Genomic DNA, 117,425 nt, shown 5'->3' on the forward strand with positions numbered 1-117,425 from the left:
CCCCTGGCAGGGTGTACGAAGGGGGTGTGGCTGGCTTCTTCAGTTCCCCAATGCTCAAACCTCAAGGAGGAGCATGCAGACAGGCAGGCTGTGAGGCTCCGACCTCACAGCAGTGTTTAGGGGTGAATGTTCACAGCTGAGGCCCAGCGTGTGTTACAGTACGCTCTTTCACTTTAGGCACCTGTAGGCAACTTGTGTCAGCTCAATTAGACCCCCTGCCTTATCTCAAGGACAGAGGGCTTTCTGTATCCCAGGGTTTCTTGCCTTGGTGTAGGGGAAGAATCGGATCCCACGGGGGCTTGGAGAATGGGTGCAAGGTTTTATTGAGTGGAAGTTCTCAGCAGATGGATGGGGAGCCGGAAGGGAGATGGAGTGGGAAGGTGGTTTTCCCCTGGAGTCAGGCAGCTCAGCAGCCCGGGCCCTCCTCTGGCCGCCCCAACCAAACTCCGTGTCGTTCCACTGGTTGGCCTGCCAGGGTCTACTGGAGTCTCCCGGTGTGCTCTTCTGCCGGCATGCCCCTCTTGACGTCCTGCTGCTTTTGTGTTTTTCCGCCAGTGCATTCCTCTTGATGTCCAGCTGCATGCGTGTGCCTGCTAGGGTCTTGGGGTTTTTATAAGCACAGGATGGGGCTATGGTGGGCCAGGGTGGTCTTGGGAAATGCAACATTTGGGCAGGAATACCAGTCTTCACCTAGGTCTGTGGGCACAGGCCTGAGGGTGAAGCCCTAGCCAAAGACCATGCCCTTCCCTTCCTAGCACTTCTCTGCCTCCCTCCCAGATCAGTGGGGCCTTTAAGAAGTGATTAGAGCATGAGGGGTACACCCTCATGAATGGGATTAGTGCTTTTACAAAAGGTGCCTGTGGAAGCTTGTTCACCTCCCTCTTTCCAGCACGTGAAGACGCATAGAAGGTGCCACCTACAAAGCACAGAGCCATCACCACACACCAACTCTATGGTGCACCTCCAGAACTGTGAGAAATAAATTTCCATTGTTTATAAATTACCCAGTCTCGGGTATTTTGTTCTAGTAGCGCAAAAGAACTAAGACAGGGCTAAGCATTCAACAGTCTATGTAAGTAGATGATAATTTAGAAATAGATACATTATACACAAAAATGATCCCAGGTGATTGCTTTTAAATGGTAAACTAAAAGGGTATATTTGTTCATGCTTATCCCTAAATTCAGCTGTAATTGATTTAGAAGTAGAGGACAGTTTAGGGCTAAGTACCAAGACAAGAAACAATGGCACAACACTTAAGAACATAATTTAAGAGGCCAAGCAAATTAAACAGGTGTCATCATTACCATGTCTTTCCTCAATTCAAAATACGTGAACTTCGCCGGGCGCAGTGGCTCACACCTGTAATCCTAGCACTTTGGGAGGCTGAGGCAGGTGGATTGCTTGAGGTCAGGAGTTCAAGACCAGCCTGGCCAACACGGGGAAACCCTATCTCTACTAAAAATACAAAACTTAGCTGGGTGTGGTGGCAGGCGCCTATAATCCCAGCTACTCGGGAGGCTGAGGTAGGAGAATAGCTTGAATCCAGAAGGTGGAGGCTGCAGTGAGCCGAGATAGTGCCACTGCACTCCAGCCTGGGCAACAGAGCAAGACTCTGTCTTGAACAACAACAAAAAACTACACGAACTTCTATCTCTTTTTAAAAACACACTAGCCTTACAACAAAAATGAGTAACTATTGGGAGTGATAAAAAATACTCTAAAATTGATTGTGGTGATGTGGTTACATAACTTCACAAAAATACTCAAAACTATTGAATTGTGCATTTTAAGTGGGTGAAGTGTATGATGTGTGAATTGTATCTTAAAGTTGTTATTTTTTAAATGAGTAGCTTTTAAATCTAATGATTTTAAATACTCTAATATTACATTAGGCTTCTCAGGTTTTACTAGATTTCAAAATAGCCAGAAAAACAGTGAAAAGTATATTTTATTGGCATTTAGGCCTAGCATAGTTCAATTCAAATAAAATATAACAAAGCAACTTATTTAAGCTAATTGAACATAACATATAAACAATCTTTTCTTAAGTTTCTGTTTTACCATCATATGATTGTGTTCATGCAAGTACAGTCATTAAAACTGTCCTCCTAAGCATATATCATAGCACCACCTTTTATTTGCAGTACTTGATATGTAAATTTCATTGTCAAAACATATCTGGCTTTATCAATGTAAACATATTTGCTACAAGTAAACTTTAAAGGTAAAAGCGAATACTAATGAATAAATCAAAATAGAACTGAGCATCACATGATATAATTAAGCAAACATTATATAATACTGTTTCAATAAGAACCACAACTTAATACATTTCACAAAAAGGAAGGAAAAACAAAAAGTAATGTGTAAACTGCCAAAATAGTGTTAAAATACTGAAGGATATAATGTAAAATTTACCTCAGAAAAACAAGGGGAAAACAACAAAACCATGCTGTGAAAACTAAATTTGGTTTAGTAGTTACAACAGTCATTTTACTGCAACGACTTACTAAAATGCACTCCAACAAAACGATTTATTTTCTATCTTCCCTTTTAAAAAAACTATTGGGTTTAGTCACATAAGTTGGGTATTTTGTGGAAATTTCACATTTATTGTCCGCTGCGGGATTGTTACCCAAAAAAACCTTTCATCTCTAAACTATCTTTCCAAATAACCAAAAACATTATCATCATGAAAATTACCATTATAAAATCAAATAATTCCTAAACAAATCATAAAAATAAATCTGTCTTAACCTAGTAAGTACAGGAAAAGTGTACATATAAGTGCTGAAAATTACAGAAAAATATTCAATGAATAAGCAAAAATGTTCACATTTATCATTACTATTGTTTTTTCGCTTTCTGGCTAAAATTAAGGAACAAGTTTTTAAAAGGTGAGCAAGGAAATTCAGTGCCACTTTGGGTCTGTCTGCAATATACAAATGAGTTACATCTGTAGTACAAGGCAGACTCTATTTTTATTAAACATAATTAAGTTATAAAGACTTCAAATTTCTAGAACCAGTTATAACACTGTGGTAAGCAAAATAAATTTGTTCTTATTGCTCTCATTATAATTCCAGCTTAATCTACAAATGTGAACATTTTCCATATGTTGTCTCAAACCATACTGATACAAAAAATATAGAGCAATATCTGTTGGTTTCCACAGATAAATGGAAAAAGGAAAAAATGAAATTTGAATATTATTTCATCTTCTTAAGTGTCTTTAACATGTTTAGCACTTCAAGCAGCACTGGACACAGCAAGTTTCTTCAAGTGATCCATAAATACTTGTAAACTAACATCATCTGTAAGAATAGGTGCTCCAGACTCCTAGAGGAAAAAAAGATTATTTGTTATGATTAAAACATAGGGTGATATCATGGAATTTATACACAAATGTTTAAAATAGACAAGGAAATCATTTGAAATAGAACAATGTCTATGGTCCTATTAAATAAAAAGAATCTAACTGGCCTCCGTCCCTGGTTCCTGGGAGGGAGACTCTACATCCTTAGAATTCCCTGATAATAAGAGTGTTTTTATTCATAGGCTGATGGGATCACACAGGAGTTTATGCTATGAGATGAGATGAATCAGGATGGCCGCTAGTCACCACAAAGACTAACAGTGTAATTAGAGGCTTGGGGCTTTAAAAGAAAGCCTGACCTCCAGACCCTTTCTCCCTAGCATTTTAAGAGAAATCCCAGCTATAAAGAAGCAAACTCATAATATCATTTTTTACATAAACTATGCTTCTCAAGTTTTCAGGTCATTTTAATTGATTTCTATAGGTTCCAAGTAATTAACAAGAGTTAGGGAAAATTCCTATTTTCCATTTTAATAAAAACTGTGTTGACAGAATGATCTTGGTAACACAGTCCATTAACAATGAAATTTTACTTCAGCAAGAGAAGGTATTTCTAGAAGATTTTTAATCTGAATTTTAAATTTTTCTTCTTATACTCAAGTCCTTATTAATTATAAATATTCAAAGTCCAAAACAGGGAAATTAAGTAATTTCAGCAAATTAATGGCAAATGTGAGATGAGAACTTACAGCTCCTGTGATTCTAGTCTGGCATAGCCACAAATATGCCATAACCTCTCCTGAATAAAGGGAAATCAATTTTATCATATGTTTATTCAAAAGAACTTGAAAGATCTGATAATGAAGGGAGGCAATCCCTTACTGGGATTAAGGCCATAGAGTCTGCAGCCAGAATGCCTAGGCTCAAATTCTGGCTCTGCCACTTCCTACCCACATGACTGAAGAAGTTACTTAAACTATGTCTTAGTTTCCCCATGTGTAAAACAAGGATAATAAGAGGACCTATCTTACACAGGTTGTTGTAATGATTAAATGAGTTAAATTCTATAAAGCAAACAGAACAGTACCTAGTACACACAGTAACATACAACATGTTTTAGCTATTTTTATTGTTCCTCCTGTTCAAAAATCTATAACAATGAAATACTTTTCTTTATTCTATATGCATAGCTAACACAGAGAAGCACAAGTCTCAAAACTGTAACCTAAACCAGTAACAACCTCATGGCTCTTACTTTTTTCTTCCTGTAACTATGCCTGATTTTATTTTTATTTTACAATGTTTTCCATCTCAAGTCACCCAATCTCAGAGCCATTTCTCCTAGTCAAGACAAAATACATGGATTTCCTAATTTATATACCACAGAGCTCCTGCTTGAAATGATAAATACCAATGCTCAATTCGATTTTATAAAAAATTAGCAGTTAGCTGATCTCAACTTCCCAAATGGACCCTTTTTCTATTTACAATATATCCAGGATTAGGCAGAAAGGTACAAGCTTTACATTACTTAGTATATGAGGCACTACCGCAACACAGGCCTCCAGCACCATCACAGAAGTGTTGCAGTGGTGCCCTCTTACGGCCGTTCATGGATAATACTTATCATAGGGTCCTTGATTTCTGACCCCCAAAAAATCCTGTAAGCTATTAGAGTCCATTAATTTTTAGTAAAATTCTTGGTTACTGTTATTTCCCTTAAATGCAATCATCAAATTAACTTGATTAAAAATTCAGAGTCTGGAGTTAGACAGACCTTGGTTAAAATCTAGACCCTGCCACAGTTTAGCTACATGATCTTGCATAAAATACTTAATCTATATGAGCCTCAATTTTCTCTCATGAAATATAGGATTACTAGTATCCACCTTATAAAAGTTAATTAAATGAGAGTACACTAAAAGCATAGTGACTAAAACATAGTAGATTCAATTTATTAGATATTATGATTATTGAAATATTAACATCATTACTCATAAAAATCTTAAGAAAGACCTGAGCACTCTTATTTATGCCTGTAATGCCCCTACTTCCAGGCAGTAACAATTACACTTCAGAGTTTAAAATAGGTTTCCTTTCCCATGTTAAATATAAGAAGTGACTTTTTTCCACTGATAATAGTGAAAACTAATAGCTAACATTTACTGAGTATTACTGTCCATTTCAAGCACATTTTATTAAACTCTATAGACAAGGAAGTGAAAACAAAGAGAAGTCAAGTAACTTGCAGAGTCTGCATTTTCCATTACCAGCCTTCCACCCTTCCAAGATTGATTTTTATAACCTCCCCACCTTTTAGAACTTTTGGACCTGGGATTCAATTTATTTATCTATATTACAAAAACGCTTAACTCCTAGCCACCTCCACAGATTTCCAATATTCTAATCTCTGCTCTCTCCTGTCCAGATCTATTGTATTCAATATATGCTATGTTTAAGGTCCTGTGGAAAATCAAAAATGAAAATGACAGTTATTGCCTCAAGTAATTAATAATCTAACAGGAGCATGCCATAAAAAATGGAGGTGGAAAAAGGGACGACAGGACAGGGATATTACATAAATTCAATCATGCAATTGCAGGACAGTGCTATTGGTTTGAATAACTGTCCCTTCCAAAACTCATTTTGAAAATCCCCAATGTGGCAGTATAAAGGTGGGGCCTTTAAGAGGTGACTGGGTCATAAGGGTTCCGCCCTCATGAAACAATTAAAATCTATTCATGGATATTCCCAGGCGCAGTGGCTCACACCAGTAATCCCAGCACTTTGGGAGGCCGAGGTAGGCAGATCATGAGATCAGAAGATCGAGACCATCCTGGCCAACATGGTGAAACTCCGTCTCTACTACAAATACAAAAAAAATGAGCTGAGTATGGTGGTGTGCGCCTGTAGTCCCAGCTACTCGGGAGGCTGAGGCAGGAGAATCGCTTGAATCCAGGAGGCAGAGGGTGCAGCGAGTCGAGATCGCATCACTACACTCCAGCCTGGCAACAGAGCAAGACTCCGTCTCAAAAAAAAAAAAAAGAACATTATGGAAGCATGCTCTAGATATTTTTAGTAAATAAAATAGGCCCTCACCACTGCCACAAAAGTCTTTTATCAATCTTCAGTTGATTTTTGTATTCTTTAGAACTGTTTTTAATCTTTTCTAGTTTTTTTGGCCCTTAACTCCAGCATTTTTCACTCCTAAATAATCTCATATTATTGAAAAGAAACAGGCAATTATCCAAAGTGAGTTTTCACTCCACCTAAAAAACTTCTGTCTTCACCCTTCTTACCTTTTGCTTTTGCAGAAATTAAGTGTCCTGCCTCCTTACCAATGCTTAACCTCCATATACTGCTTATGATCATATTGTTTCCTGAGGATCTTAAGTATCTGTTCTTTTGTGTCTTTCCTATGCTTGGTCTCCATATAAGTTCTGTGCCCTTACCGTAATAACAATCATCTGCCTATCCTACTGCTCATCCTCAGGTTAAATTTGCAAAAGAATCATTTATACTTTCGACCTCCGCTTCTTTGCCACCCACTAATTCCTTATAAATTTATCTTCTTACTCAACCACCATACTAAAGCCGCTTACAGAAGGCCACGAAAAACCTCCAAGCACCTTTTCTCACTCTGTATCCCCCTTCAACTGTCTGCAGCATGTCAGTTTGTTACCTCCTTCTTCTTCCTTCTATAAAGTCACCTTTTATGACACACTATTCTTTTCATTCTGCCTCTCTGATAATTCACTAAACACTCCTACCACGTGCACTCCCTTGAAGTTTTTGTCTCATCTCTCCTTTACCTCTTTACTCTCTCTTCAGACAAGCATTTACTGTGACGACTTTAAGTATCACCTTTCTCATTCTTGCCCTGACCATCAAACCCAAATTGCCAACAGCCCACTCAACATGGCCATAATCAATATGGTCATCTTATTGTGGCTCAATAAGGCCTTCTAGATAGTACCTCAAACTCAGTGTCTAAACCAAACAATTTCTCTCCACTCTCCCATTTATTGACACATGTTTTCCTAGTCACTCAGGCTCAAAACCCCAAAATACCCTGTTTCCCCTCATCTGTTTTTTAAAAATTCAAGACTACATTAAAGTTGAGAGAGAAGTACAATGAACACCCATATAGCATACCTACACTGACTGACTGTTAACATTTTGCCACGTACGCTTTATGTTTCTACATTATTTTTCCTTTTTTCTTCTTTTTGTCGAATAACTTCTGGAAGTTGAAGCCATCATGATATTTTATCCCTAAATACTTCAGGATGTATCTCCTAAGATCAAGAAGAATCTCCTACATAACCACACCATTATCACCCTCAAGAAATTTAATAATTCTGTACTAGTTATCTGATATATGATCTATATTCAAATCTCACAAATTATCCCAATTATGTTCTTTATAGCTATTCTCTCCCTCTAATCCAGGATCCAATCAGAATTCAGATTTTATGCATAGTTGCCATGCCCTGGAATAATTACTTTCCTGCAACTTCTAATCAAGTCCTATTGAGTCTACTTTTGAAATATCTCCCAACTCTATTCCTTTCACTATCTTGCCTTTACTCCCTCTCACTTGGATTATTTTCATAAATATACTTTCAACCTACAGACTGCTTCCATTTAATCTTAAGATTCAACTACACTAAGACTCAAATCTGCCCCTCTGTCCACCTTCAATGACTCTCCATTACTTACCAGATAAATACTCAACTTCTCACTCCTCAACCTGACATTCAAGATCCTCCACAATTTAGTTGTACAACACATTTCCGTTTTATGTTCTTCTAGTCAGCTCTACATGTAGTCTTTTATCTTAGCCCATACTATTCTCTACCTAGATTTCCCTTCCTCATGCAATTTCCAATTACTGAAATAACCATTCCTTAAATGAAATGTTTCTTTTTTCTGAGCTCTCTTCCGATTACACACCCTCTTCCTGCTACCACCATGTGACCTCTTTCCATCTTCCTCTTCTAACCTTTGTAATACTTTATAGCTTTTTAAGACCAAATATCCCATTCTGCCTTCTAATTTACTTAGGTATGTATGTTATCTCTAATATTAGACTACAAGCTCTTCAAAGGCGTGGGTAATAACTGCACCCTAAAGAGCCAATACAAAGTCCTAAACATACTGGATACTCAATAAATGTTGATATGTTATACCAAGAGGTTAATACTTTTTTTTTTTAAGAGATGGAGTCTTGCTATGTTGCCCAGGCTGGTCTCAAACTCCTGGCCTCAAGTGATCCTCCTGCCTCAGCATCTTGAGCAGCTGGGATTACAGGCATGAGCCACCACACCCAGCAGGACTTTTACCAAATTAAACTATATCAGTAATGATTTGCAGGGTTCCTGCCCCTCCTGCTCTACTACGATCCCTGGCCTCTCTTGGCTTATTGTGGCCTTTTGTGGTTCACAACCTAGCATTAAACTTGAGTCACCACTTCCTATCTTACACACTTTATTGCTTTTTGTCTCAAGGGTATAGTGCTAAACTTGGAATCTATTTGATAGGATCACTTTTTTCCTATGGTGTCACCAAATATTAATTCTGTTTTCTACTCTCATTTTTATATTACTTTTCCAATAGAAATCATTACTAAATACACAGGAAAAAAATGTAGCTTTCACTAAAATAACAAATAATAAATACACAAAGAAATAATTTCCAAGACCTGCTATTTAAACTTACCTGCCCCCAGGCATACATATTATTATGAGTCTGTGAAGGGTTGACTTTTGAAAGGAGGAAACGGGCCTTGAAAGCAAAGAAGAAATAACATTATCCATCAAAAATGGTTTCGGTCAATATCAGCTGAATAATTATATCATGCAAAATCAGTTTTATTTAGTATATGTTGGTAAAATTAATTTTATTAATTTTTAGAAGATTAAACTTTGAAATGTATAGGTCACTATATGTTACAAATAAATAATAAATGCACCTCTTCTCTCCAAATCACACATCCAAAATAACAAATACATTGTTGAGTCCAAAACTCAGCATATAAAAATTATGTGTGCAACAATTATGACAAGGTTAGTGTAAAATTACTAAACACTCGGTCAGAAGCTCAAAATCCCAAATAATGATAAAAACAAAAGCCATGAAAATCTGTATGTTCTTTTGCTTGAAATAATGACCCTTAAGCTTTCTTAAACCACAGGTGATTCTATGAGACAAGTGATACAACATTTCATCCTTCTACCCACTATGGCTTATCATCATGAAAATAATAACCAGAATAAAAGAGGAAAATGGTAATACACATAGTGAGACATCAATGAAAGAACCAGTAAGATTTTTAATTCATAATGGAAGCACATAGACAGTAACATCTTTCAAAATTTAGTATCATACAAAATCTTTTTCTACTCTCTAAGGAATCAGTTTAACCTAACAGTGAAGAGCACTGGCCCTGGAGTACCAGGACTCAAATCCCACTCCTGTATTTACTGTGTTACCTTGGCCATAAGTAACCTAGATCTCAGTTTTATTATCTGTTAAATGAAAATAACACTAGAATTCTTATGAGGATCAAATAAGATAAGGCATGCAGAAGTACTTTGCAAATTCTCAATATGAAATAACTAATATAAATACAGTAAAACTAATAGTAATTATCATTTCTGAGTAACAGTTACTGATATTTGCTACCTATTTTATAATACTGTACTAGGCACTAGGGAATACAAAGCATAGTCCCTGCCTTCAAAGAGCATGTAAAACAAATTAATAGCAACTTATAATTAATTATAACTCTTATAAGAATTACAAAAGAGAAGTAAGAAGTATTTTATGAGAGTATGTTAAGGAACCTAACTTAGCCTTCTGAAGGTCTCAAAGCAACTGTGTATGTATGTATATGTATCTAATGTATATGTATCCTCAAAATCCTAAAAACCACAAAACCTTTTCATAACACCACAGTGTTTTCCTATTACATAAAATTTTATTTTCTAGAAAATTGGAATGATAGAATGAAGACAATGAAAAAATGTAAGTTACCACAAATGTCATATTCATAGACTTTAACAGTAAATAAACGGCTTTAAGAAAAGTATATTACTTTCCAAGCTGCTCACATTTTCTTGTTCAACCAAAGCTAGTATACCACCACAATGCCATCCTGGCCCTGTTCAGGAAGCTAGGCTAGAGACAGAAGATGATGGAAAGTGCCAGGTTTAGGCAACTAGTCAATAATCTTACTGCTTTGCTCTCAAAAGCTAATGCAAAAAGTAAGCACCGATACCTTCCCCTCCTATCTCCTTACCTTTCTGTCTGCTTTATGAAGCAATCTATTAAAATCAGAAGGCAAGTAGGTACACCTCACTGCAAACCTAACAACAAACAAACACACAAACAAATTAACACTACTTACCTGGCTGCCTCCATGTTCAGTGTCAATGTATCTTGGCATTGGAAATCTGGAGTGAAGAATTTCCTGTGCATCATCCACTGGGGCTTGCAGAAGGTGGCGGAAATTTTCATATTCAGGCATGTCCTGGTATCCTGACTTCCGCCACTGTGCTATGGTCTGATTTTAAAACAATTAAAGAAATTACTTTAAATTTCTTGCCCATCCAAACATCTTGAGATTTTTCCAAAGAAAATAATCTTTAGAAACTAAAAAAATTATAAACCATTATTCCATTTATCTCAATTTTTTAGAAGTTACAATTTCAGTGAGAAAATATTCTTAATAAATGTAAAATTAGAATATTTCTTCTCCTTTAAAAGTAAAATGAAAGAATACTTACATAAGTCAGAAAATTTTTAAAACATTATGCTTATCAAATGAATGTTAGCTAAAAGCTATCTACCTAAGCTTATGATATGTGAAAGCAATTGAATCAATCCATAGGTAAGTAGCTCTAAAAACCATGTAATTAAATCATCTAAAAACTTATGTGTGGATTATTTTCTAAGTTAGCTGAATCAGTCAACACATTCTTTTATAGCTTTATACCTCTGTATAAAACAATCATGTGCATTTCTGATTTCTCCTTTAACAAGCTACTTGAAAAAGTAAAAATCACCATAAAACAAACAAAAAGCAAAAAAAAAAAAAAAAGCCCTGTCAGTATTAAAGGTTTGTTTTTTTTTTAACAAAGGCAAGAAGTTAAAACAGGTATTGTTCTTAACAAGTAAAGGCCATTAGAAACTGGTATCAATTAAAAATAATTTACAATAATAATAATTAAATATTTTAAAAGTCCTGGGTAGGTCGGGCGTGATGGCTCATGCCTATAATCCCAGCACTTCGGGAGGCCAAGGCAGGCGGATCACCTGAGGTCAGGAGTTTGAGACCAGCCTGGCCAACATGGTGAAAACGTGTCTCTACTAAAATGCAGAAATTAACTGGGCGTGGTGGCGTGCGCCTGTAATCCCAGCTACCCAGGAGACTGAGGCAGGAGAATCGCTGGAACCTGGGAGGCAGAGGCTGCAGTGAGCCAAGATAGCGCCACTGCACTCCAGCCTGGGCGAAAGAGCAAGACTGAGTCTTAAAAAAAAAAAAAAAAAAAAGTCCTGGGTAGTACTACTTCAAAGAATATTTTGAGTAATGTCTTTACTATTACAGTACAAATCTTTTTTAAAAACTTTTTTATAGAGACGGGTCTCACTATGATGCCCAGGTTAGTCCTGAACTCTTGGGCTCAAGTAATCCTCCTGCCTTGGCTTCCCAAAGTGCTGTAATTAGAGGCGTGAGCCACCATACCCAGCCACAGTGCAAATCTAAAATCATTTACAATCAAAGCAACTGAAAAAATAAATCTGCAGAAGTTACTAAAACATTAGACTGTAAGTCTGAGAGCAGATCTGTGAAAAAAGAACACATCTATATCTTCCAAAGAATCCAGAGGAAGCACTTAACAATCGGCTGAATGAGTAACTGCAGGAATGAATCAAGGTCTGCTAAATACCTGGATTAAAGTTTAATAGCTACTAAAATCTTCTGCTCTCTGTAATCATTTACCATTCCAATTAAGCCAAGTTACAAATTTTAATTCAAGTATGCTTTAAATGAGTTTTCAAGATCATGTAGAACACTTAATAATAACTTATAATGATTGCACAACATAAAAGGAAAGCCTGCCCACTGACAAAGGCTGACTTTTCCCCTCTTAATGTTTTCAGGTAAAACCCAGAAGTGCCATTTGTCTATGTACAGTCAGTGTTCTTACTTTCACAGCACTATGCTTTGTGCAAAATCCAATTGTGTGTGGACAAATTAATAAAATAATCACATATGGGTCAACTGCAATCGAAGCCTAAAACCTTATAGTAGGCAGCATCATGTTTTACTATTTTATAAAAATGGAAATCAAAGTTTATCATAGATGAAACACTAGCCATACAATAAGACGTAAGAAAACCTTTCCAAGTAAAAAGACTTTACATGCATAGCTTTAAATGCTATTGAAATCTTACCTCACCATGATAAATCAAAATCTGGAAGAATGTGTCCATGAGAAGAATACGATCTGCAAGAATGCTACTGCTATCAAGAAGAACCGGCTAACATAAAGAAAACAATGAGAAATGAGGAAAAAGGAAAAATAAACTACTTAATAATATAAGATAGATGTTTCCAGGTTATTTTCCAAGTTTCTTTTATTTATTTATTTATTTTTTTGGAGAAGGGTCTTGCTCTGTCACCTAGGCTGGTGTGCAGTGGCACGATCTCAGCTCACTGCAGCCTCAAACTCCCAGGCTCCAGCAATCCTCCCAGCTCAGACCCCCGAGTAGCTGGGACTACAGGTGTGTAACACCATGTCCAGCTAATTTTTTCATTTTTTTTTTGTAGAGATGGGGTCTCACTATGCTTCCTAGGCTGGTCTCAAATTCCTGGGCTGAAGTGATCCTCCTGCCTCAGCCTCCCAACGGCTGAGATTACAGGCTCAGCACGAACTTTGAAATTTAGGCCACCACACATGGCCTAAATTTGAAATTTATATTTTATTACTTAAAATCCCTTGCTATTATGAATTCTTACAGTATATTTTAATTTTTTAAGGAATCCCTTTAAGCTGAGGTGACAAACAATTTAAAACTAGAGTCAAGTCAAGAAGAATTCATGGATAACTCCTAAGCGTAAATGGGGAAAGGCCTGGGATAGAGCGACTTCGGGGCACATGGGAAAATAGTTCCGCATATGAAATGAAAGGGAGTGGCCTGGGATAGAGCGAATTCGGAGCACATGGGAAAATAGTTCTGCATATGAAATGAAAGGGGAAAGGCCTGGGATAGAGCGAATTCGGAGCACATGGGAAAATAGTTCTGCATATGAAATGAAAGGGGAAAGGCCTGGGATAGAGCGAATTCGAAGCACATGGGAAAATAGTTCTGCATATGAAATGAAAGGGAGTGGCCTGGGATAGAGCAAATTCGGAGCACATGGGAAAATAGCTCTGCATATGAAATGAAAGGGGAAAGGCCTGGGATAGAGCAAATTCGGAGCACATGGGAAAATAGTTCTGCATATGAAATGAAAGGGAGTGCCCTGAATTGATGACATAAACTTCGGTGTCACATGCACAAAGATGGTAATTAAAGCAATGGGATTAGACTATATCACTGAGAGGGAAGACAGGGAAAGCCAGAAGATTGATCCCTTAAGCATGTCAACACTTAAGAGGTCTGAAAGAGAAAAGCTAGCAAAAGACGGAGAAAGAATGGTGAGTGAGTAAGGAAAACCAGGAAGGTATAGTAGGTGTCACAGAAGCCTAGGGCAAAAGGTTTTCAAGAGCTGAGTACTAGTGAGGACTAGGTAAATACTGTTGAGAGCTCTGGTGAGATGTAGGACATTGGTGGTCTTTATAAGAGCCATTTCAATATAATGTTAGGGACAAAAGTCTTACTTACATAGGTTGAGAAGACAATGTGAGGCGAAAAAGTATAAACAACAAATAACTTTTTTGAGTTCAATTCTCACCAGGAGCAGAGAAATGGGGTGGCAGTTAGAGAAAGCATGGGTCATGGTGGGGGTGTTTTGTCCGTTTGTTATAAACATGAGTGTTGTTATGGTTTCTATGTTAATTAATAAGAATGATCCAGATGGACAGAAAGTAATTATATAGAACAGAAAGAAGATGACTCCAAAAGCGAAACCCTAAGAAAGTGAAGCTGATAAGATTCATGGATTAAATGAAAAGGTTGAAATTTAATAGGAGCAGGCACTAGGGATAGTGGGATTCCAATTTTCTTCTAAACACCATTCTACATTTTTCAGATGTCTACAATGTCCGTTCTTACTCAGAAGAAAAAAAAGTTACTTCTAAAATATTCCTGATTCAAAGAATACAAGGCCAAAATAGATATAGCCAAACCAACATGTTAAAAATATATTTTTCCTAGAAAAATAGAAACTATTTGACCAATTACAAAAAAAAATTGTAACGAAATAAAATATTTTACCCATTATTTTACAAAACTGAATAATAGCATCATGAGGGATCATTAATCAATAGATATTGTAAATATTCTCTTTATAGTGACCTTACTAAAGTATTTTCAAATACAGTAACTACACACTTTTAAGTAGTAAAACAGACCATTTTAACTACAGAATGGAAAAATGGTTCATTTGGTAACAGGTTAAAATAAGTGGGACAGTCTGCTAAGAAGGTTAAATGGATAACTTTATCAATCTTCTAAGCATATGTCTTTATAATCAACTATTTTTTTATGTTCTCAAAAAAACAAAGGAAAATGAGATTAAAACAAGAGACTTTGTTTAGACAGAATGCCATAACTGTCACAGACACTAAACTCTGGAATAAGCTACAGTCTACAAACCATAATCACTTCTGGACATTGTTAAAGACATAAAGAATAATCATATGCTTTGGAGGATTTGATTAACCAAGTGGCTGGACAAAATGATCTTAAAGTCTCTTCCATCTCCTTTAAAAAAAAAATTTAACAACCTTCTAATATAGCCTACATGGTATCTAGCATATAGTAAACATTCATAAATATTTTAAGTGAATACATAAATAGGTTGAGATGTCCATTCTTTTAGTTAAATTCTTATATTTAGTAACTATATGTATTTTTTTAGTTATTTTCACTTTTTTCATGCCACACATTGCAGTAACAATACCAATTTATTTTTTTCTGTCCCTCTTACCTCTGGTGGTCCACTAAAAGAATATGCATACAGGATAGGCTGAATCATAATTAGAGACTGAGTCAGATCTTGACGCATAAAATGGTGACGATAATATGAACTCTCATCAGGACTATTGTTAAAAACTTGCAGGAAAGAAGATCTTCTTAAATGAAACATAAACTGTAAGATAAACATGTGAGATAGTTGTTACTGATTTTAATATTACAACAGGTGTTTACTATTAGCAAAAACATTTGATTACAAACTATTAACAACATAACAAAACATGTTATTATAACATGTTTCCCTCAGAAAGGAATCCTATTCACAAAATTTATCAGCTGCCTAAAAATAAAATTCTACAAGAAAAAAAATTTTTTAAGTTGAAGTAAGAAAAGGATGGCCGGGCATGGTGGCTCACACCTGTAATCCCAACACTCCGGGATGGCTTGAGGCCCAGGAGTTGGAGACCAGTCTAGGCAGCATAACAAGACTTTGTATTTAAAAGGAAAAAAATCAAAAAGACAAAAACCCCTTGTGCAAATCTAAGTTATTCAGAGGCTGATGCCAGGTAGTAAACTATGACCATTCTTTGTTTTTAATCCTCACTCCTCTGACCATATCTTTGGGCTTTTTTATTACTACTCATTACCAACACCGAAGATTCTAAGAAGACATAAAAATAAATTACAGATTTTCTACTTTTTATATGGCTGATAGGATTTGGCTATGTCCCCACCCAAATCTCACCTTGAATTGTCAATTCAAGTTTACTTGTCAAGGCAGCGCAAGGTGGAGAGAACTGAATCATGTCAGGGGGCAGTTTCCCCCATACTGTTCTCGTGGTAGTAAGTCTCAGGAGATCTGATGGTTTTATAAATGGGAGTTCCCCTGCACATGCTCTCTTGCCTGCTGCCACGTAAGATGTGTCTTGCTTCCCCTTCGCTTTCCGCCATGATTCTGAGTCCTCCCCAGCCATGTGGAACTGTGAGTCAATTAAGCCTCTTGGCTGGGCATGGTGGCTCATGCTTGTAATCCTAGCACTCTGGGAGGCCGAAGCAGGTGGATCACCCGAGGCTGGGAGTTCAAGACCAGCCTGGCCAACATGGTGAAACCCCGTCTCTACTAAAAATACAAAAAATGATTAGCCAGGTGTGGTGGCATGCACTTGTAATCTCAGCTACTCGGGAGGCTGAGGCACAAGAATTGCTTGAACCAAGGAGGCAGAGGCTGCAGTGAGCTGAGATCGTGTCACTGCACTCCAGCCTGGGTGACAGAGTGAGGCTCTGTCTCAAAAATAAATAAAGAAATAAACAAACCTCTTTCCCTTATAAATTACCCAGTCCTGGGTATGTCTGTTAGCAACATGAGAACTAATACCGTGACTTAAAAATTGTACTGGGAAGGGTCTACACTGGTTTAAAAAAAGAAACCACATATATACCCATATAATTTCTTAATATTTAATGTTTTCCCTATACCTAAGAAACATTCTCCAGATTTTGTTTCACCGCTTCTTTCTCCTTTCACTTTCTTCCCCTCCACCTACTCCTCACATGAAAGAAATCAAAAAGAGAGAGAGTTAGGCCTGAATAATGGACAGTTACACTGGGTCTTCGCTAAACTGATTTGGATCAGCCAGAAAGTATTCCCACTTGCCTTTAGTCACTTCTCTTAAATTCCTCCAACCCTCAGGTCTTCAGCACCTATATGTTGCTCCTGCCTGGGACTCACTCAGCAGCTTTCTCCCAACATGTCATTCACTGAAATTCTGATTCCTATTCTGTTTTCAGGATCCATAATTCATTGAGAGGCTCTTGCATCCCTTACTACTTCAGTCATTCTTGTTTACTCACAGAAATGACCAATTGGTAAACGTTAGGTAATATTTTGGGGATGAAGACTTCCCTTAAATTTGGTCTATGCCATCTTTTAGAAGATTATCAGACTTTGAAAACCCAAGACAAAACGTATTCCAGGGTCCTCTGCTTCCTATTTCCAGGAAAGGGAGAAAGATGAAAATGTCCAGATCTCTCTGAAGATCTAAAAGCCCAACAAGAAGCCTTGAGGCAGGGAGAGAAGAGAAAAAAAAGTGTGCAGAATTTAGTCAAATACTTAGGCTGATGTCCTCAATCACTTTCCTATTAGTTTCTGCTACAAAAATGACAAAACAAAGAATGTTACATGCCTTAAGACAAACAGACCTTGCCTTTTCCTGGTTCTCCAAGATCTCACCAGAGGTTTTAGGGAAGTCTCTCCTCTGTAAGCATGGAGTTTCTGGGTTATAGAGCAATCAAAAATAAAGGATCCTCAAAACAAAAAAACAAAAAAACAAAAAACAGCAGCTCTGAAAAAGAAAGCTGATGCTTTATACAAAGTTCTCATGGGCAAAAATATGAATTTCCACATCTCAATATTAATCATCCTTCCAAGTTAAGCTAAAAGGCCGCCTCCTCCTTCAAAAGATATATAAAATCATCCATTTGGAAGGACTCCTTTAAGTTTCCTTTAAATTCTGTATGTTTCTCACTTTCTCTTCTGTGTTGTTTATGTGTATTTCACATCTCACCCTTTAGACTAAAAGCTCCTTGTAAGAGGGATCCATGTCAGTCACCAGTATCCTCCTAAAGTTCCTTGCACATAGCACTCTAAACACACAGACTTAAAAATATCTATCAAATCAACACGAGGATGGAGGGATAGATTCTACTGCTCGAGGTGGAAAATATTCTGTAAGGTAAATCAAATAGGTTTATTTTCTATTTATCCGGTGTGGCCCCATAAAATTGTTCTCAGGTGATGATACTATACTGCAAGACTAGCTAACTGGTAAAATGACCTCAGATGAAGTCCTTCTGGTACCACTATAATTAGGTCCCCCTACGTCAAATGGAAAACCAACCAGCCTTACATCTAATTCTACCCACTGCAGGGTTCCAGTGTAAGTCTCTATTCACCACAAATAAATGACTATCTGCAAGGCCAATATAAAAATACTATATACTTTTTATCAACTACTCATAGCACAGTATTAATTTCTTAGCTATCCCAAAACTTACCTAACAAAAAGAATAACCCAATAAAATAGGTACTATAAAAAGAGCAATAAAAAAAGGAAAAATGAGGCTCAATGCTACTGGCCGCACAAGAAAAGAATATGGGTCTGGCTGGATGTGGCAATCTTAGCACTTTGGGAGGCCAAGGCAGAAGGACTGCTTGAGGCTAAGAGTTCAAGACCAGCCTGGGCAACATAGCAGGAAACCATCCCTACCAAAAAAAAAAAAAAAAATTAGCTGGGCATGGTGGTACACACCTGTAGTCCTAGCTACTCAGGAGGCTGACTAAGCCCCGGAGTTCCAGGTTACAGTGAGCTATGATGGAGCCACTACACTTTAGCATGGGTGACACAGTGAGAGCCTGTCTCTAAAAAAGAAAAAAAAAAAAAAAAAAAAAAGAATATGGACCTTTTACCTACTTACCTGTGGATAAAGGGAGAAAGTTTCTGAAAATCTGAAGGAACTTGGGTCATCTTTATGATATTCTCCAAATTTCTGACACTAAATAAAATAAAATGTGTTAGTAATTTAATTCTTGGAATAAGAGCTAACACTGTTGCCTATAAATATTCTATTTACAAGAAGTTACCAATCATCAGGAAGCAGATACTTGATAAAGAATAAAATTATAATATTACTTATAGACTTACCAAGATACAAAATCAAAGAAAAAACATCTAAATTTCCGAAACAAACACCACATTGCCCCAATGTAATTAATAACTCACCTTAAAATATTTGGATATTTTTTAACTAAGTGTCTCTTGCAACAAATAAAGAGCTCTTAGATAACAACAAAAAAGCTCAACATGTGCCCTGAAACACCAAAAAGGCTGGCACAGTGACTGACGCCTGTAATTCCAGCACTTTGGGAGGCCAAAGTGGGAAGATAGTGCCTAGGAGTTTGAGACCAGCCTGAACAATATAGCAAGACAACCATCTCTATTAAAAAAAAAAAAAAATTTTGGCCGGGCGCAGTGGCTCACACCTGTAATCCCAGCACTTTGGGAGGCCGAGGCGGGCGGATCACAAGGTCAGGAGTTCAAGACCAGCCTGGCCAACATGGTGAAACCCCATCTCTACTAAAAATACAAAAATAAGCCAGGCATGGTGGTGTGCGCCTGTAATCCCAGCTACTTGGGAGGCTGAGGCAAAAGAATTGCTTGAATCCCAGAGGCAGAGGTTGCAGTGAGCTGAGATCGCACCACTGGACTCCAGCCTGGGTGGTAGAGCAAGACTCTGTCTCCAAAAAAAAAAAAAAAAAAAAGTTTTGAACCAAGTGTGCTGAGTCATGCCTATAATCCAAGTATTTGGGAGGCCAACACAGGAGGATCACTTGAGCCCAGGAGTTTGAGACCAGCTTGGGCAACAAAAAATTTTAAAAATTAGCCAGGCATGGTTGCACGTGACTATAGTCCCAGCTACTCAGGAGGCTGTGGTAGGAGGATTGCTTCAGCCTAGGAGGTTGAGGCTACTCTGTAAGCCATGATTGTGCCACTGCAAGCCGGCCTGGGAGACAGAGCAAGATCCTGTCTCGAAAAAGAAAAAAACTATATATATATATATTTTTGTGTGTGTGTGTGTGTGTGACAGAGTCTTGCTCTGTCACCCAGGCTGGAGTGCAGTGGCACGATCTCGGCTCACTGCAAGCTCCACCTCCCAGGTTCACGCCATTCTCCTGCCTCAGGCACCCGCCACCACACCCGGCTAATTTTTTGTATTTTTAGTAGAGACGGGGTTTCACTGTGTTAGCCAGGATGGTCTCGATCTCCTGACCTCGTGATCCGCCTGCCTCGGCCTCCCAAAGTGCTGGAATTACAGGCGTGAGCGACCATGCCCGGCCAAAAACAATTTTTTGAACACCTGTAAAATCCTCTAGTATCAACTACTTGAGTCACGAGGAGCAGTCCTTATTTACAACCCAACCAAAACACTAATACCAATGGAAAATAGACTGAAGCATAAAGAAGGTATATCCAAGACCCACTATTTGAGTTATTCAGAAGTAATAAAACTGGGCAGATAAAGCAACAGTAATGACTTTCTTGAGGAAAATAACATCTCTTACAAAAAGGCTAATTCCTTCTTTAATTCAGTAATTATTTATGCATAAAGGCAGCCACATAAAAGGACCCTAGGGGTCAATGCCTAACCTCTATAAGAAAATGGTAATGACAAAAGCGGTATCTGTAAAAACAGTAAAGCTAAAGTGTTTCATCCCATTGGTGCAGCAAGAGAAAACCTGGTTTGAAGGGAAAGTCCCAGTAGTCTTAAGATTTCCTGAGCCAAGTCTGATTAGATGAAGTGTTTACCCAGGATGGCTAGCAATGCAGCTGAAGGGAGAACACAATTAGTGGTTGATGGGCAAACCAAAGGTCAAAGATGAATTAGCCATCAATTTTAAGTCATGAAACAGAAAAGGCCAGGAGTCAAAAAGGAAGCCGAGAGCAGTGGCACAGGCCTGTAGTTCCTGTTCCTTGGGAGGCTGGGGTGGGAGGACCACTTGAGCCCAGGAGTTCAAGTCCAGCCTGGGTAAGTAATATGGCAAGATCCCATCTCAAAAGAAGGAAAGAAAGGAAAAAAGAAAGAAAGAAAGAGAGAGATAAACAGATCCCTGAAGTTGGATGCACAATGGATCCGAAAAAGGGACTGAGAATAGAGGCAGTAAATCATGTGTGGATACCAGTATCTTATGTGATAAATGACTTAGGTGATAACGCACTTTAGTTTCAGTAGCTATTCTACGATAGCCTCATTTTCTTGTACTGATAACTTCACTGCTGAATTTTTAGCTATTACAACAACAGCAACACAAATAGAGAAAAAGTTAATACTGTTTAGGTATTAAAACTTTTGTAAGTTTTTTCCTAATCAAAAATCTAGGAAATTATACTAATAAATTTCTTACCCTCAATTTAGCATAGTAATATAAGTGTTTTATTTTCCTTGATGACTTACTAGAGTAACTTTAATTAAAAATAAACATCATTTTTTGTGTACTGTTTTGGAGACAGTGTGCATTACAGAGCCAAATTGGTGCTGGCACCATATCTGTTTTGGACACCTTTAAAATGACAGGTAAGCCCTTGCTTCCTTCAGTCATTATCATAAAATGGGGTCACAAGACTAATCTGGTCTCTAGCCCCAACTGCCCTGCTGCTGTTGTAAATGCTGCAGAATGTAGAATGTGTAGATTAGAAGTAAAGTACATTGTGAGGTTTATGTAATTTTGTACTTTTTGCAGTTGTCTCGTTTAATTAATTACTAGGCCCTTCTGTTTTACATTAGTGCTTATGTTTTACAAACATGTCAAACAACGTGGCAATTTTTGAAATTGAGGTATGAGACAAAGTCATGGAATCAACCTAAATGCCCATCAATAATAGACTGGATAAAGAAAATGTGGTACATATACACCATGAAATACTATGCAGCCATAAGAAGGAACAAGATTAGCCGGGCGTGGTGGTTCATACCTGTAATCCCAGAACTCGGGAGGCCAAGGCAGGCAGATCACTTAAGGCCAGGAGTTCGAGACCAGCCTGACCAACATGGTGAAACCCCGTCTCTACTAAAAATACAAAAAAAATCACCTGGGTGTGGTGGCACACACCTGTTATCCCAGCTACTTGGGAGGCTGAGACAGGAGGATTGCTTGAACCTGGAGGAGGAGGTTGCAGTGAGCCGAGATCATGCCACTGCACTCCAGCCTGGGCGACAAGGTGAGACTCTGTCTCGAAAAAGAAAAAAATAGAACCAGATCATGTCCTCTGCAGGGACACAGATGAAGTTAGAAGCCATTATCTTCAGCAAACTACGACGGGAATAGAAAAGCAAACACCGCATGCTCTGACTTACAAGTGGGAGCTGACTGATGGAAACACATGGACACATGGGGGGCAACAACACACTGGGCACCTGTGGGGAGTGAGGGGAGGGAGAGCATTGGGAAGAATAGCTAATAGATGCTGGCCTATAATACCTAGGTGATGGGATATCTGTGCAGTAAACCACCATGGCACACGTTTACCTATACAAAAACCCTGCACATCCTGCACGTGTATGCCTGAACTTAAAAGTTGAAAAAAAAAAATTAAAAAACAATCTCAAAATTGAGATGTGAGATAAAAGATATAAAAGAGAACAATTCTAGACATAAGTCCCCAGAGAATCCTGATAATTCTGAAGAATTATAATCATCTGAGTCATTTCAGTGTATTCATGCAACAAGGGACATACAAAAAAAATCCACCTTTACAAGGAAAATCAGTAGGTTTTACATGGGACAGTAACCCAAGTTGTACTATTCAATTTTGTGTCATATGTGACAACCTACAAATTCAGCAATACCTCTGGCAAAATGGAAAAAGCCCTTTACTACAAATCACAGCCATTTGACAAGCAAAAGGTGCCAATTACATCAAGCAGCTTTTAGAATCTCTAAACAATGAAGGATTTGTTGAGACAAAGTCACAATTAGTGAAAAAAACTAAGGAAGCAAGCTATTTCAGAGTACAACTTATTACCTAGAAAAGTCACACAGTTGTTGAGAAAAGAATATTGCCAATATGTAAAATCACAGTAAGTGAAAATGCTAGGACAAGATGCTGTCTGAGGCCAGGTGCAGTAGCTCACGCCTGTAATCCCAGCACTTTGGGAGGCCGAGGTACGTGGACCACCTGAGGTCAGGAGTTCAAGACCAGCCTGGCCAACATGGTGAAACCCATCTCTACTAAAAATACAAAAAATTAGCCAGCATGGTGATGTGCGCCTGTAATCCCAGCAGCTCCAGAGGCTGAGGCAGGAGAATCACGTGAACCCAGGAGGCGGAGGTCGCAATGAGCCAAGGTTGCGCCACTGCACTCTAGCCTGGGCAACAAGAGCCAAACTCTGTCTCAAAAAAAAAAAAAAAAAAGATGTAGCCTGAGAAATTGAAAAGGTCCCATTTAAAAACAGTACAGTAAGTCAAAGCACTGATGACATGCCACGTGATGCTGGAGACATCTGTGTATAATAAGCTGAAAAATAACAGATTCTCTGCAGATTGACGAGTTAACAGGTTTCACTGATGTCATGTCAGATTTCTAAATAACAATGAAATTCAAGGAAAATTTCTGCTACAAAGAGAAACTTTTCTGCTGTCCTAAATAAGCCAGGGTCAAAATATATTTAATGTTACATCTATCTGGAAACAAAAAATCCACCTTGAAGGAACTGTGTTGGCATTTGTGTCCCATCAATAGTGTCCCATCAATAGTGGACCCTATGAGAGGATTAATCTTTCTTGTTTTTTTTTTTTTTTTAAAAAAAGGTAATATTGTCATAATGCTGCTTTTTTCAAAGAGGTACTAGTATAAAAAACTCTTGGAGGTGAAATCAAAAAAGTTCTGAATGATGCTACAAAAATGGCTAACTTTTAAAAACAAGTCTAGTTCACTCAAGAATTTTTAAAATTACATGAAAGCCTACACCAGCAACACAAAAGCCACTGACACAGAAATTTGACAGCTTAGCAAATAGAGTTCTCAACAGGGTGTTTAAGCTACAGAGTGCATAAAGAAGTACCTTCAAAGAATTAATAAGCCAGAGGTTGCTAAGTAAAAATGGAGCATTAAGAACTGAGCTTAGCCAGGTGTGGTGGCTCATGCTTGTAAAATCCCAACACTCTGGGAGACCAAGGTGGGAGGGGTGCTTGAGCACAGCAGTTTGAGACTACCTTGAGCAAAATAGTGAGACCCAGTCTCAACAAAATTTTTTTAAAATTAGCCAGGTATGGTGATGGTGGCTCATGCCTGTAATCCCAACACTTTGGGAGAATGAGGGAGAGTCACTTAAACCCAGGAGTTCCAGACCACCTTGGGCAACATAAGGAGACCCTATCTCTACAAAAAAATTTTAAATGTGCCAGGTGCGGTGGGATGTGCCTGTAGTCCCAGCTACTCAGGAGGCTGAAGTGGGAGGATCGCTTGAGCAGGGGAACTCAAGGCTATGATGAGCCATGATCATCTCACTGAACTCCAGCCTGGGTGACAGAGTGAGACCCTGTCTCAAAAAAAAAAAAAAAAAAAAAAAAGGAACTAAGCTTAATCAAGTGCTCTATGTCACAATGCAAGTACAGTAATGGTGTTCTGGCATGTTAAAAACCTAAGTAAATCAACACTACTAATAAGTTTATTAGCACATGACTTGGTAATCTAGAACCAGATAATACAGACTTGTCTATATTTTGCATGTTAATATGCCTAATTTTTCTACCCCGGTTCATTTCTTTTTTGACACAGGGTCTCACTCTGTTACCCAGGCTGGAATGCAGCAGCACAATCACAGCTCACTGCAGCCTCAAACCTCCTGGGCTCAAGTGATCCTCTCACCTCAGTCTCTGGAGTAGGTGGGACTACAGGCACACAACACCATGCCTGGCTGATTTTTTTTTGTAGAGACAGGGGTTTTGCCATGTTGCCCAGGCTGATCTTGAACTCCTGGTCCAAAGTGCTGGGATTACTGCCATTAGCCACCATTTCTGGCCTAATTTCTTTTAAAAGATGCAAATATAATAGTTCCATTAAAATGAAAGTAAAAAACTAAAGCCACAGCAATGAAGAAATATGTAAAAAAGCAATAAAAATTGTTACAATAATATAGAATTAAATTTGGAACTAACCTCATTCCAGCCAATAAGAACAGAAAAATAATAGGTTACATAATTGTGACTCTTACATTTTAAGGAAAAAAGGCAATCTAGTTTACTGGAAGAGTTAATGAGTTCTACTATTCATTACTGTGCTACTGTCTCAGTAATCTGAGTAGGAGTTTCCCATACAGTATTTCAGATACACTGTTAAGTACTTTGAAAGAGATTATCTGCAACAAACATCTACTATAAATGAAAGCATACAGATTTAGAAAAGCACAGTGTTTATTTCTTACCAGTCGAATGAGCTGTCTGTCCAGCCACCTAAGGACATCTGGACCTTCTTCTGTTTCTGCTCTATATATTGCTAGCCGGGCCATAAGAATGGCAGCTGCCTCCTGGTCAAAAGATGCAGCAATGTTTTGGATTTGAGTTTGAGCATCTGCCCAGCTAAAGACAATAAGAAAGCATAGAAATGCTGCTGAATTATTATACCCACAATATTATAGTTGGCTACCACACAAATTTAAATTTAAAAGATAAAAGATACAGAAACTACTTCGATATTTCTTCTTAAGACAGAGTCTCACTCTGTCACCTAGTCTGTGGTGCAATGGCGCGATCTTGGCTCACTGCAACCTCTGCCTATTGGGTTCAAGCAATTGTCCTGCCTCAACCTCCCAAGTAGCTGGGATTACAGGCACCTGCCACCAGGCCCAGCTAATTTTTTGTATTTTTAGTGAGGCAGGAAATTAAACAAATAAAGAAAAACAAAATTAAAAAGAGAAGGAAATAAGCTTTAGGTATTAGGCTAACTCATCCCAAAGGCAGTAACAGGCAAAGCCCAGACCCAGGCAAAGTATCGATAACATTATCCAAGAAGCCAGGGCTCAAAGGAATGTGCTCTGGAGACCCTCCCAGCAATCCCTCAAACACAGGGAAAAGAGAAACAAATGTTCCTTTCTCTTATGATATGAGTAAACCTATGAGTTTACAGATTCCTGTTTTCTATAACTAGCAACTTCAAGTAGTCTGTTTTATCTGAGCAGCACAGCGAAGGTCATGAGACATGCCTGAGCGGGCCTGGATTGCAACCATCTAGGCACCATAGTGAAGGTTATGAGATAAGCCCGTGCAAGGCTCTCTTGAGCAAAGCTAAATAACAGCCATCTGGGCCACATAGCAAGAGTCACACATAAGCCTGAGTTATGAACCTGTCACAGTTCAATTAACTGCCTTTGTTCTGCCTCTGTACATGAGCTTTCGTGCCACGACGCTTCATGCCACTGTAAGCTTGTTTCAAACTAGTTAACCCCCTTTCAAAAGTGTGTATATAAGCCAAGCCCTGTCTTTGTTCGGGGCCCAGTCTTCAGATGTTAATCCACTGGATCTGAATGCACTCAATAAAACCCTCCTGTTCTACCTACTAGTCTCTCCAGTCTCCTGATTCCCACAACATTAGTAGAGAGGGGGTTTCGCCATGTTCACTAGGCTAGTCTTGAACTCCTGACCTCAAGTGATCCACCTGCCTCAGCCTCCCAAAGTGCTGGAATAACAGGCGTGAGCCATCGCGCCCAGCCTACTTCAATATTTCAAAATTCCAGTATTACTTAGACAAATTAGCTTTTTTTTTTTTGGAGACAGAGTCTTGCTCTGTCACCCAGGCTGGAGTGCAGTGGAAGGATCTCAGCTCACTGCAACCTCTGTCTCCTGGGTTCAAGCAATTCTTGTGCCTCAGCCTCCTGAGTAGCTGGGATTACAGGCTCCGGCTAAATTTTTTGTATTTTAGTAGAGATGGGGTTTCACTGTGTTGCCCAGGCTGGTCTTGAACTCCTGAGCTCAGGCAATCCACCCACCTGAACTTCCCAAAGTGCTGGGATTACAGGCGTGAGCCACCACACCAGGCTCAAATTAGCATTTTTTTAAAATCACTAATAGCAGTTTTAGTATAGCATCCATTGTTTTTCAGACAAATATAACCAAACCTAAAGAAATCTTCCAAAGCAAGTGTAAAGGCAGCTCTCCAACCACATTCCTTAAACATTAAGATTTTCACTAGTCCAGTCGGCATGGTGGCACACATCTATAGTCCCAGTTATTCAGGAGGCTAAGGTGGGAGAATCACTTAAGCCCAGAAGTTTGACTTCAGCCTGGGAAACAGCAAGACCCTATCTCTAGGCTGGTTGCGGTGGCTCACACCTGTAATCCCAACACTTTGGGAGGCTGAGGCAGGCAGATTGCTTGAGTTCAGGAGTTCAAGATCAGCCTCAGCAACATGGTGAAACTCTTGTCTCTACTAAAAATACAAAAATTAGCCAGGCATGGTGGCGCATGCCTATAATCCCAGCTACTCTGGAGATGAGAACTGCCTTAACCTGGGAAGCAGAGGCTGCAGTAAGCCGACATGGCACCACTGCACTCCAGCATGGGCGACAGAGCAAGACTCTGTCTCAAAAAAACAAACAAAAAAAAAAAACTTGAAAGTCATAAAATAAGGAAGTTTTTAAAAAACAGAGATTTTTTTTTAAGAGACGAGGTCTCACTCTATCACCTAAGCTGGAATGCAGTTATTTGAGCAAAGCACTTGATCATGGTTCAAGTGGCACAATCATGATTCACCTCAAACTCCTGGGCTCCAGCAATCCTCCAACCTCCGCCTTCTGAGCAGCAGGACTACAGGCGCAGACCACCATGCCCAGCTAATTTAAAATAATAGTTTTAGAGATGAGGGTCTCACTATGTTGCCCAGGCTAGTCTCCAACTCCTGGACTCAAGTGATCTTCCTGCCTCAGCCTTCCCAAAACACTCGGATTACAGGCATAAGCCACCGGACTTGGCCAATAAAAGATTTTTACAAGTAAAAATAATAGCATATACGTGTGCCCACACACATAGATATGCAAGTCCCTATATCCAACTTCAAAATTTCATTTCTTTAATTTTGATAAAGCAGAACTATAGAAATACAAAAATAAAGTTTTTCTCTCAACCTAAGTAATTCTTGTTTATTCCACTGGAAAATGAATAAAGTGTCAGAAGTTTCTCATTGGTCTTTCAATCATTAGTGATAAAAATCAAATAATTAAAATTACTTTGTTATTCTTTTATTTCCATGTTAATACACTGACTAAAACTAATTAAAAGTTAATAAGTAAAAATTTCAGTCTAAGGGATTAATTTGATACTACACATAAAATAGCAGCAATTTATTAAATCCAAATACTGTATAAATCCAACTGATCCTGGGTAGACTCAGATCAAACTGATCCTGGGTAGACTCAGGAATACATTTCATCTGTGTGTTTGTTTGTTTGTTTGTTTGTTTAATATTTCAGATATAGTGACTGGCCATATTTCAGATATAGTGACTGGCCAGACATACTTACAGACTTCTTGAAAATAAGTGCTGAACCACTTTTACATGTCAGAGTGATCCTAAGGGAATTCAGGCAGCAGCATGTTTAAAATTCTTCTCCCTTCTTTCTGTATTTTTAATTTTCTTTCAACAAGCAAATAATTATTAAATGTTTCCCAGATGGTTGAAACGTGTGAATTATCTCAATGTAGTAAACAGTAAGAAGCAAAAAAGAATGAGAATGTGTAAAAGAAGACATTGGTAATTTTGAAAGTTATGTTTTAATGCAATTTAAAGACTTCATGATTATACTAATAGTTTGGTTTTGTGTTTTATTAATTATTTTAGTTTTAATTTTAAAAATCAAACAATTAAAAACAACACTGTTTGAATCAGTACTTTCTAAACTTGAATGACCATATTTATTTACTTTAAACTGAACTACAAAGGTGACTTTTTTAATTGTGAAAATATAATGGTGCAGTAGAGGAAATACATTCCAAGTGAACACATGCAAATTTACTAATTATGATTTGTTTAGACATAAATTAAAAGGTGGGCTCTTAAAGTCAAGTTTAAAGGGCTTTTTGACACTGTAAAAATCTGTCTTCTACATTTCCCATATCCCTTCAGTGTGATTCTTACAACTAGTTTAAACCAAAATTCCTAGATCAAAGTCATTTTCTATATGAAAAATAGAGTAACTGTCTTCTCAGGAGCCTTTATTTTCATATGGCTTATTCACTTAACAAAAACACTTGTCTAGGCCCCTAAAGTCATAGTCCTAGTTTAAAAAAAACAAAAACAAAAAACAAAACAAAACAAAACAAAGTGCTCTGATCATTGGAAATGGTTGGGATAAGTTAACTTGAAAAGATGGATGCTTTTGGTAAGACACAATGCTATAAATGGCACCATAACACACATATGTCTCTACAAATAGCCTCATAAATTCTGCGCAAACTGAAAATATATAAGCCCATGATATTTCTCATAAGACAGCACCCTGTCTCTTGAAAGAGTAATCTAACCTTTTAAAATTTTCATTTTAAAAAAATTTCAAACATAAAGACAGTAGGAAGAGTGGAATAAACTCCTATATATCCATCACCTAGATTCACCAATTGTTAGCATTTTAACACATCTGCATTATCATTCTCTCTCTCCATTTATATACACGTTTTTTGCTGAACTTTTCTAGATTAAGTTGGAGATATTATGATCTTCTGCCCAAAATACTTCAGTGTATATCTCCTAAGAACAAAAAAATTTCTTATATAGCTCCAATTACTAAACTCATGAAAGTTAACACTGATATAATGCCATTATCATATAGAAAGAGACCATATTCATATTTCCCCAATTGTCTAATAATGGCTTCTAAAGCAAAATTTTTCTCTGACATTGGCATTTTGTCCATGATCACACATTGGCATTAGTGGTAATGTTTCTTTAGTATCCTTTAATCTGGACCAGTTGCTCAGACTTTCTTTGTCTTCCAAGACATTTTTGAATAGTATAAACCAGTGACTTTGTAAGTTGTAAAAAGTCCCTCATTTGGTATGTCGTTGTTTCCTTAAGCAAATGTACTGAATGTCAAATTTAATGTCTGCACACACGTGTGTCTGCACACACATGTTGAGAGGCATAAATAAACTGAGAAGTTTGCCAAGAATCAGTACTTCCAAGTTCCTTATCTGAAATCTGAACAATCTAAGGGAAGGTTCAGCTGACATTTTTTCTTCAAATGAATAATGTATCCCCTTGACATTGTTCCAGGATGTTAAGTCAAGGCAAGGTAACAGAACAGAACACTACATCTATGTACAACCCTGTGCTAAGTAATAGATCATCCAATACAGCTAATACTCAGTTCAAATGTTGTGTTCATGTCCATCTTAAGATTTTCAGGAATGAAGCTAGAGTTTTAAGTACAGTTAATGAAAATGAGAGCTACAAATGCCTTCCTTGTCCATTGTCGAGACCATGACTAAACTGGGTAAGTTTACAGATCAACACTTTCCCTATCCAGACAACCAAGTTCAAGACAAATAGAAATAAAGACCAAAGCCTGTTCATTTCGAGATTCACCTCATCTAAAAACCTCTTCCTAACTAAACTCATTCCACAATTATTTTCCTTTTGTTTTATACTTCCCAAATACATAGAGATACCAAAGTAGCAGAGAAATAATGTATTCCTAATTCTTAATAAAAAGAAGGGTACTAAATTTAGTTAAATTTGTTGTCTCTGCAAATGCTGGGCAAAGAGCACATGAACAAATACATGCCTTATTTGGAAAATCTATCACAAAGATAGGAATAAGAAAAGGTATCTGTTGGGCTTTATTATTCCCTTTCGGGGACCCTGCCTATATCAACAAATTAGAACATGACTATGTTACGCAAAATACTACCCTATAATTGAATCTGTTAGATAGAGACTTTACCTTTTGTGGTCTCAACAAGTGCTAGTCAAAGTATGGTATGTGAACCAGTGCCATGAAGTCAAAAGAGGAACTGAGAATAAATGTTTAGAAACTGAGCAACTTCACAAAATAATCTTATATCTTATTAATCTAATAATATAAAACGGAGTTTGTTTTAAGTCACTTTTTAAAATTTCATTTTTCTAGTAATTCATTTTTATTGTATTTAATAAAAGCATCTGTACCCAAAGGATTAGGAAAAAAAAGCACAACTGGCCCTTTACCACAGACAATGTGAGGATGAATCTATACCACACCGTCATATAGCAGGAGGCTAAGTATGTTCATGGCTTCCGCATTCATACTCTCCTACAACAGAACGTACTCCACAAAGCAGAAGCTGAGTAATGGCATAATAAATGAATTAAACGACTAATAAAACTTGAAAAAAAAAAGCTAAGAATTTTTATCACTAATTGAAAAGTAATGTGATTAATTACTGTGCTATATCATTTATATATATAATGGATTATATATATTATTATTGCCTATTATAGGTAAATATTTGATTTTTCTCCTCTCACAGAATGAGGTAAATAAAATAATATTTTGAAGGGTGTGTCTTAGAAGTACTTTTTAAAATTGCTCTTACGGTTCTTAGTAATGAATACTGTAGCAAATAAGCTGGGTTAGAAAGAAATAAATAAAATACTATTAGTCACAAATATTCACTTGCTAGTCATGGATGTCACCCAAAATAGGAATCCAGTTTGGAAACACAACCCAGATAGTTGTGATATGAAAATCAAATCTCTAACAAATACAACTTACTTCCTAGCAATGGTGGTCACTCGGATGCGTCTCTGCCCACTTGAATGCTGATACTGAGTCACAAACTGGATTGCACCACGCCCTCCTTGAGGAATTGGAGCATTATGCTGTATAAATATAATGGAGTAAAACCTAAGCAAAATTTACTATGTTGTTGTCATATAATCACAGGCTACATGTCCTAGCACTAAAAATAATTCATTCTAAAATTGATTAGAAGGATACTTATTTCCAATGCATCCAAAACAGTTATAATTTGTCACACAGAAGAGGAGAAATTAATTTGAAGAGGAGGAAAATAATCAAGAATCAGAGAAGTCAGTCCTGCTAGGAAATCAATTTTCAAGTACTATATAAGCCAGAGGGACATGAAAGAACAAAGAAAAGGGAGAGTACAAAGAAATTAAAAGACAATTCCTAAGTGAGGCCATTTAAGCCAAACTGCACAGATTGAATATCCTTTATCCAAAATGCTTGCGACCCGAAATGTTTTGGATTTTGTATTTTTTCAAACTTGGGAATATTTGCCTTGTACCAATTGAACATCCCCAAATCCAAAAATCCAAAATCCAAAATGCTCTCCAATGAGCATTTTCTTTGAGTGTCATGTCAGTGTTCAGAAAGTTCCAGATTTTGAAACAGTTCAGATTTCAGATCTGAGTTGTTCAACTTGTAACTGGATAAAGAGAAATTGAGCTAAGTCCTCCTCCCCTAGGTACAGAAGATGAAAGCAGAACTTTTAGGAACATTATCATATGATGAACAACTAACCAATGAAAGATTAATAATGAGAAGAAACTAATAGCAATATATAATAATTATCATCAGAAAGAAATACAAGTAGTCAATAGCAGAACTTTATTCATGCATTCTGACAACAGATATTCTTGCTTTGTTTTTGTGTGTTGTTTTGCTTTTGTCAGTAAGAGTCAATATATTTCTTATAAATTTTAACGTTTAAAAAAAACTACAGCACCTGCCTTAGGAAAGCTGACTGTTAATATTTTGTGGTTCATTTTATGCCTAAAAACTATTAATAAATAAGTCAGTAATTTGTATTATTCTTCAATGTGATTAATTATCTCCTGTGGCAGAAAAAAAAATCTTTCCAAATATGGTTACTTTCTAAACTTTTTCTATGGATTTTGACATATTAGACCTTCTTGTAGGAAGACTCATATATCATATATACTTTGTGACAACTAGGAAAAACTAGACATCTAATTGCAAAAATGTGTAGCTAGAAGGGAATTTTAAATAACTGCATTTTCCTTCATTTTTATATTCAAAAAAAGAAAGAAAACAGACTAAAAGTTGGGCTACCCAAGGTTTGGAGTTTGTAGGTTTCCCTGCATTTCTATTACAATACGTCTTGTCACCAAGGAGTTTAGCCTTGAAAAATAAAAAAAAGACAAATATAAATTCCAATACAGAAAATAAATTTTGGGTTATATCTACTATAGGAAAAAAAAATATATGAGCTATTCATGGCCTAAAGTAAGTACTTACTCAAATGTATGTTTTGATATTCAGATGTAGAAAGTCATACCTGATTGACAACCTCAAAATATATGGCTAAGGTTGTAGTGGGACTAAGTCCACATATCTTCCACTGACATGTGCCACCTGTTCCTATCTCCTGTAAAAATAAAATATAGCATGTTTGAAAGCTAGAGACACAATTTATTAATTTTATATTAAGGTGAAAAAGGAAAAAGACCACAGGAAAAAAAAATCATGTTTCAAACTAATTCAACAATGTTAAGAGCTTAAAATATTTTAAGACCAAAAAAAAAAAAAGCATTTTTACATAATAAAAATAAAATAATTTTTACATACTAAAAGTAAAATTCAAATTCTTGCTAAGTAAATTACAAAAGTGTTAATATAAGTTCTTCATACTGTTGTCTTTAAAAGCGTGCGCTATTTGGCCAGGTGCAGTGGCTCACACCTGTAATCCCAGCACTTTGGGAGGCCGAGGCGGGCGGATCATGAGGTCAGGAGATGGAGACCATCCTGACTAACACGGTGAAACCCCATCTCTACTAAACACACAAAAAATCAGCTGGGCGTGGTCACGGACGCCTGTAGTCCCAGCTACTTGGAAGGCTGAGGCAGGAGAATGGCGTGAACCCAGGGGGCAGAGCTTGCAGTGAGCCGAGACGGCGCCACTGCACTCCAACCTGGGCGGCAGAGTGAGACTCTGTCTCAAAAAAATAAATAAATAAATAATAAAAGTATACGCTATTTAATGAAGTAACTGCAACTAACATTATCCTTCTATCCAACTACTTGATCTGTATAAAAAGAAACTGATTTAACTTATAATATATGCATTTACGAACACACGTTCTCTGGATGAGAATTGTTAAGCACTCTGATTCCCAAGAAAACGTCATAGATATAGATAGACCTTTACCAGCAAACTGCTTATACACATTAATTTTTTAGCTTTGTCATTTTTAAAGTTGATTACCCACTTTGTATTATTTGTCCCACCATCCTCTCTACAGCTACATGATTCTACCATTTTAGAGTACATTATACTTCCATTAAATTGGATAAAAAGAACAAAGAACTGAAATTCCAAATCTGGCTAATTTGGTTACTTTTTGGAAAATTCTGGTAACAAAAATCAATTTAAAGCTAATTTTGACTTTCAGAAGTCTCCAAATTTCCAAATCATGAGTTTTTGTTTTGTTTTGTTTTGCTTGTTTGTTTGTTTGTTTTTTAGGCACACTGGGGCAAGACATAATTTGGGCATAAAAAATAGAAGACTGGTGACAGTATAAAAGTTTTCATTAGGGGTGGATGGGAAAAGGCTATGCAGAAAGAGCAACCACGAATAGAGGCATACCAATGGGAGCTGAACTACATAAAACAATCAATATAAGAATTTTGAAAGGAATGCTATAGGCTGCCACCCCAAGTTTTTGTTGGTGCCGTCTTGTGCATTCACTGTATCTTCTTTTTTTCTTTTTTGAGGGGGAATAACAGGAGGGGAACAGGGTCTCTCTATGTTGCCTGGGCTGGTCTCTAACTCCTGGGCTTAAGCAATCCTCCTGCCTCAGTCTCCCAAGTAGCTGGGATTACAAGTGCAAGCCACAGTTCCTAGCCCTTTATTTTCTTTTTAGAATAAACACAACTTACATTTTCAGACACACAGGGTCCTTTAGAATTGAGTGACACACAGGGTCCAATAGCTCCTGAAATCTTTATTTCCCTTGAGGTCTGCAAAATAAGAAAATAGCATGTTCGGTTTCCTCAAAGATATGTTCAAATGTTCAACTACAGGTGTATAAGAATATAAGATATTCATCTATATTTAAAACTCAAAGCCAATGAAAATATACTAACATGAAAATTAATCAATGAGCACTTCTATGCTCACTGACAAATTTAAAATCTGGCACCAACCTAATTTTAACCTTCTATTTCCATTAGCACATAGGAGGTCTCCATTTGGGAACCCCATTCTGACTTCAGACTTCTACCTATCCACCCAAAATTCACATATCCTAATCCAAAACCTTAGACACCCTATTCTATTTTTCCTCCCACAGAAAATCTGTCACCAAGATTGGTCTCTCCCCAGTCTCTCTTGCCACCAAAATTTAAGCTATCACAATACCTTCTATCTAAAAAAAAAAAAATTGGAAAGCCTACTTTTGTTTTCTTACTTGAGATTCCTTTTCCTGACATATGCAGAATACCACTGTCAGATGAATCTTACCCAAAATACCTAATATGACTTCTGCCTACACTTGTGTCTCCACACTACAACCAGCTCCCACAAATTTAAGCTATTTCCCCTCATTCCAATACAAAGCATCTACTCTCACTGGGCAGTTTTCTCAAACACACAATGCTGATTCTCACGTCTATGCTTCTCCTCACACTGGGTTCCTGAATAAAATGCATTATCCTCTAACACCTTTAAAAAAACAACTGTGGCCGGGCACAGTAGCTCACGCCTGTAATCCCGAGACTTTGAGAGGCTGAGGTGGGTGGATCACCTGAGGTCGGGAGTTCAAGACCAGCCTGATCAACATGGAGAAACCCTGTCTCTACTAAAAATACAAAATTAGCTGGGCATAGCGGCACATGCCTGTAATCCCAGCTACTCGGGAGGGTGAGGCAGGAGAATCGCTTGAACCCAGGAGGCAGAGGTTATAGTGAGCTGAGATCATGACATTGCACTCCAGCTGGGCAACAAGAGCAAAACTCCATCTCAAAAACAAAACAAAACAAAAAAAACTATAAGTCACACTCCTTAGAATAAATTGTGTCCTATATATGTTCATTTTTCTTCTCTAAACCTTTATAGTGTTTTTATAACTTACTATTATGTCATTCTATTACATACACTGTTTACTTTTCCTGCCTCTCTAATCAAGAGAATGCTAAGTTTCTCGATAGCAAGATGTGTACCTTAGATATCCCTAGACATCTCTGTAACTTCCCATGCAATGTTGGGCATATAGCAAGCATTCAATAAAACAAGATTAATAAATATTTCACGAAAATTCAAAACTAATGTGCTTAGAATTAATTTAGTAAGAATCAATTAGGATTAGAAGCACTTAGCCTTTGGGTATTTTAAATCCAAATTTGAAATAAATGATAGAATTATGTAATAACAACTAATCATAAAACAATTACTGATTATCCAAAAGGTAAAAAACAGTTTCCTCTTAAGTCAGATAACAATTCCTATCATTAACCTAGCACTAACATAAATAGATTTGGCTCTACAAAAGATAAAACAGGCCGGACGTGGTGGCTCATGTCTGTAATCTCAGCACTTTGGAAAGCTGAGACAGGCAGATCACCTGAGGTCAGGAGTTCGAGACCGGCCTGGCCAACATGGTGACACCGCATCTCTACTAAAAATACAAAAATTAGACAGACACAGTCGTATACACCTGTAGTCCCAGCTACTCAGGAGGCTGAGGCTGGAGAATCACTTGAATCCAGGAGGCAGAGGCTGCAGTGAGACAACATCATGGCACTGCACTCTAGCCTGGATGACAGGGGAAGATTCTGTCTCAAAAAAAAAGATAAAACATACTTTAAAGAGCTAAGCCCTACATAAAGAAAAAAATGAAAAGTTAAAGAATATTTTACCAATATTGTTCTACTTTTCTACCAATTATTCAGAAATGCTCAAGTAAAGTCTCATACATTGAATGATGACACTCTTCTGGTGAAGAAAATCTCTAACTCAGGTTTCAATATAAAATAACCACAATTTTGAAAGCAAGTATTAAATTTGATTAATGGCATTTTAGAATTACACTCAAACCTATAAGCTGTCTTTTGATAACATATCACACATGTCAAGTTTTGGTTCTTACCTTTATTTCTAGTGTACCACCAAAGCCCATTTTAAACTGTCCATGCATGTCTTTGGTAAAGACTCTTTGAAAAGTTTGTTTGAATAAGGACGTATTGAAAGAATCACCCATTACCATGTATCCTCTGCATGGAAAGAACAAAAAAACAACATACTTGACACAGTTACTGAGTCCATGTGTTAAAATCGTAGAAGAAAATTACCTCTCAAAACTACCAATAAATTTTAAAGATATTTCCCAAAATGTGCTGTATTACTAATTTTTAATATTAAAATATATATGAGAATATCCTCACCCCACAAATAATCTCAATTCGAAAGGTAATAGAGTGACCCTAACAGCTGCATTTGTCCTTGGTAATTTAAAAAAAATTCTTCTTTAAATAGGCAATATATCTCCACCATATTACAAAACACAAAAGGTACAGAAGAGTATATAGTAACAAATGTTCTCCATATTGGTAAAGGTACCTGACAGTTTCCAGCACGCATTCTCTTTTTTTTTTTTTTTTTTTTTTTTTCCAGACAGGGTCTCACTCTGTCGCCTAGGCTGGAGTGCAGTGGCACAATCACGGCTCACTGCAGCCACAACCTCCTGGGCTCAAGCCATCCTCCTACCTCAGCCTCCCAAGTAGCTGGACTACAGGTTGCACCAACATGCCCAGCTAATTTTTTTGTTTTTTGTAGCGATAGGGTTTTGCCATGTTGCCCAGGTTGGTCTTGAACTTCTGGACTCAAACAATATGCTCATCTCGGGCTGCCAAGGTGCTGGGATTATAGGGATGAGCCACCCACCCATCCCATTCTCACTCTTAAAAACGAGTATGTGTGTGTGTGTATATGCATGTATTGTCTATGTCACATGAAATATACACGTTATACCGAGCAAATGAGAATGGAAGAAAATTAAGAGAGTATTTTCACTTTATGCACTTATTTTAATTTTCTTTCAATAAGCATATACCTACTTTTTTAATTAAAAAAAATTTTAATATTAACTTGAAAGTTAAAAACTATTTTGATACCATTCCTTCTCTAATAGATTGGCAAAAATCAGTTTGACAGCAACATATTATGTTGGTGAGGCTATGGAAAAACAGGCACTCTCATATATATCTGCTGGGACTGCAAAATGGTACAACCCCAGTACAGAGCAACTTGATAATATCTAACAAAATCACATACGGATTTCCTCCTTAATCCAGCTACCCCACTAATAGTAATCTATTCCAAAGATACTCTAACAAAACAAAAACAGAAACACAAAATATATTCACAAGGTTATTTGCTGAAGCACTATTTGTAACAACAAAAGTTTTTTTTTCCTTTTTTCCTTATGTTTGAAATACTGTATTTCAAACACAAACTCAGAATAACAGAAAACTGAAAACAATCCAAATAATCATGTAATTAGAGACTAGATGAAAAAATATTACATCCACACAACACAGTAATACACTGCTACAGACTGATTTCTAGGATATAAGTGAAAAACACAAAGAGGGCAAAGATGTATAAAATATTGTTTATATAAAAAGGGGGATACACATATGCATAAAATATTTAGATACACTTGCTCACATTTTTAAAATATTTTAAGTATTAAACATCAATAAAAGATACAATCAAAAATTAAAATAGGCAAAAGAATAAAACTGATGTTATAACTAATTGACCATAATTTTACTTTTGATATTATTAAAAAGTTTTTATGTTATCTCTGATGCTTATTAGAAATTGTATCCTTTTAAATTTTTTAATGTTACTGGTACATAAATTTATAATTAAACTTTGTACACCGACCTTGATCCAGAAGGCTTGCCAACTTCACATATTAATACCAATAGTTTATAGATTCTGTCAGATTTTCTACAAACATATTATCTATGATGATCTAAGTCATCATTATACCTGATAATACATCCTAGATTAATGACAATTTATACCACCCCATTTCTCTGCTCCCTTTTACAGTAAACCTCTATGGAGGAATTGTCCACACCCTTACATCTATCTTCCAAATATATCCAAAATCCAACTACTTCCCACCATCTGTGCTACCATCACTTGGTATTCTTACATCCCTATACTCTACTAACGACAAATGAAGTCAGCGATCCTTTTAAACTATTAAGTCAGATCATAAAACTCCTCTGTTGAAAACTCTCCAATGCCTTCCCATCTCACTCAAGGTAAAGTCCAAAGCCCTTTAAACAGGTAAATGGACTTTGTAACCTATCCTCCTCACTCACTCCATTCCAGCTACTTTGTTCTCCTTGCTATTTCTCAAAATCACAGATACATTCTCTTTTTTTTTATTATTTTTTGAGCCCAGGTCTCACTCTGTCACGCAGGCCGGAGTGCAGTGATGCAATCATGGCTCACCACAGCCTCGACTTCCCAAGCTCCAGCAATCCTCCCACCTCAGCCTCCCAAGTAGCTGGGACCACAAGCGCACACCACCATGCCCAGCTAATTTTCGTAGTTTTGGTAGAGACAGGGTTTCACCATGTTGCCCAGACTGGTCTCAAACTCCTGAGCTCAAGCAATCCACCCACCTCAGCCTCCCAAAGTGCTAGGATTACACAGGTGTGAGCCACAGCACCTGTCCCCAGGTACATTCTCAACTTTGTACTTGCTATTCCTCACTTGGAACACTCTTACTTCATATATGCACACGGCTCACTCTTACTTCCTTACATCTTTGCTAAAATATCACCTTCAATAAGGCTCTGCCTATTCATCCTATTTAGAACCGCAAACCCCAATTCTTCTTTCCTGACCTTTTTTCTTCCCAATGCTATCACCATCTGACATTCTATCTACCATACTTATCCTACCTCCTCTCATTAGACCTGTACTAACATGTGGCTAGTTAAATTTAAATGTAAAGCAATTAAAATTAAAATTTTAGTTCCTCAGTCATACTTGCCACATTTCCATGGGACAGCACAAAGAATACATCCATTGCGAAATTATACGGAAGAGCCCTGCACTAGAAGATAAGCTCCATGAGGGCAAAGAGTTTTACGTTTAGTTCACTGCTTTACTTGCAGTGCCATGAGCAGTTTGCTACATAACAGGTGCTCATTCATATTTATTAGATGAATGATTTAAATAAATAAACTTGAGAAAGGGTTGACACATCTAATCGATTTTTAAGTCTAATTAAATTATTTAAAAAATAATAACTGATCATGGAAGAGGAAAGAACACATCCCAGGTCATTCTGTGAAGACAGTTACCCTGATGCCAACACCAAACAAAAGAAAACTACAGGACAGTATCTCCTGTGAAGACAGATGCAAAAATCCTCAACAAAATGCCAGCAAATTGAATTTAGCAATAATAAAAAGGATTATACACTGTGACCAAGTGAGATTCATCCCAGAAAGGCAAGGTAGGTTTAAAATCCAAAAATCAGTGCAATATACCATATTAATAAGGACAAAAGTCACATGATCATATCAATAAGTATAGAAACAGCATTTAACAAAATCCCAAAAACACATTTTCATGAGAGTTTTTGGAAGGGAACTTACTCAATCTGATGAAATCCACAGCTAATATCTTCTAATGGTAGAAGACTAAACAGGGATGGGCGCAGTAGCTTATGCCTGTAATCCCAGCACTTTGGGAGGCCGCGGCAGGTGGATCACCTGAGGTCAGGAGTCCGAGACTAGCCTGACCAACATGGTGAAACTCCCATCTCTACTAAAAATACAAAAATTAGCTGGGCGTAGTGGCGCATGCCTGTAGTCCCAGCTACTCGGGAGGCTGAGGCAGCAGAATCACTTGAACCCAGGAGGCGGAGCTTGCAGTGAGCCGAGATCGTGCCACCGCACTCCAGCTTGGGCAACAAGAGGGAAACTCCATCTCAAAAAAAAGAAAAAAAAAGACTAAACGACTTCCCCCAAAGATCAAGAACAACACAAGGATATTCACTCTCACCATTTTTAATCCTGTACTGGACATTCCAGCCAGGGCAATTAGGCAAGGAAAAGAAAAAGCATGCAGATGGGAAGGAAGAAGTAAAACAATACCAATTTGCAGATGGCATGATGTTATACAGGGAAAATCCTAAGAAGTCCACAGAAAAACTACTAAAACTAACAAACAAGTTCCGCAAGGTTGCAGGGTATAAAATCGATATATAAAAATCAATTGTTGGCCGGGCACAGTGGCTCATGCCTGTAATCCCATCTCTCTTTGGTAGGCCAAGGCGGGCAGATAATTTGAAATAAATATGAAAATTAGCCAGGCATGGTGCTACATGCCTGTAATCCAGATACTTGGAAGGCTGAGGCACAAGAATCTGCTGAACCTGGGAGGCAGAGGTTGCAGTGAGCTAAGATCACACCACTGCACTCCAGCCTGGGCAACACAGCGAGACACTGTCTCAAAATTAAAAAATTAAAAAATTTTTAAAAATCAAGGCTGGGCACGGTGGCTCAGGTCTGTAATCCTAGCACTTTGGGAGGCAGAGGACAGCAGATCACAAGGACAGGAGTTCAAGACTAGCCTGGCCAACATGGTGAAACCCAGTCTCCACGAAAAATACAAAAAAAAATTAGCCGGGTGTGGTGGTGGGCGCCTGCAGTCCCAGCCACTTGGGAGGCTGAGGCAGGAGAATCGCTTGAACCCGGGAGGTGGAAGTTGCAGTGAAACGAGATCACGCCACTGCACTCCAGCCTGGGTGACAGAGCAAGACTCAGTCTCAAAAAAAAAAAAAAAAAAAAGAAAGAAAAAGCATGAACTAGGTTTCATCAAAATTTGAAACTTTTGTGCTGCAAACAATACCATCAAGAAAGTGAGGGAGGCCGGGAGGGGTGGCTCACACTTGTAATCCTAGCACTTTAGGAGGCCGAGGTGGGTCAATCTCTTGAGGTCAGGAATTCAAGACCAGCCTGGCCAACATAATGAAACCCTGTCTCTACTAAAAATACAAAATAGTCATGTGTGGTGGTGCACACCTATAATTCTAGCTACTGGGGAAGCTAAGATAGGAGAATCACTTGAACCCAGGAGGCAGAAGTTCCAGTGAGCCTAGATCACACCACTGCACTCTAGCCTGGGCAACACAGTGAGACTCTGTCTCAAAAAAAAAAAAAAAAAAAAAAGTGAGGGAAAAAACCTATAAGACAAAATATCTGTAAGTCATATATCTGATAAAGGGATTTATATCAAAATAACAAACTATTTTAACTCAATAAAAAGAAAATCAATAGCCCAAATTAAAAATGGGTAAAGAATCTGAACAGACATTTCTCCAAAGATATACACATGGCCAGTAAGTACATAAAAAGATGCTCAACATCATTAGTTTTCAGGGAAATGCAAATCAAAACCACAATGAGATATTACTTCGTACCCACTAGGACAGATATCATCAAAAAAACAGACAATAGGCTGGGCAGGGTGGCTCACACCTGTAATCCCAGCACTTTGAGAGGCAGAGGCAGGTGGATCGAGCCCAGGAGTTCGAAACCAGCCTGAGCAACAAAGTGAGACCTCGTCTCCACAAAAAAATAGTATTAATAATTAGCTAGGTGTGGTAGCATGTGCCTGGAGTCCCAGCCACTCAGGAGGCTGAGGTGCGAGGATGGCTCGAGCCCTGGAAATTGTGGCTGCAGTGAGCTATGACTGCACCCTGCACTCCAGCCTCAGTAACAGAGAAAGACCCCATCTCAAAAAAATTAATTAAAATACAGACAATAACAAGTGCTGACAAAGATGTGGAGGAACTGGAATCCTCACACTTTGGTAATGGGAATTTAAATTGGTACAGTCACTTGGGAAAACCGTTTGACAGTTCCTCAAAATGTTAAGGACAGATTACTATATGACGCAACAATTCTGCTCCTAGATATATACCTAAGAGAAACAAAAACATAATCTCCACACCAAAACTTGAACACGATGTTCAAAGGACCATTACTCACAGTAACCAAAAAGTGGAAATGAAATATTCATTAACTGATGGATTCCTAAACAAAATGTGGTGTATCCATCAAATGGAATACTATTAAAAGCACTTTGACCCCTTGTTCCCTTTTTACTCAGCAATAAAAATAAAATAAAATATTATTATTTTCTACAGTCTGGATGAACCTTGAAAACATTATACTGAGTAAAAGAAACCAATCACAAGAGACCATTTGATTCCCTTCTTTTTGAAACAGAGCCTCACTCTGTGGCCCAGGCTGGAGTGCAGTGGCACAATCTTCTTGGCTCACTGAAACCTCCACCTCCAGGTTCCAGTGATTCTCCTGCCTCAGCCTCCTGAGTAGCTGGGATTACAGGCACATGCCACCATGCCAGGCTAACTTTTGTGTTTTTTAGTAGAGATGGGGTTTCGCCATGTTGGCCAGGCTGGTCTTGAACTCCTGACCTCAGATAATCCTCCCATCACGGCTTCTAAAAGTGCTAGGATTACGGTTGGGAGCCACAGCGCCCGGCTCTGATTCCTCTTTTTTTTTTTTTTTTTTTTTTAAGACGGAGTCTAACTCTATCACCCAGGCTGGAGTGCAGTGGCATGATCTCAGCTCACTGCAACCTCTGCCACCTGGGTTCAAGCAATTCTCCTGCCTCAGCCTCCCGAGTGGCTGGGATTACAGGCGCCGGCCACCACGCCTGCCTACTTTTTGTATTTTTAGTAGAGATGGGGTTTCACCATCTTGGCCAGGCTGGTCTTGAACCCCTGACCTCATGATCTACCTGCCTTAGCCTCCCAAAGTGCTGGGATTACAAGCGTAAGCCACCGCACCCAGCCTCTGATTCCATTTTATAAAATGTCCAGAATAGGCAATTATCAGCTGTCTAAGGATGAGACGGTGGTGAGAAGAAAAAGGAGGGAGTAATGGGAAGTAACTGCTAATGGGAACATAGTTTCTAAGGTAATGCAAATGTTCTAAACAAATTATGGTGATGGCTGTGCATCCTGTAAATATACTAAAAGCACCAAACTGTATATTTTAAATGGTAAGTTTATGGTATGTGAATTTTATCTCAAAAATGCTGTTAAAGTAATGAATCAAAATAATGACTTCAAGATATCAAAGTAAGCTTTAGAAACAGGGTTGTAAACTCCATATTTTTAAACAAATTTAAAAGTGTTACATTTAAAAGTGTTAAATTTAAAAGTTATAAACAGGTTTATAACTCCATATTTTTAAACAAATTTAAAAGTGTGCTTTACTGAAAAGAGTATCAAAAACTACTAACGGATGTGTTGCCCTGAAGTAGTGGGAAGATGACACTTTTCCCTAAACGGTCATTATTGGTTTATATCAGTAAATGTTATCATTTGCTTATAATTACAAAAACTGTAAAAATTTAAATACATACCCAGTAAGGTTGGGACAGCACTTCATCTCCAGGAGACCTGTCTGATCTAATGCACATGCATAGATATCAATAACATGGCCAGTTGTAGCAGCTCGATTAGCCAATGCTTCAAAATGCTACAAAAGATTTTTTAATTAAAATAATATACAAAATTGTCCTATAAATCTTTTTTCCATTAACAGATCAAAATGATCAAAGAAGGACTAAAAGAATAACTCATAATTTAAATTATGATTTATTTAACTTTCTGTCATCTCAATAAAATTATACAACTTCTGTGAGTCTGACATTTTCACATTTTTTTTCCTTAAAAGCCACTCTTTCTAGATAAACCCCTAGATGAAGCCAAATTTAAAGGAAGGCATGTTGCATATCTTGTTCTTCATACATAAACATAGTAGAAAAACAACAGGCTGGCCGTGGTGGCTCACACCTGTAATCCCAGCACTTTGTGGGGCCGAGGCAGGCAGATCACGAGGTTAGGAGATCGAGAACATCCTGGCTAACACGGTGAAACCCCATCTCTACTAAAAATACAAAAAATTAGCCGGGCATGGTGGCAGGCGCCTGTATTCCCAGCTACTCAGGAGGCTGAGGCAGGAGAATGGCATGAACCTAGGAGGCGGAGCTTGCAGTGAGTGGAGATAGCGCCATTGTACTCTAGTCTGGGCGACAGAGCGAGACTTTGCCTCGAAAAAGAAAAACAACAGAGAACTCTCTTTCCTGGCTAAATCCATACTCAAGTAACAAAAACATCCAAAAATAGAGAAAATACAAAAAGCAGTAAGATAAATGAATCTAAAACCTTTTTTGAAGCTGTAACCAAGAAAAATTCCAAGCTCAAAAAGCAAATTAGTTGGCAAGAAAGAACTAATCTCATTTGCCACTAACAGTGGCAAAAATTATGTCATAAATTACTTTTAAAAATATAATACTGATGATGACTATCAAAAAATACATGATACAGCACAAACCAAACTAAAACTGAACTCCAGAGAATTCAAAAATTAAGAGATATTAACAAATAGAACGAATATAAGAGAGTCAAAAATCAACATTAGTGAAATGTACTTACACAAACCCAAAAAATGGGAAGTCAGATGAACATAAAACAACTTAGAAGAAAATGATGGACTATTTAAGCTATGAACAATATTCATATCTAAAGGAAAAATTAAGGACTGCCTCTTGGAAATGAAAAACTGAAAAATGTAAAAACGACTTTTCCTAAACAGAAAGACATTCTTTAACATGAATATTTAAAAAGGCACAGAATGTTTCTCTCAGTAATAATTTTTAAGGAGATACCTACTGACACCTACTATGAAGTGTTTAAATATTTCAAACCAGAAAAATTACAACAAATTATCAAGAAAAAAATGAATATTTCTCCAATTCTGAATACCAGTTATAGTATCAAACTGTATAATACCAATTTCTATCAAAAACTATTTGTATTCTTATTCTGCCAGCAAATGAATACCTGTTTTCCAATCAGGTAAAAATATTTAAAAGTCAAAATCACCTTAGTTCCCTTTTTAACATATTTGGCATTGTCTTTGTCAATGTCATGCCACGATCTTATAGGTGTCTTCAACTCATCTCCGACCACCATTCCAGGCCCCTGAGTAGCAGGACCGCCAATGAACATCATGATACGAGCACCAGTGTTGGGAAAAGTACACTATCGAAAAAAAAGTCAAGAGTTTAAAAGAAAGCATATGAATATACATTTCTGAGAATAATTTTTTATATATTCCGTCTAAGTAAGAGAAAAGCATATATTTTCTCAGAAATAAAATAATCAAATGTTTACAATGAAATTTAAAAACAAAGATATCTGAACAACTTTCTTTTAAAATCCTATGGTATATAGTAGTACATTCCTAATTCTAAACTAATCTATGAGCCTAATCCCTATAAACATGGATATTTCTCCTGCTTAACTCATCTTAGACCAGGAAGAGTAGAGAGAAAAGTGGAAGAGTGAACATCTTTTTTTTTTTTTTTTTTTTAGAGACAAGGTCTCAACATGTTGCCAACGCTGGACTTTAACTCCTGGGCTCAAGTGATCCTCCCACTTGAGCTTTCCATGTAGCTGGAATGAGAAGCACATGCCACTGCACCTGGCTCTTCTATCTTTTTGTTGGTGTTTTACTTTTGCTTTTGATGTTTAGAACACAAGTATAATAGAAGAACAAAAAAAAAGCCTGGGCGTGGTGGCTCACACTTGTAATCTCAGCACTTTGGGAGGCCGAGGCGGGTGGGTCACCTGAGGTCAGGAGTTCAAGACCAGCCTGGTCAACATGGTGAAATCCCATCTCTACTAAAAATACAAAAAATTAGCCGGGCATGGTGGCAGATGCCTATAGTCCCACCTACTCAGGAGGCTAAGGCAGGAGAATCGCTTGAACCCAGGAGGTGGAGGTCGCAGTGAGCCAAGATTACGCCACTGCACTCCAGCCTGGGCAACAAGGCGAGACTCCGTCTCAAAAAAAAAAAAAAAAAAAAAAAAAGAGGCTGGACACAGTGGCTCACACCTGTAATCCCAGCACTTTGGGAGGCTGAGGTGGGTGGATCACCTGAGGCGAAAGGCTCGAAACCAGTCTGGCCAACATGGTGAAACCCTGTCTCTACCAAAAATACAAAAAGCAGCTGGGCATGGTAGCACATGCCTGTAGTCCTAGCTACTCAGGAAGCTGAGGCAGGAGAATTGCTTGAACCCAGGAGGTGGAGGTTGCAGTGAGCCAAGATTGCACCACTGCACTCTAGCCTGGGCAATGGAGCAAGACTCCATCTCAAACAAAAAAAAAAAAAGAAAGAAAGAGGCCCGGTGCAGTGACTCACACCTGTAATCCCAGCACTTTCGGAGGCCGAAGCGGGTGGATCACAAGGTGAGGAGTTCAAGACCAGCCTGGCCAATATGGTGAAACCCCATCTCTACTAAAAATACAAAAAATTAGCCGGGCACGGTGGTGGGTGCCTGTAATCCCAGCTACTTGGGAGGCAGAGGTAGAGAATTGCTTGAACCCGGGAGGTGGAGGTTGCAGTGAGCCGAGATTGTGCCACTGCACTCCAGCCTGGGCAACAGAGTGAGACTCTGTTAAAAAAAAGAAAAAAAGAGAAAGAGAGAGAGAGAGAGAAAAAAAAAAAAGTATGCATGACTTACACTTCCAGTCCAAGTTAATGGATTGAATACCCCAATCTACTTCCCCTTCCTCACAAGATGTCAATGAAATAAGAGAAAAGTTGTTTTAGGTGGATCACTTGAGGCCAGGAGTTCGAGACCAGCCTGGCCAACATGGCAAAACCCTGTCTCTACCAAAAAAAATACAAAAATTAGCCGGGTGTGGTAGCACACACCTGTAATCCCAGCTTCTTGGGAGGCTGAGGCAAGAGAATTGCTTGAACCCAGGAGGTGGAGGTTGCAGTGAGCCAAGATCCCACCACTGTACTCCAGCCAGGATGAGAGAGTGAGACTCTGTTTAAAATAAAATAAAGTAAAATTAAAAATAAATAAATAGGCCAGACACCATGGCTCATGCCTCTAATCTCAACTTTTTGGGGGTCCAAGGTGGGAGAATCACTTTAGCCCAGGAGTTCAAGATCAGCCTGGGCAACAAAGGGAGACCTTGTCTCAAAAAAAAAAAAAAAAAAAGAAAAAAAATTAACAAAATTAGTTGGGCATGATGGGACACGCCTACAGTCCCAGCTTCTCAGGAAGCTGACGTGGGAGGATTGGTTGAACCCAGGAGTTCGATGCTGCAGTCAACCATAATCATGCCACTGCACTCCAGCCTAGGCAACAGAACTACTCTGTCTCAAAAAAAACCAAAAAGTACATAAAATTTAAAGATAGGAAATAATGCAAGCAGTAGATCAGAAATTTTGAGGAATTCAAACAATAGATTGTACTGGATTATCAAAAGAATCAACAAAACATATCACAGATATCAAAAGTAAGCCCCAGATCTTCCCAAAGGAAGATGCCCAAAAAGCTCCATATTTGGAATCAAAAAATACAAAAAGCAGCAATGAACCAAAGAAGAAACAGTGTGTATCTATACCTCCAGATACAGCAGCTGACAACAGATTTTGCCATCAGCAATTCCTAAGAACTGCTCTCTGCAGAAAGTAGGCCATCTGCCTGGAGAAGGGTCTTTGCATGAAAATTAGAGGCTGAGAGATATAGAACCAACCACATGTTACAATGGATATCACAACAAACATGACAACTCTCAAAAGTTTCTGGAATTAAAAGCATTAAGAAAATGTTTAAAACCTCAATAGATGGGCCGAAAAGCATGTCTGAAGACTGAGCTAGAAATATGGAAAACAAAGCTGAGGAAATCTCATATAAATAAGAGCAAAGAAAGATATGAGGAAAAAAATAAATATATAAAGAGATATAGAGATCCAGCATCAATGTAACAAATATAGAATAGAAAAAAAGAAATAAATTAAGCTGAAGAATGACAATATTCTTCAGAATTAAAGGGTCTACCAAAACCAAACATAATTAAAGAAAGAAAAAATCAAACCTAAATACAGCCTAACAAAATTTCAGAACTCCAAAATTAAAGAGAATATTCTAAAAATGTCTAGTGAAAAAATAAGTTTCCTAAAAAAAGAACAAGCATGAGACTACATCCAATTATCATCAATAAACTGTATGTCTATGTCAGAACACTCGAGAGGAATGACTTGAATTTCCAAATGAAGTTTATTTTGAAACTGGAATTCTATAGCCACCCAAACTACCAATGCAATGAGAGGGTCGTTTTTTTTTTAATGTTTGAATATAGAAGAACTCAGAATATTTATAAGAAACAAAAGAGCAACTGGGTATGATCCAAAGGAAGTGATAGGACCTAGGAAAAATGTAAAAGATATCCTATGACTTTTATATATGAAAGTATCCGTCTCTGCGTATAATCGCTCTACTTTATTCCACAATTAATATTTGTATTGTCACATTAGAAATGCTATTTTATCTCTAATTTCTATAAGTAGTTATTGGACAAAATAGAGTACATTTTTCAACCTACACTACAGCTTCAGAACAGAATGTAAATGATATAAACTTCATGATAATTTTTAAAGTCATATGATTAGCACGGCGCAGTGGCTCACACCTGTAATCCCAGCACTTTGGGAGGCTGAGGTGGGCGGATCACCTGAGGTCAGGAGTTCGAGACCAGCCTGACTAACACAGTGAAACCCTGTCTCTACTAAAAATACAAAAAATTAGCCAGGCATGGTGGCGGGTGCCTATAATCCCAGCTACTTGGGAGGCTGAGGCAGGAGAATCGCTTAAACCCAGGAGGTGGAGGTTGCAGTGAGCTGAGATTGTACCACTGCACTCCAGCCTGGGCAATAAGAGCAAAACTCCATCTAAAAATAAATAAATAAATAAAATAAAATAAAATAAAATCATATGGTTAACAAATCTAGAGAACAAGGAAAGTTGTCTTCTACTTATTTGTATACACCATTGCATATTGTTTGAATGTTTTCACAAGGTATGATTATTACTTCTATAACTTTCTTAACTAATAACAAAAATACCCTCTTCATTCTGGGTATTTGAGATAATAGCAGTCATGTAAAGCTGAAAAAATGAAGAAAAGAGCAAATAAAACTATATACAGATACTTTCATAAAACTATGACACAAAGAACATCCAAACTTCAAATTTCCTATAACTGGGGGAAAAAACCCACTAAATCCCTCTGAACTATATCTCTCATGCTCTCATTGCAAGTCTCCAAAAAGATCAAGGGCAGCTGGGGAAGAAGTACATGGAAGAGAGAAGAGGGAAACAAACAGCAGGCCTAGAAGAATGACTACAGATTCAAATGATAACTTGGTAAGAGGCACTAAAGAAAAGAAAAAAACCAAGAGAATGAAAATGAAATAAAGAAATAAAAAGATGGCTGAAATAAAAAGCAAGCAAAGAAGAGTCAATTTATATATAATGGCAGTTGTTTTTTTTCTTTTGAGGCAGAGTCTTGCTCTGTCGGCCAGGCTGGAGTGCAATGACATGATCTCGGCTCACTGCAACCTCTGTCCACGGGTTCAAGCAATTCTCCTGCCTCAGCCTCCCAAGTAGCTGGGATTACAGGCGTGTGCCACCACCCCAGGCTAATTTTTGTATTTTTAGTAGAGACGAGGCTTCACCACGTTGGCCAGGCTGGTCTCAAACTCCTGACTTCAGGTAATCCGCCTGCCTCGGCCTCCCAAAGTGCTGGGATTACAGGCATGAGCCACTGCGCCTGGCCAGGAGTTCTTAAATAAAATAAAACGATGGAACAAAACTACTATTTAAAGCTATAAGACAACTTTATAGGAAAAAATACATATAAAGACGGCCTACCACATACTAGAGACAATTAACCTGCAACAAAAACTCTACAAGATAAAAAAAAATTCCTCAAGACCTTCAAGCAAAATGATCAAATAATTTACAAGCGCAAGAAAATAAGGCTGGTACCAGCCTTCTAAAAAACATCAGCCAAGGTGGGAGGATCACTTGAGACCAGGAGTTTGAGACCAGTCTGGGCAACATGGCAAGACTGTGTCTCTACAAATTTAAAAATTAGCTGGGCATAGTGGCATGGGCCTGTAGTCCCAGCTACTTGGGAGGAGTCTGAGGCTGGAGGACTACTTGAGACCAGGAGTTTGAGGTTGCAGTGCTGCAGTAAGCTATGATCACGTACTGCACTCCAGCCTGAGCAACAGAGGCTCTGTTTAAAAAAAAAAAAGAAAAGAAAAAAGAAAAAGAAAAAAAAACACATGTCAAGGTAAGAAAATAATGAAAAAGCATTTTCCAAAAACTCCAGGAAAAAAAAATTAGAACCAAGGCTTTTTATATCCAACCAAGCTATTCTTCAACTATCAGCACCATAGGAAAAAAGTTTAAACATTCAACAGCCCAGGGAATTCTGTACTCTTAAGTCTTCTTAAGAAATTTACTAGAAAATACAAATAAAACTTACAGCAAAGAATAACATAATCACACTAAGGGCAGTGGAGGGGAATAACCCACTTAACTTTTGAACATTATATTTTGTACTATATATTCTCAGAACATTAAACAAATATTGAGCTCTAACTCCTAAGCTTCTTTCTAACAGATGTATGAGCTAGAAACTCTGAAACTATTCTATATATTCTAGGACTGAGCAAATAAGTAAATATATTTGATAACGGGAGCAGGTTTCTCATAGAGAATGAGTTACAAATACGGAAAAGCGGGAAGGATAGAAAAAACCCTGTGGTATTGAATTGAACATACCTGAAAGAATCACTGGTTTTTAATATAAAATTTTTTTATTTTAATAGAGATATAGATGTATATTGGAGTACGTAGATATACATGCACACACATATACTTATGATTTTATATACATATATAGATACATATATATACACATACATCTTTTTCTTAGCTCCATCCACTGGGACCTAGAATTAATGACACCCAGGGTAAGGGTGCACATGAAGCATTATCTTCTTGGTAGAACCAAGGCTGAAAGGAAACAGGGCTCCTAAATGGTTCATTTCAGGTCCAGAGCAGGAAAAGGATAAGATGAGCCCTGAACAACTTACTATACCAGAAAGGAAGTATTTAAGCAAACATGCGGCATTTAATAAGGACCCAGAAGCAGCTTGAAGAGGCTCCCACTAGCCAAATCGGGGAAAACTTAAGCATCAAAGTAAATAATGATAGTAAAGGAATATATCTTGTTGTATAAAATAATGTAAGAATCCACCCAGTGTGTATTCTGTATGTATTTACATATATATATGTGTATGTGTGTGTGTGTGTGTGTGTATGTTTATATATATATAAAAATACGTAAATGGAAGAAGAGAGAAAGCTCTTCCTCAAGTAGAAAGCCAATTAATAAATGTAGAAACGACGGAATTAGAAAGCCACTATTTGGCATGCATCATAATAATAATTGATCAGAAAAGAATCATCAGTGGATGCTAAACTAGCAGGTAAAAGTTTGCTGAGTACGCTGGTTATTCACATATTTTCAAGGTATCTCCTAACAAGATATTTATAATTACAATAGGAAAACCTGTAACTTTACAGTGGCAAAAACAATCTTAACCAAGTAAGGGAAGTTAACATCAGCAGTAATTAAACAAATCAACACGGGGGTTCCTAATATTTTGCAATGTTTATTAATTACAAAGGGGTAAAAAAAGAGCAATTTTAAAGTGGAGAACCCCGGCAGATACAACCTTAATGAATGACCAAAGTGAATATCATCAGTAATGGAACAAATGAAAACCATGTGCCACCTGTAAAATGCAACAATAAGAACACAGCATTACTTCTGCGACATTCCTCCCAAAGATGCAAGACCTGAATCAAATTACAAGGATACTTCAAGACAAACTCAAATTGAAGAACGTTTTACCAAATAACTGGTCTGGATCTTCCAAAGTGTCAAGATCAGGAAAGATTGACGAACTGTTCCAGGCAGAAGGAGAGTAAATAGATATAGCCATAAATGCAGGACTGAACTAAATCCTTTCAGTAAAGGAAATTATTGGGACAACTGATAAAATTTGAATGGGGTCTGAGAATTAGCTGGTAGTAATGTATCAGTGTGATTTTAATAGTTTTATATTGTGGTTATATAGGAGATTATCCTGGTTCATAGGAAATATAAAGTTTCAAGGGGTTGGGACTATCATATTAGCAACTTAATCTCGTGAAAGGAAAATAAGTCTTGGGACCCCAAAATCATTAAACTAAAGGGAAAAGTCAAGCTGGAAACTGCTTAGGGCAAACCTGCCTCCCATTCTATTCAAAGTCATCCCTCTGCTCAGTAAGATAAATGCATCAGAAACTCAAAAGAATGCAGCAACCTGTGTCTCTCACCTACCTGTGACCTAGAAGCCCCTCCCTGCTTGAGTTGTCCCACCTATCTGGATGGAAACAACATACATCTTACATGTTGATTGATGTCTCATGTCTCCCTAAAAGTTATAAAACCAACGTGCTCTGACCACCTTGGATGCATGTCATCAGGACCTCCAGAGGCACGCGTCCTCAGCCTTGGCAAAATAAACTTTTTTGTTTTTTCTTTTTTTTGAGATGGAGTCTCGCTCTGTCACCCAGACTGGAGTACAGTGGCGCAATCCCGGCTCACTGCAACCTCTGCCTCCCAGGTTCAAGTGATTCTCCTGCTTCAGCCTCCCAAGTAGCTGGGACTACAGGTGCCTGCCACCACACCCAGCTAATTTTTTTGTATTTTTAGTAGAGACAGGGTTTCACCATGTTGCTCAGGCTGGTCTCGAACTCCTGACCTCAAGAGATCCACCCACCTTGGCCTCCCACAGTGCTGGGATAACAGGCGTGAGCCAACACGCCAAGCCCAAAATTAACTTTCTAAATTAACTGAGACTGTCTCAGATATTTGGGGTTCACAATCTCAAATAGTTTGGAGAAAAAAATTATACACTTCTTGCATCTTTTCTGTAAATTTGATAGCGTTTCAAATTTTTTAAAAAACATTTAAAAAAACTATTTTGTTTTGTTTTGTTTTGTTTTTGACAGGGAGTCTCTCTCTGTTGCCCAGGCTGGAGTGCAGTGGCATGATCTCAGCTCACTGCAACCTCCGCCTTCTGGGTTCAATCAATTCTCCTGCCTCAGCCTCTCGAGTAGCTGGGATTACAGGCATGCGCCACCACGCCTGGGTAATTTTTTTTTTTTTTTGTATTTTTAGTAGAGATGGAGTTTCACCACATTAGCTAGGATGGTCTCGATCTCCTGACCTCGTGATCCACCCACCTCGGCCTCCCAAAGTGCTGGGATTACAGGCATGAACCACCGCGCCCAGCCACTATTTTGTAATTCTAAAGCTAAGACATGTATAGTATAAAATTTTCAAATTCTACTAAAACTCCACTTATTGTATCACTGTTAACATCTGGGTGAACTTCTTTCCAGAATCGTGTCTGTACAGGATATATACAAAACAATATACCAGACAATACGCTGGAGGAAAACACTTCACATAGATAAAATCATACACTCACTGTCCTATAACCTGATTTTTTTTCACTCAATATTATCTTGTACATACCATTTCCTGTAATACTGTGAAATATATTTTTTTCCTCTCCTTTCCTGACACACAGCTCCTAAAAGCCTTGGAATCTGTAGAATGATAAGAGTACCTTTTGTTTTTGTTTTTGTTTTTTGAGACGGAGTCTCACTCTGTCACCCAGGCTGGAGTGCAGTGACGCTATCTCAGCTCCCTGCAACCTCCGCCTCTTGGGTTCAAGCAATTCTCCCTGCTTCAGCCTCCCAAGTAGCTGGGATTACAGGTGCCCGCCACCACACCTGGTTAATTTTTGTATTTTTGGTAGAGATGGGGTTTTGCCATATTGGCCATGCTGGTCTCAAACTCCGGACCTCAGGTGATCTACCCACCTCAGCCTCCCAAAGTGCTGGGATTACAGGCATGAGGTGCCCAGCCAAGAGTGCCTTTTGTATGCTAATAAAATGACTCCTAGATAGCTTCAAGATGGGGGCTGGTCACTGAAAAGACTAAAGCATGATTAGAAGGTTGAGACTTTCAGTTCCACACCCCCAACCTCCAGAAGGAGTGAGGGGATAATGGCCAGTGATGTAATCAATCATGTCTATGTAGTGAGCCTTCATGAAAAGCCAAAAGAACACAGTTTGGAGAGCTTCCAGACAAATGAATATGTGGAGGTTCCTGGAGGGTGGTGCCCCAGAGAAGGCACAGAAATTTGGAACCCCTTCTCCCGCACCTCACTCTATGCATCTAGTCCATCTGACTGTTCATCTATATTCTTCATAATATCTTTATCATAAACCGAGAAACATAAATAAAGTGTTTCCTAGAGTTCTGTGAGCCATTCCAGCAAATTAACCAAACCCAAGGAGAGGGTCCAATTTACAGCCAGTCTCTCAGCAGTATAGGTGACAACCTACTACTTGTGACTGGCACTTAAGTGGGGGGCAGTATTGTGGGACTGAGCCCTCTATCTGTGAGATGTGATGTTATCTCCAGTTAGACAGTATCAGAATTGAACTGAATTTCAGGACACCCAGCTAGTATCAAAGGCAGAACTGCTTGGTTGGTATGTGGGGGAAAACCACAGAAGTATTCTTTGTTGATGCTGAGTGAGAGAATAGGGAGGAAAAAAAGCACTTTGGTTCTTCTTATCCTTACAATTACACACACACACACACATATACACACACACACACACACACACTTTACATTCCAAAACAAAACCATCTTCCCTACCTCCAGCAGTCCTACAGCTATGGAAAGTGCCACTCCGGAGGAACGCAAAGGTCTCTTTCCCTGTGGTACAGGCCAAGGGTCTCGCTGGAGTTCTCCCAGAAGATCTGTGAGATTCATGTCTATTTTCTGTACTGGCTGTAAGAATCTGAGAAACAAAATTAAATAAAAAGCCATTTGTAAATGTTTATGGGTGAGAGTTCGAGAAACAAATTTCACTTTCCTAAAAATAGGAAACAATACTCTGAACACACAGCAGACCAATGGTTCTCAAACTTTCGTGTATATGAGAACCAGCTGGAGGGCTTGTTTTAACACATATTGCTAGGTCCCAGTTCTAGAGTTTGTTTTGGTAGGTCTGGAGTGGAGCCCAAGAATTTGCATTTCAAATGCATTCCTAGGTGACACTTGATGATATCAGCCCCAGAAACCACATTTTGAATACAACTACAATAAACAAAACACTCAAACCAAGTACTACTTCAGGATTTCATCTCTCACTTACTAGTCTACTAAATTTTAGGTTACTGAAATAATTATGAGAAAATACATCAACTAAATTTTAGTAATACTATCTCTGATTAGAAAGCTTAGGGGAAAAAGCTAGCAGAGCGCAGTGGCTCACGCCTGAAATCCCAACACTTCGGGAGGCCGAGGAGGGAGGATCATAAGGTTAGGAGATTGAGATGGTTAAACTCCATCTCTACAAAAAATACAAAAATTAGCCAGGCATGGTGGTACATGGCTGTAATCCCAGCTACTTGGGAGGCTGAGGCAGGAGAATTGCTTGAACCTGGGAGGCGGAAGTTGTAGTGAGCCAAGATCATGCCACTGCACTCCAGAAACCTTAGCGGGAAAAGCTACCTCTAAAACTAGGAAGAAAAAATAAAAACTTTGGCTGCCCTGAAACCACACAAAAACAAGTTTTTTCCAAAGTTCAAAATAAAAAATAAGGAAAATAACAAAACTAAAGTAACTCCTTACATTGTTAAGACAAAAAAACAAACCATTTTAATGACATGATTTTGACTCAATTCTTTAAAAAGTATGTTAATACAACTTACTTATATTCCTAAAAATATTTAACAATATAGTATCACTGAATGCCTATGTTCAAGGGTATGGAATGTTTAAAACAGCTATGGAAACTGTCAAATTCTCTTCATCATGTTTATTACCTGTTGGAAGGAGGTGGCTGCTGTACCTGAGGACCACGTGTTGCTTGAGTAACTGGTACTTTAGAGAGCCCCAGCATTTCCTGCAAAGAGATTACTTGTGCAATATTCATTTAATTACTTTTACAAAGATTTATCAACTATTTATCACGTATAAAATGCTGTGCTACACATTAGAAACACAAAAATAAAAAATACCAGGTCTCCTTCCTCAGAAAACAAAGAGTCCAGTGGGAGAGATTATCAAGAAAACAATAACACAAAATACTCATCATGAGACAGCAAAGCACAAGGTGTTATATAACCAAAGAGGAAGCATATTAGCTCAAAAACACTTTATTTCTAATTAACAGTCAAAATAAATTGCTGTGTAACTTAAATGTCCACACTTCTTAATTTATATTCATTCATCCGTTTCAGCAAACTATGTCATAAGCACCTGCTATGTGGCAGGAATATAATGGTAAAAACTAACTAGCCCCTTCCCTCATGGAAATTAAAATCCAGAAACATAAATTAATCAAATCAACAGATAAATAAATGTAAAATTGCAACAGTAGTGTTAGGACATGGAAAGTTACAAGGCTCACATACTTTGTATGTATATACATCCTCATTTTCTAATGTAATTCATAACCAAACTGCCACCTTTGTTTTGAATTTCAGATATGTGCACGATTTCTCTCTAGACAAATGAAAATAATGTTATACTAAATTTTTCTTGAATCTAGAAATGCTTAGTCATGAAGTACTGGATTATAAAACTGTGTAACAGAAAATTGAAGTCTAAAGATGTACAAAGATAAAATTAGTGAACTAATCCGGCCATATTTCCTATACTGTTAGCAGAAACAGCAACTCTTTACTAAGAACTTAATATGTTCCATATTCTATGCTAAAATCTTTATATACACTATTTCCTCACAAAACAATAATGAAATAGATTTCTTCTTAATTTCTACTTTATAAATGAAAATTGACAATCATAAAGACTAAGTAATTTGTCTGAGGTTACACAACCAGTAAGTAACAAAGCAAGATTTTAAATCCAGGTTTTTCTATAAAGCTCTATAAGGGTTTACACCATATTGAGAATTCCATATTTAGTACCAATAACCTGGCAAAATAGGTACTGTTTATTCCTTTCCATGAAGGATGAGATAATTAGCAAAGACATAAACCCAAGATCATACAACTAGAAGAGTTTAAGATTTGAATCTAGGACTATCTGGGGAGCAAAGGCCAGGCTCTTTTCAACTAATAATAGGGAAAGAATAGGGAAATTTAATATAAATAGGAAAAGAAACTAAAAATGTTTCAATGGAGAAAAAAAATTTAGTCTGCAGGCATTCACTTGCCTATTGAAAAAAGGAAGATGTGGCCAGGCACGGTGAATCACACCTGTAATCCCAGTATTTTGGGAGGCTGAGGCAGGTGGATCACCTGAGGTCAGGAGTTCGAGACCAGCCTGGCCAACATGGGGAAACCCCATCTCTACTAAAAATACAAAAATTAGGGCCAGGTGCAGTGGATCACGCCTGTAATCCCAGCACTTTGGGAGGTCAAGGTGGGCGAATCACGAGGTCAGAAGTTCAAGACTAGCCTTGGCTAACATGGTGAGGCACCATCTCTACTAAAAATACAAAAATTAGTCAGGCATGGTGGTGTGCTCCTGTAATCTCAGCTACTTGGGAGGCTGAGGCAGGAGAAGTGCTTGAACACAGGAGGCAGAGGTTGCAGTGAGCTGAGATCGTGCCACTGCACTCCAGCCCAGGCGACAGAGCGAGACTCCGTCTCAGACAAACAAAAAAAAAATAGGCCAGCCTCGGTGGCTCACGCCTGTAATCCCAGCACTTTGGGAGGCTGAGGCAGGGGGATCACCTGAGCTCAGGAGTTCAAGAACAGCCTGGCCAACATGGTGAAACCTTGTCTCTACTAAAAAATATAAAAATCGGCCAGGCGCGGTGGCTCACGCCTGTAATCCCAGCACTTTGGGAGGCCAAAGCGGGCAGATCATGAAGTCAGGAGATCAAGACCATCCTGGCCAACATGGTGAAACCCGGTCTCTACTAAAAACACATAAAAAAAAAAAAATTAGCTGGGTGTGGTGGCACGCGCCTATAGTCCCAGCTACTCGGAGGGCTGAGGCAGGAGAATCGCTTAAACTAATGAGGCGGAGATTGCAAGATCATGCCGCTGCACTCCAGCCTGGGTGACAGAGCAAGACTCCATGTCAAAAAAAAAAAAAAAGAAAAAAGGAAGATGGTTTATGTGTTTCATATGTATTACATAAGTAAAAGGTACTCTACAATCAGAACAGTAAACCATTCTAAATTCATAAGTTAACAATAACATTAATAGTAGCAAACACTTAAATGTACAATTCATTTAATTCTCATGACTACACTATAAGGTACATACTATTACTATCTCTATTTTACAAATGGAAAAAACTAAAGCACAGAGATTTAAACTGGTTCACTTTCTCTCCTGTCTCATGGAAACATGATTCTCCTCTCTAAGGTGCTCCGCTTCCTCTGCTCCTGAAGGAATCCCTACTATGTCTTCCTAAACCTCACTTTCCTCATCTCACTCTTGCTTTAACTCACCCTCTTGAGTCTCTTTCCTTTCTCCTTCCTCCTAAAGTACCTCTCTTTAACTCAGTTCTCTCTCAAATTCCCATGCTATCTCCTCCTTCATTACCTTCAACAAACCTCTTAAAAGAACAAACTTCAGGCCGAGCGCGGTGGCTCATGCTTGTAGTCCCAGCACTCTGGGAGGCCGAGGAAGGCGGATATCCTGAGGTCAGGAGTTCAAGACCAGCCTGACCAACGCAGTGAAACCACATCTCTACAAAAATACCAAAATTAGCCAGGCATGATGGCGGGTGCCAGTAGTCCCAGCTACTCGACAGGCTGAGGCAGGAGAATAGCTTGAACCTGGGAGGCGGAGGTTGCAGTGAGCCAAGATCGTGCCAGTGCACTCCAGCATGGGTGACAGAGCAAGACTCTGTCTCAGAAGAAAAAGAACAAATTTCAACTTTCTCTACCTTCTCAAATCTTATTCACTATTCATTGACTAATGCATTCATTACTCATTACCCTCCCCATTTAAACCTGCAAACTCCCCTAGTATGTTCTCTTAGTTAACTGTAGCACCACTACCTCAGTCTGCCAAGCTTCAAATTAGACTCGCCCTCAAAAATCTCTTCCTTTATTCTTCATTTTGGTTTACCTGGAAGCCTCTAAAGTCTAATTTTACATCTGTCAACTTTATGCCAGGCTTATTTATCATCTTCTAGGGTAACTGTTCTCAACTAGGAGTTGCACCAGAATTACTTAGAAAGTTTTTTCAAAGTACCTACATGAACAATTTTATATTATATATATAAGGTATATATACCAACCATCTCCCAATACAGACAATTCACTTATTACTCTCTTATGGACTATCAAAATCTCTGGGCAGAAAACAAGATGTTCATCTCAACAGATGATCCTAGTATGCTACACATAACTCCTTTGCCTTGGAAGAGAAAGCTTCAATTTGTCCCAGTGATAAAAACCACTAAAAAACATATGTAACCATAGTTTCTACACTAAAAATTGTCCAGTCTCAAAATAACTCCCCTCGAAGGGGGAGGGGAGGGGGATGGGGGAGGGATGGGGAGGGGTGGGGGAGGGGAGGTGGGATGGGGATGGGGAGGGGAGGGGAGGTGGGATGGGGATGGGGAGGGGAGGGGATGGGGAGGGGTGGGGAGGGGGATGGGGGAGGGGATGGGGGGATGGGATGGGGAGGGGAGGGGGATGGGGGAGGGGAAGGGGATGGGGGCAGGAGGGGAGGGGGATGGGGGATGGGAGGGGGAGGGGGAGGGGGGAGGGGAGGGTGGGGGAGGGGGGGGAGGGGGAAGGGGGAGGGGAAGGGGGAGGGGAAGGGGGAGGGGGAGGGGGCGGAGCTAGCCCAAGCCGCGAGTCCATTTTGCAGCTGTGCTTGGCACCTACTGTGCGGTGCCTGTAGCTGGAGGATGGGCGGTCGCACGGCCTCTCCCACTCGCCAGAGCAGCCTCTAGTTCGTTAGTCAAAACGTGAAAAAAAAGACCTGCTTTGCCCTGGGAAATAGTCACCCTGCCAAATACATTAGCTTGTAGGAGACAGAGGATGTGATGGAGCTGCTTGAAGAAGCTCTCATGTGCCCTGTTTGCTGTAGCCTGTTTGATGATCCACAGGTTTTGCCTTGCTCCCACAACTTCTGCAAAAAATGCTTAGAAGGTATCTTAGAAGGGAGTGTGCGGAATTCCTTGTGGAGACCAGCTCCATTCAAGTGTCCTACATGCTGTAAGGAAACTTCAGCTACTGGAATTAATAGCCTGCAGGTTAATTACTCCCTGAAGGGTATTGTGGAAAAGTATAACAATATCAAGATCTCTCCCAAAATGCCAGTATGCAAAGGACACTTGGGGCAGCCTCTCAACATTTTCTGCCTGACTGATATGCAGCTGATTTGTGGGATCTGTGCTACTCGTGGGGAGCACACCAAACATGTCTTCTGTTCTATTGAAGATGCCTATGCTCAGGAAAGGGATGCCTTTGAGTCCCTCTTCCAGAGCTTTGAGACCTGGTGTCGGGGAGATGCTCTTTCTTGCTTGGATACCTTGGAAACTAATAAGAGGAAATCCCTACAGTTACTGACTAAAGATTCAGATAAAGTGAAGGAATTTTTTGAGAAGTTACAATACACACTGGATCAAAAGAAGAATGAAATTCTGTCTGACTTTGAGACCATGAAACTTGCTGTTATGCAAGCATATGACCCAGGGATCAACAAACTCAACACCATCTTGCAGGAGCAACGGATGGCCTTTAACATTGCTGAGGCTTTCAAAGATGTGTCAGAACCCATTGTATTTCTGCAACAGATGCAGGAGTTTAGGGAGAAAATCAAAGTAATCAAGGAAACTCCTTTACCTCTCTCTAATTTGCCTGCAAGCCCTTTAATGAAGAACTTTGATACCAGTCAGTGAGAAGACATAAAACTAGTAGATGTGGATAAACTTTCTTTGCCTCAAGACACTGGCACATTCATTAGCAAGATTCCCTGGAGCTTTTATAAGTTATTTTTGCTAATCCTTCTGCTTGGCCTTGTCATTGTCTTTGGTCCTACCATGTTCCTAGAATGGTCATTATTTGATGACCTGGCAACTTGGAAAGACTGTCTTTCAAACATCAGTTCCTATCTGACTAAATCAGCCGATTTTATAGAACAATCAGTTTTTTACTGGGAACAGGTGACAGATGGGTTTTTCATTTTCAATGAAACATTCAAGAATTTTACTTTGGTGGTACTGAACAATGTGGCAGAATTTGCGTGCAAATATAAACTATTATAAAATCTGAAAAAAAAAAAAAAAAAAACTCCCCTCGCCAAACATACTAAAAGCATTTACTTCCTAAGTGAAACGTTAAGAAACAAAAGCTCTCTCCTCAGCTGCCACCAAGGTGCTCGGTTCTTATGAGGAAGCCAAGACCACACTGGGGTGAGGTCCTCACTTCATCAGGTGACTATCACCATGTCAGGCAGCACCAGCCCTGCACTCGCCCACACCATGGCCTCCATCTCAAGTTCTTCTGCATCTACTTGGACCTCATTCTGCATGACAATGACGTGACCATCACAGTGGATTAGATCAATGCCCTTGTCAAAGCAGCTGATATAAATGTTGAACCTTTCTGGCCTGGCTTGTTTGCAAAGGACTGGCCAATGTCAACATCAGGAGCTTCATCTGCAATGTAGGGGCTGGTGGACCTGCTCCAACAGTTGGTGCTGCACCTGCAGGAGGTCCTGCGCCCACCACCACTGCTGCCCCAGCTGAGGAAAAGAAAGTGGAAACAAAGGAAGAAGAACCTGAGGAGTATGATGATGACATGGACTTTGGTCTTTTTGACTAAACCTCTTTTATAACACGTTCAATAAAAAAACTGAACTCTTAAGAAAAAAAAAGAAACAAGCTAATATTCTGCAGTTGCTCTCTCTTAGCCTTCAGCATGACTCTTCATAAGCCCTTCAAATCTCTAGTAAAATACCGTTGGTTTGACTTCAAATTTTAAAGATATAGTTAAAAGTGAAGGGTCTTTAATCTGTATAACAATTTAAGGCACATGAAAAGAAAACTGAAACCAGCACTGAATTTAAAGCCTTCGTTATAATACAATTATATCAGTCATTCATAATAAAAATTTGTCCTAGAAACATACAGAAGGCATTTATAAACATATATAGAGTAACTTCCAGATAGGTGAAAACTACCATTCTTCTTGTTTACCTGCAGTTGTTTGGCAGACAAATCTTTTGTTCCTCTGAAGACATAGCTTTTTGAAATGCCTTCACATCCAAGTTCATGAACCTGAACCATTCTCCCAAAAGTAATAAGTCCAACCAAAGCTGTAGGTGGTAAAAGACTTAATGACATCTGCATGGATTCTTTCAGGGCTTGTAAATCTTCATCTTCCATGCAAGTATCAACCACATAGAGGAATATCAAAGGCATCTGAGGACCACGCTTTTAAAAAATTCATCAAAAAGAAAAAATACGTAGTTTAAAGCACAACATACAAGACAGTCAACAGGGAACTAATTAAATAACGGATACAAAAGAATCCTAGTAAAGCCATTTCAGAAATGAAACAGGTTATTTCTACTGTCATGGAGAGAGATCTAAGACATATCATCAGGTGAAAAATTAAGTTTAAGAACATTAGGTATAGTTACACAGAGAGGACTTTCACTTTCCATTTTATTTAACTACATGCATAAGGTTTCATTTGACTCATAAAATAATTAGTAAACCTGACTTGGATTTTCAGAGAACTAGAAACTAGCCAGGCTGGACAAATTACTGAATAGTCCAAGTGAACCATAATTGTTTTCTCTAAAACATTCATAAAAGATATTACTTCCACACTTAAACATGTAAACAACTATGTTAAGTATTCAGAAAGAGAATAAAAATGATTTTCCTAAGAAGGACCAATGCAAGATTATTTTCATTAATTAGACCTGGGGGATACATTAGCCAACTCCAGCATCATATTGACTAAATATTTGTTAACTGAACTTCCAACTACAAAGCAAGATTTATACTTTATTGTTTACTGATCTACTCAGTATAGCAAATCACACCACCCTACCCAGTATCTTGGCCACCCATCAAATAACTACAACATAGGAATTACCCTGCTCAAACTGACCTCAACAGTTCTTACCTTTGAAATGTTCCATCAAATCAATGTGAGAATTAAGCATGATTCCTTCTAAATCATCACAATTTAACAATTATTTCAGTATAAATTTTAAAACTTTCTTAAATATTTGTTCTTATGTTCTTACCAGAACTACATATTCAATGCTAGAAAACTGAGGTAAAAGTTCAGCAGGCTGATTCAGTTCAGATATACCAGCATAACTAGGTGGAAACTACAAATAGGAAAAAAAAAAAAAATTTTTAACAAATTATAGACTAGAAAGATTAATAAAATTTTAAACTGAAATATTTCCTGATCATTTAATTATTTTTAAAAAAGCATTTTCATTAAATGAGAAATAATTATTTGTATCTTTTTTTAAATATGCATTTTTCTACATGACTAGTATTTTGGCATTAACATCTGCAATGGATGTTTTATGGTTTTCTTTTTGTTTGTTTGTTTGTTTTCTGAGATGGAGTCTCACTCTGTCACCCAGACTGGAGTACAGTTCTGCAATCTCGGCTCACTGCAAGCTCCGCCTCCCGGGTTCACGCCATTCTCCTGCCTCAGCCTCCCGAGTAGCTGGGACTACAGGCGCCCGCCACCACGCCCAGCTAATTTTTTTTTTGTACTTTTAGTAGAGACGGGGTTTCACTGTGTTAGCCAGGATGGTCTCGATCTCCTGACCTCGTGATCCACCCACCTCAGCCTCCCAAAGTGCTGGGATTATAGCAGTGGCGTGAGCCACCGCGCCCGGCATGCAATGGATGTTTTCTTACCTGATTCCTTTGGTAACAAAAGTTGCAAGCCCAAAGTTTTGCTCGATAATCCACCTGACTGTTTTAAAAAAAAGAAAAGATATATCAGTTACATATTTCAGTTCAATTTTACAAAAATCCTAATTTCAACAAAATTAATTTCTTCCTAAAGCATGAACATATTCAAATTGATGGTCAAAGTAACTTTTAAAAGCCATGTAGTTTTAAACACTGCCAATATCTAATTCACACTTTTAACATGTACAAGTTTACCTAAATGGTGAATATAACTTTTAACATACAGTAAAGATTGGCTGGGTGCAATAGCTCACGCCTGTAATCTCAGCATTTTGGGAGGCTTGAGGCGGCAAATGGCTTGAGTCCCGGAGTTCAAGACCTGCTTGGGCAATATGGTGAAACCTAGTCTTTACAAAAAATACAAACAACCATCCAGGCGTGGTGGCACGTGCCTGTACTCCCAGCTACTCAGGGGGCTTAGGTGGGAGGATCATCTGAGCCCAGGTGGTCAAAGATACAGTGAGCCAGAATCACAACACTGTCCTCCAATCTAAGTGACAGAGTGAAACCATCTCAAAAATATACATACACACACATATATAGCAAATATCAATAAAATTAAAATAATCCTATTTTTTTCTTCAAGTGACTTCAGTAACATCTACACTCAGACCTAGAAAACATTTATTCAGGTCAAAAATATATTTACTGAATGCCTAATAAGTACCAACCATTATTTTAGGTGCTGGTGATACAAGAAAAAGAGAACTGCTCTCATGGAGTTTACATTCTAGAAAAGACAGACAGAAAAAAGACAAACAGATGCACAAACAAGAAAATACTTTTGGTTTTGTTTTTGAGACAGGGTCTCGTTTTATTGCCCAGGCTGCAGTGCAATGGTAGAATCATAGCTCCCTGCAGCACTGAACTCCTGGCTCAAGTGTTTCTCCCATCTTCAGCCTCCCAAGTAGCTAGGACTACAGGCACATACCACCACACCCAGCATATACATATGCGTGTACACACGCAATACATATGGTACACACGCATATACATATGCGTAACACGCAAAATAATATGTACACCGAATACAACATATGCGTGTACACACGCGCATATATGCACATATACATATATATGCATATATACACATATACATATTTTTTTTTCCTTTTCCCTCCTGTAGAAATGGAGTCTTGCTTTGCTGCATATATACACATATACATATATATATGCATATATACACATATACATATTTTTTTTTCCTTTTCCCTCCTGTAGAAATGGAGTCTTGCTTTGCTGCCCAGGCAATCCTCCCACCTTGGCCTCCCAAAGCACTGGGATTACAGGCGTGAGCTACTGCGCCCAGCTGAAAATACTTTTACATAGTAATAACAGAGATGAAAGAAAACAAAGCAGAATGTAAGAATGTGTTTAAGAGGGCTGCTTTAAAAAACAGCCTTCTTAAATAGACAACTAAAGTATGACCAGAATGAAAAGGAACCAATTACAAGAAAATCTGGAGACAGAAGAATCCAGGCAGAATGCACAGCTACTATACCATCGTCAAGGTAGGAGTAAGTTTGGTATGCTCAAGAACCAGAAAGAGGGTAACAGGGTTAAGGCATTATGTAGATGAGAATAAGGAAAATGGATAATACAAGATGAAGGCAGAAATACATACAGAGGCTAGATCATACAAGGCTTTATAGATCTTGATAAGGGGTTTGGATTTCTCATTCCAAGAATAAGAAGCTACTACTGGAAGATGTTAATCATCTGATTTTCATTCATAAAACTCTAGCTTCTGGGTAGAGAACAGACTGCTGAAAGACAAGAATAGAAACAGGGCGAGCAGGTAGGAGGATATTGAAACTGCCCAGGAAAAATATGGTGGTATCTTGAAGCAGGTATACTACCAGAGATGGAATAAGAGGCTGTAAGAGACAGAATCTGTAATGTTCTAGAGGTAGATCACCCAGATTTGCTAGTGGATTGGCTGGGGGGGAGAGGGAATGGAAGAGAAGTAAGAGATGATTCCTGAGATTTTGGCTTAAGCAACAGAAATCACAACATTTTTGGAAAAACATGTCACTCAATCATGACTTTTTTCTTTTTTTTTTTTTGAGGCAGAGTCTCGCTCTGTCGCCCAGAGCTGGAGTGCAGAGGCGCGATCTCAGCTCACTGCAACCTCCACCTCTCAGGTTCAAGCAATTCTCCTGTCTCAGCCTCCCGAGTAGCTGGGACTACAGGCACATGCCACCACACCCGGCTAAGTTTTATACTTTTAGTAGAGACGGGGTTCCACCATATTGGTCAGGCTGGTCTCGAACTCCTGACTTCAGATGATCCACCACCTCAGCCTCCCAAAGTGCTGGGATTACAGGCATGAGCCACCACGCCCGGCCAGTTATGACTTATCTAATGACACAAGATGGGTTGATACACATCCAGCACCACTATACAGAAGACACTGATGGGATCTAACAGTTTTTATAGCGACACTTTTACATTTGGTCTCTTTATATTATCAACTCACTACAACTAAAATGATCCTAAAATTTTACAGCTCTCTGGATTTTTTTTGACTGTCCTAATTTGAAAAAATTACTATGAACAAAAACAAAGGGATTTTTATAAAAATATGCAAAAAAAACCCCTACATTTTAAAATCACATTGCCACATTAGTTTTTCTATATATTTTACTTACCATAAAGGATTCAAAACTGCACGGCAAGTGGTCCTACTACACAGAACAGGCTCATATTGAATAGGTGGTAAGTCAGGTCTCTCTTTCAGTGGTGTAAACAGGGCTGCCACAGGAACAACCATTCTTGTAGCTTCCAGTCGACTTGATGGCCAAACATTCCAACTAAATCGGACTCCATCTCGTTCTTCATTTTGTTGAATGAATTCCAAATAGGTTGTCATTGTGGAGTTTGATTCTTATTTCTGTATCGAAATTTTAAAATATTTTAAAATCCAGGATCCTCTTAAGAAGGTTCACAAAATAAGTATGTTTTCCCCTCATTCAGCAATATTAATACATTAGAAATTAGGATCGGCTGGGCGCGGTGGCTCACGCCTGTAATCTCAGCACTTTGGGAGGCCGAGACGGGCGGATCACCTGAGGTCGGGAGTTCAAGACCAGCCTGACCAACACAAAGAAAGCCCGTCTCTACTAAAAATACAAAATTAGCCAGGCATGGTGGCATATGCCTGTAATCCCAGATTACAGGGATATGAGGGAGGCTGAGGCAGGAGAATCTCTTGAACCCTGGAGGCAGAGTTTGTGGTGAGCCAAGATCATGCCATTGCACTCCAGCCTGGGCAACAACAGCAAAACCCCATCTCAAAAAAAAAAAAAAATCCAGACCAAATGAAAATATTTATCTCAGAAAAAAATCAGCAAGCAACTCATAACAAAATAATTAATAGCTCTACCCAATGTCCATGAGGCCCAATAAGAGGTATTTAACACTTTTTTATTCACTCTAAAAGATGATGGCAAAAAATAGTGTCTTATTTCTTTAAGGATATATAGGAAAAGAAATGCAAAAATAGGGGGAAAACCTAGATCCTATGTTTTCCGTATCAGTTTTGAAAGTTAGAAGAATTCATATAAACGGATTTCAAAATTATAAAGTTCTAAAACTCACATGGTTTCTATCCGAAAAATAACAAGTTTCCACTAAACTTTATAGAAGAGAATGTTTAATGATATGTAACAAAAAGATTTTCCTAAAACTGGACACTTCTGCTTTGGACAGGTAACTTTCTTATTGTGCAAGTGCAGGCTATTTGTGGCACGATAAATAAAATGCTTGATAAGTGCTATTCCCCCAATTTATATATCATTTAGACTCTTTTGGAGAAACTTAGTTCAGAACATTTTGAACATTCCAAATTATGAGAGCATTTTAAACTCCAACTTGAGATATAAAATTTCAGTATAATAATTTAAGTTTACTAACCAAGGGAAGAGGATGCACTCTGGGGAGAGGCCAGTATCAAAAGACAGCTCCATTTTTACTGTCTAAATGCCTAGTTAGGATGCCGGCTTTTCTACGTAGGCAACAGCTCTATCTCATGCTCTCAAACTGCAACAGTAGTTAGTCATGGAAGGAAGCTGAAGAATTTAAAGGTGTGGGAGGACAAAGACATTCAAGTGTTGTGCAGCAGAAATGAAGGACGTCAAGTTGAAAGAAGTGAACTGTGAACCTAGGGTGCCTGGAAAACCCAACATGGATGTTTAAAGTTGCTAAGAACAATAGTGGGATGAGAAACTGACTCTAAAATTTAAGTGAAGAAAGAAGAGATATTATTTGGGGGGAAAAAGTTAGATATAAAAATTTTAATTTTAGAAAATCTTTCAAATAAATTTTCATAAAACAAATGACAGAAAGTGAAGCTTAACAAATCTAAGCATTCCAAGCAGTTAAGAACTTTCTCTTCTTTAAATAAGAAAATAAAAATTAAAGAAAACACTGTATTTCCTCCAATCGTGCCAGAATCTTGGAGACAGCTAGAAAATGTTACGCTAATCAAAAAAGATTGTGGTTTTTCATAGGTGCATAACGGGTAAAGAGAAATCCCAAGACTGCATTTGTTTAGAAAAGACTATTTTGGGCCGGGTGCGGTGGCTCAAGCCTGTAATCCCAGCACTTTGGGAGGCTGCGGCAGGTAGATCACCTGAGATCAGGAGTTCAAGACCAGCCTGGTCAACACGGCGAAACCCTGTCTCTACTAAAAATGCAAAAAAAAATTAGCTGGGCACGGTGGCATGCACCTGTAATCCCAGCTACTCAGGAGGCTGAGGCAGGAGAATCGCTTGAACTGGGGAGGCAGAGGTTGCGGTAAGCTGAGATCGTACCACTGCACTCCAGCCTAGACAACAGAGCAAGACACCATCTCAAAAAAAAAAAACTATTTTGAAGGTAAATATAGAAGACAGCTTTGAGGAGGGTGGTATGAGCTTTCACGGAAAAGTGTTGAAAGATAATGATAAAACAAAGGTGTGGGATATTCAGAGGAGAGTTAGAAGACGTCAAACTCCACCATAACATAGGTGATAATAAAGAAAAAACAACCAGGATGTGGGGGTGAGGGGGGGATTAGAAATGCAGCTTTTAGCAACAGCGTCCATGTTACTGATGTGAATATAAATTCTAAGACTATGCAAACCTCTTCCACATTTATTATACAGAACATAAGGCAAATAAAATTGTGTTTACTACTTAATTGCTCCTATAATTTAAGAAGCATGTACGCACCTACTATGTACCCACAAAAATTAAAAATAAAAAAAAATTTTAAGGCCAGGCACAGTGGCTCACGCCTGTAATCCTAGCATTTTGGGAGGCTGAGGCCAGCGGATCGCTTGAGGTAGGAGTTCAAGACCAGCCTGGCCAACATGGTGAAACCCCATCTCTACTAAAAATACAAAAATTAGCTGAGCTGGTGGTGGGTGCCTCTAATCCCAGCTACTTAGGAGGCTTAGGCAGGAGAATCACTTGAACCCGGGAGGTGGAGGCTGCAGTGAGCCGAGATCATGCCACTGCACTCTAGCCTGGGCGACAGAGACTCCTTCTCAAAAAAAAAAAAAAAAAAAATTTTTAATAAAATAAAATGAAATCAGAACAGGGATGACTACATTTGACAAAAAATAAGTCATAAGAAATCCAATGTTATTAAGAAAAAATAAAAATTCTAATGTGCCATAACAAAAAAAAAATACATCTAAAACACATCTGCAAAAGGCATTAAAATAGCTGAAACACAAAACAAAAAATATTTTGAATGACTGTTTTCTCAATTCTCCCAAGGACAGTACATAACTAGTACTTAGGTACTACGCAGGTATTTTCTCAAAAATGTATGAAGTAAACCTATCACTTCATATAAAACAACTTATAGTATTTTTTGCCAATGATAAAAATTTGAGCTTTCAAGCCAATATTAAATTGTTTTGCGTTTTTTTTTTTTTTTTTTTTTTTGAAACGGAGTCTCACTCTGTCGCCAGGCTGGAGCGCAGTGGGGCAATCTCAGCTCACTACAACCTCTGCCTCCTGGGTTCAAGCGATTCCCCTGCCTCAGCCTCCCGAGTAGCTGGGACTACAGGTGTGTGCCACCATACCCAGCTAGTTTTTTGTATTTTTAGTAGAGACAGGGTTTCACCATGTTGGCCAGGACGATCTCAATTGTCTGACCTCGTGATCCGCCAGCCTCGGCCTCCCAAAGTGTTGGGATTACACGCATGAGGCACCGCTCCCTGCCATTAAATTGTTTTAAAACTTGTGCCTGCTACCATAAGCTTGACAAGTTCCTAATATGTAAAGATTTTTCTGATGAGATCATTGTTGGTATTAATGTAATTTGTTTGATAGTATATAACAAAATGTATTAACATTTAGAAGATATACATTACTCAGTGAAGCAATATCTTCCAAACGGTCAACTTGTGATGTTAAAATATCACGCATGGGTAGATGATCCATTCAAAGTGTAGAATAGGCCAATGGGTTTTAAGGTAACAAAGTAGAAAAAGTTCACTCCTAAGCTTTCAGATTCCACACTGCAATTAACCTTTTAATTTATTAATTAATCCTTCACACAATTCAACCAAAACAATATATCACAATAAACTGCAGAAACAGATATGAAAACCCACCTGTCTTCTATTTAGCCACTTTTTTTTCTCTTTGGATACTCAATAATGTTTAAGTTAGGGGTTCTGAAAACCATTGCCTTAGGACCATTAGGAAACCTCACTAAGAAAGGTTCCAGAGTCTTAGCAGGAAGACATTCACACACAGACAACAACCAGGTTTAACTTTCTACAACAGGTTAAAAGGCTGGATTGTATCTCCACATTCTTACTTATTAAGACATACTAAATATCACCTGAGTGATATTTGGGCACAACTCTCTACTCCACATTTTTTCCTCTCAATCTCCCTGCTAAGATCAATTTGCTTGCTAAATCATATCTGTTACACTTCTTACATTCCCACATTCCAGCAGTAGTTTGAAGAAAATCCCACCTGTTTCTTAATTGGTCCAATTACACGGCTATGCACAACACTTCCCTGACTTCCCTCACCTTTCCACAGTAGGAGTCATGCAATCTTAAAATCACGAATTCAAGTACAAAATTTGCCAGGCTTAGTCCCACGTCCGACAATGGCATATCTGAAATAAAGTCCTTTTACAAGCCAACTTTACTTTTTTTTTTTTTTTTTTGAGACGGAGTTTCGCTCTTGTTGCCCAGGCTGGAGTGCAATAGCGTGACCTCGGCTCACCGCAAACTCCACCTCCTGGATTCAAGCAATTCTCCCGCCTCAGCCTCCTGAGTAGCTGGGATTACAGGCACGAGCCACCACACCTGGCTAATTTTTGTATTTTTAGTAGAGATGGGGTTTCTCCATGTTGGTCAGGCTGGTCTCGAACTCCCGACCTCAGATGATTCATCCACCTGGGCCTCCCAAAGCGCTGGGATTACACGTGTGAGCCACCACGCCCAGCCACAAGCTAGCTTTTCATAAAATGATATTATTTGATTAGCACTCTCTCTCCTAATACTAACATGTTTGCATAAAAGTATTAAACCAAAGAAATATTATTCCACACACTATATTAGAATGCAGACTTAGCATATTAGTCTCTTTTTTTTTTCTTTTTTGAGATGGAGTCTCACTCTATCACCCAGGTTGGAGTGCAGTGGTACAATCTCGGCTCACTGCAACCTCCACCTCCCAGGTTCAGGTGATTCTCTCACCTCAGCCTCCCGAGTAGCTGGGATTACAGGCGCGAGCTACTACGCCCGGCTAATTTTTGTATTTTTAGTAGAGATGTGGGTTTCACCATGTTGGCCAGGCTGGTCTCGAACTCCTGACCTCAGGTGATCGGCCTGCCTCGGCCTCCCAAAGTGCTGGGATTACAGGCGTAAGTCGCCGCACCCGGCCACTAGTCTTTATTTTTTTAAAAAAGTGACACAAAACACAAAAGACTATTCCAAAGAAATGTCCGATTTCAGTACAATATACTTTAGTTAAATAATTTATCATAATAGAGCTAAAAGCTAAGAAGCAAACCATTATGTCCCTTTAACCTAGTATATCAAATATGTGCCCAAGTCTTTTAAAAGTAAGACTTCCCTGGCCGGGCACTGTGGCTCACGCCTGTAATCCCAGCACTTTCGGAGGCCAAGGAGGGTGGATCATGAGGTCAGGAGATCGAGACCAGCCTGGCCAATATGGTTAAACCCCGTCTCTACTGAAAATACAAAAATTAGCCAGGCGTGGTGGCGGTCGCCTGTAGTTCCAGCTACTCGGGAGGCTGAGACAAGAGAATAGCTTAGCTTGTACCTGGGAGGCGGAGGTTGCAGTGAGCCGAAATTGTTCCACTGCACTCCAGCCTGGGTGACAGAGCAAGACTCCGTCTCAAAAAAAAAAAAAAAAAAAGACTTTCCCTATGATAGTTTTTCAATATTCTAATTTAAGCCCTTTTATTCATATCTAATTGAAAAAGTACTTGCCAAGTAAATTTGAGTTCCTTCCAATTAGATGTACTTGTTAGTTGCGAGTTAAATTTGTCTCCTACTTTTCACTTCTAAAATCCTCAATGAATTGTCTTCTTACGATCTTGGACAATTTAACCTCTCTGAATCCTCCGTTTTTCTCATCAGCAAAATAAGAGACTTGGACTAGAAAATCACAAGGTCCTAACTAACTCTAAAATTCTGTTAAGTCAATTAAAAATAGCTGGACTCTGGCCGGGCGCGGTGGCTCATGCCTGTAATCTCAGCACTTTGGGAGGCCGAGGCGGGCGGATCACCTGAAGTCAGGAGTTCGAGACCAGCCTGGCCAACATGGTGAAACCCCATCTCTACTAAAAATACAAAAATTAGCCAGGCATAGTAGCTCACTCCTGTAATCCCAGCTACTCGGGAGGCTGAAGCAGGAGAATCGCTTGAACCAGGGAGGCGGAGGTTGCAGTGAGCCGAGATCGCGCCACTGCACTCTAGCCTGGGCGACAGAGCAAGACTCCGTTTCAAAAAAAAAAAAAAAATAGCTGGACTTCTGAAATTATGTTCATTCACTACCAGAGGAGAAAGAGAAGGAAAACTTAACATGCATTTATATTTATATCTAAAACCTTTTTAAACCAAGTTAATTTGGCTAGTTATCCACGGCTTTGGAGGGTAGAGGTTGAGGGAGTTCAAGTGAAAACGAGAATTCCACAACCCCACTTCAGTGACTGATGTAGATTTACTATGACTTTCCTCAGGGAGTACCGTTACCACCAAATCGGGAAACACTACCTACCGCAGAAAGAAAGCCCAGTGAGATAGGCCTGGTCCTGTTGGAAAACGGAACTCTTACTAATCAAAACCCAAGGCATTATCTTTACCTAGCTCTTTTCCCCTTTAACCCCTTTAACTTCCAAGGCTGAATTACGGGTGACGTAGTCAATTGGGTTCAAAGTCTAGGACACTCCATATCTGGCAAGGAATGAAACAGTAAGTCCAAGGGCCCAGAGGCGATGATGGACTTGGGTGGAGGTGGGTGGCCCAGGAGGTGGCGGTGGGTGCTGGGCGAGATGCTCGAACCACCGTTTTCCACACGACTCCCATCTTTCCACCTAATCCAGGGGAGCTGGAGGAGGCCGGGGCCGGGGGCGAAGTGGGTGAGAGGGTGGCAAGCTCAGCGCTCAACGCTCCCCGCGCCGGACCGGGCCTCAGCCTCCAGCACACCTCGCTGGCCGCGGGGCACCCAGAGGGCAGAGCCGGGACCACCCCAGGATCCCAGCCCCCAGCCCGCCGCCGCCAGCCCGCCCCCGCTCCCCGCTGCGCACCTGCGGTCCCCCAGGAGCGGAGACGAGGCGGCCCTTACCTTACTGTCCCCCTGCAGGACCCGTCGCAGCCTCCGCTTGGCAAAATCTGTCCTCTCCGCCCAGCAGAAGCAGTCCGTGGCACCGCAATCAGGGGTGGCGCCACCCCGCCCCGGGCCTCAGCGAAGACCTCCGCCCGGCCAACATGGCTGGCGCCGCCTCTGCCACGTCAAGGGGAGGGGACGGGGCCTGAGGGCAGGAAGGGGGCAGGAAGGGGCGGGCGCAGAGTTACCGGGGCGGGCCACCGGACCCCTGAGCTTAATAACCGGAGGATTTGAGAAAGGCGCGCGGCGGGCGAAGGTACCGAGAGGGGAGAAGGGAGGAGACGTAGCGGGGACCCAGCCAGAGGGGCGGAAGAACCCGGACGACCCAGGCAGCCGGGGGGCCGAGGGGCATGGGACCGGGCAGAGCGGGACCCGGAGAGGGGCGGCGCCGGGGGAGCGCCGTTCCCCGCTCCCCAAAGCCACAGCGTATCCCACTCCCTGCAGGTCGCAGAAGGAGTGGAGAACTGGTGCCACTCGGACACCTTAGCTCACCGAGAGAAATGGAGACGGCCTCCAGGACATCTTAGGACCCTGGTTGATTCCGAGAATCACAAATCACGTCTCTGAAAAAAGTGAAAAGTTCATTGTTTCATTTAGGACAACAAATGTTTACTGAACACTTACTATGTGCCAGACACAATTGAGATGCTGGTGATATGATGCAGGCAAGGGAGGCCCAGATCCCAGGCCCGAAAGAATTCACGAACTATTTATGTATTTTAGCCTGTCTTTTCCTCCTACATTGCCTCTGCCACCTCAACTCTTGTCTCCCCCAAAACACACACACACAGTATAATATTTGGCTGATTCATCTTGATATGTTCAATGATTTTCTTTCCAAGAAAAAAGTTGAACAAAATGAGAAAGCAACAGATTGGTAAGACATTGGAGCTTGGTGGTCTCCGGCAACCCCATCCTTCAGTGAGGGGAATGAAATTAAGTGCCCATGGAATTAATTGCGTGTATGACAACACCTAAAAGCCTGCAAAGTTTAGCCATATCAGCATTTTATGGAATGGAAAAAAGGATCAAGTCCCTCTTCTTGAAAGCTCATATTCATGAGAAACAAGACAGCAGCACCAGGCTGGGCGCGGTGGCTCACGCCTGTAATCCCAACACTTTGGGAGGCGGAGGCAGGCGGATCACAAGGTAAGGAGTTCGAGATCAGCCCGGCCAACATAGTGAAACCCCATCTCTACTAAAAATACAAAAATTAGCCGGGTGTGGTGGCACGCTCCTCTAGTCCCAGCTACTCGGGAGGCTGAGGCAGAAGAATTGCTTGAACCCGGGAGGTGGAGGTTGCAGTGATCCGAGGCCACGCCATTGCACTCCAGCCTGGGTGACAGTGAGACTGTCTCAAAAAAAAAAAAAAAATGACAGCAGCACCAAATATATATTTCCCTTTCTATAATGAGTATACTAAAGTTGTTTTGGAAGGTGGAAGAGGATATTTGTTTGTCAAATTGTAATACAATCCTGAAGAGGGCAATGGGAATCGAAAGCCAAAAATTAGTGTAGGCTTCCAAATAAAGTAGGTTCAACGTGCTACCTTAATGAAGATTCTTGACAGCACACAGCAGAGGTGATGTTATAAAGGTGGAATAAGTACACCCACCAAAAGCGACAAGATCTAAGAATGAGTAGGGTAAAAAGATCTTAGTCCATTTAGGCTGCTAAAACAAATGCCCTCAACTGGGTAGCTCATAAACAACAGAAATTTATTTCTCACTGTCCTGGAGGCTGAGAAGTCCAGGATCAAGATGCCAGCCGATTTGGTGTCCGGTGAGGACCTGCTTTCTGATTCATAGATGGTGCCTTCTAACTGTGTTCTCACATGGCAGAAGGGCCTGGCTAGCTCTCTGGGGTTTCTTTTACAAGGGTACTAGTCCCATTCATGAAAGGCCAGCCCTCATGACCTATTCACCTCCCAAAGGCCTTACCTCCCTATACTATCACCTTAGCAGTTAGGATTTCAACCTATGAGTTTGGGGGGACACAAATATTCAGACCATAGCAACATTGATGAGAAGATCCACAGAAATCCTGGAATTCAGTGAGGAATAAATCAAAGTATAGTACCTTTGGTAGATTCATTCATTTCATGGTTCCCAGAAAGGCATCTTTACCACCCAGCTCAATGAGGTCTTTTTAAAAACTCATCATTCCTGGCCAGGCACAGTGGCTCACGCCGGTAATCCCAGCACTTTGGGAGGCCAAGATGGGCAGATCACGAGGTCCAGATATCAAGACCATCCTGGCTAACACGGTGAAACCCTGTCTCTACTAAAAATACAAAAAATTAGCCAGACATAGTGGCTGGCGCCTGTAGAGCCAGCTACTCGGGAGGCTGAGGCAGGAGAATGGCGTGAACGCGGGAGGTGGAGCTTGCAGTGAGCTGAGATCGCCCCACTGCACTGCAGCCTGGGCGACAGAGCGAGATTCTATCTCAAAAAAAACAAACAAACAAAAAAAAAGCCACAAAAACTCATCATTCCTTTGTTTTCAGTTGATCAAAGTTTTAATTCCCTATTACAATGAAATAGATGTTAGGATGCGTAACAAACTCAGTTGCATCTGTCTTCATGTGCTTTAAGATGAATGACTTAAGTCCAGGCACAGTAGTTCACACCTGTAATGCCAGCACTTTGGGAGGCTGAGGCGGTGGATCACAAGGTCAGGAGTTCAAGACCAGCCTGGCCAAGATGGTGACACCCCATTTCTACTAAAAATACAAAAATTAGCCAGGCGCAGTGGCAGGCGCCTGTAATCCCAGCTACTCAGGAGGCTGAGGCAGAAGAATCACTTGAATCCGGGAGGCAAAGTTTGCAGTGAGCCGAGATCATGCCACTGCATCCAACCTGGGCAACAGAGCGAGAATCCGTATCAAAAAAAAAAAAAAAAGATGAATGGCTTTAATCCTTGGATATACTATCAGGATCAGGATTTACTGGACCCAACTTTAGCCTTTCAGGGTTGTTTTTTTGTTTTTGAGCTCTATTCTTAAGGATTGATATTTCATGATTTTTATTCCTTCATAGACATCTTCCAAACAACAAAGAGAAAATTTATTTTCTAAACAAATAGATGTGGTGACTCACACCTGTAATGTTAGCAGGTTGGGAAGCTGAAGGGAGAGGATCCCTTGAGCCCAGGAGTTCAAGACCAGCCTGGGAAATATGGTGAAACCCCATCTCTACCAAAAAAAATGGAAAAATTAGCAGAGCGTGGTAGTGTGTGCCTTTAATCCCAGCTACTCAGGAGGCTGAGGTGGGAGAGTAACCTCAACCCAGGAAGGTCAAGGCTGCAGTGAGCCATGATGGTGCCATTGCATGACCATGCCACTGCCTGGGCGATAGAGTGAGATTCTGTCTCAAAAATAAAATACATAAAATTAAAAAGTAGAATAAAACTCATTCTATTTACAATTCCTATATAGATCCATTGGACTCTTATACATCTAGGACACATCGTGGGATTTACTAATTTTTTTTTTTGTATGTTGAAACGTTCTGCTACTTCATCATCCATAGAATTATTTCATCCTTACCGATCAATTATTCCAAGCTATGCTTTAAAAAAGATGAAAGTCAGGCTGGCGCAGTGGCTCACGCCTATAATTCCAGGGATGTCACCATGTTGGCCAGGCTAGTCTTGAATTCCTGGCCTCAAGTGATCTGACCACCTCAGCCTCCCAAAGTGCTGGGATTACAAGCATGAGCCACTGCACCTGGCCTCTTTTTTTCTTTTTTTTTTTTTTTTTTTAGACAGAGTCTCACTCTGTCCCCCAGGCTGGAATGCAGTGGCACGATTTCGGCTCACTGCAAGCTCCACCTCCCGGGTTCATGCCATTCTCCTGCCTCAGCCTCCTGAGTAGCTCGGACTACAGACGCCCGCCACCACGCCCAGCTAATTTTTTTGTATTTTTAGTACAGGCTGGGTTTCACCAAGTTAGCCAGGATGGTCTCCATCTCCTGACCTTGTGATCCACCCTCCTCAGCCTCCCAAAGTGCTGGGATTACAGGCGTGAGCCTTTTTTGCCTTTTTTAATAGGGATGGGGTGTTGCTATGTTGCCTAGGTTGGAATTGAACTCCTGGCCTCAAGGGATCCTCCCACCTCAGCCTTCCAAATTGTTATGATTATAGGTATGAACTATCACACCTATAATTTTTCCCAGTATACTGGTTACGAGGTTTCGACCTGAGGAAGGGTAGAAAGGGAATGGAATTTTTTTTAACTCCTGTGAAAGGAAGGTCAGAACATCTAAGAGATTGTAAAAAATATAAAATCTCATATAAGCTCCCTTCAAAAGAAAGTCTTTTAAAAGCAAATACTCCTAAATTCACTATTTCCTCAAACTGGCATTTCTTAAAATGTCAGAGACTAAAAAGAGAGGGAAAGAGTCTGGTCGAATAAAGACATGTATAGCCAAGAACATTTCTTAAAGATATTTGACCTTGCAACTTTTTTCCCAGGGATTATCTTGAGTCAAGTATTCTAAACACTCTATGAAAGACTTTGCCTTCCACCATTAAATATTAGTTAATACATAACAGCCAGTAATCTTCCTACTTCAGAACCCACAGATATTTCTAAACTGAGGTTCCAGTGCTACAGTCAGTGAAGTATAATGTCAATTTCTTGGAATTGTAGATGTTAACCACCAGATGGAGCTTTCACCTCTACTTTTCCTTTTTAGGTTTACTCTGTTTTCTAGTATTGATGAAGCACTTGTAGTTTTTTTATAACATGGATTCTCTTCCATTTGTCCAGATAGTGACAGGTTAAGGCACTGGCCAACTATTTTTGGAGTAATCACTTGAAAAAGCAATATTCAGTTTCTTATAATTTTGAATTTTCAGCACCAATAGTGTGTTAAAGTTATATTCATGGAATAACATCTGTCTGATCCTCTATTCTACACTCGTAATGACTAAAATTGTATTAAATATAATAAGGCTAATTAATAAGTCACATGGAAATTACACAATTGTAAACTCACATAAGCCTTTGTGATCATTTAGTCTAATCCCCATACATGACAAATGAATGTGAGGACAAGAGAAGTGGCACACTTAACAACACCCTAGCCCAGGGTGCTGATGCTCATTTAAAACCTACAACACTGGCTTTGCAGACACCACTGCCGGGAGCCCTGTACTATCAACCGTGGTGAACCCCACCGTGTTCTTCAACATCGTGGTTGACAGCAAGCCTTTGGGCCGTGTCTCCTTCAAGCAGTTTGCAGAAAAGCTTCCAAAGGCAGCAGAAAACTCATGCTCTGACCACTGGAAAGAAAGGATTGGATTCTAAGTGTTCCTTCTTTCACAGAATTATTCCAGGGTTTATGTGTCAGGGTGGTGACTTCACACGCCATAATGGCACTGGTGGCAAGTCCATCTACCGGGAGAAATTTAATAACGAGAACTTCATCCTAAAGCATACAGGTCCTGGCGTCTTGTCCATGGCAAATGCTGGACCCATCACAAACAGTTCCCAGTTTTTCATCTGCACTGCCAAGACTGAGTGGTTGGATGGCAGGCATGTGGTCTTTGGCAAGGTGAAAGAAGGCATGAATATTGTGGAGGCCATGGAGTGCTTTGGGTCCAGTGGCAAGACCAAGATCACCATTGCTGACTGTGGATAACTAATAAGTTTGACCTGTGTTTTATCTTAACCACCAGACCATTCTGTCTGTAGCCCAGTAGAGCACCCCTTCACCCCATTTGCTCGCAGTATCCTATAATCTTTGTGCTTTCGCTGCAGTTTCCTTTGGGTTCCATGTTTTCCTTGTTTCCGTCCATGCCTAGCTGGATTGCAGAGTTAAGTTTATGATTATGAGATAAAAACTAAATAACAAAAAAAACCTACAACACTGAGTTTTCATTTCATGCCTGTCTTTTCCTCTTTAAATGCTGACAAGACTAGATTTTCTAACTCTTGTTCAAAGAGCAATTGTTTATCTTTTATATGTATTTTTGAGACAGGGTCTCACTGTGTCACCTAGCCTGGAGTACAGTGGCAGGATCACAGCTTATTGCAGCCTGGACCTCCTGGGCTCAGGTGATCTTTCCACCTAAGCCTCCTGGGCAGCTGGGACTTACAGGTGCGCGCCAGGATGCCCAGCTAATTTTTGTATTTTTTGTATAGATGGGGTTTAACCAGGCTAGTCTCAAACTCCTGGGCTCAAGTGATCCTCCTACCTCAATCTCCCAAAGTGCTGGGATTACAGGCATGACCCACCACGCTCGGCCCAAATAGCAATCTTCTCTATTCCACAGAGTGCCCCAACAGTGATATACTCCAATATCTCTTCATTCTGCCACTCTGACCAATCCCAGAATTTAAAAGTTAATTTTATAAAACTAAACAAATGAGGGGCCTGGCGCAGTGGCTCACACCTGTAATCCCAGCACTTTGGGAGGCCGAGGCAGGCGGATCATGAGGCCAGGAGATCGAGATCATCCTGGCTAACACAGTGAAACCCCGTCTCTACTAAAAATACAAAAATTAGCCAGGCATGGTGACATGCGCCTGTAATCCCAGCTACTTGGGAAGCTGAGGCAGGAGAATGGCGTGAACCCAGAAGCGGAGCTTGCAGTGAGCCGAGATTGCGCCACTGCACTCCAGCCTGGGCAACAGAGCAAGACTCGTCTCAAAAAAAAAAAAAAAAAAAAACTAAACAAATGAAATTTGTTGATTGACCCTTAAACCATTTACAGTGGCCCAAAGAAAACATGAATATCTACTGGCAGGTTTATTTTTCTTTTTATCGTTTATTTATTTGATTTGTAAAGAACATAAGAGTAATTAAAAAGCCATATAACTACAGAGGGAAATCCCACTCTAAAAGGGAACAGATTTTCATTTTTACTTTAAAAGAGGAGTAAAGTTTCTGTTTCATGTTCCATAATTAAACTAGACCTTGTCTTAATTTTCTGACATCAAGTCAGCATTCTCTCTTAGTGGCTCTGGACCTCAGAGCCAGAGGATAGCATTCTCAGACAACGGAGATAAGGAGACTACTCATGCCTAGATGGCAATGTACTAAGACTAGGAAGCAAACTGGATCTCTCCGCATTTAATCTTCATTGCCTCTCTCTAATTTATGGCCAGTGGATCATGAAGACTCACAGGAACCTTCCCTGGGACTTGTCTTTTGTTGTTGTTTTTTTTTTGTTCTTACTAATCTTTACTCAACTGTATCTTGTGCAGCATAGAGATTTAGAGCAATGGCTTGGCGCCCAGGATAGAATCTCAATTCCACTGCTTCCTTGTTGTATGATCTGGGCATGTTGCACAGTTTCTTCACCTGCAAATGAAGATAACAATAGTAACTACCACTTAAATTGCCATGTATCGTGAAGATTAAACGAGATAATCCATGTAAAAGATTTAGCCCTGAGAAAGAGAAAAACAGCGTCGGAGAGCTGGAATGTGGCAAAACCCTGTGTCTCCTAAAAATACAAAAATTAGCCAGGCTTGGTGGCCTCAGAAGGCTGAGGCACAAGACTTGCTCAAACACAGGAGAGGCAGGGGTTGCAGTGAGCAAAGATCGCAACTGCCCTCAGCCTGGGCAACAGGGCGACAGAGCAAGATTCTGTCTCAAAAAGAAAAAAAAATCCCACCTAGAATGCCTCTTAAGATGTCAGTTTCTTAGCCCCACACCCCATCAACAGAAACAGAAGCTCTGGAATAAAGAGCTGTAAAATAAAGGACTCTATATTTTATATAATTTCTTCCAGTTTTTTTTTTTTTTTTGAGACTGAGTCTCGCTTCGTCGCCCAGGCTGGAGTACAGTGGCGCTATCTTGGCTCACTGCAACCTCTGCCTGCTGGGTTCAAGCAATTCTCCCACCTCAGCCTCCCAAGTAGCTGGGATTACAGGCGCACACCACCATGCCCAGCTAATTTTTTGTATTTTTAGTAGAGACAGGGGTCTCACCATGTTGGCCACACTGATCTCAAACTCCTGATTTCAAGTGATCCGCCTGCCTTGGCCTCCCAAAGTGCTGGGATTACAGGTGTGAGCCACCATGTCCAGCCAGATGATTCTTATACACACTAACATTTGAGAATAACTGAGCCACTTAAAGGGATAGAAAACACAGACATGGCAGGCTGAAGCAGCTAGATCATCTGAGGACAGGAGTTCAAGACCAGCCTGGCCAACATGGCAAAACCCATCTCTACTAAAAATGCAAAAATTAGCCAGGCGTGGTGGCGGGTGCCTGTAATCCCAGCTCCTCAGGAGGCTGAGGCAGGAGAATTGCTTGAACCCGGGAGGCAGAGGTGGCAGTGAGCAGTACCACTGCACTCCAGCCTGGGTGACAGAGCGAGACTCTGTCTCAAAAAAAAAAAAAAAAAAGAAAGAAAGAAAATAATAAAAGAAAAGAAAACACAGAGACAAAGATAAACTGCAGTTGGCTGTGTAAGGTTGACTTAACAGATGCCTCCATCATCAATAAACAGCCACATCATCAATAAACACACAACAGAATGTTCTGTTTTCACAATCCTCATGTAACTCCTACAGCTAACCAATCGTGTGAGAAACACTGAAACAAGAATTTTTCCATCATAAACTAAAAACAGGCGATAAATCTCTAAAAACAGGGCACTAGAAGTAGTTCAGTACCTTAGGAATATTTCTTCCTGGGAATAGATGAAATGTTATTGTAGTTTCAGAAGTTCACCTTTCCAAATAGTAAGCGTTTTTTCAGAATAACTTCGTCAACCAAATATAGCTTATCTCATGTGTTCTATATTTTACTGAAGCATTAAAAAATACTTAGTGCAATTTCTGAAAACTCTGCTGGAAAATCATTACTAATTCTTTTAAATAAAATTAGATTTGAAGTAGCATGAAGCTATATTATTACCTCTTCTTTTGGAAAATAATTTATTATTATTTCCCAGGACAACCTTTGTCCCATTCTCCTATTGTCTCCTTTCTTCCTTCATCCATGCATAGTTCTGACACATACTTATGCACAAACTCCAATGTTAGCCATTGTTCCATTGGTAGTTGATTGGCAAGGTAAACTTTTCTCCAGAAAAAATTGAGAGAAAATGCTAATAATTTACAGTAAAAAATAAAAATTAAAAAAAATGTATTTGTGGCCTGGCCTAGTGGCTCACACCTGTAATCCCAGCACTTTGGTAGGCCAAGGTGAGTGGATCACTTGAGCCCGGGAGGTCAAGGCTGGGTAATGTTTTATTTTATTTTGTTTTTTTGAGATGGAGTTTTGTTGCCCAGGCTGGAGTGCAATGGCACGATCTCGGCTCACTGCCACCTCCGCCTCCTGGATTCAAGCGATTCTCCTGCCTCAGCCTCCCAAGTAGCTGGGATTACAGACGCCCGCCACCATGCCCAGCTAATATTTTGTATTTTTACCAAAGATGGGGTTTCACCATGTTGGCCAGGCTGGTTTCGAACTCCTGACCCAGGTGATGTGCCCAGCTTGGCCTCCCAAACTGGTGGGATTACAGGCATGAACCACTGCGCCTGGCCAAGATTCTTTACAGATGCAAGTTTTCCCCCACAAAGAACAGCTTTGCAGGGCCATTTCAAAATACGGCAAAGAAACATGTTTTGGCGTAAAATATTTTTATTTTCTTCTTTGTCTCGTAATGTCATGCTGAAGTAAGGTTGAAAAGTAAATCACGATATATAGGGTTAACTAAAACCCGTCTGATGAGAATTTATGATTTGTAGGGCATGACTCCCCAGACCCCTTAGATACAATTTGGGCAAAATAAAAAAATAAGGCCGGGCGCAGTGGCTCACGCCTGTAATCCCAGCACTTTGGGAGGCCAAGGCGGGTGGATCACGAGGTCAGGAGATCGAGATCAACCTGGCTAACACGGTGAAACCCCGTCTCTACTAAAAATACAAAAAATTAGCCGGGCGTGGTGGCAGGTGCCTGTAGTCCCAGCCACTCGGGAGGCTGAGGCAGGAGAATGGTGTGAAGTCAGGAGGCGGAGCTTGCAGTGAGCCGAGATTGCGCCACTACACTCCAGCCTGGGGACAGAGCGAGACTCCGTCTCAAAAAAAAAAAAAAAAAAAAAAAAAATCAGTTTAGTCCTCATGTCACTACTTACTTTTTCAAATTTGTCCTTGATTATCACCAAAATGTTGGAGGACAGGAGTATTTCTCCCTATTCTCTTTTAAGTCTGTTTTTCTCAAAACCAGTGAAAATTTGTTAACCAAATAACTGTAGTTTGCAGCCAGGCGATATCTTTCCAAGTGTCCCAATTGTTTAGTTACAGTTCCTAAGCATTAAGTACTTAAATAAGCTAAGGACTATCCTCACTTTATCTTCAATTTAGACTTACATCCTGGTTTGAAATCAATTCCTTGCAAACTAAAGGCAGTGCTATAAATTAAAAAAAAAATTTTAAACCTTTTAAAATAAACATCGGTGTTAGAAAATAAAAGTCAATTGTATTCACTCAATTGTATTTGTTTACAAATAATCAGATGTTATACTTGTTTCTTGCACATTCTTGCCTTGTTTCCTCATCGATGAAATGGAGATAATAATACTATCTACCTAACAAGATTGACCTAACATTTTTGTGAATTTCTGGGTGTTAGCATTAGTTTCATTTTTTTCATTATTTGTATTTAAACGAAGAGATTTTTCTTTAAAACAAAAATTAAAAAGTGCTGGCTATTCTAGGAGTAATATTCATTCCAAATAAACATACAGTGATCTTTGAAGTGGTCAAGCAGTAGAAATTTCTGTAGAAAATTAATTATTCATTCATTTGGCATCGCATAAATCTAGGTTGGAATTGGTTCTTCCCCTTTGGAAAGTCAGTCCTTGCCCTAAGAAAGCGGAATATTACCACCCACTTCACAAGATCAAATGAGAAAATGTGTTTATGAACGGTTTAAGAATTTAGAGCTCCATGAATGATAATTACAGTAATATTGTTCATTAATTCAAAAAACATTTTTAAGTATCCCTCACTACTAGGGATGCATAAAAGTTGCTAACCCTCGGCCTTCACCCAGCCTTAGAAGACAAAACAGAGGGTAAAAGACCCAGAAACGCGTTCGAACCAATTCAGCTAGGAATTAAATTCTCAGATATTTTATTACACCACCGGAGCCTTAACCTTGAGGCAAGCAGCAATTTGTTCATGCGCAGTTAACGTTCCCTAAACTGCCACTTGCTCAGCTCTGCGCCTAAGGTGTCTATTTGTGCGCCTGCGCTGTGACCTAGAATGGGCGCATGCGCTGAGCGGAACTGGCTGGTTTGAAAACCATGGCGTGGGTACCAGCGGAGTCCGCAGTGGAAGAGTTGATGCCTCGGCTATTGCCGGTAGAGCCCTGCGACTTGACGGAAGGTTTCGATCCCTCGGTACCCCCGAGGACGCCTCAAGAATACCTGAGGCGGGTCCAGTGAGTGATTTGGCCCTGGGCGGGTGGGCTGGTCTTCTGCCCTGCCCCTGGGTACAGCCCCCGGTGCTCTATTCCCGTTCCGGTCTCTTGCGAGTTCGGGTCTATTCAGGATTCTGGATTACATCCTAACGTGGGCGAGTTTCTGTTGAACGTGATTGCACGTATCAAGATGTGTGCTCTTGGATTTGTTTTCAATCCAGATAATTTCAGAAATATATTGTTTAGTACCTCAATTGGAAGTCTGAATTTTTTTTTCTGATTTCACAATGAACTGTGGAAGTGGATCGCTCGTTTTACTACACCTGAGCAAAGCACAATAGAAATTTAATTTATCCCGTTTATTGCTTATTTGTAGGATCGAAGCAGCTGAATGTCCAGATGTTGTGGTAGCTCAAATTGACCCAAAGAAGTTGAAAAGGAAGCAAAGTGTGAATATTTCTGTGAGTTTTATTAACCGTCTGGAGATTATCCCCAACCCCTCAATTAAAAGACTAACGCTCTTCCTATAGTATCTGACAGTATCAATTATGACGTAAGATTTGACTACTCCCTGCAAAGTTAGACATTCGCTTGTACTTTTTCCTTCAGAAAGACAATTGGCATTTACTGCCTCTAAAGAGGCTTTCTGTAACTCTAGCCTTTGTGGAGCCTTGCCCATCTTACTTCAGGGACATTACCAGTGCTTTCAAAGGAGTCTTTAAATGGGTTACTTATGCTCTCTTTTATTTTTTGCTTGTTTGTTTGTTTATAGAGAGGGAGTCTCTGTTGCCAGCTGGTCTGGAACTCCTAGCCTCAAGCGATCCTCCCTCCTCTGCCACCCAAAGCGTTGGGATCACAGGCGTGAGCCACCTCACCTGGCCCCTTTATTTTTTAAGGAACCTTTTTCCAGTTATTGGATTGGTGTTTAATCTTAGTGTGCTTTGCATGTTCTGAATTTGACCAAGTCTCCCTTTTTTTAAGAATAGAAACCCAGATGTCTTACACTTTTTTTTTTGAGACAGAGTTTCACCTTGTTGCCCAGGCTGCAGTGCAGTGGTGCGATCTCGGCTGACTGCAACCTCTGCCTTCCGGTTTCAAGCGATTACCGTGCCTCAGCCTCCCGAGTAGCTGGGATTACAGGCGCCTACCACCACACCCAGCTAATTTTTGTGTTTTTAGTAAAGATGGGGTTTCACCATGTTGCCCAGTCTGGTCTCGAACTCTTGACCTCATGATCCGCCCACATCTGCCTCCCAAACTGCTGGGATTACAGATGTGAGCCACCATACCCGGCCTTACACTTTTATAACTACTTGCACACTGTGGACATTTTCGTTTATTTATCCAGCACATCTTTAATTAAACAACTAGGTTGTGCCGGGCACTGGGAATTCAACAGAGGATAAGACAAAAAAGGTTCCTACCCTTGCAGAGTTTACATACTCTCCTGAGGAAGACAGAAAGTAAACAAGCAAACAAATAATTACATATTGTGATTATTGCTATGAAGAAAATAAGCATATATAATAATCAATAAATGACAGAACTACTGTAGATAGAGGAATCATAGAAGGGCTCTCTTTTTCCCCTTTTTTTTTTTTTCAGTCTCAATTTTTCGCCCAGGCTGGAGTGCAGTGGCACAATCTCGGCTCATCACAACCTTTGCCTCCCAGGTTCAAGAGCTTCTTCTGCCTCAGCCCCCTGAGTAGCTGGGATTACAGGCATGTGCCACCACACCCAGCTAATTTTTGTATTTTTAGTAGAGACGTGGTTTTACCATGTTGGCCAGGCTGGTCTCAAACTCCTGACCTGAAGTGATCTGCCTGCCTCCGCCTCCTAAAGTGTTGGGATTACAGGTGTGAGCCACCACGCCTGGCCAGGAAAGGTCTCTCTAAGGAGGTGCTATTTAACCTAAGCTGAAAGGAGGGTGGCATTTTTTTTTCTTTTTTTTTTTTTTGAGACGGAGTCTCGGAGTCTCGCTCTGTCGCCCAGGCTGGAGTGCAGTGGTGCGATCTCGGCTCACTGCAACCTCTGCCTTCCGGGTTCCCACCATTCTCCTGCCTCAGCCTCCCGAGTAGCTGGGACTACAGGTGCCTGAGAGAGTGGCATTTTAAATAGTTGATAGTAATTTCCTTTTCATGTTCAAAGTAGTTTCTCTAATTGATATTTGTAATCAGGAAATTTTCATTCAGACACTATAATTTTTCCTATAATTCCTCTTCAGGATTTTTTAGTTGATGGACATTTAATGGAACAGAATGTCTTAATATACCTAATTTGATAGATTGATTGATTGATTGAGACAGGGTCTCGCTTTGTTGCACAGGCTGGAGTACAGTGCCACGATCATAGCTCACTGTAGCCTCGAGTTCCTGGGCTCAAGCTATCCTCCCACCTCAGTCTCCCCAGTAGCTGAGACGACAAGCATGTGCCACCGTGCCCAGCTAATTGTATTTTTTGTAGCGACAGGGTCTTGATATGTTGCTCAGGCTATATGTGCTGTTTTAGAAAACAGAAGTATGGCTGGGCGCAGTGGCTCACGCCTGTAATCCCAGCACTTTGGGAGGCTGAGTCAGGCGGATCACCTGAGGTGGGGAGTTCAAGAGCAGCCTGACCAACATGGAGAAACGCCATCTCTACTAAAAATACAAAATTAGCCGGGTGTGGTGGCACATGCCTGTAATCCCAGCTACTCGGGAGGCTGAGGCAGGATAATTGCTTGAACCCAGGAGACGGAGATTGTGGTAAGCCGAGATGGCCATTGCACTCCAGCCTGAGCAACAAGAGCGAAACTCCTCCGTCTCAAAAAAAAAAGAAAACAGAAGTAGACAATTTAAAGTTAAGCATCTTTAAGTACATTTTGCCCATACCAAAGTTCTTATTTTTAATTTTATTGATACATAATCATAATTTCATGCTTTATCATGCAGGCACAATAATAATTGTACATATTTATGGAGTACATGTGATATTTTGATACATGCATACAATGTATAATAATCAGTAATTAGGATATCCATCACCTCATTTATTGTTTCTTTGTTTTGGGAACATTCAAATCTTCTAGCTGTTTTGAAATATACAATAAATTATTGTTAACTGTAGTCACTCTACTGTGCTATTGAATGCTAGAACTCATTCCTTCTATCTAACTGTATTTCATACCAGAATTCTTTATTTGTGCTATATCTTTCTTTTTGTTTCTGTTTTGCTATTCTAGAAAGGCAGGTAGGACTAGATCATATCCTCCAGGCTCATATCATTTAGATTTCATAGAAACTCCAACCATAAACCTTTCCAGATTTCTCTGATTAAGGTGACTAAGGCTCTTTCCCTAATGTTTTTAACCGAGATATAAATAGTAAAGTGAAATGCCTACTTTTTTACATTTGCAAAAATATTTTATTTTCTTGTATAATCTTTATTTTATTATACACTTTATCTTGGTTTTACTTTTGCTTTGCAGAGGCATGAGATTCTAGTTTTGACACTAATGTTGATCCTAATATTTGTGAACTTGATCTCTAGCTTTCAGGATGCCAACCTGCCCCTGAAGGTTATTCTCCAACACTTCAATGGCAACAGCAACAAGTGGCACAGTTTTCAACTGTTCGACAGGTAAGTGTCATATTTAATCTAATTAAGCCCCTATTGGATTTATTTCTGTTCTTAGACTGTAGCTGGAAAAATAAAATTTATGATCCTAAAGTATACAGAATATTCATGAATTAATTACCAAATTATTTTTATAATCATTAGACGTAATACAGTTTGAAATATTTTCTAAGTTTTGTTTATTTTTATTTATTTATTTCAATAGTTTTGGGGAACAGCTGGTTTTTGGTTACATGGATAAGTTCTTTGGTGGTGATTTCTGAGATTTTGGTGCACCTGTCACCCGAGGAGTGTACTCTGCACCCAATACGTGGTCTTTTACATCTCACCCCCTCCCACCTTTCCCATTTTCCAGGTTTTAGATGGTTACAATTTTGTGCAGAAACTGATTTCAAATATCCATTTTTTGAAGAGTACCGTCTAATGTCTAAGTTTTCTTCCTTTAGAATGTGAACAAACATAGAAGTCACTGGAAATCACAACAGTTGGATAGTAATGTGACAATGGTATGTAAGTTTCTCAGTTTTAAGATGTACAATGTATACCTGATTGAAAGAGTCTATATTTACTTCCAGTCTTTAAAGATTCACTTGCCTAGCCAGTGTTATTTTCATTCTCTTCAATATACCATTAATAGTAACAATTCCATTACATTAGTAGCCTGGAAAGTATAGATTTTCATGAAAAATTTTTTTTTTTTTTTTTTTTTTTGAGACAGCGTCTTGCTCTGTCTCCCAGGCTGGAGTGCAGTCATGGCTCACTGCAGCCTCGACCTCCTGGGCTCAAGTGATCCTCCCACCTCCGCCTTCCAAGTAGCTCAAACTTAAGGCATGTACCACCATGCTCAGCTAATTGTTAAAATTTTTTGTAGAGACAAGGTCTCCCTGTGTTACCCAGGCTGGTCTCTTACTCCTGGGCTCAAGTGATCCTCCTGCCCTAGCCTCCCTGAGTGCTGGATTACAGGCATGAGCTACTGTACCCAGCCTTTCATGTCAATTTTAATCCACGGTATCTTAGGGGACTTTGGATAAGTGACTGTTAAACTTTCACAAGTTTTTAAGGATTCTTCTAGACATTTACTTTCTAGGAAATAAATACATTTTCAATATTTACAAAAAAAACTGAATAAAGGCTTAATGGATTTTCCTGATGAGGTGATGGTGCCATGCAGTAAACTCACATGTTTACAGAACTTGTGAATGGATTCTGCTTCTGCTTAATGTGATGAGTCTGTGTTGCAATTCCAGTGACATATAAGTGAAACCTGTCATGTATATTGTCATGCATATGTCCTATATTTTATCAGTTTAGATATAATTTTAAGCCCTTTAGTAGATATATCAGGACTACCAAATGAAAAAAGGAGTTGGAAAGATGATACATTGTCTCAGGACAGTAGTTTTTAACCTTTTAGGGGACTTCATATTCTTTTGTAGAATCTAATGAAAGCTATTTATCTTCAGAGGGAAAAAAAATGCACCTATGCGCAAGATTTTAGTTTCAGGTAGTTCATAGATTTTAGATTTTAGATTTTAGAAGCTTCCTTTAGGCAGTGCTTCCTGATATCTTTTACATGGTGACACATTAGGATAAATGACTGCTTGCATATTCTTCTTGAAACCAGCCGAAAGCTGATTCAGTATATGGCATCTCTGTATGCTTCTGCATACCATTTGGAAGCTCTGCTCCAGGAAAAGCGTGAAGGGAAGTAACTTATCACTTGCCAATGGTCATTTAACTTTTAAAAGGTATAGCTAGTCCTTCTATCAAAGAAGCATGCGCACATAAACACACAAAAGGTGTGCTTAGGGTTCAAACCCAGGTTGGTCTGTCTCTAAAGCCTGTGTGCCTTTGACTATGCAGTGGTGCCTTCCTAGTACCAAGGATGTATGTATGTAGTAGGGACGGGGCTAGGTAGGTAAATATATTTTTTTCTTAATTAGTGGAAGGCCTTTTGGGTGCATGCCCACTAACTAAAAAAGAAGCCACATCAGTAACATTATGACTTGATAAAATTTTGTCAAAAATGGAAATGACCTAACATAATCGATTCAATAAACTATGGTCAGTCAGAACAGTGCAATATTATGTAGCAATTTTAAATGTTTATCATGGCAAATGCATACATCATATAAGTAATAAAATGAAAATGTTTTAAAGTACACTCTGAGCCAGGCACAGTGGCTCATGCCTGTAATCCCAGCACTTTGGGAGGCTGAGGCGGGCAGATCACCTAAGCTCAAGAGTTCAAGACCAGCCTGGGCAACATGGCAAAACCCTGTCTCTATTTAAATTATTTAAAAAATAAAGTACACTGTGATGGCAACTGTGTGAAAACATAAACATTTGTTTATTAATTGATCCAATAATTTATCAAGCATGTGCTATATTTAATAATCAGGATATTCAGTACTAACTGAACCAGAAACAGCTTCTGACCTAATGGAGTGTTGGGAAAAGGTAGATACCTTATTCCAAGACAATAGGGTTTAACTTTGTAGTGGTCTCATGTTCATCTTGAGGTTTTATTTTATTATTTTATTTTATTTATTTTTTTGAGATGGAGTTTTGCTCTTGTTGCCCAGTCTGGAGTGCAGTGGCACAATCTTGGTTCACTGCAACCTCTGCCTCTCAGATTCAAGCAATTTTTCTGCCTCAGCCTCCCAAGTAGCTGGGATTACAGGTGCCTGCCACCACACCCAGCTAATTTTTGTATTTTTTAGTAGAGACCGGGGTTTCGCCACATTGCCAGGCTAGTCTCGAGCTCCTGACCTCAGGTGATTCATCCTAAGGATTTAATGAAAGCTACTTATCCCCAGGGGGGAAAAATGCACCTATGCGGAGTAATGTGCAAGGTGATATGTACAAACAAAAGTTGTTTTGTTAAGGAGGTTATATTGAGCTGAATGCTTCTCCCAAATAGTCCTGCTTTTTCTGTCTGGCAGCATGAGTAGATATGTTTCTTCTTTGATTGGACAGCCCTTCAAATATGTGAAATATGTAATCACATCTCTTTACATGGGATAAATATCCTTCATTCTATTAAGCATTCTTGGTGCATTTTTTCCCCCATACTTATTTCTGTCTTTATCATCCTCTTTTGGACACACCATTGTCTGTCAGTGTCCACTAAAGTCTTGTCCAAACTAAACACATCTTGGCCGGGCACAGTGGCTCACACTTGTAATCCCAGCACTTTGGGAAGCCAAAGCAGAAGAATTGCTTGAGGCCAGGAGTTTGAGACCAGCTTGGGCAACATAGTGAGACAACTATCTCTACAAAAAAAATTTAAATATTATCAGGCATGGTGGCACGTGCCTGTAGTCCCAGCTACTCAAGAGGCTGAGGTGGCAGAATTATTTGAGCCCAGGAGATTCAGGCTGCAATGAACTGTAATCACACCTCTGCACTCCAACTTGGGTGACAGAGCAAGACCCTGTCTCAAAAAATGTAATAATAAGGAAAAACAACATGTCCCACGTATTGTATAGCCACTTAGGCACTATGTTTGTCAGGGCTGCCATAACAGACTGCGTGGCTTAAACAACAAAAACGTATTTATTTTCTCACAGTCTTGAAGGCTGAAAGTCCAAGAACAAGGTGGCAGCAAGGTTGGTCTCTTTTTTTTGTTTTTTGAGGCAGAGTTTTGCTCTTGTTGCCCAGACTAGAGTGCAATGACATGATCTCTGCTCACTGCAGCCTCTGTCTCCTGGGCTCGAGCGATTCTCCTGCCTCAGCCTCTGGGTAGCTGGGATTACAGGCCTGCGCCACCACATCTGGCTAATTTTTTTATTTTTTTGTATTTTTAGTAGAGGCGGGGTTTCACCATGTTGGCCAGGCTGGTCTTAAACTCCTGACTTCATGTGATCGCCTGCCTCGGCCTCCCAAAGTGCTGGGATTACAGGCGTGAACCACTGCACCCGGCCTAAGATTGGTCTCTTCTGAGACTTTTCTCCTTGGCTTGTATAGGGCCACCTTCTTCCTGTTTTCTCACGTGGTCTTTCCTCTGTGTGTGGGAGTTCCTGGTGTCTGTTTGTGAATCCAAATTTCCTCTTGCAAGGACACTAGTAAGATTGGATTAGGGCTCACCCTAATGGCCTCAATTTAAATTAATCACTTCTTTAAAGGCCCTGTTTCCAATTACAGTCACATTCTGAGGTACTGGAGTTTTGGGTTTTAACATACAAATTTGGGGACAGAGATTCTCCCCATAACTGGCACCCTATCTTTGGGTTGAGGTAATCGGAATGTGGAAGGCCTTAACTTCTTTTTTTTTACTGTTCAGTGTAACAATTAATACACAGGAATAAATCAGTTTTTTTTTTCTTTTAGCCAAAATCTGAAGATGAAGAAGGCTGGAAGAAATTTTGTCTGGGTGAAAAGTTATGTTCTGACGGGGCTGTTGGACCAGCCACAAATGAAAGTCCTGGAATAGATTATGTACAAGTAAGGGCTTTGTGGATAAACAGAACAAAAAGCATTTTAATTTTGGTGTACCACTTAATATAAGGGGTCAGCAAACTCTACCCTGGGCCAACTCCAGTTCATGGCCTTTTTTATATCCATGAGCTAACGATTGTTTTTAGGTTTTGAAAGAGTAAAAAATAAACAAATAATATGTGGCTGAGACTTTATGTGGCCTGCAAAGCCTAAAATATTTGCTGTATGACTCTTGATAGAAAATGTTTGCCAACCCAGACTTAGTTTATCAGCTCTTCAACCTAACAAAACAGCTTAGTTTCTGAAACAATTTACTGTGACTTTTTTTAGTTTGGCTTCATATCCCTTATGTTTGGCTTGGTAATCATTTTATAAGTTGGATAAGATTCAAGGTTTTTTTTAAATGATGAGGCATCAGGCAAACAGTGTTATGAGCAGCCAAGGAAAAAATGGAAATCGACACAATTAGGTGCTTTAAAATGCATAATCACATCTATCACTTCATGGGCCTGTAAAAAATAAAGTAAATCACCTACTCTGAAGATGAAATGTTGAGGATATCTTTAAAATCATGTGGCTGTAATCATAAGTTATGTATCCAACTCCTTCTCCTTCAGGATTTACCTGCCCCCAAGTTTGCAGGTGTTCCTTTAGAATCCAGTGCGTGCCTCTGCATTAGCGCTTACTCCCTATAGCATGTCGTTCTCTTCGGTTCAACAGGTATTTATTATTTGCTATATGGTGCCACATTGCGTTTTTCACATTTAAAACTATTTTTTCCCAAAAATGTAAAGAGCCCCAAAAATCAATAAAAAGACCAAGAATCACCCCTCCCCTGCCCAAGAAAAAATAGCCAAAGGATATACATACCTCACAGAAAGGACATAAAATTATTCTTATATGACAAGATGCCAAAAATCACTTGTAATGGAAGTATAACTATGCCAAGGTGCTATTTTTCAGGTAACATATTGGCCAAGAAAGTTTGATACACCATATTGACAAGAGCTGGGAAAACAAGCACTCTTAGATGTGGTACAGGAGTATAAATTGACTCAAATCTTAGGGAAGTTAATTTGGTACTCTTTCTATATAACCATTGATCTCTTGGATGATATCCTTAACATATGCTACGTTTCAAAAATAGTTTTCTTTCTTTTTTTTTTTTTTTTTTTTGAGACAGGGTCTTCCTTCTGTCATCCAGGCTGGAGTGCAGTACTGCAGTCATAGGCCATTACAGCTTCAACCTCCTGGGCTCAAGCAATCCTCCCACGTCAGCCTTCAACATAGCAGGGGCAGCAGGTACCCACCACCACACCCAGCTAATTTTTAAATTTTTTGTAGCGATAAGTTTTTTAATTTTTAAAAAAAATTTTTTTGTAGAGAGAAGTTTTCGCCATGTTGCCAGGTTGGCCTGAAACTCCTGGGCTCAGGCAATCCTCCTGCTGGGATTATAGGCATGAGCCACCATGGCTGGCCAAAAATGTTTTTTAATTTATAAAGTATTAAAACTTACTTATTTAGCTTATTTTCAGAGAATACATACAAGTAAAATACACCATGTTAAAAAAAACCCTTAAGGAAGTAAACATTTAATGTATATCCTCTTAAGTTTCTCACAAATCAGTGGTATTTTCATAATTAGGAATCAGCCTCAGACTCCAAAGCAGACTTTTAAAAATTGAATCAAATTAGGTTTGAAAAATGTCATTCTAATTCAAGTGTCCTTAATTCTTGAAAATATTAGTTTTAGCTGAAGATTTTGAAATGGTGTGTACAACATATTAATGTCATCAATGTTACAGTTTTACTGGATATACTTAATAAGTTAGTTTTTTCAAGTCCTATCATTTAAAAATTTTTTAGTCTTTAACATTTTAGTTACTAAAATCATACTTTATTTAAAAATTTACAAATTCAGGCCAGGTGAGGTGGCTCATGCCTGTAATCACAGCACTTTGGGAGGCCCTGGCAGGTAGATCACTTGAGCTCAGGAGTTCCAGACCAACCTGGGCAACATGGCAAAACCTCATCTCTACCAAAAATACAAAAAAATTAGCTGGGCGTGTTGACATGCACCTGTGGTCCTAGCTACTCATGAGGCTGAGGTGGGAGCATCACCCGAGCCCAGGAAGTGCAGGTTGCAGTGAGCCAAGATCGCGCCACTACACTCCAGCCTGGGTGACAGAGTGATACCCCATCTAAAAAAAAATTACATATTCAAATTTTGAGACGTTATTTTCTTCCACATTACAAACATAGTAGTTTCCGGAATGTCTTATTGTTATGGACAATGAAAGAATTTTCTTTTATTTGTTCTTTGTTTCTAAACAACAGTGTGGCAAGAAATTCACCAGTTTGAAAAAAAAAAAATGAAGCTTTTCCTTATAATACCATTTAGTAAATTTCACTCTTATTTTTTCTTTCAGATTGGTTTTCCTCCCTTGCTTAGTATTGTTAGCAGAATGAATCAGGTAAAATTAATAATAGAGATATATGCATTCTTCTGTTTGCATTGTGTGTGAAAGTATTTGAATTGTTAATACATATACTGAATTCTTACAGTATGCAAGACTTTGTCCTAAGCTCTTTAATGGTTCTTATATAATCCTTACTACAACCCTCTATGGAGAGTTATTATTGATATCTACTTTTTATAGATGAGGAAACAGCATTTGAGGTTAAGTAACTTGCAGGTGGTTTTTCAGCAAATAAATGGCAGTACTGGGATTCAGGGCCAAGTAGATCTAACTCCAGAGCTCATGCTCTGTCTTAATCATGGTGCTAGAGTATTCATTTCTGTAGATTTCAGTTATAAGTCTTAGATTCTGGGGTCTGAATTAAATACAAGGTCCCTGACTTACAATGGTTCAGTTTAGGATTTTTTTTTTTCCCACCACGCCTGGCTAATTTTTGTATTTTTATTAGAGAGAGGGTTTTGTCATGTTGGCCACGTTGGTCTCGAACTCCTGGCCTCAAGTGATCCACCCACCTTGGCCTCCCAAATTGCTGGGATTACAGGCATGAGCCACCATGCCCAGCCAATTTAGGAATTTTCAACTTTACAATGTTTTTATCAGCACATAACCCCATTGCAAGTTCAGGGACATCTGTACTAAGATTAGAATTCTATTTCTAGTTCTAGATATCCTATACATTCTATTAAGATTGAAATATGGGCTGGGCGCAGTGGCTCATGCCATAATCCCAGCACTTTGGGAGGCCGAGGCGGGTGGATCACAAGGTCAGGAGTTCGAGACCAGCCTGGCCAACATGGTAAAACCCCGTCTCTACTAAAAATACAAAAATTAGCTGGACGTGGAGGCGTGCACCTGTAATCCCAGCTACTCGGGAGGCTGAGGCAGGAGAATCGCTTGAACCTGGGAGGCAGAGGTTGCAGTAAGCCGAGATCGTGCCATTGCACTCCAGCCTGGGAGACAGGGCAAGACTCTGTCTCAAAAAAAAAAAAAAAAAAGAAAGATTGAAATATATGATTTCTTGGATCAAAAGGGGAGAATTAGGGAGTTTGGTTCTTCGGTTTTTTAGGAATGAGGACTCTTATTCATTTAAAAAGCAAATAAAAATTTAATTTTATCTTCACATAGCATTGGGTACCTTTGGAAGCCTTTTTTTTTTTTTTTTTTTTTTGTCAGGGTCTTATTCTGTTGCCCATGCTGGAGTACAGTGATGTGATCTTGGCTCACTGCAGTCTTGTACTCTGGGGCTCAGGCAATCCTCCCACCTCAGCTTCCTGGTATCTGGGACCACAGGCATGTGCTACCATGCCTGGCTAATTTTGTTTGTTTATTTTTGGTAGAGACAAGGTCTCACTGTGTTGGCCAGGCTGGTCCGGAACTCCTGAGCTCAAGCGATCCTCCCACCTGAGCCTCCCAAAGTGCTGGGAATACAGGGGTGAACCAATGGGCCCAGCCAACAATTTTTTGTGTGGGTGATATTCTATTGGAAATAATACACAAGCTGACAGTGTTACTTAATCATTTGCATTAAGATATTGTAGCAGTCATACTAAATTCCATCAGTGTCATTTTTGTTGTAACCATCAACTGTATTTGAATAAACCAGAGAATATTTTCAAGAGTTTGATAAATCCATCTGTATAGTTTAAAAACAGATTTTTCTCCACCTAATTTTTTCTTCAGATTTGTACTTTGATTTTAATTTGAATTTGGAAATAAACTGATGGTTTGTTTTTTTTTTTTTTTTTGAGAGGGAGTCTCGCTCTGTCGCCAGGCTGGAGTGCAGTGGCACGATCTCAGCTCACTGCAACCTCCACCTCCCAGGTTCAAGCAATTCCTCTGCGTCAGCCTCCCTAGTAGCTAGGACTACAGGCGCACACCATCATGCCCAGCTAATTTTTTGTATTTTAGCAGAGACGGGGTTTTACCATGTTGGTCAGGATGGTCTCAATCTCTTGACCTCGTGATCCACCCGCCTCAGCCTCCCAAAGTGCTGGGATTATAGGCATGAGCCACCGCACCTGGCCAACTGATGGTGTTTTTACAAATACGTATTTTTTTTTTTTTTAAGACAGAGTTTCGCTCTTTTGCCCAGGCTGTAGTGAAGTGGCAAGATCTCAGCTCACTGCAACCTCTGCCTCCTGGGTTCAAGCAGTTCTCCTGTCTCAGCCTCCCGAGTAGCTAGGATTACAGACCCCGCCACCATGCCTGGCTAATTTTTGTATTTTTAGTAGAGACGAGGTTTTGCCATGTTGGCCAGGCTGGTCTCAAACTCCTGACCTCAGGTGTGCCATTTTTTTTTTTTTTTTTTTGAGACAGAGTCTCACTGTGTTGCCCAGGCTGGAGTGCGGTGGCACAATCTCGGCTCACTGCAACCTCCACCTCCCAGGTTCAAGGGATTCCCTGGCCTCAGCCTCCCGAATAGCTGGGACTACATTCACTCACCACCACGCCCGGCTAATTTTTGTATTTTTAGTAGAGATGGGGTTTCACCATATTGACCTGGCTGGTCTCAAACTGACCTCAAGTGATCCACCTGCCTTGGCCTCCCAAAGTGCTGAGATTACTGGCAAGAGCCACTGAGCCTGGCCACAGATACATTTTTTTTAACCTTGTGAAGTCTTTCAAGTAGTTGCAAACTAAATTATTAATAGTTACAAACTAAATCCTAGGATTTAAACCAAGGTGTTAGTTGATACTTGAAAGTGTGAAAATATTTGTTTTAAAAGCCTCACTGGGGCTAGGCGCGATGGCTCACACCTGTGATCGCAGCACTTTGGGAGGCCGAGGAGGGTAGATCACCTGAGGTCGAGAGCTCAACCAGCCTGACCAACATGGAGAAACCCTGTCTCTACTAAAAATACAAAAATTAGCCAGATGTGGTGGTGCATGCATGTAATCCCAGCTACTCAGGAGGCTGAGGCAGGAGAATTGCTTGAACCCGGGAGGCAGAGGTTGCCGTGAGCCGAGATCGCACCACTGCACTCCAGTCTGGGCAGCGGAGCGAGACTCCATCTCAAAAAAAAAAAAAAAAAGCCTCATTGGATAAGCTGTCTAATCAAACTAATTAGAGTCAAACTAATTAGCTTTCTTTGAAAGTTTAAAGAATGAGGCCATTTTTAACATCAGAGTTGCTTTCTAAATAAACTTAATGAAACATGTTGAATTCATGTTTTATTATTAATACAACTTCACCCCCTCTTTTTTTTTTTAGGCAACAGTAACTAGTGTCTTGGAATATCTGAGTAATTGGTTTGGAGAAAGAGACTTTACTCCGGAATTGGTAGTATTGCATGTTTTTCTTTTCATAATGTAGGCAAAAATTAGACATTTTGGGTCAACTATGGGCCACATATACAATGGTGCTCCTATAGGATTATAATACTGTATTTTTACTGCACTTTTTTTTTTTTTTTGAGACAAAGTCTCGCTCTGTTAAGCAGGCTGGAGTGCAGTATTACGATCATAGCTCACTGCAACCTTGATCTCCTCAGCTCAAGCAATCCTCCTGCCTCAATCTCCTGAGTAGCTGGGACTACAGGTGCACGTAGCCACGCCCAGTTTTGTTTTTTTTTTTTACTAGAGACAAGGTCTTACTGTGTTGTCCAGGCTGGTCTTGAACTGAGTCCAAATGATCCTCCCCGCTCAGCCTCCCAAAATGCTGGGAATTACAGGCATGAGCCACCATGTGTGCAGCCTTTTGTGTTTTTTAAATAGAGACGAGGTCTCACTATGTTCCCAGGCCGATCTCAGACTCCTAGGCTCAAGTGTTCCTCCCACCTTGGCCTCCCAAACTGTTTGGAGGCTGAGGCAGGAGGATCACCTAAGGCCAGGGAGGTTGACGCTGCAGTGAGCCATGATTGTGCCCCTGCATTCTAGCCTGAGTGACAGAGTGAGACCCTATCTTAAAAAATAAATATATGGTTTTTTTGGATGCACAAATGTTTACCATTATGTTACAGTTGCCTACAGTATTCAGTATAGTAATGTGCTATATAGGTTTGTAGCCTAGGAGCAATTGGCTATGCAATATAGTCTAGGTGTGTAGGAGACTATACCATCTAGGTTTGTGTAAGTATACTCTATGATGTTCATCCAGGGACAAAAATCACCTAACAACGCATTTCTCAGAATACATACCCCTTCATTAAGTGACGCATGACTGTACTTGATGTGATGCTACAGTATATATTTATTTAATTTATTTGTTTGTTTTGAGATGGAATCTCCCTCTGTTGCCCAGGCTGGAGTGCAGTAGCGGGATCTCGGCTCACTGCAGCCTCCACCTCCTGGTTTCAGGTGATTCTCCTGCCTCAGCCTCCCACGTAGCTGGGATTACAGGTGCCTGCCACCACACCCGGCTAATTTTTGTATTTTTGTAGAGACAGGCTTTCTCCATGTTGGCCAGACTGGTCTTGAACTCATGACCTCAGGTGATCTGCCCTCCTCCACCTCTCAAAGTGCTGGGATTACAGGCGTGAGCCACTGCGCCCAGCCAGTATTTATATTTATATATGTGTATGTATGTGTGTGTGTATATATATATGTGCGTATATATATGTATAATCTGAACTATACTTGTTTGTAGTTAAATAAGAAACACTAGAATGTAAAATCAACATACTGCTTCCTTCATTGAGAAAGTCTTGGAGAAAAAAAGTCAGTGAAAGAGTTGATGTATATCCTGGTATAAAGTACAAACTCCTTATCTCATTGCAGACAAGTTTTTTTTTTTTTGAGATGGAGTCCCGTTCTGTCACTCAGGCTGGAGTGCTGTGGTGCCATCTCGGCTCACTGCAACCTCTGCCTCCCAGGTTCAAGCAATCCTCCTGCCTCAGCCTTCTGAGTAGCTGGGACAAGTGTAGAGAATATTTAATTTAAATGCTAGCTTTACATAATAAATGTATCCCTTAAAATTTGAGTCAAGTTGAAACGTATAATTTTTTTTATAGAAAAAGAATTCCACAATTTGTAAAAGAAACCTGGATTTGAATCTTTTTCTGTAAGAAAAAGTCTTAACTATTGATTTGAGTTTGCCTGAGGAACCCATTTAGTGTGTTGTATAAATTGCTATTTAAATTTTGTCCTAATACTTCTTAGGTTTCCCCGAAGTGATATGTTGCTCAGAATAAACAAAGTTGTATATACTACTGGTGGAAATACAGATTTGGTATAACCTTTCCAGGATACAATCTGGTGATCATATCTGAAAAACCTTGATGAATATACATACCCTTTGTCACCATTTTACTTGCAATACTTAACAAACTTTCCCCATGTTGTTAAATGAGATTAAACAAGCGAATGTTATTAAATGCTCTCAACAAGACACTTAACATTCCCTTGTTAATCCCATTTAACTAGAAGGGATGGCTGAGTGGGGTGGCTTACTCCTGTAATCCCAGGACTTAGGGAGGCCGAGGTGGGCGGATCACTTGAGGTCAGGAGTTCGACACCAGCCTGGCCAACATGGTGAAACCCCCCCATCTCTACTAAAAATACAAAAATTAGTTGGGCATGGTGGCGGGCACCTGTTGTCCCAGCTACTCAGGAGGCTGAGGCAGGAGGATTGCTTGAACCTGGGAGGCAGAGGTTGCAGTGAGCCGAGATGGCACCACTGTACTCCAGCCTGGGTGACAGAACGAGACTCCATCTCAAAAAAAAAAAAAAAAAAGGACAAAACAACATGGTAAACATTGTATTATGTATTATAAATAAAAAAGATGGCTACAAGATGATATTACAGCTGATGAAATTGTATTGAAAAAAAGTTGTACAGCCAGGCACGGTGGCTCACGCCTGTAATCTCACCACTTTGGGAGGCTAAGGCAGGCAGATCACTTGAGGTCAGGAGTTCGAGACCAACCTGAACAACATGGTGAAACCCGGTCTCTATTAAAAATACAAAATTAGCCGGGTGTGGTGGTGCATGCCTGTAATTCCAGGTACTCAGGATGCTGAGACAGGAGAATTGCTTGAACCCGGGAGGCGGAGGTTGCAGTGAGCCGAGATCGTGCCATTGCACTCCAGCCTGGACAACAAGAGTGAAACTCTGTCTCAAAAAAAAAAAACAAAGTTGTACATACGAATAGGAAAAACAAGAACATTTTTAAAGTGAATCAAAGTTTGATCTGGAATGTTGGGACTGCAGGTTTGTTTTTTCTTGTGCTTGCGGTATTCTTTACAGTTTTTCTGCATCAAGTATGTATTCATTTTGTAACTGAAAACCCCATTTTAAAAGGGAGTGGGGATACATTCAGCCTGTCATAGTATTTATAGAAGTGTCAAAAGATTATTTCATCTGTAGTATAGTTTCTTTGTATGTCCCCAGAGGACAAAATTATACAATTATAAAATGATTTCTATATCTGTCCATACAGAACAAAGAAAAAAAAGTATCTTAATTTTTTCCAGTATTTATATTCATCTTAATGTAGTGTTCTGCTTACAAATTAGCACTTCCTATCATAAGAATATCTGAAACAAACTCTTTGGAGATCAGGGAATATTTTGAGGTATCCAATGTCCTGTGTCTGTAATTATAGGATACAAGAGATAACACCTGGCTCTCCAAATGAGGCTTTGTTGTCTATACCCAAACATAATATAGTTAAATGTTCTATGAATTTATTCATAGCAGATCATCAGGCATAACATTGGACATTTAAAAAACAAACTTCTGGTTCAGTATTTGTCTAAATATTACTTTTTTGAATTTTTTTTTAGGGAAGATGGCTTTATGCTTTATTGGCTTGTCTTGAAAAGCCTTTATTACCTGAGGCTCATTCACTGATTCGGCAGCTTGCAAGAAGGTGCTCTGAAGTGAGGCTCTTAGTGGTAAGTTGCAACTTGCTGTTTAAAATTAAAAGCACCCACCAATTTATGTGGTGGTAAAGAAGGAGTTCAGTGAAATAGGAAAACACGTGGAATATTTTATTGGTGGCAATTAGATTTGTAAAGCCCAAAATAATAGTAGCTTAAATAATATGGAAATGTTTTCTGAGATAAAGAAGTCTGGGCCGGGCTATAATCCCAGCACTTTGGGAGGCTGAGGCGGGTGGATCACCTGAGGTCAGGAGTTTGAGACCAACCTGGCCAACATGGTAAAACCGCATCTCTACTAAAAATACAAAATTTAGCTGGGTATGGTGGTGGGCGCTTGTCATCCCAGCTACTCAGGAGGCTGAGGCAGGAGAATCGTTTGAACCCAGGAGGCTGAGGTTGCAGTGAGCTGAGATTGCACCACTGCACTCCTGCCTGGGCAACAGAGCAAGACTCTGTCTCAAAAAAAAGTAGGTAAAAAAATTAGATTTTTACTAAGATGGCAGTAACCCAGACCTTTGAGTTTTGTCATATGTGGCTTTCATCCTCATGCTCATCTCATGATCCAAAGATGGCTGCTGTAGCTTCGGCCATTTTTTTTTTTTTTTTTTTTTTTTTTTTTTTTTTTTTTTTTTTTTTTGAGATGGAGTCTCGCTCTGTCACCTGGGCTGGAGTGCAATGGTGCGGTCTTGACTCACTGCAACCTCCGCTTCCCAGGTTCAAGCGATTCTCCTGCCTCAGCCTCCGGAGTAGCTGAGATTACAGGCGCCTGCCACCATGCCTGGCTAATTTTTGTATTTTTAGTAGAGACAGGGTTTCACCATGTTGGCCAGACTGGTCTCGAACTGCTGACTTCAAGTGATCCACCTGCCTCAGCCTCCCAAAGTGCTGGGATTACAGGCATGAGCTACTGCGCCTGGCATGTATATATATATATATATATATATATATATATAACTGAATATATATATTCAGTAATGAATATATATATAAGAACAATAAGAATCCTGTGTCTTAACTGTACAGTGATGAATATACATTATATATACTCATACATATTCTATATATATATCACATATATTGTGTGCATTATAGAGAGGAACAATAAGAATCCTGTGTCTTGACTACAGTGATAAATATATTTATTCATATATGTATTATATTAATATATATTTATTATATATGAATACATATTCACTAAAGTTAAGACACATATATAATACTTATATGAATATATATATATATATTCATCACCGTACAGTTAAGACACAGGATTCTTATTGTTCCTTTAGTAGGAACCAGGGAAAAATTTCCCCCAAGTTATCCCCCTTAGATCCCTCAACTCTTTTTTTCCCTATTCAGAATCTTTATTTAAAAGATAGTCTTAGATGTTTCTCAAGGAATCATTAACTCTACAGTTTTCTGCTTTTTCTTTGAGGGCTCCTATTTCCACATGATGATTACTGTCATATAATAAAGTTTTCATGTTTCATGTTTTACATCTTAATAGGAAATTTATTTCAAAAGTAATAGGAACAGACAATATTTACATTTTTCTTTTTTTTTTAGGATAGCAAAGATGATGAGAGGGTTCCTGCTTTGAATTTATTAATCTGCTTGGTTAGCAGGTATAGTTAATCCTTGGCTTCTTTATTATTTGTATATCAGTGAGGTCAGTGAGGGTAGATCATATTTATTACATTTGGTTTTTGTTTGGTTGGTTTTTTTTTGAGGCTCACTCTGTTGCTATAGTTAGGGTGCAGTGGCGCAATCGCAGCTCACTAGAGCTTTAACTTCCTGGGCTCCAGCAATCCTCCCACCTCAGCCTCCTGAGTAGCTAGGACCACAACCAAGCACCACCACACCTAGCTAATTTAAAAAAATTCTTCATAGAGACAGGGTCTCACTATGTTGCCGAGGCTGGTCTCAAAACTCCTGGGCTCAAGCGACCCTCGCACCTAAGCCTCCCAAAGTGCTGGGATTACAGGCGTAAAGCCACTGCACTCAGCCTGCATTTTTTTTTAATTGCCTGTGTCCCGTGTTCATTTTCAGTTGTGGCATATTTTAACTTAGTATCTGTTTTATTTCATTTCTTACATAGAAATTATTCTTGGAATTTATTTGAAAACCTTTTTTGTTGTTTTGTTTTGAGACAGAGTCTCGCTCTGTTGCCCAGGCTGGAGTGCAATGGCGCCATCTCGGCTCACTACAACCTTCACCTCCCGGGTTCAAGCAATTCTCCCCGCTCAGCCTCCCAAGTAGCTGGGATTACAGGCACCGGCCATCATGCCCGACTAATTTTTGTATTTTTGTGGAGACGGAGTTTCACCATTATTGGCCAGGCAGTAAAACACACACATATTTATTTTAGGTCTCCTCCTGGACATATTTTTGTTCCATATATCAGTGTTTTTATTTCAATGCCAGTACCTTTTTAAAGCTTTATAATATACTTAAATATTGGGAAGGCAAGTAATCTTGTTTCCATATTTTCACATATTCAATATCTAGTTTCTTGATCTACAATAATTATGCTGCTGATGATAATTAACATTTACTGGGCAATTTGTGCCAAGCATTTTTCTTAGTGAGGAACCCATTTAATCCTTCTAAGGTGGGTACTGTTAACAGTTTACAGATGAGGAAACCATGGCAGAGAGAGGTTAAATAATATTACTACCATCACAAAGCTAGTAAGTGTTAGAGTAATGATCCAAACCCAGGCAACTTTGACTCCGGAACTAAGCTTTTAAAACTATGCTGATCACAAATGAAGCTAATACCTACCTCATCTGTTGGTAGTAGCAGTTAAATGAGATGATATAGCATTGCCCTACTTACTTTATGTATAGTATCTCTACTCTTTACAATAGATCAGAGTTGTGTTTTTTTGTTTGTTTGTTTTTGTTTTAATAAATTTTTTCCTTTCAGCTCTGTTGGACTTGATTTTTTTCCTTTTACAGATAATGACACAGATTCAGAAAGGTTAAGTAATTGGTGGCTCAGCAAACCAGTAATTAATGAAACCTGAGACAAGTATAGTTTCCAACTGCCTCAGTTGAGATTTTACAGTATTATGCAATTATGAAAGCAAAAACATTCAAGTGTATTTTTTGCCCTCAAAAAGTTAGATAAAAATGGAAAAAGTTCTAGACTACAAAAGGTTCTGAAGCTAACAGCTTTACAAAAGAAAACATAAAGATTTGAAAGTTTAGGAAAAAAAGGACCGGGCATGGTGGCCCATGCCTGTAATCCCACCACTTTGGGAGGCCGAGGCAGGTAATCACCTGAGGTCCGGAGTTCGAGACTAGCCTGGCCAACATGGTGAAGCCCCGCCTCTACTAAAAATACAAATTAGCCGGGCACGGTAGTACGTGCCTGTAATCCCAGCTACTCGGGATGCTGAGGCAGGAGAATCGCTTGAACCTGGGAGGCGGAGGTTGCAGTGAGCTCAGATCGTGCCATTGCACTCCAGCCTGGGCAACAAGAATGAAACTCCATCTCAAAAAAAAAAGAAAACAGAAAAAAAGAAAGCCGGGCACAGTGACTCACACCTGTAAGCCCAGTGCTTTGGGAGGTCAAGGTGGGAGGATTGCTTGAGTCCAGGGATTCAAGAATGCAGTGAGCCATGACAGAATTTGATTAGTGATTTTCCTTTTTATTTAATCTTATAATTACATAAAATAGTTACCTTGCCAAAGTTAAAATTATAATTCAAGGTACATTTGGAGTATTTTAGCATCCATCTTTATCCTCATTATCCTCTTTTCTCCTTTCTCCTCTAGTTAACCATTTTATTACTAATTTTTGTTTTATCTTTTCATTCATTGTTTCTTTTTAAAAGTATAAGTAGGCCACATGTGGTGGCTCATGCCTGTAATCCCAGCACTTTGAGAGACTGAGGCTGGAGAATTGTTTGAGCCCAGGAGTTCAAGACCAGTCTGGGCAATGAGCCATGATCATGCCACTGCACTCCAGCCTGGGTGACAGAGTGAGACCTTGTCTCAAAAAAAAAAAGAAAAGAAAAATATAAACAAACACGTATATTTGCAATCCTACACATACTCACATAAGGTAGCATACAGAACAATCCGTTCTGTACTTTGCTTTTTTTCACTTAATAAATCCTGGAAATCATACTTTAGCAGTATAAATATTTTCCTCATACTTTAGCAGTATAAATATTTCCCTCATTTCTCTTTTTATGGCTTCATAATTTTCCACTATGTAGACATACTATACGTTATTTAACCAGTCTCTTATTGATGGACATTTGGGTTGCTTATGGTCTTTGGCTATTAAAAATAGTGCTACAGTTAATATCTTTATACATAAATAGTTTTTTTTTTTTCCTAGGTATTTTGACCAACGTGATTTAGCTGATGAGCCATCTTGATGTAGCCGATCTCTCAGGGATAGAAGATATTTCTCATGAAGGCAGCCTAACTCTGAGGAAAGCAATGCCAATTCAAGTACAGATTGCAACACATCTTCAACACTATGTGAAGGGTTCACATCTTAACCTGTGCAACTCAGATTGATACTCAGAATATGGGTTGTATTGATTTGAATATCTGAAATATCAATGGAAAATCCCACTCAGTTTTTGATGAACAGTTTTCTGTAATCAAGCAGCTTGCATAGAAATTGTATGATGAAATTTTACATAGGTTCTTGGTGCTGTTTTGTTCTTTTTTTGTTTTTTGTTGTTTTGTTATTTACTTATATACATATAAAATTTTATTGAAAATATGTTTTGGTTACTAAAATTTTGCTTGACTCCTAACAAAAGACAATGGATGGCCTTAGCATCAGAATTAAAATAATCTGGATTAAATGGCAAATGTGTTCATAGTCAGCAATAAAATTAATCAAACATTTTCCCCTTTAAGCTCAGCACTTTTTTTTTTTTTTTTTATTTCTTTGAGATGGAGTCTTGCTCTGTCACCCAGGCTGGAGTTCAGTGGCAGGATATCAGCTCACTGCAACCTCTGCCTCCCAGGTTCAAGTGATTCTCCTGCCCCAGGCTCCTGAGTAGCTGGGTCTACAGGCGCCCACCACCAAGCCTGGCTACTTTTTGTATTTTTAGTAGAAACAGGGTTTCACCATGTTGGCCAGGCTGCTCTGGAACTCCTGACCTCAGGTGATCTGCCCGCCTCAGCCTCCCAAAGTGCTGGGATTACAGGCATGAGCCACCATGCCTGGCCTCAATACTTTTATTTTTAAATGCTTTATTGCACAAATAGAACTTTATCTAACAAACCACTTTCAGAAATAACAGGTCAACTGTTTTAATTTGTTTATGTCACTTATAACTTATCTATTTCTATATCAGGTAGGAATGTTTTCTGCTTTAAGTAACACAAAAGATCCAAGTGGCAATGGTTCTTCAAATAGGGTTTTTTCTCAGATAACCAGAAGTCTAAAGGAGCTGGCCACTGGCATTGGTTTAGTGACTCAGTGATATCAGGGTCTCAGATTCCTTTAGCCTTTCCGTCATGGAAACAAGATGGCCATTGCAGTTCAAGCCAATGTGTCTGTATTCAAGACAAAAAGGAGAAGCAGGGCCTTCCACATGTGATCCTTTTCTCATAAACGTAAAACCTTTTCTAGAAATTTAGATCAGACTTGTGTTCATCTACTAGCCATAAATGTACAACATGATCACCCCTTGTTCCCAGGAAAGTGGGAAAATGAAGTTGTAAGCCTTTCCAGTCTCACTAATGGAAGGTGGGAAAGGAAAATGGGGATTGGGAATTACCATGGATCAGACAACCACGGTTTTGCCATTAGTTATAATTAGAGCAGAGGTCATTTTATATTTGAATCTTTTCTGTAATGTCTTCATAAAGCTCACTTTATTATTATTTTTGTTTGTTTTCGAGACGAGTCTCGCTCGGTTGCCCAGTCTGGAGTGCAGTGATGCAGTCTCGGCTCACGCAACCTCCACCTCCCGGGTTCAAGTGATTCTCCCACCTCAGCCTCCTGAGTAGCTGGGACTACAGACATGCATCACCACACCCAGCTAATTTTTTGGTTTTTAGTAAAGACAGGGTTTCACCATGTTGGTCAGGCTGGTCTCAAACTCCTAACTTCAAATGATCCGCCCACCTTTGCCTCCCAAAGTGTTGGGATTACAAGCATGAGCCACTGTGCCCGGCACATAAAGCTCACTATAAAGCTGCAGTCCTAAGTACTTAGAAATTTCCTCATTGTTGGATATCTAGTTTTATTTTCAGTGCTAACCTAATATAAAAAAATGCTACACAGATATCTTCATGTATGCAACGTTTTTCTCCAAACTGTTTTCCTTTGATCAGAAGTTCCCAAAAGTAGGCAAGCCATAAGAGTCTATCAGTTAATACTGCATTTGAAAACTTGGCTAAACTGAGGTTTCTAAAATTGTTTTTGTTTCTCATATAATTCTGGTGTGAGAAGTTCAGGATGGTGCAGCAGCTTTACAATGTCTTAAATATTCTGGGCTCCATCCAGATTTCTCTTTCATCATTTGAGTATGCAGTTTTCATCTTTTTGTTTATGAAGTATGGTTTCTTTATCTCTTGCCTCACATCTACACTCCAGGGAGGGAAATGGCACCACCCCTTCTTGTTGTTTATATCTGGGAGCAGAGCATTTTAAGAAACCTTCAACTTGATATCTCATTGGCCAGAATTATGACATATGACCAGCCCTAATTGTAAAGAATGCTGGAAGATGTACCTGGACACATTGCTACTCCTAACAAAAGTGGGGTTCTATTTTAAAAGGGGAGAGTGGATATTGGGTAGGCAGCCAGCAGTCTACTATAAAGGGTTTAGATTACCAACCTGTACCACAGCTAGCTGTGTTATAGCCTCACATTTTTTGCTGATATGATGCTTGGGGTGGGGGTTTGGGGAGTGGGTTGGGGATTGCTTTAATAGAAGTAAAGTGTCAATTGCTTTACATTTCTCTCATAACGTGGCTGGGCATACACTTAGGCATTCTACTCATAGAGAATAAAATTACTGAGAACTAGGTAACATTAAGAAGAAGATGACTGGGTGTGGTGGCTCACACCTGTAATCCCAGCACTTTGGGAGGCCAAAGTGGGTGGATCACGATGTCAGGAGTTCAAGACCAGCCTGGCCAACAGGGTGAAACCCTGTCTCTACTACAAATACAAAAATTAGCTGGGCGTGGTGGTGCGTGTCTGTAATCCCAGTTATTCAAGAGGCTGAGGCAGGAGAATTGCTTGAACCTGGGAGGTGGAGGTTGCAGTGAGCCAAGATTGTGCCACTGCACTCCAGCCTGGGTGACAGAGCAAGACTCCCATCTCCAAAAAAAAAAAAAAAAAAAAAAAAATTAAATTAATGCAGTTACACCTCTACTAGCAAGCTGGAGGATCTCTAATAGTTAACCAAGAAACCATTTTTATAATGACTTACCTTGGCATAAAGCCATTTTTCAGGAGGGTAGAGACAAATAGAAATAAACATTTCATTGTATTTATTTACTTATTTTTGATATAGAGTCTTGCTCTGTTGTCCAGGCTGGAGTGCAATGGTGTGATCTCAGCTCACTGCAACCTCCGCCTCCCGAGTGGCTGGGATTACAGGTGCCCATCACCATGCTGGGCTAAGTTTCGTATTTTTAGTAGAGACAGGCTTTCGCCATGTTGTTCAGTCTGGTCTTGAACTTCTGACCTCAGGTGATCCACCCACCTCAGCGTCCTCAAGTGCTGGAATTATAAGCATGAGCCACTGTGCCTGGCCAGAAATAAACATTTTAAACCAGAGAAGCAGATATTTTAAACCAAAAGGTCTTTACCAGCTGCACCTGTTGACTTCCTGTAGCTTCAGGGCTATCCCCCTACCCCCACCCAGCTCCCAGCCTAGGGCACTATATTAGTCCGTTTTCATACTGCTGATAAAGAAATACCTGAGACTGGGCAATTGACAAAAGAAAGAGGTTTAACTGGACTTACAGTTCCACGTGACTGGGGAAGGTCTTAACAATCATGATGGAGGGCAAAAGGCACTTCCTACATGGCAGCAGCAAGAGAGAATGAGGAAGGGCTGGGCAGGGTAGCTCATGCCCGTAATCCCAGGTGTAAGCCTGGGATTTGGGAGGCCAAGGCCGGTGGATCACCTGAGGTCAGGAGTTCGAGACCAGCATGACCAACATAGTGAAGCCTCTACAAAATGTACAAAAAAATTAGCCAGGCATAGTGGTGCATGCCTGTAATTCCAGCTACTCGGGAGGCTGAGGCAGGAGAATTGCTTGAACCTGGGAGGCGGAGGTTGCGGTGAGCCAAGATCGGGCCATTACACTCCAGCCTGGGTGACGAGGAAAAATCTGTCTCAAAAAAAAAAAAAAAAGAATGAGGAAGAAGCAAAAGCAGAAACCCCTGATAAACCCATCAGATCTCATGAGACTTACTCACTATCATGAGAATAGCACAGGAAAGACCAGCCTCCATGGTTCAATTACCTCCCCCTGGGTCCCTCCCACAACACGTGGTAATAATGGGAAATACAGTTCAGGTTAAGATTTGGGTGAGAACACAGCTAAACCATATCATTCCATTCCCCTGGCCCCTCCAAATGTCATGTCATCACATTTCAAAACCAATCATGCCTTCCCAACAGTCCCCCAAAGTCTTAACTCATTTCAGCATTAACCCAAAAGTCCACACTCCAAAGTCTCATCTGAGACAAGGCAAGTCCTTTCCCCCATGAGGCTGTAAAATCAAAAGCAAATTAGTTACTTCTTAGATACAATGCAGGTACAGGCATTGGGTAAATACAGCCATTCCAAATGGGAGAAATTGTCCAAAACAAAGGGGCTGTGGGCCCCATGCAAGTCCAAAATCCAGTGGGGCAGTCAAATCTTAAAATGATCCCCTTTCACTCCATGTCTCGCATCCAGGTCACGCTGATGCAAGAGGTGGGTTTCCATGGTCTTGGGCAGCTCTACCCCTGTGGCTTTGCAGGGTACAGTACAGCCTCCCTCCTGGCTGCTTTCACAGGCTGGTGTTGAGTGTCTGTGGCTTTTCCAGGTGCATGGTGCAATGGTAGGTGAATCTACCATTCTGGGGTCTGGAGGATGGTCATCTTCTTCTTACAGCTCCACTAGATGATACCCCAGTAGGGACTCTGTGAGGGCTCCAACCCCACATTTCCCTTCCATACTACCCTAGCAGAGTTTCTCCATGAGGGCCATACACCTGCAGCAAACTTGCCTGGGTATCTAGACGTTTCCATACATCTTCTGAAATCTAGGTGGAGGTTCCCAAACCTCAGTTCTTGACTTCTGTGCACCTACAGGCTCAACACCACATGGAAGGTGCCAAGGCTTGGGGCTTCCACCTCTAAAGCCACAGCCTGACCTGTACATTGGCCCCTTTCAACCATGGCTGGAGCAGCTTGCACAAAAGGACCAAGCCCCTAGGCTGCACATAGCATGCGGACCCTGGGCCTGGCCTACGAAACCACTTTTTCCTCCTGGGCCTCCGGGCCTGTGATGGGAGGGGCTGCTATAAAGGTCTCAGACATGGCCTGGAGACATTTTCCCCATGGTCTTGAGGATTATCATCAGGCTCCTTGCTACTTATGCAAATTTCTGCAGCTGGCTTGAACTTCTCCCCAGAAAATGGGTTTTTCTTTTCTATCATAGTCAGGCTGCAAATTTTCTGAACGTCAATGCTCTGTTCCCCTTTCAAAACTGAATGACTTTAGCAGTACCCAAGTCACCTTTTGAATGCTTTGCTGCTTAGAAATTTCTTCAGCCGGCTGGGCGTGGTGGCTCACGCCTGTAATCCCAGCATTTTGGGAGGCCGAGGCAGGCAGATCAAGAGGTCAGGAGATCGAGACCTTCCTGGCTAACACAGTGAAACCCCGTCTCTACTAAAAAAATACAAAAAAGTTAGCTGGACATGGTGGTGCGTGCCTGTAGTCCCAGCTACTCGGGAGGCTGAGGCAGGAGAATGGCATGAACCCGGGAGGCAGAGCTTGCAGTGAGCCAAGATCACGCCACTGCACTCCAGCCTGGGCAATAGAGCATAGAGCGAGACTCCGTCTCAAAAAAAAAAAAAAGAAAAAAGAAAAAGAAAAAAAGAAATTTCTTCAGCCAGGCCGGGTGCAGTTACTCACGCCTGTAATCCCAGCACTTTGGGAGGCCAAGGCGAGTGGATCACTTGAGGTCAGGAGTTCAAGACCAGCCTGGCCCACACGGTGAAACCCCATCTCTACTAAAAAAAAAATACAAAAATTAACCGGGCATGGTGGCATGTGCCTGTAATCCCACCTACTCGGGAGGCTGAGTCAGGAGAATTGCTTGAACCTGGGAGGTGGAGGCTGCAGTGAGCCGAGATTGTGCCACTGCACTCCAGCCTGGGCGACAGAGCAAGACTGTCGGAAAAAAAAAAAAAAAAAAAGAAGTTTCTTCAGCCAGATACCCTAAATCCTCTCTCACAAGTTCAAAGTTCCACAAATCTCTAACGCAGGGGCAAAATGCCACCAGTTTCTTTGCTAAAACACAAAAGTCACCTTTGCTCCAGTTCCCAAGGGGTTCCTCATCTCCATCTGAGACCACCTCTACCTGGATTTTATTGTCCATATCGCTATCAGCATTTTGGGCAAAGCCATTCAACAAGTCTCTAGGAAGTTCCAAACTTTCCCACATTTTCCTGGCTTCTTCTGAGCCCTTCAAACTGTTCCAATCTCTGCTTGTTACCCAGTTCCAAAGTCGATTCCACATTTTCAGGTATCTTTTCAGCAACACCCCACTCTACTGGTACCAATTTACTGCATTAGTCTGTTTTCCCACTGCTAGTAAAGACAAACCCAAGACTGGGCAATTTACAAAAGAAAGAGGTTTAATTTGACTTACAGCTCCACATGGCTGGGGAAGGTCTCACAATCATGGCAGAGGGCAAAAGGCACTTCTTACGTGACAACAGGAAGAGAGAATGAGAAAGATGCAAAAGTGGAAACCCCTCATAAACCCATCAGATCTTGTGAGACTTATTCACTATCACAAGAATAGCATGGGAAAGACCAGCCTCCATGATTCAATTACCTCCCCCTGGGTCCCTCCCACAACATGTGGGAATTCTGGGAGATACAATTCAAGTTGAGATTTGGGTGGGGACACAGCCAAACCATATCAGGCACCCTGTGGAATCCCAGGACTCCAAAAAAGTTTAAAAATCACTGGTTGTTTTATCATGTTTTCCCACTCCAGATAAAAAAATCTGTATTGGGGGAATGATTATTTTAAAATCCCAAATAGGCCAGGCACAGTGGCTCACGCCTGTAATCCCAGCACTTTGGAGGGCAAGATGGGTGGATCACCTGAAGTCAGGAGTTCAAGACCAGCCTGGCCAACATGGTGAAACCCCATCTCTACTAAAAGTACAAAAAATTAGCCAGGCGTGGTGGCAGGCACCTGTAATCCCAGCTACTCGGAAGGCTGAGGCCGGAGAATCACTTGAACCCAGGAGGCAGAGGTTGCAGTGAGCCGAGGTCGTGCTATTGCACTCCAGCCTGGGCAATAAGAGTGAAACTCCCTCTCAAAAAAATAAAACTAAAATAAAAATCCCAAATAATATAGAAACTTAATGTCAAAAATTCCAGAGAATTGGCCAGACGTGGTAGTTCACGCCTGTAATCCCTACACTTTGGGAGGCCGAGGCAGGCGGATCACCTGAGGTTGGGAGTTCGAGACCAGCCTGACCAACATGAAGAAACCCCGTCTCTACTAAAAATATAAAATTAGCAGGGCGTGATGGTGCATGCCTGTAATCTCAGCTACTCAGGAGACTGAGACGGGAGAATTGCTTGAACCCGGGAGGCGGAGTTTGTGGTGAGCCAAGATCGCGCCATTGCACTCCAGCCTGGGCAACAAGAGTGAAACTCTGTATCAAAAAGAAAAAAAAAAAATTTCAAGAGAACTACTGTATAATTTACTTTTAACTTTCAGTCTTTTTGATACTATGTATATATTCATTATATATACTTAAATATTACATGTGCAGTATCCTGTAGCAAAACTTTTTCTCTTAATATACCAGTTAACATCTTTCCATGTAAATCTATTTCATCCTTTTTAACAGCTGCACAGAATTTCCTTGTATGTTAGCATCATAATTTTTTTTTTTTTTTTTGAGACAGAGTTTCGCTCTTGTTGCCCAGGCTGGAGTGCAATGGCGCAATCTCGGCTCAGCACAACCTCCCCCTCCCAGGTTCAAGCGATTCTCCTGCTTCAGCCCTCTGAGTAGCTGGGATTACAGGCATGTGCCACCACGCCCGGCTAATTTTGTATTTTTAGTAGAGATGGGGTTTCTCCATGTTGGTCACGCTGGTCTTGAACTCCCGACCTAGGTGATCCACCTGCCTCGGCCTCCCAAAGTGCTGGGATTACAGGTGTGAACCACCGTGCCTGGCCGTTAGCATCATAATTTTTTTTTTTTTTTTTGAGATGGAGTATCCCTCTGTCACCCAGGCTGGAGTGCAGTGGCATGATCTCGGCTCACTGCAACCTCCGCCTCCCGGGTTCAAGCAACTTTCCTGCCTCAGCCTCCCGAGTAGCTGGGACTACAGGTGTGTGCCACCACCCCTGGCTAATTTTTGTATTTTTAGCAGAGATGGGGTTTCACCATATTGGCCAGGCTGGTCTCGAACTCCTGACCTCATGATCCACCCGCCTCGGCCTCCCAAAGTGCTAGGATTACAGGTGTGAGCCACTGCGCCTGGCTGTTAGCATCATAATCTAATGAAGTACCATCAATGGACACTTAACCAAATAGTGAAAATCCTTTTATATACAAGTTCTCATACTCATTTACTTACTTACGTTAACTTTGTAGAAGTGGAATTGCTGAGTTAAATTATATGTTTTAAAGTTATACGTGCATTTTTAGAATGCAAATATTTGGCTGGGAGCGGTGGCTCACGCCTGTATCCCAGCTCTTTGGGAGGCTAAGGCAGGTGGATCACTTGAGCCCAAGAGTTCAAGACTGGCCTGGGCAACATAGGGAGATCCCTCTCTATTATTACAAAAAAAATTGCAAATATTCGTTTATGTGGTATGCACTGTAAATAATTTTCCTTATTATTTAAAATTGTGCTTTCTGCAATGCAAACTTTTTGTTATGTCATTTATGTTATTGTGGTTAAAAAACATGAAATCTGGCCCTGAGCCAAATTTCTTAAGCCCTCATATAAACTCTATACCTTGACCCCGTCATTGTGTACATTCACAGGTTGAACATACCCAGGGAGAAAGAAAATCCCTTATCTTGCCAGTCCCAGGCTGGAGTGCAAGGGCACTATCACAGTTCACTGGAGCTTCAACCTCCCATGCTCATGAAATCCTTCAGGCTCAAAAAACCATCTTGCCCCAGCCTCCCAAGAAGCTGGGAGTACACACTTGGCTTTTTTTTTATTTTAAGAGATGAGCTCTCGCCACATTTCCCAGACTGGTCTCCTGAGCTCAACCAATCCCATCTTGGCCTCCTAAAGTGCTTGGCTAACAAGTGTGAATCACTGCACCCAGCCTGCTTGGCCTGCTCTGCCCTCTTGTATACTTGATTGATTGATTGAGACAGTCTCACTCTTGTCGCCCAGGCTGGAGTGCAGTGGTGAGATCTTGGCTCACTGCAACCCCCACCTCCCGGGTCCAACTGATTCTCCTGCCTTAGCCTCCCAAGTAGCTAGGATTACAGGCACCAGCCACCACACCTGGCTAATTTTTGTATTTTTAGTAGAGACAGGTTTTAGTAGAGACAGAGCCAAGATC

The 117,425-nt window shown here is 39.9% G+C and overlaps 3 protein-coding genes, 1 long non-coding RNA gene and 2 pseudogenes across 5 annotated transcripts; 5 read left to right on the forward strand and 1 right to left on the reverse strand.

The window, feature by feature from the left end:
* Window positions 1-1,933: 1,933 nt before the first annotated feature.
* Window positions 1,934-75,024, reverse strand: SEC23A (Sec23 homolog A, coat complex II component). 2 transcript variants are annotated; one of them, XM_030813757.1, is made up of 20 exons: window positions 74,858-75,024; window positions 67,675-67,916; window positions 64,967-65,024; window positions 64,330-64,416; window positions 63,266-63,502; window positions 56,950-57,029; window positions 55,775-55,919; window positions 45,994-46,152; window positions 44,469-44,584; window positions 37,123-37,246; window positions 34,916-34,996; window positions 33,315-33,404; window positions 31,766-31,872; window positions 25,448-25,601; window positions 18,944-19,021; window positions 15,483-15,644; window positions 12,782-12,868; window positions 10,731-10,886; window positions 9,041-9,106; window positions 1,934-3,342 (listed from the first exon to the last, which is right to left on the reverse strand). In XM_030813757.1, exons 2-20 carry the CDS (start codon window positions 67,893-67,895, stop codon window positions 3,253-3,255), a joined length of 2,298 nt encoding a protein of 765 aa, XP_030669617.1. In that variant the 5' UTR covers window positions 67,896-67,916; window positions 74,858-75,024; the 3' UTR covers window positions 1,934-3,252. The 2 variants fall into 2 exon arrangements, with proteins under 2 accessions (XP_030669617.1, XP_030669618.1); XM_030813758.1 differs by lacking the exon at window positions 74,858-75,024 and adding an exon at window positions 74,291-74,332.
* LOC105739236 (E3 ubiquitin-protein ligase TRIM13-like) lies at window positions 60,920-62,271 on the forward strand. Its single transcript, XM_030813759.1, has one exon. It carries the CDS (start codon window positions 61,109-61,111, stop codon window positions 61,964-61,966), a length of 858 nt encoding a protein of 285 aa, XP_030669619.1. The 5' UTR covers window positions 60,920-61,108; the 3' UTR covers window positions 61,967-62,271.
* On the forward strand, window positions 62,396-63,242 carry LOC105739237 (annotated as a pseudogene).
* On the forward strand, window positions 74,928-75,916 carry LOC115835316. Its single transcript, XR_004030307.1, has 2 exons — window positions 74,928-75,155; window positions 75,344-75,916. It is a non-coding gene; the product is annotated as an uncharacterized LOC115835316 (long non-coding RNA).
* Window positions 75,917-79,646: 3,730 nt separating this feature from the next.
* Window positions 79,647-80,757, forward strand: LOC100581037 (annotated as a pseudogene).
* Window positions 80,758-86,104: 5,347 nt separating this feature from the next.
* On the forward strand, window positions 86,105-108,534 carry GEMIN2 (gem nuclear organelle associated protein 2). Its single transcript, XM_003263729.3, has 10 exons — window positions 86,105-86,310; window positions 86,666-86,750; window positions 89,818-89,907; window positions 90,351-90,410; window positions 94,237-94,350; window positions 96,774-96,818; window positions 100,036-100,104; window positions 103,548-103,658; window positions 105,213-105,271; window positions 108,000-108,534. The coding sequence occupies exons 1-10, from the start codon at window positions 86,174-86,176 to the stop codon at window positions 108,037-108,039; spliced, it is 810 nt and encodes a 269-aa protein (XP_003263777.2). The 5' UTR covers window positions 86,105-86,173; the 3' UTR covers window positions 108,040-108,534.
* The last annotated feature ends 8,891 nt before the right edge of the window (window positions 108,535-117,425 follow it).

Source organism: Nomascus leucogenys, chromosome 1a (assembly GCF_006542625.1).
Source record: "Nomascus leucogenys isolate Asia chromosome 1a, Asia_NLE_v1, whole genome shotgun sequence".
NCBI lineage: Eukaryota > Metazoa > Chordata > Mammalia > Primates > Hylobatidae > Nomascus > Nomascus leucogenys.

Bases quoted from the DNA above. Each gene is read 5' to 3' on its own strand.
- LOC105739236 (XM_030813759.1), top strand. From the start codon at position 61,109: ATGGAGCTGCTTGAAGAAGCTCTCATGTGCCCTGTTTGCTGTAGCCTG.
- SEC23A (XM_030813757.1), bottom strand. From the start codon at position 67,895: ATGACAACCTATTTGGAATTCATTCAACAAAATGAAGAACGAGATGGA. The intron at 63,503-64,329 runs GTAAGAACATAA...ATTTTTTAAAAG, and splicing joins GCATTGAATATGTAGTTCTG to CGTGGTCCTCAGATGCCTTT. The intron at 57,030-63,265 runs GTAAACAAGAAG...ATCTCTTTGCAG, and splicing joins TGTCTGCCAAACAACTGCAG to GAAATGCTGGGGCTCTCTAA.
- GEMIN2 (XM_003263729.3), top strand. From the start codon at position 86,174: ATGGCGTGGGTACCAGCGGAGTCCGCAGTGGAAGAGTTGATGCCTCGG. The intron at 86,311-86,665 runs GTGAGTGATTTG...GCTTATTTGTAG, and splicing joins GAATACCTGAGGCGGGTCCA to GATCGAAGCAGCTGAATGTC. The intron at 89,908-90,350 runs GTAAGTGTCATA...TTCTTCCTTTAG, and splicing joins AGTTTTCAACTGTTCGACAG to AATGTGAACAAACATAGAAG.